The 144179-nt window shown below is 39.2% G+C and overlaps 4 protein-coding genes across 6 annotated transcripts; all 4 read right to left on the bottom strand.

Moving 5' to 3' along the window:
- Positions 1 to 23094: 23094 nt before the first annotated feature.
- On the bottom strand, positions 23095 to 28750 carry LOC307130539 (uncharacterized protein). Its single transcript, XM_079823572.1, has 3 exons — positions 28700 to 28750; positions 28319 to 28531; positions 23095 to 24166 (listed from the first exon to the last, which is right to left on the bottom strand). Exons 2-3 carry the CDS (start codon positions 28401 to 28403, stop codon positions 23325 to 23327), a joined length of 927 nt encoding a protein of 308 aa, XP_079679698.1. The 5' UTR covers positions 28404 to 28531; positions 28700 to 28750; the 3' UTR covers positions 23095 to 23324.
- A 16364-nt stretch (positions 28751 to 45114) lies between these two features.
- LOC307130106 (uncharacterized protein) lies at positions 45115 to 80647 on the bottom strand. The gene is made up of 4 exons (XM_079822985.1): positions 80550 to 80647; positions 65500 to 65747; positions 50211 to 52576; positions 45115 to 45463 (listed from the first exon to the last, which is right to left on the bottom strand). Exons 2-3 carry the CDS (start codon positions 65597 to 65599, stop codon positions 50904 to 50906), a joined length of 1773 nt encoding a protein of 590 aa, XP_079679111.1. The 5' UTR covers positions 65600 to 65747; positions 80550 to 80647; the 3' UTR covers positions 45115 to 45463; positions 50211 to 50903.
- A 9932-nt stretch (positions 80648 to 90579) lies between these two features.
- Positions 90580 to 111531, bottom strand: LOC307130130 (uncharacterized protein). Of its 2 annotated transcripts, XR_013817013.1 has the most exons (4): positions 111495 to 111531; positions 98872 to 99119; positions 94571 to 95306; positions 90693 to 93896 (listed from the first exon to the last, which is right to left on the bottom strand). XR_013817013.1 is itself a non-coding variant. In XM_079823025.1 (3 exons), exons 2-3 carry the CDS (start codon positions 98969 to 98971, stop codon positions 91132 to 91134), a joined length of 1689 nt encoding a protein of 562 aa, XP_079679151.1. In that variant the 5' UTR covers positions 98972 to 99119; positions 111495 to 111531; the 3' UTR covers positions 90580 to 91131. The 2 variants fall into 2 exon arrangements, 1 of the variants encoding a protein (XP_079679151.1); XM_079823025.1 differs by lacking the exon at positions 94571 to 95306 and having other exon boundaries at positions 90580 to 92720.
- Positions 111532 to 122836: 11305 nt separating this feature from the next.
- Positions 122837 to 137176, bottom strand: LOC307130699 (uncharacterized protein). 2 transcript variants are annotated; one of them, XM_079823822.1, is made up of 5 exons: positions 136914 to 137141; positions 129527 to 129629; positions 127457 to 127507; positions 127069 to 127316; positions 122837 to 125103 (listed from the first exon to the last, which is right to left on the bottom strand). In XM_079823822.1, exons 4-5 carry the CDS (start codon positions 127166 to 127168, stop codon positions 123824 to 123826), a joined length of 1380 nt encoding a protein of 459 aa, XP_079679948.1. In that variant the 5' UTR covers positions 127169 to 127316; positions 127457 to 127507; positions 129527 to 129629; positions 136914 to 137141; the 3' UTR covers positions 122837 to 123823. The 2 variants fall into 2 exon arrangements, with proteins under 2 accessions (XP_079679948.1, XP_079679947.1); XM_079823821.1 differs by lacking the exon at positions 129527 to 129629 and having other exon boundaries at positions 136914 to 137176.
- Positions 137177 to 144179: the final 7003 nt, after the last annotated feature.

The following is a 144179-nucleotide window of genomic DNA, read 5'->3' as shown; positions in this document are numbered from 1 at the left end:
ATATAACTTGCTAACTGTAGTAAACGTTGTTTGTACGGGAAGAAGGAGGCGGGAACCGGCGGACAATCAAAAGAACTTTTAATAAATAAACACAAAATAATAATGGTGGCGACAGCCCCTCGCGGTCGACTGCCGCCTACACACAAACACCCACAAAATGAAAATAAAAAGCTGCAGCCCCTCACGGACGACTGCAGCGAACACAGAATAAAACATAACACAAAATCCAGGCCTGGTCCTCTCTCGTCCCTCACTGTCGTCGCTCCTCCTTTATAGTCCCTCACTCCTCCGCGAGGGCCGAGATCGCTGCGGCGCGCAGCTGGCGCTCATCCTCCCTGATGAGCGCCGCCTCGTCCCGCCCTCACGGTCCCTCTGCCTCGCTGTTCGCCACACTAACCATTTTGACTCAAATAATTTTTGCCAGTCCAGTACTTAAAGGGTCATGGACCCCTAAAACACATCTTTTTGAGACATTAACAGAAATGTACAGGTTGCACATCAATGAAACGAATAGCACTCATTACGTTTATTATTAAGGTATTACGTTTCTGAGCTAAGTTTCTAAGCTATTTTGTTCTTTTGGTTTAAAGGGTCATGAGACACTAAACCAAATTATCTGAGATTTAAACAGTTATGTGTTTTGAACATGTAAAAAAAAGACTTCCATTGTAGAAAAGTGAAGCCACCAATGTCCTAATGCGGTGCTGACATATTGTGCTGATTTGGGACCCGAGTCTGCGCAGTAGAGAGTGTGAAGTGGATCCATGGTACCCTGTTTACTGCTGAACATCTCATTATGTAGATATGAAATTAACAGTTATGGAAATATAGAAATTAAAGTTAAAGCTTCAATCTCCTTCTTTCTTATCTTTATGAGCTATATTGGGACCAACCACCTGGGGGAAATTTGAGACGCTTTGGCTCACTTTTCAGAACTTGTGTGGTATGCTTGGTTTTGAACATTATAGAAGTCACCATCCATAAAAACAGTTAGCAGTTAAAACATTTGATTAAAATACTACAATGGACTAACATGTAGGTTACATTACTTAAAATCACACATCAACAAAGAATGCCATTAAAGTTGTCGTTTTATTTATTATACAGCCTATGGATGGCAATTTGTCGTAAGTCAAAATGTGAATTTATAAAAAATCTATAGATCACAAAATCACACATTGTCAGTGAATATTTTATTTATTTGTTGTTACTGTACAAAGCTTATAGACAACTTGAAATTGAGGGAATTATACAACATATTGACAAATAACTGATTGTTGTTTTTTATTACATTTGTTTCCAGGGTCTTTTATTTTTGGTATTTCTTTGAGCAAGTGTTCAATCAAAGAATAATTCAATAACTTTCTTGTACTCCAACATATAAAACACAAATCTTGTGGCATTTCACAGCAACACTAGTTTATTAGTTTACTAAATAAACATTTATTTTTTGTGAACCTCACAATTTATTTGAAAGTTTTGGATATGCACAAACATTTGCTCACTGTGACACAGAACAATGCTTTTTAATATGAGCCACTAGATTCTTTGATTGGGTGAAACTCTTCTCACACTCAGTACAGCGGTACGGCTTCTCTCCAGTATGAACTCGCTCATGTGATTTCAGGTTTCCAGACTGAGTGAAACTCTTGTTACAATATGAGCACTTGTAAGGTCTTTCTCCAGTATGAATTCTTTGGTGCAGTTTCAGATGGCCAGATGTAGTAAAGCTGTTCCCACAGTCAAAGCACACATGGTCTTTCACTTCATGTGTTTTCTGGTGCTGTTTAAAACTGCTCAGCCGTGAAAATCTCTTTTCACAGAGAGAACACACATGAGGCTTCTCATCTGAATGAACTTTTATGTGTTTTTTTAAATGTGATGATGAAATAAAATCTTTACCACACTGATCACAATTAAATGGTTTTTCTCCAGAGTGAATGCGCAGATGATTCTTGAGATCAGGTGAATATGTGAAACTCTTTCCACACTGAGTGCATGTATACGGTTTCTCTCCAGTGTGAATTCTCATGTGTGTGTTAAGGTTTCCCGTTTCTGTGAAATTCTTTCCACACTGAGTGCATGTGTACGGTTTCTCTCCTGTGTGAATTCTTAAGTGTGTTTTAAGGTTTCCCATTTCTGTGAAATTCTTACCACACTGAGTGCATGTGTGCGGTTTCTCTCCAGTGTGAACTCTCATGTGCTTTTTAAGGTTTGCTTTGTGTGTGAAACTCTTTCCACACTGAGTGCATGTATACGGTTTCTCTCCAGTGTGAACTCTCATGTGTTTTTTAATGACTCCTTTATGTGCGAAACTCTTTCCGCACTGAGTGCATGTATACGGTTTCTCCCCAGTGTGAATTCTCATGTGTCTGATAATGTCTCCTTTTTGTGTGAAACTCTTTCCACACTGATTGCAGGTGTGCAGCTTTTTGGCTTTTGTTCTTTGAGTTTTAAAGAGATGATGTTCCTCCTCCTTTTCATTCAGTTCTTGTTTCACTTCCACCTGGTCTAAAATACACATCAAGTTAAAATCAGTTCAAGTGAACTCTGATTTAATAGCAGAAAGCATGTGCCAAAAATGTGTTTACCTTACGAAAAATATACTTCAAGTTAATTTTATTAAGTATACTTAAGTCAAGTTCAAGTATATTTTAAGTATCCTTTATGTATGTATTCTAATATTAATGTACTAGCAGTAAACTTGTAAGTGTACTATTTCAATACTGCTTGCAACTAAATTGGGACTGTTTTCTTTAAAAATTAAATATTTTCAAACAAAGTTTATAAGACAGTGTAAAACTATGCGAAAAAAGGTATTTAATAGGCTACTCAATCAAAAGATGAAACAACTTCAAGCCAAATAAACTTAGAATACTTTATCTCAACAAAAATATTGAGTACAAGAATAGGCCAAATATACTTAGACCTTTCTGACAGTATAAGTCAAGTTTACTTAAGTGTAGTTTTAAGTATATTTCTGAGAAGTACATAGAAAGTATATGTTCTTATTTTAAGTATAAAAGAAGTATACTAATAGCAACTAAATGTTCTGTCATTTAAGGTTATGATCATTGCTTATTAATCCACATCTACCAAATCAGTCAACAATGAAGAATCAAGAATGGACACCAACCTGTTTGTTCCTCAGTATCTTCATGTTTTATTCTAGGTGGATCTGGATCACTCATGTCTTCAATCTCCTCTTTAATAAACTCCATCTTTAACAGTCACACAGATTTCAGCTGCCACACCTAGAGTTTCCCTGGTGAAAAAAAAGTATACTTTATTGTGTTTCAAATATATTCCCTTTTTAATAGTATATTGCAAATATACTATCAAAAAATTGTACCATCTTTAAATATATAAAAAGTATATTAGCACAAAAGTTTCACAATATAACTTTTAACACACTTTAAAATAATTGTATTTTAGTATATTTTCTAAAAATATATTTTAGAAAAATATAATTTAGAAAAATGTAATTAAAATGAAAGTTAAAAGTGTACTTATTTGAACATTACTTTAAATGTACTTTTAGTATATTTTAAACTGTATGCTCAAAAGTGTCATTGTAACAATGCACTGAAAGTATATTTTAAAAATACATTATTTAATATCCTGAAGTTGTAGTATATTTTAAGTTACATTTGAGTACAATTTTTGTTTACTTATTCATGTTTTGAATTCACTTCATTACTGTATTGAATATTACATTCAGAAAGTGTTAAAATGTTTGACTAATGTGTTAAAAGATTTTTAAATATATGCAGTGTACAAGTGGCTACTGTAGTTGTGTTTTAAGTGTAAATATGTTTACAAAGTTTACACTGCAAAATTTAATTACAACTAAAAAATACTTTTTAGTTGTTCCAAAATAGCACACGTCAAGTTAACTAATCATTAACACACTTCAAGTATAGAGATATTTAGTCTGGCTGCAAGTATGCTTGGCACACTTTTTTTTTTACTATGGTCTCTCATCTCCAGCACCTTCTCTTTTTCTTCTTCTCTCAGTCTCCTTATCTTGAACGTTATCTCGTGCCTTCCCAAAGCTGAGCTTTTGTAAATCAGCTGGCTTGTTTAATCTCGCAGGCCAGACTCGCACTTTATGCTAACTGAAAGCGTGTCCTGAAGTGTGAAACTTTGATTAGATTATTATCTCGCTGTGGTGAAGACACACCTGAGAAATTGAGCGTGCCACACCGCATGAGCGTCCCAACGGTGTCACTCTCTATTTAAGCGCACTTGCATCTACATTTAAAACAATGAACTTGAGTGAGCAACTTGAGTGGTTTTGAGCCTAGCTCTTGAAACGCCCGTTTTTTATGGGCGTGTCGCATTGAAGACTTGAAAGTAAATGGCCACTGGTATGATTGGATAAGAGTTTTGCATATTATAATGAGCTTCAACTCCTCATCACTTCACATGGGGGAATTGTTTAGAAAATCTGAGTCTGATCCTGAATCGCAGGAAAATGAACCAAGAACACCTCAAATACAAAGGATATTCCAGCCTGTGACTGTGTTATCTGTGACAAAGTTATCATCATTAGATTTATTTCTCTAGATTTATGGTCTCATTCATTTTTCTAATTTGATATTATAATGTTACCGTAGACGTTAGCGATAGTTTTTAGTCAAAATTCAAATATTTACCAATAAAGTGAAAAATTGCACGTACAATATATGATTTATACGTCTTGGTTGTCAAGTCAGGTCTATGTACTTGCACTATGTAAGTACCATGGATATTTTGGAAATAAAGGTTAAATTACGGTTTCGTGTTAATGAATTATGAATGAATGATACATAGTTTGTCGAATGTTGGCCCTAAATGGCCAACGAGTAAATTTGAATTCCTCTGATAAATTCCTGGCAACAAGATCTCTCCTAAATGATTTGAATATAACAACAAAAGTGGCACCTCCGGAAAGCAGAGAAGAAAGATAAAAGGAAGACGAAAGCAACATGCAAGGAGTTACCCTCTCAGTGGAGGGCTGATCTAGAAGGGCAAGCAGATGATAAGAGTCATCAGACAAATGGAAAAATGTAATAAAAAAATGAATGAATGACTTTAGGAGGTTTATGTTGGAAAGTCCATTTGAATGCTCTAATTGGGGAGTTTTAATTTGCAAGAGAAGTTTGAATTTCTTGAAACAGTGTTAAATTCCATGTGTGTTTTTGAATTGTTTTTGGGTTTGTTTTCTCTTTTTCTTCCTGTTTTCTTAGTTATTCTCGGAAGCATCATTGGACCAACACAGCTGTCTACGATAGTATCATTATGCAATGAGTGACGTTCAACGTAATGAGCGACGCATAACGAGTGATGTTCGACCAATCCTGACGTGCCGGCATGTTAAAAGGCCCCAGCTGTCATGAATGGGCAGTGAGCAGTTTGGCGCAAGCTCTCACTCATCTCTTGTGTTTCCAAACGGCCTTTTAAGTTTAGAGTACCATGATTATCTGTTAACGTTCACTTTGATGTTTTCGAGGAAAATATCAAACAAACGCAAAGGGAAGCTATTACTACACTAGTTCTGTCTGAGAGAATGTGTGTTTGCGCTAGAGTTGTAAGTTATTATGTGCAGGTGTTTTGAGATCAAAGTGTCACACGACGAGGTTCAGAGACAAACACAGTATGTTAGAATCTCTGTACATTTTTTAGACCCCTGTTTAATGTTAGTTAAAGACAGAGAGATCGCCCTTATTTTGGTTTGGTAGTCAGCGTAGTTTATTTAAGGTGTCAAATACTCTGAAGATCTCGGTTTTGTTTCTACATTTTTCTTTGTGTCAGTTTAAAGATTTGGGTTAATAATTGTAGGGTTTTTTTATGATTATTTCATTGATTTGGGCGACTCTTGTAATTGCGTTCAGTTTCTTTACCTTCTTATGTGTGTTTATTATTGGTTTGTGTTACCTTTTACACTTCCTGTAATAATAAATAATCTAAACGGCACTAATTTTGTTGGTTGTTGCTGTTGCCCGCACACCTCTACATTAACATCTCACGCAAATGTTGCATGATCATCCCCTTTTCCATCTTTTAAACACGTAACACATAGTACAAAGTGTACAAAGTGTGCATTTTTAGACATAGACATACTTATTTGCAGCTGTATCATACAAATAAATAGTTAAAAAATCATACATTGTGATTTCTGGATTTTTGTTTTTTTAGATTATGTCTCTCACAGTGGACATGCACCTACGATGACAATTTCAGACCCCTCCATGATTTCTAAGTGGGAGAACTTGCAAAATAGCAGGGTGTTCAAATACTTATTTTCCTCACTGTACATAAACTTAATATTAGGACTTATAGGCTATGCTTATGATGCGAAAGCACAAGCGAACTTGACTGCTGGTCAGAATGCATTGTGGATGCAGAGCTCTTCCCACAACACCGCACTGAAACACAACTAAACCCAGAAAATTCACAACATTTTATTATAAAAATGTTCTCATTACTGTCAGGACACAGACAGAGGCAGAGAGACAGGTAAGGTGAATGGTATTTTTTAAAAAGAGACACGAACAAAGGCAAACGAGGGAGACAGGTAAAGGATGAGGAATAGCAGTGCACAGTCACTTAGCTCAGTGAATATCTTGATGGCTGGTTGGATGAAGGAGAACACGAGGAGACAAGGAACTGGAGACAAAGAAGGTGTTGGAAGGAGTCGATGGGAATCTCAGGTGAGAAACAGGTAAGGAGTCCAGGTACGTGAAACGAGACCAGACAGTGAAGTGCCGGGAGAATGTGCTACTTGTAGTGTCTGTGATGATGTGGTGCAGGTGCAAGTGATTCGTTCTCTTGGGAGAGTGAACGAGTGGGCGGTGCGTGGAGATCTGGTGACAATGTCTGTGTGGGCGTTGGCTGTGACAGTACCCCCTCCCCCATGGGCGGCTCCTGACCCCTCTACCCCGAGGAGCTGGGCGGTCTGGGTGTTCGGCATGGAATTGGGTGAGGAGTGTGGGGTCGAGGATGTCGTTGTGATGAACCCAGGAGCGGTCCTCGGGACCATAGTCCTCCCATTCCACGAGGTACTCGATCTGAGGACCCCATCGTCGCGAGTCCAGGATCGCCCGCACCCGGTAGATGGTCTCCTCCTCGATGACTTTGGTTCAGGGACCACTGGATGGGGCTCACAATCATGGCTGGAGGGAGGATAGAGCTTTCAGGAGTAAGTTGGTGAAGCCGGGATAAGGCATCCGCCTTGCAGTTCTTAGTTCCGGGTCGGTAGGATACCATGAAATGGAATCAAGTGAAGAACAGGGCCTAACGGGCTTGACGGGGATTCAGTCTATTGGCCTCCCGGAGATACTCGAGGTTGCGATGATCCGTGATGACTCCGAACTGTTGATTTGCTCCCTCCAGCCAGTGTCACCACTCCTCCAATGCGAGCTTGATGGCTAGCAATTCTCTGTTCCCGTTGTCGTAATTCTGCTCAGCCGGGGACAGCTTTTTGGAGAAGGCACATGGATGGAGTTGTAGAGGATCACCCTGCCGCTGAGATAATACCACCCCGACTCCTGTAGATGAGACGTCCACTTCGACAATGAACGGGAGCTCAGGGTTAGGATGCACAAGGATCAGGGCGGTTTGGAAGGTTTCTCAGAGCTGATGAAATGCTTCTCGGTTAGATGGTGTCCAGGACAGAGACTTGGGCCGGCCTCTGAGGAGTAAAGTGAGAGGTGCACTGAGAAGACTGTAGTTGAGCATGAAGCAACGATAGAAGTTAGCGAATCCCAGGAAACGCTGGAGCTCCTTCACAGTCATGGGTAAGGGCCAGTCTCGGATGGCTTCCACCTTCATCTGGTCCATCTGGATCCCGTGTTGGTTGATGATATACCCTAGGAACTGCACGGAGGGGATATGGAACTCACACTTCTCCAGCTTGAGGTAGAGGTGGTGTTGTCAAAGTTTCTCTAGGACCTGGGAGATGTGTTGCAGATGTTCGGCCTGGTTCCGGGAGAAGATGAGGATGTCATCGATGTAAACGACCACAAAGCGATAGAGGTACTCCCGGAACACCTCATTCATATAATTCTGGAACACAGAGGGGGAGTTGGACAGGCCATATGGCATGACGCTGTATTTATAGTGGCATGATGGTGTGATGAAGGCAGTCTTCCACTCATTCCCTCCGCGAATACGTATGAGGTTGTACATGCTCCGCAGGTCCAGCTTGGAGAAGATGCGAGCTCCTCGCAGCTGTTCCAGAGCTGCTGGGACCAGAGGAAGGGGATAACTGAACTTCACCGTCTGGAAATTGAGATGACAATAATCAATGCACGGCCTCAAACCTCCACCCTTCTTGGCCATGAAGAAGAAGCTTGAAGCGGCAGGGGATGTCGATGGATGAATAAAGCTTTGTGAGCGTGCCTCTGGCACGTACTCCTCCATGGCCTTCTGTTCCGGGATGGACAGTGGGTAGATCCTACCCTTTGGTAGGGTAGCCCCAGGCAGCAGGTCGATGGCGCAGTCCCATGGCCGTGGGTGTGGTGGTAGCTGCATTGGCAACCACTTTCTGAACACATCCTGAAACGCCCGGTACTCTGGAGGAATCTCGAGGTGATAGTCAGTTTCAGGACTTTCTATGGAAGTAGAGAGGAAAAGAAGGACCTCGGAGTTGGGAGAGGAGGAACAGACACTCACAGAGAATTTCTTGATATGAGATATACAGGTTAACAAACAGTTATCACTCCATTTTTGAATCTTACCAGTGCTCCACTGGATGGTAGGTTGGTGCTGAGAGAGCCGGGGCATCACAGGATGATGTCCACAGTGGAACCTTCCAGCACCATGAACGTGATGTCCTCAGAATGTAAATTACCAATGCGGAATGTCAGTGTGGGGGAGCAATACCGGATGTAAACACAGCCCAGCGGTTTTCCCTGGATGATATGGATACGGAGAACCTGTTAGCAACGTTTGCGATGAACATTCAGTTGTTGGAGAATTTCGGGGCTGATGAAATTGCCTGCAGAGCCGGAATCTATGAGGGCCTTAGCTGGAATGCAAACATGAGAATGAATTAGATGTACCAAGGTTTGAGTGAGAGAGAAAATACGGGCTGGAACTTGAATAGTACTCACCACTGGGCGTGATGGTCGGATGGGACAGGCCGCAATTAAGTGATCACCTCCCCCACAAAACAGACAGAGATGATGTTGAATTCTTCTCTTGACGCTCTGCACGAGTCAAGCGAGTATAGTCCACCTGCATAGGTTCAGGTGGTGGAAGGGCGACAGATGGTGTGGCGGGCAGAGGATTAACAGTGGGTTGATGAAGCGTGCAAGCAGAATAGGGTTGAGACACACGGATGGTCTTCTGGATTAAGCCTTCTAAGCCCATGGTATCATCATACACCACCATCAAATGTCTTACATGAGGATCATGTACAGCGAGATCCAAAGTGCTCTGACCAAACACATCCCGGAAGTGGGCAAAGAAGGCATTGATGGAAGCTGTTACTGGTGCGCTCGTTTCCCAGAGCAGTTGTGCCCATTGAAGCGTTCTTCCAGTGAGCAGAGAGATGACAAACGCCACTCGGGCGCATTCATTGTGGAAAAGCTGTGATTGGGCTTCCAGATAAAATGCCGCTGGTCGGGCCATGGGACTGACAGAGGCAGCTGGAGAAGAATCAGTGGGTGCTGGGAGTTGGAGTGCGGTGCGTACGGCGTGCACAAGCTCTGGAGTGACTGTGGTAGAAGTGCTAGTGGAGGATGGTGGCAGGGAAGATCGCATCGCCGTGACCAGGGTGGTGAAGGGATCCGGCGGGCTATCTCCGCCTGTGTCCGTGGCGCTTTGCATGAGGTCTGGTCTTCTGTCAGGACACAGACGGAGGCAGAGAGACAGGTAAGGTGAATGGTATTTATTTAAACAGAGACACGAACACAGGCAACTGAGGGAGGCAGGTAAAGGATGAGGAATAGCACTGCACAGTCACTTAGCTCAGTGAATATCTTGATGGCTGGTTGGATGAAGGAGAACACGAGGAGACAAGGAACTGGAGACAAGGAAGGTGTTGGAAGGAGTCGATGGGAATCTCAGGTGAGTAACAGGTAATGAGTCCAGGTACGTGAAACGAGACCAGACAGTGAAGTGCAGGGAGAGTTTGCTACTTGTAGTGTCTGTGATGATGAGGTGCAGGTGCAAGTGATCAGTACTCTGGGGAGAGTGGGAGATCTGGTGACGAATTACGGTATAGTTTTACAACACTTGTGTGTGTGTTTACTCATGGTTTATGAGGACATGATTTGGTTTATGGACTATTGTATGCGACTCAACAGTAGACTATAGTTTTACAACACTTGTGTGTGTTTACTCATGGTTTATGAGGACATGATTTGGTTTATGACTATTGTATGCGACTCAGCAGTAGACTATAGTTTTGCAACACTTGTGTGTGTTTACTCATGGTTTATGAGGACATGATTTGGTTTATGGACCATTATATGTGACTCAGCAGTAGACTATAATTTTGCAACACTTGTTATACTTTCAGTATACTGTTATCACACAAGTATTTTTAAAAATAGTATAATGCTGAATCAGGTTTAGTAGCAATAAGAGAATTTCACTTGAGAGGATGTTATAATGCGTATGAAACTGAATTGACAAAATATTAACAAACCTCTTCAGGAGACGGGACTTCACTTCCTGTCATGGTTGGAGGGACAGGCTCATGGACAAGCTAGAAGACAGAAACAAACAGAAAGGAGCAATAATGTGACTCATCAGTAGACTATAGTTTTGCAACACTTGTATGTGTTTACTCATGGTTTATGAGGACATGATTTGGTTTATGGACTATTGTATGTGACTCAGCAGTAGACTATAGTTTTACAACACTTGTATGCAGTCCTTAAAGTGGGATTTGGCAGGTCGGGGAACCCTCAAACTTTGTATCCACAAGTTTCCTACGCCTCATGAAGCCTTGCGTCAAAAGTCTTCAGGTTAGAAGTAAACAAGTGGGACTTTATGCATTTCCATCGTAGTTTATGCGCACGTTTTCGTATCGGATAGAAAATGTATCCAACTCAAATGAGCGCATACATTTTTTATAGAATTAATGCGCATCTTGGCGTTTCTATTCAGCATTTTTTGATGCGATATCCCAAAATGCGCATAAAAACAGGTGGATGGAAACATAGCTTAAACTGACATTCAACAGTTGACAGTCTTTCAAGCTATCCAAATTTGCTAACGATGTGGGAACACAATATCAACGAACTTTCAAAAGGGTGTACTTTTCAAAAGTACCTTTACCCTCCACGGTAGTTGGTTGGGAGGATGACGTGAAGAAGTGGCATCATATCAAGTACGGTAGCATTTTTAGCTATTTTCTAGATTCAGTAGCCTGTGATGGTAAGATGATAAGCAATTTGAAAAGCTCAGAGACGTATCAGCATCTATCGGAAACTTACACGTATCAGGCATTGGTGCTAGCATCAGTGACAAGTGAAGTACAGCAGGTTGGTCATGTATTGCAGGGCCTGGACGCTGTTGTAGTCATGCAGCAGCACTTTTGTGGAAGGTCAGTAAAGTAAGGACACAAAAATTGTATTGTTTATTGTATTGTGATATTATTAATTAACTAATAAATGTACTAAACTGAAAGGTTAGAAAACACACAAAAAAACACTACAAAAGTAAACTTTGATGCTATGATTTAGGGATGTGACGGTGAGGACACTTTCCCACCAGTTATTTGATGTGTGACAACACCTGTAATACTGGTATCACCGGCGAAGGCTTTTAAATCACTAATTCTATCTAACGAAAGTAACATGCACACGACCGCTCTGAACTGAAAACGCGCCAGTGCGCACACACCGTGAATGACAGCTCGTTTGTAAATGCGCGCTCTGTGAGGCCATGGGTGCGTCTCAATCAGTTCCCTAGTTCAGTAGTCAGGGCACTGATCAAGCATTGACCAGTCTATGATTGAGATGCACGCCATGAATGAATAACAGTTCGTCCGTAAAGCCGTGTTTATACTCGACGCGCCCGCACGAGCGCGAGGGTGCGCGCGGCAACACGGAGGCTCACACTGCGGAGCCAGGCGAAAGTAAACAATGCGCTCTCTGTGCGGCCGTGCACATTTTACATTCGGTTTTGAATTAGCGCCAATTCGGCTGCGGGTAGCTTGAATTGTGAGTTCATTAGCCTATTATTTTTAATGAAAAACACAACTACAAAACAAATGGCAAACTCCCTTAAATAGGCGCTTTTACGTTTCGCTTTGAAACCAAATCTTCCGCGATCATCTCAGTCAGCTCCTCACTCTTAAATCTGATGAATGACTCCTGCCGCTGCCGAGACTCACGGTCGGATCCTGCTTTATTAAGCAGATACGTTCAGTTTTTATTTGTATTGTCTGTTCTCTAACTGAACTAAATTATTTTATTACTATAAAAAAATCAAAAAGACGGTGGGCGGTGCCACAGTGGGCAAGTGATGTAACCGGTGTTGAGTCTGGACACCGGTAACACCGACTATCGTAGCAGGCCTATTATGATTGTATTATTATTTTTAAATGGGTTTAACACATGCCAATACTTTACCAATGCTTTAAATGTTTGTTTTTTTCGTCCGAGAAATTCGCTTCTTCCAGGATTTTTTTATCTCTACACAGGCAGAATGTAATCGAGGTCTCGAATTAAAAAGAGAAATCGTGACATGGTGAGAAAATTGCACGCTCCAGTCTCAAGGCCGTGGCCAGGGGAGTGAGAGACAAGCGCCCCGTGTTAGAGTGCACCTCAGCCGGCTAAACTTGCAAGCTCTCCCGCTCAAACCGCGTGAACTGTCGCGACCGCATCTGCAGCGACATTAGAGGAGATTGTGCTTATTCAGATGTCAAACTACTGTATTATTTGAACTTTGATAAATAATAAAATGGAAAAATTATAAATCGCAGAAGTGTTTTCTTTTTAGACGCAATGACCCATTTGCAGTGTGCTCTGCCCAAGGCCACATTATTTCACAACAATATATATAATTTAAATTGTATTTCTTAATGATTACCATATTCTTTGGGATCTACATCATTTTTGCGTCTCAGAGCTGATTCCACAAGCAGTGCTCCTCTCACGCGGCATTACTACAGTTTTAAGTGATTAAATGACAATCAAATTAACATTTAACAACTGAAACTAACAAATTTGATCTATAAAAAATAAGATATTAAGTACTTACTTGTTTCACCATAGATCCAGCTGCTGCGTTTTTCACTGAAGCGCTGCAAATCTGCTTAATTAGATGATTATATGTGTAATTTGGCGCCAATGTGTATATTTTGCAATACCAATTCCCACCTAATTCTCTGTTCCGAATTCACACATACACGTCATGGTTTAAGAGGACCATGTTTGTAAAGGTTATAAAAAAGGTAGGGAGTTTCATAACAGTAAAATATCAACATTAATTAATAAAAGTAGTAATGTAGTAAACATACAAGCCAGGGCTCGACATCAACGCTTGTCCGGGACAAGTGGATTTTTTGAAGGGGCAAGTGAAAGAAAATTTTACTTGCCCGACCGGACAAGCTGATTAAAACATCAGGGAATCACCAAAATGCAACAATAATTCTGCATTCATTAGTGTAATTGGCGATCGATAGTGGATAATAATATATAATGTACAATGAACTGATGGTAACAAGGTTCTGCTGTTGCCGTTTGCGCAGCCTCTCGAGGAGAAATCATAACAAATGTGCGCCGCTCATACAAAGAAACTCAGTTAACATACACGGTTAACATTACAAATTGTGGAGTTTTTATATTTATAACATATGATTGCCTACAGTTAAGCAACAACACATAACCAAGAGTGCTGTTTTCATGAATACCATCACGACTGAAAATGACACTGATTTCATATGACGGTTCCATAAACAATGAATTAACATTAAGTCACTTACATTTTAGATGCAATATTGACTGTTTTTGTTCGATTTCAGCAGACAAACAAAGATCACAGCAGAACCATAATGCGTCTCACAGCAATGGTGTGTTACTGAATGATTCAGTGTTTGAATGAATCGGTTGAATCAAAGATTCACCTGTTCATAAACGACTGCCTCATTCTTGAATGAATCATCCGTTTGAACTCAATGACTCGCTCATTAAGACCGTCACCTGCTGCCACCTACTGGTGGTTTAGTTTATTTGTATATTCAAATATAAAAATCTCATTACATTATTTCATGCAATTGTAATTTTTTTAGTGTAAATTATTACATTTGATTGGTAACAGCCCTATAGTGTCTTATTCTAATTTAATTTATAGATCAAATTTAAAAAATAAATAAAATGAAAGCTGAAGCATAGCCTATATTTAATAATATTATGGAAAAAATGCCCTTCATAAAAGGTAAAAATATTACAAATATGAAGATTTAAATATGTCAAAGCTGATTGAACACTGGTCAGAATATTGCTTCAGAATAAATTTTATTTACAACACACAAAAAAAAAAAAATCCGGACAAGCAATTTTTGTACTCGGACAAGTGAATGACAAGCACGTGAGCTGGCTTAATGTCGAGCCCTGCAAGCATTAATATTTTTTTTATTATTATTAGTCAATAATTCAAATTTTCAGAATTACAAGACCACTACAAATGGTCTCATAAACTGACTGGTTTTGTAATGCTGGTATGTAAACTAGGGTGGCCATATATCCGGATTTTAAGCCCCCTGTCCGCTGCAACCTCAAGCCGGACACATTTGTCCTCCTTTTTGGAGTTGCGCTACATAAGCCTAAAAAAACCCGCTCTAGAATCATTATTGGGACGCAGCAGCATAGCGCCTAATGCCGTAAAATCTCTGGCCAACAAATGATTGGCTGAAAGCGGTGTCAAATAAATATCTGATAGATCATTGGTTAAAAAACGTTAAAAAAATGTAATATGATCTAAATGTATGATACTATGGAAGACCAATGGTTAATTTTAATACAACTCAGAATATTCACATTTTACCATATAAAATGAAGTTGTAACAATTTTTACATATGTCCATGTTTTTGTTAATGAACATAAATTTACATCTGCATCCTCCTAACTCAAGCTACTGCTACTGTCAAATGTGCATTTCTAAGACAAAACATGCAATTTTATTACTATTGCAGCCTGCACTGGAAACTGTGCCAAAGTCAGGCAACACAAACCTGTTTCATGGCAAGAAACAAAACCCTGTATTAGAATGTGCAGAAACTAAGACACTATTTTTTCGATTATGATTATATTGATATTATATATTAAAAATGACTGGAAAACTGTAAATAATTTAAAAACGTTAAATATTTGTCATGTTCTGACAATAAAGAGTAGTTTTAAACCACAATTAGTCTGGTTTCTACAACTTTCACTTAGGAGCAAAGCTCTGCCTTTAAATTCGAAATATATAATTATCGATATGGACTGATATGATTTTTTTTTTTTAAATCGAGATCACTTTTTGGCCATATTCCCTAGCCCTAGTTTTCAGGCACTGTGCAGGTGCAAGACAGGTTCATCTCAGTGGTCCGTTTTTGAAACACGAATACATACAAATACTATGAACAAACACTTTTTCGTCTCTTCTATCTACATCAAGATATACCGTAGTTCAAATTGTCTGGCAATGAATAGAGTAGGCTATTTCAGAATCACTGTATCGCAAAACCATCGATATGATGGACAAAATTGTATTGTAGTCCTATGCAATTATTCTTGCCTCACTAAATACCGCAAAGTGTCCTACTATTTGGTGTTATGGAGATGGCCACCCTAATGTAAACCTGAAAATTGGTCTCATAAACCACATATGCTAACACACACACACACACACACACACACACACACACACACACACACACACACACACACACACACAGCTGAGGGATGATGAGACACGTCAAGTCCCGTCCTCTCTAACAGTAACTGCAATTAATCTAATTCACAGGTCACAGATAAGGCTATAAACATACATTTTAAAATCTAAATGAAAGCAACACACATTTACTACACTAAACGACATTTCCACACACTCAAGACAACCAAAATTACAAGTGGAGAAATGTATTAAGAGGGAAAACCTCGGGCTCTAATTCGGCGCGCGGGCGGCAACATAAAACAAACAAACACAAGCGGGAATAAAACTCCACAAATACATCGAACTCTTAGCAGAAAAGCACATAAATAAATGTGTTCGGGTTTTAATGGCACTTCTATAATACATACCAACTCGAAAAGTCAATTAATACAGCATATTTTCACTCTTTACTCAGCAGAGACGTAACGTTACCTGACTGATTCTCTCCAGTCGCGGGCTGTTCAGACTGAGCATGCGCGCGCCGGTCCATGACAAATGACGTCACTCACAGAAAGAACTCAAAATATTATTTATAAACAAAAATCCATATTTCCCCTCCGTCGTGCAGAACAAAATGAAGATAATGAACACAAAAGTAAAAGAATATACACAAAGAATGAACACAATTGTTTCAGAATCAACTTTACCAATTCAATAAACAAGACTAAACGTTTGTTTAAACAGCTACCAAAAAAACCCTCTCAACACACTACAGTTTAAATTTGTGCACACTTACTGCAGCAGTTTTAATGTCATTTTAAACCATCAGCAAATCAAGAAAACAACAAACTATTTGAACATTGTACAGCTATTATTTACAGCAAATTAAATAATCAGGAAACAATATGGCAAACATAAGTTGGTTAAGTTGATTAAGTTGCAAGAACATGGGGAATCTTATTCAAGCAGATTTAGCACAGTAATTATCCAGAAAAGATACAAATAATTATTTACACTAAATTAAGCATTTAGATGCAATTGACCTATCGGTAAGCCCCGCCCCCCTTAGTTACTGTTGCCAACTCGGACAAACAAAGAGTTGCTGTCTTACAATTACAACTGTCAGTGTGAAAACCTTATCCTAAGTTGTTTTTGGACACAGAATGTAGCAGACCCCCTCCGATTGATGGCCAAACTTTACATGTATTGGTGTAATCATTGTTGATAAATCCCACGTGCGTAATGCTCGTTCATGGTAACTAGCATTCGGAAACGCCTCCAATGAACCATATACGGTGACACCACTTATCTTTAAATATCAGGTGATCTTGTTTCTTCCTCACCACACTAATTTCAAAAAAGAGGAACTTCACAAACATAGCAGGAGTTGCGCAACGACGTTTAAAAACAGTGCCGCCGCTCCCATTACGCGCATCAGGGGGCACCACAAGAAATTGCACATCTTTTATGTTTTGACACCAATTACGCAATGCGTTTAAAACTACAAAAAAGATAAATCGAGTGTTTTATCATTGAAGGAAACATAGGACATGCGTGATTTGCTTAATGCATTACTGTCTTAAAGGGCAGCTTTTATGCAAAATTCACTTTTTTGAACATAAACGTGTGTTGGCAGTGTGTGTACACAACCACCCTATATTGGTAAAAATCCACCCACTTTTTTTTAATCCCCATAAATCATAAGCAGTGTCTCAGAACAAGCCGTTTGCAGATTCCTGGTAAAGTGATGTCACATTTCACAGGCCCTGCCCACAAGTGTTGATGGACACTGCCGTATTAGCATAGACCCCGCCCCCAGAGAGCTGTACACAGTCCGCCATGTTTATCTCCTCGCCAGAGCATTAACAGCAGCATTCAAGTAAGAAATGTGTTCTTAATAAAGCTACTAAAGTTCATTCAGTCAAGACTGTTTGATTCATATTAACAGCAGATATAGCATTAGGCACTGTATTACACTGCTTTCACTTTAGTAACGTTACACAGATCTAATATACACAGAGGATTTCTGTACTTGATGCGTAAGTGTCAGGCATGTGCAGAGGGGGGGGGGCTTTGGGTGCTCGAGCCCCTGCCCTTTTTCAAAATGAATCAAAAGTGCCCCTCTCAGACAAATATAAATGAAAATATAGTGGTCAATAAAACTAAATAAATGTGATTATTATAACATGACGATGTATACAATAGTAACGAACGGCTCAAAAATCGGACAATTTCTGTTGAGGCGTTGCCATAAAGCGTTGCTATGGGTCGCATGCGTTTTGATTGACAGCTGATTTTCCACTGTTCGGAAACGGCTCTCGAGCCAAATATGGTCCTTTCAGAGAGTGTGTGGCCTCACGGGAAAAAATAAACAAATTTTTTTTTTTCATCCATAATCAGAGCTAATGTGTTGATTTAATTACAAATCTATATATTTTAAAGTATTACACAATTCACCAATGCCCGTGTGTAATGTATATACACCAACCAATCGTGATCTGGCAAAGCAAGTTCAAATTCCATTGGGCGATGTGAAGTGGTAATTTTCTGTTCTTATTCATAAATCGGTTGAAAATGACAGACGAACTAACGTTTGTGGAACGATTTCCTGCGGTTTGTCTCATTTTATAAATTGCATCACTGACAAAATGGATTTTAACTGACAACAAACAAATCTGCACAAAACCACAGCAGCGAAAGTCGCATTAATGGTAAGTAGTGTTAAATTCACTTGTATTTATTTGATACACCCAGGCACGGATTTAGAAAGCAGAGGCCCCTGGGCACAAAATCGGAGGCCCCCCAGAACTCAAGGCCCAAACTCACACAGCTTAAAAAACAATTTGTCCTAAACATGACACGCTTATATTAAGGGCTTCAAAATAACTGGTAACACAGTTAACAAGTTTTAAGCAGTTTGCCCTGTGTAAAAGATTTGTGCTGTTTAATGCGTTTGAGAATTTTTTTTTGATTTTCTGTAGCATAAAGCCTCAAAAGTACATTCAAATATAGGCTACATTTGTTTGATCTCATTAAATAAAAAAAGTAAAAAAATAAAATAAAATAAAAAATGTAGGCTATATATAATTTTATATATAAGAAAATTAATATAACCGTAGGAAGAAAAGTAGCTACACAGAATAATAGGCCTATAGCCTAAGTTACTTTTTTTTTTGTAATTGTGATTACATTTTATTGAACGATTACATAATTGTGGCCTCCGTAATTGTAATCACGATTACAAATTCGATCAATTGTGCAGCCCTGTCAGGAGAGGACGAGCTTTCTGCAAGTGAATCTCCGCTAAAATTCAAGCTTCCGTGAATGAGCGCGCACAATTGAATAGAATCAAACGAAGCACAATAGAATACTAGCAATCATTCTGACTAAAACGGGCAATTCTTACTATTAACTGCATATTAGGATATTGGCAGTTTATTATTACTTATAAAGCAAATATTAATGCCATATTCTGCATGACCATATTGTACATCCCTTAATCATACAATGTAGGCAGGTTTATAATCACTGAGATCCCAAATGTGAGGTAGTTAGGGGGGTTCGGGGGCTTGCTCCCCCGAGAGAATTTTGATTTCTATGATCTACCTAATGTGCACTTTAAGTTGTTCTGAACGCCAAAAAATTAGATATAGCAATACCTTGAAAACCATGTCAGTGGGTAGATATGAATGATAAAGTTTTTTCCATTTTCGTCAGTGAAGACAATAAAACATATGTTTTACTGATATTTAGGCCTATATGTTTTATGAATCATTTTTATAGACATGTTAATTTACGCTACTAGGAAAGCTAGGTAACTAAATGTATTAAATTAATTATGCACACATTCATTATTAATCTGCTCAATACAGGCTGTGAAAAAAGCTGAACTTTTTTATTTACTGAATGCTACAAATGGAATTATTAATTTACAATATACACACATTCATTACTATTAATCTTTGCCTAATTGGATGAAAACGGCTTTGTCAATATTTCTTATTTGTTAATTAGCTATATTTTAAATGACATTGGCCAATTCAATTGAAAATGTCGAAATTAGACAAAAGTTTATTCATTTGAGTGAACATTTCTGACTTACAGAAGCAGCTGACAAATATGAAATGTTTAGTTTAGCTTCATATCTCGCACTTGACGTTGAGTCGTGCTGCCAAAATTTGCTCTCAGCCTCAGCAGCTTCTGTGTGAACATAAAGCCCGCCTACTCTGATTTGATTGGTTTTCTCAAATATTTTGACATTGACAAGCGGTGACAGACCAATGAGGCTCAGATCAACACACACACACACACACACACACACACACACACACACACACACACACACACACACACACACACACACACACACACACACACACACACACACACACACACACACACACACACACACACCTCTGCTTCTGACGTGCGCTCTGTTCGGGGCCGTTGCGGATTGAAGAACACGCTGATTAAAGATGGGACGAAGCCTCCGTCAGTTTCATATGTTTGAAAGATTAATCACACATTTGTTTAGGGGGGCTGGGCAGAAGTTTGGGGGGGATGAAGCCCCCCTAAAAAGGGCCTATGCCCATGGACTAAAATATAGACTACATATTACTAAATTATTTGTTGGAGAATTTTATGTATATTTTTATAAAAGTGACCATTATAATGGGGTATTCAAATGAAGGCTAATATTTTGTGCTTTTATTTTAATTTTTACTAAAGTTTAGCCTTTAGTGAATCTAAAAACAAAAGCATTAACCACCTTTTTGCACATAATATATTGCATAGCCTACATTCACTATATTTGTTTCCATATCCTTCAATATCAACATTGTTTAGGATATCATTGGGCATGGTCATGTGAAATAATAATTGTTTTTTACAAATAAATACAGATTTTATTTTTAAAATATTTTTATTTCCGTTTTAATTATTTTGTTAAATCAAGTTAAACTAAATGGAAATGACAAATTACTAGCTGAAATAAAAATGTATTTTATTTTACTTGAGTTAACATGTTTTCATGTTCTTAGTTTTAGTTTGAGTTAACTTATTTACTTAAGTTATAACCCCAATAATAGCCCTGCAAGTTAGATTATATGATTATTAGTAGCTACTTGAGCAAAACGTTAATGTAAAATGCATAAATAAGCGTTTTTTAATCACATAAAATAGTGATTTAATCAGCCTAACGATTAAATATTAGCTTAAAGATTAAAAAAGCGATACTTCTGCAGTGATCTGACAGAAAAGACGAAAGATATAATTATATAATTATAGAAAGAAAAAAAAAAGTGAAATATTACGTGAATGTACCCTCAACTAGAGAATGAGTCCCACATATTAGGCTTTGCATTGATAAGCCTCGAACGCGTATCTGGTCATACAAACGAACAGTCAACATTAATACAACAACGTTACATGATTTAAAAAGAAACCTATCGTACGGGGACAGATGGGTGGTTAAATCTTATGAAAAGTTTAGTTTATGAAAGGTGCTGGGCTTGCCTCTAGCTCGCTCTACCTAAATCAGAAAAAAATATTTATTTAGGAGGTGGGTCGGTGGACGCAGATTCGGAAGGCTTCTGCGCCGATCCGGGCATTTAATCAGGGTTTTTAATAAGGGGGAAAAGTAATAGATGCCTACGGTAATGTAGCCTATGTTAACCTACCAGTCACCGCCGGCGCGCCGTGCAGGCTCTTTATCTGCGTCCAGCCGACTTTTGAAAAAAGTGGAGATGGTTGGAATAATGCTAATTAAATCCTCTCTGGTATTCTTCTCCCTTTATACTTTCCGTTTTGTGGCTTCACCGTTTTTTTAATCCATGTCGTTTGTTTTTTCGATGTCCGGACCTCAACTCTCTTTTTTTCACACTTCTACCGCATGTCTTGCAGCTATCAACAGTTTCCGCAGTAAGCATCAGACACAGCCGACACTGGTCATGATACTTTTTTTTGTGTGCAAATAAATTATTGTTAACACACATACACACAAACACACACTCATTCATTCATTTTATTTTAATTTTAAATTAAAAAAAGGGATTAAGCCACACAGTTAGTGGGGTCTTGGAGGCCCCCTAGAGGTCGGAGGCCCCCGGGCACCGGCCCAATCGGCCCGGTGGTAAATCCGGCCCTGGATACACCGTTTACTATTTCATGAAACTATCAAAGTTAACAAAACCCAAGTGCCACCGGCTCCTACAGGCCTATTAAGCGAAGTGTAGGCTGGTGAAATGGTTACGTGAAAGGACTTTATTATACAACCATTTTTGGATATTATGCTGCATTATGAAAGAAGTCTCTTATGTTCATCAAGCCTGCATTTATTTGATAAAAAACAGCAATATTGTGAAATATTATAAAAATAATGGTTTTCTATTTTAAAATAATTTAAAATATATTTTCAGCATCATTACTCCACTCTTCAGTGTCACATGATCATTCAGAAATCATTCTAATATGAGGATTTAATGTCAGTGATGGAAACTGTGATACTCTTTTCAAGATTCTCTGATTAATACAAAGTTAAAAAGAACATAATATAATAATATTTCACAATATTAGGCTACTGTTTTTTTCTGTATTTTTGATTAAATAAATGCAGGCTTGATGAGCATAAGGATATATATATATATATATATATATATTGCCCCTTTTTTACATTTGAGCCCCTGAAGAACTCTCTGTACGGCCCTGGTAAGTGTACAGACATAACCAACTGTTTTCATGTGAACTTTGTGTTTTTCTGACATAGGCCTAACCTTGTGTGCATTTGACAGTTTAATAACTAGTCTAGTTTAGCCTACTCACGGACGTGCCGACATCCAGCTCTCTGTGCGCATGCGTCGGGTGTGTGTGCTCAAGTTGAGAGTAACAAGGCTTTAAAACGCATACAGATGATAATATTTCATGATGATGAAGAACTGCAATGTCACATGAGCGTGTCTGCAATAGAGATGCTCATCAAAACAAACAGATGTATCATGTTTCAGTTTTCATTTGTGTGTTCACTGGTTTTCACCGTGAAGGCTCCGCACTCTAGGGCCAGGATCAGCAGGTCATTTGAAGGAGAGACAGAAAACAGCAAATTTTTCTCAAACCCAAAAATTGGCAGTTTCAAAATGTTATATTAAATGATCTGTCAAGAATTTTGATCTGAAACTTCACAGACACACTCTGGGGACACCTGAGACTTGTATAACATCTTGAAAAAGGGGCATAATAGGTACTCTTTAAATTATTTTGTATGTGTAGTGTTGCTATTCTACCATTAGATTCTTTATGTAAGCATGCTCAGAGGTGTGCTTCTATTTACACACATTTCTACGTATAAGTACAAGTTGGTAAATCCCACACTTTGAGTGAAACCGTTCTTATACTCAACTGCCATTGGCTCATCTGCATTGGAGGGGAGGGCATATCGGTCAATTGCAACTCCATATTTAGTTAATCTCACACCATTTATTTGAATGTATTTGACATTAAAATGAAATGTTCCTCATTGTGACCACTTCTAACGACATTTCTTCATGTGAATCAGAAGGCTTATTTTTTGGGTGAAACTCTTCTCACACTGAGTGCAGTGGTACGGCTTCTCTCCAGTATGAACTCGCTCGTGTGATTTCAGGTGTCCGGACTGAGTGAAACTCTTGTCACAATATGAGCACTTGTAAGGTTTTTCTCCAGTATGAATTCTTTGGTGCTCTTTCAGATGGCCAGATATAGTAAAGCTCTTCCCACAGTCATAGCACACATGATCTCTCACTCCATCGTGTTTTTTCTGGTGCAGTTTAAAATTGTTCAGCCTTGAAAAACTCTTTCCACAGTGAGAACACACATGAGGCTTCTCATCTGAATGAACTGTCAGGTGTTTTTTTAGATTTGATGATGAAATAAACTCTTTACCACACTGATCACAGTTGAATGCTTTTTCTCCAGTGTGAATTCTTATGTGTGTGTTAAAGTTTTCTTTTTGTATGAAACTCTTTCCACATTGAGTGCATGTATACGGTTTCTCTCCAGTGTGAATTCTCATGTGTTTGTTAAGGTGTCCTTTTTTTATGAAACTCTTTCCACACTGAGTGCATGCATACGGTTTCTCTCCAGTGTGAATTCTCATGTGTACATTAAGGTCTCCTTTAAGTGTGAAACTCTTTCCACACTGAGTGCATGTATACGGTTTCTCTCCAGTGTGAATTCTCATGTGTTTGTTAAGGTCTCCTTTACGTGTGAAACTCTTTCCACACTGAATGCAGGTGTGCAGCTTTTTGGCTTTTGTTCTTTGAGTTTTAAAGTTATGATGTCCCTCCTCCTCTTCATTCAGTTCTTGTCTTTCCCGTTTCACTTCCACCTGGTCTAAAATACACATCAAGTTAGAATCAGTTCAAGTGAACCCTGATTTAATAGCAGAAAGCAACAGAGATCAGGTATCAGATCTTTCATGTGCTGAAAAATGTGTTTCCCTTACGAAAAAGTATACTTCAACATCATTTTAGGAAGTATACTTCAGTCAAGTTCAAGTATATTTTAAAGTATACCTTATTTAGTAAGTATTCTAATATCAATGCACTAGTAGTAAACTTGTAAGTAGTGCTGGGTGGTATGACCAAAAATGTATATCACGGTATTTTTCAAAATTATATCAGTTTTGCGGTATATGACGGTATTTTTTTCCCCTATGCATGACCGTTCAGTGTCCTTTGCATAACGTTACATTTAATTTGAAGAAGACGTGATGAAATATGTGCACATACACGCTTGCCGGTTTATGTTTAGGGCACTAGAGTATATGAAATATGTTCATAAAAAACTTAAACGTGCTCGCTCCGGTCTATGTGCTATAATATGATCCATGTGGAGAACTTTAATCTCAGCTCCGCGCAGAAACCGCTCTCGCGCGCCGGGTGTCGTTTGAATTCTCTGCTGTAATCAAGGGCTGAATCCAAAATCGGCCCCTATAACCTTAAATAGGACATTATTGAAGCGACAGGAATCTGTAGTGGTGTCCAAAACCCTAGTGGACGTTATTGACGTTGGAGCGTAGGGGTAATATTTCCTCCAGAGCGGTGAGCGCCTTTCTGAAGATTCCGCTCAACTCGCTCAACCCAGAATGCCCTTTGGCGATTTGCTAGATCTAGAATCTGTGAAATAGCTAAGCAATAGTGGAGCAATAGGTTATGGAATTTAAATATTGTTTTAATATAGTTGCGAGCCTTATACATAAATGTAAAGAGTTAAGAACGAGCAGGGAGAAGAAATTGAAAGGGAGTGTGAAGAGATTGTGAGAGTTAGCTAAGATATTGGAATCTAAATCGACACATTGCCAGAAAGCATGAGGATGTGCTACGCAAACATGGCAGTGCAGCAAAAGGTGAGATATCATTCGATAATAAATTAATAGATAAATAGGTAAGGCACGGTAGGTCTATCGTGTATACGGAGCCCTGCTCTTATTACATGCAGACAAAAATATACCATGGCCATTGGCCACAAATTAATATTTCGTTCCCATGAATTAAGAGTTCGTTTTCTCATTTCTAAATCGTAGCCACGAATTAAATTCGTTCCCACAACTTCTTAATTCGTTCTCCCTGGTTAAGTAAATCGTGGCCACGTTGAACTAATTCATTCTCCAATTTTATTAAAACTATAGGGAACCGATTATTACAATGTGGCCACGATCTAATTAAAATGAGGAAACAAATTATTAAAACATGCTGACGGGTGGTAATTAATAGTTAATTCGTTATGCAATCATGGAAAGCATTTTTTTTTTTTTTTGCACTCTGCGCAAAAGTTTAGTTAAGAATTTTGGACTAATAGTTAATTTTAAAACTTTGATCTAGGCCTATAGCCTGTATATTTTTATTTATATATTTAGGCCCATTAATTCGTTTAATTTTACAGCATTCTTTTTGTACAATTGATATAAGCCAATTTAAATTAAATTAATCAGTTGCAAGAATGTAAAATCAATTACAAGAATGTTGGCCTAATAGTTAATTTACTTTTAAAACGTTTGTGGATTTTGTATATTTTTGTTTATATAGCCTAGATTTTATTTATATTATTAGGCCCATTTAATTTTACAGCAGTTTGTGTGTACAATGGATGGATATAAGCCAATTTAAATTTTAATCATGGGCGTTGCGCAGAAGTTCACTAATCAAAATTCTGGCCTAATAGTTAATTTACTTTTAAAACTTAAGTATATTTTTGTTTATATCATTTTTATTTATATTATTAGGCCCATTTATTCGTTTAATTTTACAGGACTTTTTGTGACTAGCCTAATTTGTCATTTGAAATAAAATATTTTTATTTGAAAAATGTTGTTGTTGCTCAGTTCTTTAGGAGGTAAGGCTGTGGTCTAAGCTAAAAGTGATATACATGTAGATTTTTTTTCCTTTTTTGGAGCGAGCGGGGGGCGATTTGAGTGGAGCCCAAAGCAAACTGCGTTGAACGCTGAGCGATAATGAGCGGAGCGGCCTGATGTAGCTTTGAGCGGGGGAGCGGAGGGGTGAACAGTTCCGTGAGCGATGAGCGGAGATTCTCACTGCTCCACTCCGCTCATATGCTCTGGTATGAACCGGTACACCGCCCAGCACTATTTGTAAGTAATAATTATGATGATTCATCAAAAATGTGTTTCCCTTACGAAAAAGTATACTTCAAGTTAATTTTAGGAAGTATACTTAAGTCAAGTTCAAGTATATTTTAAAGTATACTTTATGTAGTAAGTATTCTAATATCAATGTACTAGTAGTAAACTTGTGTGCTATTTCAATACTACTTGGAACTAAATGGGACTAAAAGTACATATTTAGTGTACTATAAGTGTAACAGTAGTTTACAACTATATTTCTCATTTTAACTGCAACTATACTACAAGTGAACATATAAGTATACTAGTAGTTTACTATTTTAATTCTTGTAGTACATTTTTAGTTTATGTATACACTTTGAAGTGTACTCTCAGTAAAGTTGAGGAGTTTTATACTGCCAGAATACTTGTAAGTTTCCTTGAACTTAACATCATATTTACAGTTTATTATTTATATATTGTTTTTGCACTTAAAGTATTTAAGTATGTTCCAATTCATATATACATTTTTTATACTTGAAATATAACTTTACTGTACTTTAAGTCTTTCCATTTTATGCTAGCTTCATGCATCATTTTTTATCAACAATTGAATGTGGGTAAAATTTGCATTTTTGTCAATGACTACATCTGGATCAGAATTGAGAACGATGATCAAAATAAAGATGGGGTAGATCGAGTGCATCAAAACTCCCAAAACTTTACAGTCCTTCACACCCTTCCTGGGTTCAACATTTCATTTGGTAACATTTGGCAGTTTTGATTTATATTCATGTTTGATGATCATGTTTTACATTTGCATAAGCAATCTTCTATCACTTGTTTCTGCTTCTTTTCCTGTGATTTGATCTAGAGATTCTGTACTAAAAAAAAAAAAAGTAATGGGGCCCCCTACCGTATAATAGCTGGAAAATTTCAGTCTGTGGCAGGGAAAAAGTAAATCCCAAGGTAAACTACCAGTAAAAAAGCCTACACAAAATCAGATACTCAGATGCAGGAACATATCCGTTTCCTTTAAAAATCAATATTTTCAAACAATGTTTATACGTTTATAATGACGCTTTTCCACTGCGTGGTGCGACTTGGCTCGGCTTGCTTTTCCACTGCAGTAGTACCGCTTCAAGTGGGTGGGATTACGTTGTAGTTTTGCCGTCTCTACTGCCGCGACATTATCATAAACGTGACACAAAAACAATTGCGCGAAACAGGAGCAATGGTGCATATCGAAGGAATGGTGTTCTTAGATTCTCGGCATGTGGATGCTTTTCACCGCACAACGAAAAAGTTTGTTTCAAAGGAGGCTGATGGCAGCAAAACAAAATAATTGTAAAATATACCAAATGAGTACGGGAAATCCTACAACAAAGTGCAGACGACGACAGGCTTGCTCGGCAGCAACACGAGATTAAGCTAATCTTGCATTTCCAAGCAAATCCAATGACGCTAGTAGTGTTGATTGTCTCTGACCAATCAATGACCTTAAGTGTTTACACGTCACATTTTAGTATCGGTACGGCACGCTTGGAACCCCAACCGAGGTGGTACTGTTTAAGCAAGCCGTACCGAGTCATGCCATGCAGTGGAAAAGCGCCATAATCTACTAAAAAGATTAAACAACTTCAAGGCAAGTAAACTTAGAATACTTCATTGTAATTTTAAGTATCAATAGATCAAAATATTGACTGCAAGAATAGGACAAATATACTTAGACCTTTCTGACAGTATAAGTGAAGCTCACTTAAGTGCAGTTTTAAGTTTATTTCTAAAAAGGGCATAGAAAGTATATGTTCTTATTATTAGTTTAAAAGAAGTATACTAATAGCATCAATAATCATCCATATACTGCTTATTAATTCACATCTACCAAAGCAGTCAACAATGAAGAATCAAAAATGGACACCAACCTGTTTGTTCCTCAGTATCTTCATGTTTAATTCTGGATGGTTCTGGATCACTCATGTCTTCAATCTCCTCTTTAATAAACTCCATCTTTAACAGTCACACAGATTTCAGCTGCTACACCTGGAGTTTGTCCTTCTCTTGTAGGATTTATTGGTGAATTGTTGTGGGAGGGGCTTCACTGCAGGTGTGAACTGTGATCACTGTTTTGATTCAATCTGCATTTAAAAAGTACAGGCCATAATGTTTAACTGAGCTGCTGAAAAGTCAAAAGTTCTCAGTTTTCACCTCATTCATTATGTTGATGTCGGAGATCTTCTGTAAATTGGCACATTAAGCACATTTTATTGGTGTCAATCGGCTGAAGTAAACTAGAGGATCATTACGTTTGAAATCTTACTCCAGTTCTTGTTTTTGCTCTTTCACTTCCATCAAGTCTGAAATAAACATATTAAGTAGTTAGAATCAGTTAGAGTATAAATGTAATATCCCTGATTTATTAACAGAAAACAATAGATCAGGGGGTATTTCAGAAAGCAGGTTATGTGAAATAACTGGGTATGTTTAAGCGCAAGTAAGTGGATAACCTCAACTTTTGTTTCCAAAAACAGTTAGTTACCTAACTTTCAGGGTAAGTAAGTAGCCATAGCAACTCACTCTCTGAAACGGCAAAGATAAACTATGGTAGGCCTAGATGTTGAATATTTAAGTTCGTATTAAATTTGTCCCCTGACGTTTTTCTTCTGTTTGACTATTTTTTTTTTTACGACCACTTACTTTTCAAATCCTGCCCCCAATTTTTTTGGGTGTTCATATACCAAGTACAAATAAAGTCAACAAGTTTCGGACCATTCCGATGAAGCTACGATTAAAAATATCCACTATAGTGGTAAAAATGTGCTATTGCGTGATAAAAATGCTCAATGTGTTCACCAGATGGCACCGATCTCATTTAAAAAAATGCTTTCATGAGGCCTAGGCTTGACTCTAAAATGAAATACAGCTTTATTAAAAAAAAAAAAAAAAAAAAAAAAAAAAAAAATTATATATATATATATATATATATATATATATATATATATATATATATATATATATATATATATATATATATATTTTTTTTTTTTTTTTTTTTTTTTTTTGGGGGGGGGCTGTCAAAAGATTAATCGCGATTAATCACATCCAAAATAAAAGTTTGTGTTTACATAATATATGTGTGTGTATTCAGTTAATTATTATTTATATATAAAAACACACACAAGCATGTATATATTTAAGAAAAAAATATTATTTTTATATACAAAACATTTATATTTATATATATTATAGATTATATAAATGTATATACAGTATATACATGCAAATATTTCTTAAAGGGTCACTTTAGTGATTTAGCATTAAGCTTTGTATTTAAACTGGGTCATTTATGTAGTAGAAATGTGAAATTATTTTTGAATTTGGTGCCTTCTAGACGGAGAAAAGACAGAAAATTTATTTTTATCTCATGTGGATGAAAGACAACAACTCCCAGAATGCACTTGCTTTGCTGCCCTACGAGGCCACTCCGTACACCATGGTTTTGATCTTCATAGTAATACAATCATTTCGTTCAGTTAGAGAATAAACACTACAATTAAAAACTGAACACGTGTTTTCAATACAGTGTGAGTGAGCCGAACGAAAGTCACGGCACAGACAGCAGTATCAGATTTCCTCAGCAGTGTCAGATTTCATTTGAGCTGAGCTGCTGAGCAGAGCTGGGGTAACGTTAAGCGCCAGTCTGGCACGTTTTCAGATCGCATATGGAAGCTAAACTATCACAGGAATTCATTGAAAAGTTTAAACACTCACTTTACTCTGCACCGCACTCCGTTATTATGAATGTCCGTCTGTGTCTTACATTCTGTGCGTGAGATCTCTCCCCTATGGGCGGGTTAATAACATGCGGAACAGCTCCATCTAGTGGCTGTAGTCTTTAGCCTCTGGCCAAAAAATCCTCAGATGACGCAAAATGACAATATTTGCGTCATCGGAGGAATTTTTCCAGAAATAAAATGCATAATTCTCTCGTCTCAGGGGGATATGAGGGGGGAAAGTACCATCATTTGAATATACTACCGGGTTTCTACTGATAACAAGCCTAATGCTAAACCACTGAAGTGACCCTTTAAATATATACATGAATGTGTGTGTATTTATATATAAATAATAATTAACAGAGTACACACACATATAATATGTAAACACAAACTTTTATTTTGGATGCGATTAATCTTTTGACAGCCCTAATATATATATATATATATATATATATATATATATATATATATATATATATATATATATATATATATATATATATATATATATATATATATATATATATATATATATATATATATATATATATACACATACATGTTTTATTATATTCAATGGGAAAAAATGGGTCATAATTATTCCATAAATATAAATTATAAAACAATTATCTCAAAACACCAAAAAAGAAAAGAAAAAATATTATTGAACAAAAATATATTTCATTAATTTTACTCAAATCTTTTTTATCTTAATCACGCCCTCCGGGTCATTTTTGACCCAGAGGTCCTGAGTGTGACCCATAAATGAAGAACCCCAGAGGGTTAAAATACTTTTTTTTTTTTGTTAAAATGTTCTAAAGAAACTGAAAAATAGAACTTTGTTAATGAAATAAAAGTACTGAAAGAAATCATCATAATTTTTTATATGGCAATACTGTCAAACAGATATTCTAACTATAAACAAAACGCATAGTAACTCCAATTTTGGTTAAAATGTGAAGTTCATGTATTTGCACAGCAGGATAATTAGCTACCAAAAAAGAATAGTTTTGGGAATCGGATCGGATCTTTAAGTGCCTTAAGATTCCCACCAACGATACACCAACACCAACGATACACCAGCCTAAATTTTCTGGTTGTGCCCCTAAAAATTTCATTTGGGGGCCACTGTGCTCCTGGTGAAAAAAGTTAGTCTGGAGCCCTGAAATATAATATATATTATAATGGGTTTATATAAAGAAAGTAGTTTTTTTTTTAAAAAGCCTAATAAATGTTGAAATTGGTAGCTTTCAGTTATACTGTAATGTAACGTCATTAATGTTTCATAGAGACATTAGTATCAGTGATACTGGCCTTCATTCATAAAAACATGACAATAAAACACATTTAAAATATGCTGTCTTTAAATTGTTTCTTTATTAATTTTGAGAGTAACAGAAATTATTACAATATAAAAAAATTAAAAACAAAAATATTACAAACTTGCGATTAATCGCGATTAATTACAGAAAAAAATTTGAATAATTTGTTAATTTTTTTAATCGATTCCCAGCACTATTAAAAATGTGTATTTTTGTAGACAATAGAGATAATGAACCATGTAGGGGTACAGTTTTTTTTTCTATATATTTAAAAAAAAAAAAAAAAAAGATTATTTATTAAGTCCATAACCTAATTTGTGTCAACTCCATCAGACCAAGGTTATTTTCGTAAACGAAAATTGAAACTAAGACTAAAACTATTGGTCAATTTTTTTTTTTCCGTAAACTGAAATAAAATTTAAAAATCATAATAAAGGAAAAACTAAAACAAAACGAAACTAACAACTCTTACTGAAAAACGAACTGAAATAAAATAGTAATTAGCAAAAATAAATATTAGTTTTGGTAATTAATAAGCTCTCTGTGGCGGAGAATCTGACCTGTGGCGGTTGAGGGAGTGTCTGTATATGGCGCTACTGCGCGTGAAGTGAGGGGAGATCTGAGATTAACCTGTGACGCGACACGTGCAGTGAACACACATCGCTAGTCCTAAACAGCTGCTCACACAGAATGCGTTCGTGGCAGTGAAATGGGAAATGACACAAGGTAACTAGACGCACGTTGAACTTCTTTTAACTTAACTCACTGCTTTTAACTTAACTCACTGCTTTTAGAACGCCATTTCATACGCGACGAGAGACTCAGGTGCAACAGCAACTACTAGTAACGTTACTACTGTGTGTTTGGGATCATGTTTGCATAATATTGACAGGCTCAAAGGTGTTATCATTGTTTTTACAAATCATTTACTACTAATAATATTATCCGTGTGAATACATTTACCCACAAAGTAAGGAATACCAGGACACACACACAGAGAGAGAGAGAGAGAGAGAGAGAGAGAGAGAGAGAGAGAGAGAGAGAGAGAGAGAGAGAGAGAGAGAGAGAGAGAGAGAGAGAGAGAGAGAGAGAGAGAGAGAGAGAGAGAGAGAGAGAGAGAGAGAGAGAGAATATACACTTCATTATTTAATCACACTGTCTTCACAACAGTTTGTGTTGGCTGTAGTCAGATGACTTTAGCTGTGGTCACACTGCTAGCCTACATTGTACTACTGAAGAAATTAAAATAAGCTTATAAAGTTAATTGTTTAACAATATTTCATCTTTAATATGAATGAGTCTGTCTGGAATTTATCATTTTTACTTTTATATTTTTACATTGCATTTGTTTGGTTCTTTCAATCTCAGACCATTGTTTGTCGTATAGGTCATAGTTTGATTCTTAAAGGTGAAGACCCAACTTTATGCATGTTTTATAAGATTCCCCTCTCTGTTAAACATATTTTGTTGGACTGTCCTGGGTTGAAACAAGAATATTTTTTTGTCAAGTTATTTAACTTAAGGACTTATTTAGTAAGATTATGCGTGAAAAGGTTTTGGATTTTTTAAATCATAAATTGATGTAAAAAATCTTGCATAATATGACTTCTTGTGTTTGTTTCCTTAATTTTATTGTAATTATGTAATTATATTTTTGTTATTGAATTTTGCCATGAATATAGCCTTAGATGCTGACATGGCATTAAATAAAACAATCTATTCCATTATTTAATTTTTATTATTAAGATGTCTGCATAAGAGTAAACTCTAATCTGTGCAAACATTAAACTTTGCTGAAATTAAAAATCTTGATTTGGTCTCTACACTTCGTTCTGGTAACTCTGCTAAACTATAATTACTAAAACTAAAACGAAATATATAAAAACTAAATAGAAATGTGTTTACAAACTAAAAACTAAACAAACTAGCAAAACAATTTATAAAACGAACTAAACCTAAACTGAAATTTGTAGCAAAATTGAAAACTATAATAACCTTGTGTCAAAAGCATGCTAATTTAATTTAATCTATCCAAAAACAATGTAAAATCTTCAGTTATGTAATACTGGTGTTCAGCAAAGGATCTAAATCATAAAATACATTTTCCGTTTTACACAAGAAATTGAAAAAAAGAATAGGACATTTCTTTTAAAATCTTCCTGAAGGTTTAAAATTCTGATGGAGTTGACAAAGGTTGAGCTGAGTCCAAATATACAGTATATAGCCGCGTTTCCACCGCAGGAACTTTACCCCGGAACCAGGAACTTTGGGGGGGAACTCGGTGTGTTTCGACCGCAGGAACCAGGGTCTAAATGAAGTTCCGGGTAAATATTTCCCCCTCCAAACGGCCCTGCTTGCGAGGTGGGACTTTTCAAAAGTTCGCGAACTTTCGGCGGTGGGACTTGGGCGCTGAACATGCTGATTGGTTGAGCTCTCGCAGCTATTTTTTTTTTCCACCGCCATATTTACAAGTCTTTTGCGAGGTGGGTTCCGTGGGTTTTGCGTTCAGTAAATATTTTTTTTGCAACAATGGAGTTCAACAAAAAATTTGACCGATGGACAGACGACGAGGTTCAGGCTTTGAGCATATATGCGGAGGAGGACATCCAGCGGGAACTGGAAACGGCGACCCGCAATGAAAAGGTATAACTGAAGATATCGACTCGGTTCCAGTCACACTGGAAAACAGTGCAGAGAGAAGTTGAAGAAATTAAGACAAGATTACAAGAAATTAAAGGATCATAACAACCGGAGCGGTTCCGACCGGCGTATCAACAAGTGGTATGACCGCCTGGACGCGTTGTTGGGACAGACCGTCTTTTTCTGGCGCAGCGGTAACGAAAGACTCGGCTAGTGCGTTGTTGGAAACCATCCAGGAATCCGAGTGGGTTGAAGGTAAATATATCATCTTGGTATTATCTATTAAACTCGTTGCAGTGTTTAAACACGTTGCAGTAACTTTTTTCAACGTGCTTTTCCAGACGTAACGAGTGGCCCTGATGAATCGCAGGCAACGGAGACCAGCGTGTTTTCCCCCGCGGTCACCAGTACGTTATAAAGCTGACAAAAATGTGTATATATTTAAAAACTGATGTGTAATCCTTAATGGTTTTGTTGTTTTTAATTGTAAACTTAAATTGCCCATGATAAAAATTGCACACTGGGCATTGTTCAAGCTGGGCAAACAATTGTTCATTATTTGTAGTGAAAACACTTTAAATAATTAATTGATGGTTTCTATTGTTTCATGGTTGCCTTGTGTATTAATTTCCATGTGTTTCTGTGCAATTTTTCTACTTAGAGAAAAGGAACTGTGACTTTCTTGATGCACTGAGGGACATGGAGGATGCTAACCCTGCAGCATGGACAAGAACTGACCAATATATGCAGCTGTTACTGGAGAGCCAGGCCGAGGAGAGATGAGGAGGCAAGAGTTGGCATTCCACCAGTCAGAAGCGGAAGAAAGCAGAGGGAATTTCAGACCGGGTTTCTGTCTGTTCTTGGACAGTTTGTCCAGTCGTTCAAGAAGTAGCCACAGTGACCAGCCGCTTGACTGAAGCATTTGCACTATCACATTTGTACTTTATATATTGTACGTGTTGGCACAGCTCTTGGACAGGTTACTGAAAAATACACTTTTTTTTATATTGTTGTTTTCACATTTTATATTTTCATTTTATTTTTCTAGTAATTTATTTGTCTTTGCACACTTTTATTTTAATTTTTTAAGAACTAATCTGTCTAAAATAAAGTAAAATGTGTAAAATGTCACTGTGTCTTTAATTTCCACATTCTAACTATATAACCACATTCTAATTGTATTCATATAGTGTAGGAAGCAAATAAAAGGGCTGCTGCTCGCAAGTCTTTCTGAATATGCACATAAACATATCTAGAAAACCCAAATATTATATTTTTAAATGTATAACTATGTGAATGTAGTATAATAACTTATAACCACAACTTAAGTGAAGCCATAAGTGTGGTCCTGCTTCATTTCAAATTTGAGGAAGAAGTCTCTAAAATTATGCATTTAATGAAGCATATTGTAATACTAGTCATGTGATTTTTTTTTTTTTTTTTGTGAATGTTAAGAGATGTTATTGTGATAAAAAATAAAATACTTGCAGTCTAGTACCTAATCTTTCAACTGCTTAATTCAGTCTATTGTTTTCATTCAATTAACTTTTCACACATCTGTCATGACTGAAACCTCATTATCCTTTTATAGAAAATCTTTTGTTTTGGAATTGCGCTTTTACAACACATTCAGATTCTGGATTGCCCATCATCCCATTTTGCATTAAAATGGTCAAACCAGGTGAAAGTGCACGTTTAAATAAGCAGTGTTGGTAATGTGTGTACATAATCAGCAAAAGCAGCGCTGCTTGCATCTCCTACACTTGTTATTGTTGCAGACAGTATCGCGCAAAAGCGATTACTGTCCGTCGGTAACTGGGAGAAGCAGTCGCGTGCATTCCCACGTCACCGGACTAATTTGCCTAATCTCCCCGGTACTTTAGACCGCAGTGGAAACGCAGATTGTAGCAGGTCTGGGGGAGAAAAAGTTCCTGGGAAAAAAGTTCCTGGTACAAATAGTTCCGGGTAATTTCGGTGGAAACGCGGCTTATGTTAATAGAATCATGAAACAGCATTAGAAGAATTCCCCATATTCAAAAAAAGAAGAAACGTATTAAATCACATTATACAGACATTTTGAGAGCATTTGTCAACTATTAGACATAAAACCTGACAGAGTTGACCAAATGTAATGTTTTTCCACTTTAATCACGTGTTGTAGAGTGGAGCAATTTAGTTTTTTTCCTCAGTTGTAGCTGCCTTAATTAACACATCAAAGTGGCAAGATTTATCCCACAACTATTTACAGAAACTATTACACTGCGACGACGGAGCTGACATGTTAAAACTGTGACCGTAGAAACTTCAATATTGTTTGTTTAAAATATAAAACAAATCTCTAACTTCCAGGACTATAGCCGCGTTTCCACCGCAGGAACTTTCCCCCGGAACTAGGAACTTTGGGGGGGAACTCGGTGTGTTTCGACCGCAGGAACCAGGGTCTAAATGAAGTTCCGGGTAAATATTTCCCCCTCCAAACGGCCCTGCTTGCGAGGTGGGACTTTTTCAAAGTTCGGGAACTTTCGGGGGTGGGACTTGGGCGCTGAACATACTGATGCTGAACATACAAGTATTTTGCGAGGTGGGTTCTGCGTTCAGTAAATATTTTCTTTGCAACAATGGAGTTCAACAAAAAATACGACGATGGACCGACGACGAGGTTCAGGCTTTATTGAGCATATATGCGGAGGAGGACATCCAGCGGGAACTGGAAACGGCGACCCGCAATGAAAAGGTATACCTTTTCATGACTGAAACCTCATTATCCTTTTATAGAAAATCTTTTGTTTTGGAATTGCGCTTTTACAACACATTCAGATTCTGGATTGCCCATCATCCCATTTTGCATTAAAATGGTCAAACCAGGTGAAAGTGCACGTTTAAATAAGCAGTGTTGGTAATGTGTATACATAATCAGCAAAAGCAGCGCTGCTTGCATCTCCTCCACTTGTTATTGTTGCAGACAGTATCGCGCAAAAGCGATTACTGTCCGTCGGTGATTGGGAGGAGCAGTCGCGCGCATTCCCACGTCACCGGACTAATTTGCCTAATCTTCCCGGTACTTTAGACCGCAGTGGAAACGCAGATTGTAGCAGGTCTGGGGGAGAAAAAGTTCCTGGGAAAAATAATTCTGGGTAATTTCGGTGGAAACGCGGCTTGTGTGTCCTACTGTGAGATCCACAATGAGCAGGCAATAGTAAGTGCTCCTCACGCCCGTTTCACACATAGAGACAGAGCGACACGCGTCATAATCTGAAGACCACGCCCACCGGGGGGGAAAACAATCAAACTGTCTCCATTGACTTTGAATTGCGGGAGGCTGCCTCCTTGTCATTTCGGACTTATTACAAAAAACTGAACAATGTATAAAAGCTGATATGTGACAAAGTGAACTGCAAACAAGCTAAACAAAACCCAGAAGCAAAAACCGAGACGTTTTTATTAGCTGTTGACCCAAAAAACGAGCGTTTAAGGACAAAAAAGTGGATTCAGGCCATTGAGACAGCGCGCGACGGGTCATATTACACTGAGAACTACGGCGACTAGAGAGGTAATCAGCGACAGTAAATATAATATATAAAACTGACATTTGGATATTTGACTTAACAGTGACAACATTTTACTGCATACATAGACATATTGAGGCATACTGAGTGTCAGGATCCCAAAATGTACCCATTCTTCCTGCTGAAGCTTCACTTCGTATTGCCTGTATCCACTTTTATCTTCTTAAACGCTCGTTTTTTTGGGTTGACAGCTTATAAAAACTTATTTCTGTGTTTTTTAGCTTGTTTGCTGTACACTTTGTCACATATCAGCTTTGAGACATTGTTCTGTTTTTTGTTATAAGTCCGAAATGACAATGAGGCAGCCTCACGCAATGCAAAGTCAATGGAGAGCGTTGGATTGTTTTCCCCCCCGGTGTGGGCGTGGCCTAAATACGCTCTGTCTCTATACTCCGTTTGCAGTGCGTATGCGGTGCGTATTTTTTTCCGTACCCATGTTAACGGATTACAGCTTTCACACTGCACGCGAATGCTGTCCGTCAGTCCGTTCCAGGTGCGGTGCGTCTGCAGCAGTCCGGCGATCGTTTCCATACCGAGTGTATTTTTTGCTGTGCTGCACTGTGGAATTAAAGTGACCGCACATTGTTTGCTTTAAAATAAACATGTACTGACGCGAAAATCTAGTAATTTTACCACAGATGCATATCATTTAAAATATACTCTGTTTCAAAGTCAACACATGGCTTTTTTTTCAGTTAAAGCAAGGAAACGACACATTACCTGGCATTTAGGTTAAAAAATTGAAATAAATGGAGAGCACGTACGTTCCTGGAGGTGGAAAAACAAAGGTCTTTAGACCTGCTTTTAAAAGGGTTTAAAAACGAAAGAAAAGATGAGAGTCTGCTGTTTTTGTATAGCCTATTGTAAGTTTCTAATTTAAAATGTTTATAGGCTATAAGTTATATTTAAATGTTTTGCCACTTGTGTGAGCTAAATCTAAAGTAGCCTATATAAATATAAAGTAATGAATTGAATAAAACGTTGTTTAAATGTACTACGTTAAAACGTGATACCTATGAAAGTGTAAACAAAGAGAATTGCAATTTTGACAAGCCATGTTCAGTAACAACTTTTGGATTTGAAATAAAAAAATAATGAATAAATGCTGTGTTTGTGGTATACAACCGCGGATTTGACGCAAAGTGAGAACAACTTTTATAGCCCTTTTTTAAATGGAAAATATGAATCAATATTTACTTGTTGTATTGTTTTATATCTTAAAGATTTCTGCCTTTTAATGTAGCCTAAAGGCCTGTACACACCGGGACGAATATCGCACGCGCTTATCGCCAGCGTTTTTCATGACGTTTTTCGGCGCGTCTTGAGTGTTCACACCCAAGCGATTTTCATTGGCGATGCGCCGAGTGAACGTGCACATTCAGTAGATGCGCTCCCGGTACACAAGGTGGTGCTGCGGCACTTACGCTTCTGACACTCGCTTGTCACACAGAAGAAAAGGAGAGACAGTATTTACGTGCTTGCCAAAACCACAGATATATTATGGCTATGGCAAAACCATTCACACACTTTTTGCTAACTGGCAAGCAGCATTAGCAGCCCATCTTCTTCTTTGTCTACTTACTACTTCTTCGTCGTATCAATGTGTGCTCGGCAAGACCGATTATGTGCTTGAGCGCCACCAAGTCGTGTTTTACTGTCACTTCAGCAGCTCCAGGCACGTGAACAAAAGCGCTGATCTCATTGGACGGCCAGTTTTTAACGCGCCGCGTCAAAATAAAAAAACGAACCCGAGCCGTTTTTTTTTAAATGACGCTTTTACGCCTGGCCAGTGGCGTAACTTTGCTTTGAAAAGTGGTGGGGACACCGGGACACCGCACAACTCGTTTTGCTATGTGTTTATTTAATACGGAGACGCATTTCTGCCACATCCATATTATTTTTCCACTCAATTATGTAGTAATAACGAGATCTTATGTCATAAAAACAACATAATTTTCTCGTAATAACGAGATTGTATGTTGTTAAAACGACATATTTTTCTCCTAATAAGGACATGTGTTGTAGAGTGATGTGTGTAGGCCTATATATATGTCTGTATCCATTAGAGAATTGATTTAGCCCATGCCTTTGTCACACTTGTTTGAAAAGCATGCAGAAGCAAGCTCAGCGTAAAATATCTCATCCGCTGCCTGTATCGGTGGCAGTGCCCATAGCACGAAATTGTTGTAGCCTAATTTATTGATGTAGCCTATAGTTCTTAACAGAGCAGGTGGCCATGGACCGCTCATGTGGCGTAACTTTAACCTTGTAATGACGGACCCCGGTGCAGCCACAAATATCATAACTATCTATAAGGCCTACTGTAATTAAGACATTCTAGAAATGTATTAAAAAGAAAGACGCTTTCAGCCTTACTCAAAGGCCGCGGAAACAATGCATCAATGCATTCCCGGCGTTCTTATTTTGCTTCCGATGTATTAAATATAGGCTACAGGCAATTTGTTTATGAAACCTTGATCAAAATTAAAATACAATTCACTTTTCATCAACATATAAAAATTAAAACAATAATATAATAGGCTAATATTTAAACATAACTATGAATCTAAAGGCTACGTTTTGCATGTAGCCTACTCCACTCCAAACGCTTAAAAAATTTATTTTGTTTATTAAACAAAAAGTTAATTCCAAATGTAATTTCTAAATTCAGTTCATATTTCCAGCAAACGAAATTCCGAGCCAAAATAACAAAGTGGTAAAAAAAACTGCAACAATGAAAAATATTAAAGAATTCGCGGGTGCTTTCGTCGGCATGGAGTGGGGTCAGACATAATTTCTATTGAGTGTTGTTTTGCAGAAATCATTTCTTTAAAGTGAATTTCGTTTTCTATAAATTGTATTTTAATTTTGATCAAGGTTTCATAAATTAATGGCCTGTATATTTAATACATAAGAAGCAAAATAAGAACGGGATTGACGTGCGTAACGAACCCACTGGCCTGTTTCCGCGGCTTTGAGTAAGGCTGAAAGCGTCTTTCTTTTTAATACATTTCTAGAATATATGTAGCTATTACATAGCATACAATATATTACTGTAGGCCTATTATAGAGTTATGATATTTGTGCACCGGTTATGCCACTGATGCTAACATGAGCGGTCCATGGCACCTGTTACCCGTAACGAAGTGGTAAAACTTTGAGTTACCACCATGCAATTTCAAACATTTCGCTCGTCTCTGTATGTGGCAAGCTGGCAGCAATGCGTCACAATAACCTGGCGTAGGCTATGTAACAGTCGATCATTCTTTACAGATGGCGCGGTATGTTTGGAAAGAAGACGAGTTCTTTATTAAACTCATAAAAAAAAAATGTATCCCGTGCGGTGGCTGGGATATACATAAACCTAAAAACATACGTGGCATAATTTTTGGAATGACTTATCACGTGAGGAAAAACATTTTTTTTAGTCGCATAACATCAGTTAATGGAAACGCTGTCATTTCGCATTATTTTTTTTTATCGACTACTAGGAAATATGGCAAAAGTTTTGCAAAAATCTGTAATGGAAAAAAAAGCTTCTGACCAGCGGAAAAATGTGTTAAATTAATGTATTACGATTTGTAGATTGTGCTTTTGCTTTAATACACACCTTCCGCAATCTATTTTTCAACTACTTTTAAAAAGTGGTGGGGACAATATCGAGCCTGGCAAAAAGTGGTGGGGACATGTCCCACCCGTAAATTACGCCTATGCGCCTGGCGTTTTACGCGTCGGTGTGAACACTCACATTGGCGCCCATTGTTTAGTCACGAGGCGTTAAACGTCGGCGATAAACGCGCGCGAAAATCGTCCCGGTGTGAACAGGCCTTAACTGTGTATTTTTTAATTTGTTGCATTTTTAAACACTGTCTGGCAGTTTTACATTGTGAACTCATGTTGAGGACAGGTTAAATTACATGTGTTTCCAAGTATAGCCTGTGCTTTTAAAATAATACTAAAGAAATTATTTAAAAGAATAAGCAATAAATGTCCTGAGTATACAAATTTCCCTTAGATGTGGCTTGTGTGTATGTGGGACATGTTTTGTCCCTTATCTCAAGAATCAGTGACATAGAAAATTGGTCTCATAAACCACATATGCTAACACACACACACACACACACACACACAGCTGAAGGATGATGAGAAAATACACGTTAAGTCCCGTCGCCCTCTAACAGTAACTGTACTTCATCTAATTCACAGGTCACATATAAGGCTAAACATACATTTTAAAATCTAAATGAAAGCTTCACACATTTACAACACTAAACGACATTTCCACACACTCAAGCCATTATATGTGGAGAAATGTATTAAGAGGGAAAATCCCGGGCTCTAATTCGGCGCGCGGGCGAAATAAAACTCCACAAATACATCGAACTCTTAGAAAAAAAGCACATAAATAAACGTGTCCCTGTTTTATGGCACTTATATAATACATATCAACTCGAAAAAGCCACTTAATACTGCATAGTTTCACTCCATAAAGCAGAGACAACGTTACCTGACTGACTCTCTCCAGTCGCGGGTTGTTCTGACTGAGCTTGCGCGCGACCGGACCATTACAAATGACGTCACTCACATAACGAACTAAAAATGCATACCTCTGTCTTGCAGAACAAAATGAAGATAATGAACAAAAAAGTAAAGGAATATAAACAATTTATTGTTTCACCCATATAATTATTTTATGTGTTATTTTTTCAGAAGTTTACCAATTCAATAAACATAAATAAGCGTTTGCTGGAACTGTTACAAAAAAAAAACCCCTCTCAACACTACAAACAGTTTATATTTGTGCACACTTACTGCAGCAGTTTTAATGACATTTTAAACCATCTGCAAATCAATAAAACAACCAGCTATTTGAACATTTTACAGCTATTATTTACAGCAAATGACTCTTGTACAATCTGGAAACAATATGGCAAACATTAGTGAATAAGTTATATGGACATGGGAAATCTTATTCAAGCAGATTTAGCAAAGTAATTATCCAGAAAAGATACAAATAATTATTGACACCAAAACAATTAGATGCAATTTGACCTATCGGTAAGCCCCGCCCCCCTTTGTTACGGTTAACTCGGACAAACAAACAGAGTTGCTAACTGTCTTACAATTATAGCTGTCCGTGTGAAAACCTTATCCCAAGATTTTTTCGGACACAGAATAGTGTATACCCCGTCCGAATGATGGCCAAACTTTACTGATGGTTTATTACATATTTTTTTCAAATCATCGTAAGAGCTGAACAAACAACTGAAGTTAATGCGCACTTCTTATGCTTTAAAGCATAAGAAGTGCGCATTAACGTATCATTCACAAACGCTCTCTCTCTTCGTGGCATTACTATAACAGCACATTACACAAAAACACCCAAACAACCTACATTAAACAAACAGAGCTAATGCCTTTTCGGGGGTGCAGTTAATAACTGGTAAACTTTGTATGCAAAACAACTCCGATAAACTGCGTGCGAGCTCTTCCTTTCACTAGCCGTAAACTGTAATACCCATCAAAATAGGAGTCCTCCTTAGTAAGACAGATAATGTAGACCTTAAACATATCTAAACTCACAGAAATATAAAAAATGTATACAAAAACAAATTAAACGATAAATCACAATAACATGTGACATCTCTGTGACAGAGAAGGACCACCTCTCGTCGAGTAGCATTCAAGTGGGACTTAAATATAAATAAAACGGGAATAAAAAAAAAATGGTGAGATTAATTTGGAAGCGATGGTTTACAGATCTCAATGCAAACGGGAGAAGCCTCATGTTACGCTTGTCACGATCGCAGATGACAACATCCAGGATCAACACAGTTCATGTACCGCAGGGTAAGATTAAATTAATTTACATTTAAGCAGTTTAATATGGAGAGGCACTGAAATGTAGACCTCGTGTTTTTGACCTAATGTTACAGTTACATGAGAACAGTTAGTTATTTTGGTTTGAACGTTAGCAGGGACTTACTAACTTTAAAGGTCCCGTTTTTCGTGTTTTTTTGAAGCTTTGATTGTGTTTACAGTGTGCAATATAACATGTGTTCATGTTTCGCGTGTAAAAAAACACAGTATTTTTCACACAATTTACTTATCTGTATACCGCTGTTTTCACTGTCCTCAAAACGGCTTGAAAGATTTCCCTGTTCTATGAAGTCCCTCCTTCAGAAATACGTAACGAGTTCTGATTGTGCCAGCGGTTCCCATGTTGTGATTTGACAGCAGTATAGCGCACGCAGAGCGCACGTTACCGGAAAGGTCGCGCCTCTCACCATAACGGGGATGCATGCGCTCAATGATCTCTAAGTACAGCGTCCCTGGGAAAGCCAAACAAAGGTGACTTGACTCCGGGATGAAAATAACAGCGTCTCGACGACATGGCGACAAACAAACTATACAAACGCAACACTTCCTATTCTCCACGCGGGAGCAACAAGACCACGCCCCCTTTTTCGCATACTCTTGTGGGCGGAGGTTAGTCGACATACTGCTCTACTGACGTAATTAAAGCAGGAAATACCAGGATGTAGTCCAAACCGGCCATTAGCTGTAGGCTTTGAAAGGGAACTTCTGTTAAATAAAATATATCGCTTGGCATTGAACTTTGAGCTTTATAATTTTACAGGTATTATATATGCTCTAACAGCAACATTACACACTAACTAATTTTGAAAAATGGGATCACGAAGAACAGGACCTTTAACAATTCAGTCAGGCATACTAAGTCAGCGCTAGTAGGCTACAACACTAACGTAAAGTTAAATAGTAAGTTATAAGTAATGAAACTTCACTTTGCCCTCAGCCTAAATGATTTGCCAGGGAACAAATGAGACCAAAGATCGGCCATTAGATCTACACAAGATTAATTATATCTCGTGTTTAACTACTACAGAGACAGAGCCAGCGGTAAATGGCAGAAGGACTAGCCGAGGAAAGGCTGCTCTCGCCGAGTTAACGAGCGCTGAGTGCCCACTGATCGACTGGCTTTTACAACTCCGAAAACACCAGATAAAATTTTCAAATAGACGCTCTCTTTATAAATAAACCACAGATTTGAGCTTTACACAAGTACATTATCGCCTGAAAAATCTTAAAACTACATTTCGTCACACATTAACAGTAGTATTTTTAAATTACGCAGGGTTTCTCATCAAGACATTTTGTATCTCTGCACCACACAGCGCAACACAAGATGCCCTCAGCTGCTATTTGGAAGCAAACGCTGCCATATTTGTTTTCAAATAAGATCACTCTTGTCAACTTTTTCTTGTCAAAAAAAGAGGTCAAGTGTGAACACGCCCTCAACTGGATTTTGGTCCTTTACTTAACCTGATGCAGATTTGCGGTAACAAAAGTCTTCACTTAATCAACTTGAGAAAATGTCAGAGTAAGTCAGAATGAATTCAAACGTAACAATTTATTAACCAGGTACTCAAAGTCATAATTCAACTCGAAGAATAAAAATATCAATCAATTACATACAAAATCAGTAATTCAGAAATCAAGGATTTGGAAACAGTTTACCTGGTAGTGAAAAAATACACACAGCAAATAGTGCAGGAGATCTGTATACAGATTCCCCAAGTTTTGTGTCACCTTTCCTTAAATATCCAGATAATTCAATAGGTCCGCCAAACGGTGGTGTTTGTGATTAAAATTATATTCTAAACATAAAATTATAAAGTTCTAAACATATGTAAAGGAGGGCACTTATTTACATACAGGAGGCATCCCGAGTGAAGGATCGTCTAAGGTTACGTATGTAACCTCTGTTCCCTGAGAACAGGGAACGAGCGCTGCGTCTAGCTGACGCTATGGGGAACGCCCTCGGCGTGACTGGTGTCTGAAGCTACTATCGAATCACGGCAAAGTCTTTGACCGACGTCAGCCCATGACGTCATCAACGTGCGACCCGGAAGTATAAAAGGGCGCCGTGCCAACACATACACATCTTCTCGTCTGAAGGGACTGTATGGCAGATAGGCCCTGAAGCATGGCAACGCGACGCAGCGCTCGTTCCCTGTTCTCAGGGAACAGAGGTTACATACGTAACCTTAGACGTTCCCTTTCGAAAGGGAACTCTCGCTGCGTCTAGCTGACGCTATGGGGAACGATATACCAACGCCGCCATGCTGAGGGGAGTGTCTGCCCATTGGCAGTGACAACTGTCAACTCAAGTAATTCATAGAAAAACCTGAGCGATTCCCCCTCAGGTCCTGGGCTGACAGTGACAGCACTCCCTACGGTCATAGCCCAAGCTATACAACTAAACGGAACCCTAACGTACTGCGTGGAGTTCCATCTAGACAGCTTGAAGGCCCGGGACCACTACTTCCAAAGAAGGGGTCCCTTCAAGGGAATGTGGCTAGGGGACCCGAAGGAACCCCAGCCAGTCACTACTCGGGAAATGTTCTCCCGAGTGCCACCAGGGAGGCCTGACCTGGTGCCCTAAGTGTTATGGACACTTCGGTTTAGCCAACCCTGTCTGTTCAAACAGAGCCTCTGGATGGTGCCCAAGGGGCGTCCAAGCTAAGGGACTGAAACACAGGCAGTCTTACTTAGCCCGGAACTCAGAGACGGGTTATCCAAGAGAGCAACACTCAGCGTAGTGCTTTTCAACCCTTGCTATCGAGGGGAGTCTGCCTGCTCAAATCAAGGATCTACCAGGTGCTTGTGTTTCAAAGCAGTAGGGAGGCCGAAAGGGCCTTAATGACTGATCTAACAGGGAGGCCTCATGAGAGGCCTACGACCGTCTGACCAGGCTCAGGCGGCTGAGCACTCATAGACGACCCTCATAGAGGGGAGCAGCTGAGCCTGCCTGGCGAGTAACCTCCAGCTGTAAGCCCAACTACCACAATTTCTCACAGAGAACTGGTAATCAAAGTGCCTAGCTCAGGAACTTCAACTTCAAGGAGGCCCTGTGGGCCTACTACTTGATAGCGGGTATTCCAGGGAGGCCTATAGAGGCCTACTACCTAACCGCAAGCCATGCTGGAAACCCAAGCATCCAGGCTCGGGACTCCGTCCTCAGGGAGGCCTTAGTGAGGCCTACTACCTGACAGCAATACCGCCTGCTGAGGTTACCCTTGTTTTCTCAAGGAGGCCTATGGAGGCCTACTACTTGACAGTCAAGCTACGCAGGCTAGTCGGGCATCCTGTTTAAGGAACCCGTCCTCAAGGGAGGCCTATTTAAGGCCTACTACCTGATAACCAGCCTTTAGGGAGGCCTGGAGAGGCCTACTACCTGATTGCAATACGTGCTAAATGACTGGGTCCCAGGAACACCTCAGGGAGGCCTGATGGGGCCTACTACCTCGTTCGAGTGACCACCATCTGGGACTCGACAGTCAAGCTACGCAGGCTTTTCGAGCATCCTGATTAAGGAACTCGCCCTCAAGGGAGGCCTATTAAGGCCTACTACCTGATAAGCAGCCTTCAGGGAGGCCTGGAGAGGCCTACTACCTGTTTGCAATACGTGCTAACTGTTTCAAATGACTGAGTCCCAGGAACACATTAGGGAGGCCTGATGGGGCCTACTACCTTGTTCGAGTGACCACAATCTGGGAGCTCACCCTCCGGGAGGCCTATTGAGGCCTACTACCCGACAGTCAAGCTACGCAGGCTTTTCGAGCATCCTGATTAAGGAACTCGCCCTCAAGGGAGGCCTATTAAGGCCTACTACCTGATAACCAGCCTTCAGGGAGGCCTGGAGAGGCCTGCTACCTGTTTGCAATGCGTGCTAACTGTATCAAATGACTGGATCCCAGGAACGCCTTAGGGAGGCCTGATGGGGCCTACTACCTCGTTCGAGTGACCACAACCTGGGAGCTCACCCTCAGGGAGGCCTATTGAGGCCTACTAGTCGACAGTCAAGCTACGCAGGCTATCCGAGCATCCTGATTAAGGAACTCGCTCTCAAGGGAGGCCTATTGAGGCCTACTACCAGATAATCAGCCTTTAGGGAGGCCTGGAGAGGCCTGCTACCTGTTTGCAATTCGTGCTTAACTGTTTTAGATGACTGGATCCCAGGAACACCTTAGGGAGGCCTGATGGGGCCTACTACCTTAGAATTTAACCGCAGGTCTTCAGGGAGGCCTGATGAGGCCTACAACCTGCCTCTGGGAGTGACCACAATCTGGGAGCTCACCCTCAGAAAGGCCTAGTAAGGTCTTAGAGTTAACAGCAGACCTTCGGGGAGGCCTGATGAGGCCTACAACCTGCCTCTGGTAGTGATCACAACCTGAGAGCTCACCCTCAGGGAGGCCTAATAAGGCCTTACAACTAACAGCGGGCCTTCAGGGAGGCCTGATGAGGCCTACAACCTGATAGCCGCCAGGCTAGCTGTCCCGATGCGCACATCGGTACATACCTCCAGTGAGGCCTGGTTGAGGCCTTCCAACTGAAAACGCGCCTTGTTCAAGAGGCCTACTGAGGCCTACAATTGACAGCCGACCTTCAGGAGAGCGTTTTTGCCCCTCTTTAACCTGATAGCCAGCTAGGCTAGCAGTACCTTGATGCCTCAGCATTGGCACCTGCCTTACTAGAGCCTCCGATCTAAGTGTACATATTACCAACGGTGGCGGTGCCTCAGCAACGCGCCTCCTTCATCCACATCCCAACTGACGCCTCAGCGTTCAGTCGTTGATGAATACCCAACTCTATACAGGAAACCTGGGGTCTGTAAGAAATACATATTTTTAGTGTAATACACAAAAATGACCACTCTCACCTGCGGCATGCTGAGCGAAGACTCATTGTGCGGTTCTCACCACCATGTTCTACCGCCCTTGAATGCCTGAAAGGGGCGTTCTCACTGAGCAGGTCCGGGCGGGCCGTCAGAACATAGTTCTACTCATCATGGGCCCGCCTCAGGCCTGATGTAAGAAGTGCCTGGGTAAAAAATCATTAAAAGACATTAAAAAGGAAAAAAGGAGAGGGCTAGGATGTAACCGCCCTCAAGGGAAGTGATCCATCACCAACGCCGAGAGCGTTGGTCCTGGATAACCTCCCTCAGATCCTTTTTCCCCCCGGGAATCCCATCTCCTCTGTGCCCTGCTCCTCCACGGAGGGGGGGGCACGAGAGGAGATGCTAGCTCTCTGGTCCTGCCTACGGTCCTCAGACCGTGAAGGACCAGGTCCCGCCTGCCTGGGTGGGGGCGCGGATCTCAGCGGTATGCATGTCTTAAATGCCGCTGAACGCGCCTTCGCCTCCCTGAACTTTCCAACCCCCGCCTCAACGGAGGTGCCGAAAAGTTCAGTCGGCGAAACGAGGAGAAAGCCTTTCTCTTTCTCCCCGATATCAGCCAGGCTCAGCCACAGATGCCTCTCCGTGACCACCATAGCCGCCATAGAGCGGCCGATGGCAGCAGCAGTCTGCTTGGTGGCCCGGAGAGCAAGATCTGTGGTGCGGCGCAGCTCAGCAACCGCCTAAGGGGACAGCCCGGCCCCCTGGTCGAGATCCTCCAGCAGGTCCGCCTGGTACGCCTGAAACACCGCCATGGTGTGAAAAGCAGCACCAGCCTGACCCGCTGCCGTGTATGCCCCTGCCATTAAAGCACAGTTTGAGCTCTCAGTGTTGATGCCCACGAAATGCGAGAAAAGTCTGCAAACTTTCCTCGCCAGTCGGTAGCCTCAACACATATCCATATTCCCCTATCCCCTCGACATCAGCGAAGTTAAACGCTGATGCTGATGAATATTGGGTCGAATATGGATTCTTCCATGCCCTCTCGATCTCTGTAAGAAGATCAAGAAGGAATGGAAGGCTCATCTGAGCTGATGGTTTATGGCCAAGGAGAAAACGATTGTGCAATCTACCACGAGCGATCTCTCCTCTAACGCGCCAACATGGCAGCCGCAGCCTGCCTGCAGTACGTTCCATAACATTCATCAGCTCAGCATACACGGTCAGGGTGGCTGAGAGGATTCATACCACTCTCACCAGCCATCCCTAAGAGCACTTGCTGTTTAGTCTCGTTAACCGCCAGATCGTCGCGACGATCGGCGAGCTGCATCTGAGAACCCATGATGTATGCCAACGCTCAGCCTCAGCTTGAACGGGACAGCATCATCCAGTCCCAGATGCCAAACTTTCTTCCCTCAGGAAAAAAAAAAAAAAAAAAAAGCCAGACTAGAGTGGAGCGATCTCAGATAGAAAACCGCTCACACTCACACACAAACAACTTCAAATGAACTTGACTGTGCATGCTCTTGATCCCAGGCAGTAAATACACACTCGTGTGTATTTAATAATTGAATTTGTTTTACCTTAACTCGTATAGCAGTTCAAACAGACAGTCCCTGAAGACGAGAAAGATGTGTATGTGTTGGCACGGCGCCCTTTTATACTTCCGGGTCGCACGTTGATGACGTCATGGGCTGACGTCGGTCAAAGACTTTGCCGTGATTCGATAGTAGCTTCAGACACCAGTCACGCCGAGGGCGTTCCCCATAGCGTCAGCTAGACGCAGCGAGAGTTCCCTTTCGAAAGGGAACTGAGGGAGATCATCTTTTTAGTGGTATCCAATATTTTCTCAACTTATAGAACTTCTTGGGGGTTTGTTTTATGGCTGAGAGAATGAAACAATTTTACCAGACACACTGACACGTTTCAAATGATACTAGACATGCATAGTTACACATTGTACACATTTAACGTTGCATAGATTTTGAATGAGTTTTCAGTGTGGAAGAGAATGAGCAATACAGAGGGTGAGGGTTAGAAAAGTTTGTTTCTCAGGAAATCATCGTTTCTTTGGCCCAGACATTCTGGCATCCTCCTTAGAGCTCAGAGATGTACTTATATTTACACCTATTTCTACCTACAAATACAAACTGGTAAATCCCACACTTTGCATGAAACTGTTTTTACGCACAAATCTGTGCATACGCACCGTTGATAAATGAGGGCCCTGGAATCTGTATTACAGTATCCCAGAAACATCTTTTTACCATTTTTGTAGAATAAACGCCATTAAACCGTTGAGAGCTTCAGATCTTCCCATGTTTCTCTATGGCGCTGAAACCTACAGATGTCAGAGTTCCGGTCCCTGTGCAACTGATACTCAACTGCCATTGGCATATCTGCGTTCAAGGAGAGGGGCTTACCGATAGGTCAATTGCAACTCCATATTTAGTTAATCTCAAACCATTTATTTGAATGTATTTGACATGAAAATGAAATGTTCTTCATTGTGACGACTTCTTACATTTCTTCATGTGAATCAGAAGGCTTCTTTTTTGGGAGAAACTCTTCTCACACGGAGTACAGTGGTACGGCTTCTCTCCAGTATGAACTCGCTTATGTGAAGACTGAGTGAAACTCTTGTCACAATATGAGCACTTGTAAGGTTTTTCTCCAGTATGAATTCTTTGGTGCGGTTTCAGATTGCCGGTTGTAGTAAAGCTCTTCCCACAGTCACAACACACTTGGTCTCTCACTTCATCATGTGTTTTCTGGTGCAGTTTAAGACTGTACAGCCGAGAAAATATCTTTCCACAGAGATAACACACATGAGGCTTCTCATCTGAATGAACTTTCAGGTGTGATTTTAGATGTAATGATGAAATAAAAGCTTTACCACACTGATCACAATTGAATGCTTTTTCGCCAGAGTGACAGAGCAGATGATTCTTCAGATCACCTGAATATTTGTATTTCTTTCCACACTGAGTGCATGAATATGGTTTCTCTCCAGTGTGAACTCTCATGTGTTTGTTAAGGCTTACTTTTTGTCTGAAACTCTTTCCACACTGAGTGCATGTATATGGTTTCTCTCCAGAGTGAATTCTCATGTGTTTGTTAAAATCTCCTTTTTGTCTGAAATTCCTTCCACACTGAGTGCATGTATACGGTTTCTCTCCAGTGTGAATTCTCATGTGTCTGTCATAGTTTCCTTTTAGTGTGAAAGTATTTCCACACTGAGTGCATGTATATGGTTTCTCTCCAGAGTGAATTCTCATGTGTTTGTTTAAGTCTCCTATTTGTCTGAAACCCTTTCCACACTGAGTGCATGTATATGGTTTCTCTTCAGAGTGAATTATCATATGTTTGTTAAAGTATCCTTTTAGTGTGAAACTCTTTCCACACTGAGTGCATGTATACGGTTTTTCTCCAGTGTGAATTCTCATGTGGTTGTTAAGGTCTCCTATTTGTGAGCAACTCTTTCCACACTGAGGGCATATATATGGTTTCTCTCCAGAGTGTATTCTCATGTGTTTGTTAAAGTCTCCTTTATGTGCGAAATTCTTCCCACAATGAGTGCATGTGAACGGTTTCTCTCCAGAGTGAATTCTCATGTGTTTGCTAAGTTCTCCGTTAAATATGAAACTCTTTCCACACTGAGTGCATGTATACGGTTTCTCTCCAGAGTGAATTCTCATGTGTTTGTTAAGGTCTCCTTTATGTGCGTAACTCTTCCCACACTGATCACAGTTAAATGGTTTCTCTCCAGAGTGAATTCCCATGTGTTTGCTAAGGTTTCCTTTATGTATGAAACTCTTTCCACACTGAGTGCATGTATACGGTCTCTTTCCAGAGTGAATTCTCATGTGTGTATCAAAGCTTCCTTTATGTGTGAAACTCTTTCCACACTGATCACAGTTAAATGGTTTCTCTCCAGAGTGAATTCCCATGTGTTTGCTAAGGTTTCCTTTATGTATGAAACTCTTTCCACACTGAGTGCATGTATACGGTCTCTTTCCAGAGTGAATTCTCATGTGTGTATCAAAGCTTCCTTTATGTGTGAAACTCTTTCCACACTGAGTGCAGGTGTGCACCTTTTTGGCTTTTGTTCTTCGAGTTTTAAAGTTATGATGTTCCTCCTCCTCTTCATTCAGTTCTTGTTTCACTTCCACCTGGTCTAAAATAAACATCAAGTTAGAATCAGTTCAAGTTAACCCTGATTTAACAGCAGAAAGCAACAGAGATCAGGTATCAGATCTTTCATGCGTTGAAAAATGTGTTTCCCTTACGAAAAAGTATACTCCAAGTTCATTTTAGGAAGTATACTTAAGTCAAGTTCAAGTATATTTTAAAGTATACTTTATGTAGTATGTATTCTAATATCAGTGTTGTGCAAGTTACTTCCAAACTGTAATACATTATAGATTATTTATTACTGTTATTTAAATGTAATTATTTACATTACAATATTACTCTCTCATAATGCGTTACATTACTCCTGTATTACTTTTGAGTTACTTTCACCAACATAACTACAGAAGTAGAACTTAACATTCTTAAAATGACAAAATGTAGGTTTCTACACAGCAGAAGGCGATATGATGTAGTTTAATGTAATATAATGACTGTAGGCTATCCAGGCAACTAACAATATAGCATATAATTGGCAAAATGAAAGCTCTGCTTCCTGCTTCGCTACTGTTCGGACGCTCCTGCTTACTGCTCCGCGCTTTGCTCTATCGCTTCTATATTTTATCTCATAATTTCAACTTCAGCAAATCAGCACAGTGCTCAAACGACAAAGCCTGGCTCCAATAATAAAATTAGAAACTCTGGCGACTGGATTACTAAACAAAAAGCAGAATATTTCAACCGACCAGCCTCCCACTGCCTTCAGCTTACATTCCGGAGAAGGGAAAACACAGCTGCCTACATTCAAAAGGATAAGAAAATGCCTCTTCTAGACTCTCCTTGCTGCACAAACTGCCACAGACTTTTACAAAGGATTGCAGTTCGTGAAACAAAGTTATTCGCGGAACCATCCAACCAGACGAATCACACAGCAGAGCTTCATCATGAACGCCCTATGCACACTGCCGGTAAGTCCCATAAATGTAGAGCTACTCAACAGGTAGAGAAACAAGTAACTGATCAACACACTAATCGATGGAACAAACAGGGAGCAAGACCTAAAGGCACTCGAGACATCAGATTGTCACGGGCATCACATATTGCCGCAGTAGCATGCTCTACCCCAGACACAAGGATTGCAAACACTAGTTTCCTACCACCAAATAATCATCTTGAAAACAGATTTGAAGTATTAATGGGGTGAAGAATCCCCAAACGTGATGAATGTGACCGAACACAGATCGAAGCATCAGTGTTAGCTACGGGCTGATAACAGCAGGGATAATACCACATGCTGCCTTCCACAAGCAACAGTTTCTGATGTAAACAGGGAACTTAAGAAGATGAGAAGGTGAGATGGTGGTCTGGTGGATTAAACCATGGAACTGACACGCAGAAGGTTGCTGGTTCGATCCCAGCGGTCACCACCAGTGTGTCCTTGAGCAAGGCACTTTACTCCATGTTGCTCCAGGGGGATTAACACCCTGTAATAAGGGCACTGTAAGTCGCTTTGGATAAAAAGCGTCTGCCAAATGCATAAATGTAAAAACATTCTGATGAAACATAAGACTGCAAATCAACTTATCATTCACGTGGGGAAGAACAATATTCAAAGAGAGCAGTCAGAACTCCTTAAGAGGGATTTCAATGAACTTTTTGAAACACTTAGAAAACTGAAAGTTCAGCCGTTCATCAGTGGACCACTTCCAGCAAGAGGAACAAATAGGTTCTCACGGCTACTTGGGCTTAATACATGGCTGCAAAAAACCTGCAACATGAAGGGAGTGAACTTTATCGACAATTTTAATCTCTTCTGGAGTCAGAGACAACTGTTTACATCAAATGGCCTCCACCCAAACAAACTCTGTGCAAGAGTGCTAAAGGACAATATTTATTTTTCCCTTCATCATCCTTCAGCTGTGTGTACTAACCCACTCAACCTGGATGGCACACACACACACCAGTACAGACTATGGACGATCACAGGACTTCATTTCAGCATCTGAATGGACATGCGGTTGATACACCCCACAAGGACAATGATTACACCACGCAGCCACAAAAACCACTTCTCATGGACACACTCCCAGCTGTGCCCCGCCCTCAGAGCTCACCACAGACACACTTTGACGGATTAGAACTGCTCCAAGTGACACAGATCGAGGCACTAAACAGTAACATCTCAGCCCAGACTGTTGAGTCTGTGGAGGCACTGGTAAAAATGGGGACCATTGGGGGTCAGACTGGTGAACTTTTACGCCTTATGTGTGGTCTGAGCAATAAGCTGGAAGAAATGTCTAAGTCACTCCATGAACCGGACGATAACATATCGCAGCTTCCGTTAACACCAGAGCAACAGCCCCCCTCAAATCCAGACTAAAAACACATCTGTTCAGCTGTGCATTTACTGAATGAGCTGTGTTACTGTACGTCCGATTGCACCTTATCTTATGCATTTACTGAATGAGCTCTATGCTTTGTCCGAACTGCTTGCACTTGAATTATGTGTTTCAATTTAACCGTTTGATTTTTAATTATACTTTTTATTTTTTTAAGTATTTTATATTTTGTTAAGGCTTTCTGGGTGGAAGAGGTTGAGATACGGGGGAGCGATAAATCGAAATCCCTCCGGCGCGAGGATGATCCGTTTAGATCTGCTCTGACGGATAGATCTGTATAGCCTTGGTGGTAAGAGGAAGGACCGTGTAGATCTGCCCTGAGGGCCGAACATAGTAGAGATAGCACTGGTGTTCCTGTCCAGGAAGATTTGTCTGTAAGGGTAATGTTTAAATGCACAGTTACCTGACAAATATTTTTTGAGTACCCCCTCCGGTAGGGCTGCACGATATGAGGAAAAGCTGCGATGTGTGATAACATTGTTTAATATTGCGATGACGATATGACTTGCGATAAATATTCAAATGTGAATGTTAGCTATACTGTTCCCATGTCTTAGTGCTTCAATAGGTCGTGTTCAGTGTTGGGCAGTAACGGAATAGCCTACACGTAGCGGCATCACGTATTCAGAATACATATTATGAGTAACTGTATTTCCGTTACAGTTACAATTTAAATAGTTGATATTTAAATACACAGTTTGCGTGATCAGTCACAATGGAGTCGGAAGACGAGAAGCGGGAGCTAGAGGTAGAGATGGAGCCAGAACAACAGTCTCAATTAACTACCTACATTTTGAAAATAAAAAATATAAGGCTCAAACATGCGTGTTTATTTTAGTAGGCGTACTTCCGTCAGGGAAACAACATACTACAGTCTGTTAAACATTTAAATATATATCTGTAAATAATCAAAATATAAATAATGTAAGTAAAATTTTAGTTAAAGAATTGTTTTTTTTATATTTCCCCATAGACGTGCGTCATACCTCTTTGCGCTGAAAGGGATGACACGAGCAGGAAAGAAGCATCGTTTTCTAATATCTTCATGTTTTCTCCTGATGTTCCAAAACTGATTGGCTGCTTGTAGTAAAATAAGAAGAACGAAATTATCTTCCGCAGGGTCAAGAACTTAGGCTTTGTTTGATTATGCGCTGTGAGAGAAAGCGAAACTAAAAATCTCCGGCGTGTATGAAATGCGCTATACACAAACTCTTGACTAAGTCTAATAGCAAGCACAAACTGTGTTAAATAAAGTAAAGTTTGAAGTAAAATGTATCTGTCCTACTCCCTTTTCTACTTTACCGCAGTAAATGATGCGAATTTAGCCTACTCCTAAATAAATCAAACAAGAAACGTTTAATCCCCTGTCAGAGACGTAAATGAGGATTTGGGAAAATAAATAAGAGATTTCATGTCCAGTAGAATAAAATGGAGTAAGTCTATTGTTAAATTCGTGGAAAATCGTGTGACCAGATAGCAAAACGCAAGCGATTAAACTTAGGCTAAATTTGGCTCACCACACAAAGCTTCCTCTCTTGTTCGGCATGAATCCATATGTTTCCATGGCATGTAACATTTAATTGTAAATAAAGCTGTGCTTCACTCGTGTCATAATATTCACGTAAAACAGCTTCACATACAAAAAAAAAAAAAGTGTTTTGGCCGACCACCGCCGGTGCTCCTGCTTTGTTGACGTGCGACTTTACATTCTCCTATGTGCTGATTTACTAGAGCCGTTGGCCCCGTTTGACGTCAGCTAAATATTTTATAATATATGTTTAGTAAGCAGGATTCGATGGCCACGTTCCAACACTTATAAAATGCAATTCAATGTGGAAGGAATCCAAGTATTCAGAATACGTTACTCAGATTGGCGCATTTAATAAACTGTTTTCCCTTAATCATCGTGTCAGGCTGTCTCCTGCGATGTGTTCATCGCGCGAGTTCATATCGCGATGACGATGAAAATTCGATGCATCGTTCAGCCCTACCCTCCGGTGCGAGGAAGACCCGTTTAGATCTGCTCTGACGGGTAAAACATCTAGAGAACGCCCTCAAGTTAGGCAAAGAAGTTTTGTCTGTAAGGGTACTGTCTAAACGCACAGTTACCTGACAAATATTTTTAAAGTAAACCTGACTCTCCATTTTCTTCCACCCCAGAATAGGGATTTCATCTTTATTTTTTCTTTTCTTTAAATTCCTATTATAACTGTTATACTATATATTTTTTTTTTTCATTTATGACTATTTTAACTTCATTTCTGTGTAAAGCACTTTGAATTGCCACTGTGTATGAAATGTTGTCTCAAGACAATGCAAGAAAGGATGACAGACTGAATCACAAGTGATCCAATTGTGTTAAAAGTATGGTAGAGGTAAAGTGATTATCTGCGAATAGCTTGGGTCTATTCATATTAGACACAACAGAACTGTATGTAAACCCTAATTCTATGACAAGATGCACATTTGTAATTTTCTTTTTGTTGTCATTATTTTATTCTCTTTGTATTCGAGAGGTTCACAACACAAAAACGTCATTGTAAGTGCAAAAAGTGCAAGAGGTGTTTTTTTATATTGCTAGTGCTATTTCGCAACGTCGATAGTTCTTTCGTTTTTAGACAAAGGTTGCATTTCACTGCATTTGCATTTGACCATTACGTTCTTCTTGTCCTGATCTCTGACAAACTCGAAGTAATGCGCATACGTCCATCTCGCGAATGTACGGTCTTCTTCTGCCCCATAAAGCCTTGTTTATTTTTGTTTGGCTCCGCAGTGCGAGCCTCTGCTGGCGCTGACTGCGTGCGCGCCTCGTCCGTTTGGGGAGGTAGGCTATACTCGTTGCGTTTGCCGTTGTGCTATTTTTTGAAACGACAGCCTTTAAGCCTTCTTTAGACGGCCAGCGCGAGCACAGAGGCCGAAATCATGCCTCGCGGCACTCCTGTAAAACCCGCCCTAATCACGCCTTCACTGGACCATGTCACACAATACAAAAGTACACCAGCAAGAGGGAGATCATTAAAATAAATCGCTATATAAATATATCAGAAGCTGTCATGCAGTCTTTATTTACAAACTTGGACACCACACGCGGCTATTGACTGTATTTATATTAATATTGTATCTTAATTTTAATCAAAGTTTTTAATATATTTGATATATAACAGACTGGTATAATAAATATATTCGTGTATTTTATACCAATATAGCAGACAATAGCCTTAGCGCTGGCTCATGCATTTCACGTGTTTCTGACTGAAGCTCGAAATTATATTTGAGTATTTTGTGTATTTGATCGTTTACAAATTATTCAGAAAATATTTGCCATTGAAATGACTGGGAAAAAAATGTCCCAATCAACCTAAATTCACCAGATACTATTTGAAATCATAATTGCATTGCATTATGTTGTTTTAAATCCCAAATATTTTATTTATTACATTCATCATTACCAATTGTCACAATATTACGTTTTTTTTTAGCTCTTCTTTCAAAAACATTTCTGATTGAAATCTTGTTTCTTTTTTGGCAGATAATTTATTAAAAGTAAAAACTTTAAATAAAAAACACTTAGATTTTCCCCCCAGAAAACACGCAGGCCACAAGAAGTAATTAGGTGGGATTTTTTTTTTTTTATCATCACTTTTATTCGGGACATGCTACCTGGCAACATAGGATTCCATTCATTATGCTAAGCTAAGTTAGCGACAACCCTCCCAAACTAAAACAATGCATGCACTGAGACAAAAATGCATTTGCCCACATATCTAAATGTAGGAGAGAAGTTGAATAAGCCCTATTTCTAAAAACGGTGGAGTGTTCCTTTAAGTATTTTATTGCCTGAAAACTGAGAAACCCCCAAAGAGAACAAAAGACTCTGTGTGATCACAAGACAAAGAAACAAACCAGATCGCCGTCTTCTCAACTACCTTAATGAACTCCGCGTGACACAGCTAAAACCTCCAAGAAAACTCACAGAAACTGTTTCATATAAACTGCATCAAATCACTGATTATTGGACTTGCATTCAAATAGCCTTTGACGACATAGTTTGTTAGTGTGTCAACAACTGATACACGTGACCATTATGCATGTATATCACTCCCAATTCATGTAATTATTTAACTATTGAATGAGTGAACGAAAAGACACTGTGCTTGTTATCTTTTTGTTTGTTTGTGTATAATCCAACAGATGAGTTGAATGAAATCTTTGTAGAATGGATCATGTTCTTATAGTAAGACATTAGGTCTAAATTTACTCTCTGCTGAAGAGCAGGAAACTAAATGACCACAGAAATAACAAAATCATTTATGCGAGGGGTGGAGACACAGTCACCCCTGAACCAAGATGATCCCTAATTGACTAGAACCCATCCAGGGGATGGGCAAATATTTGAGTTTTAATCTCAGAACACGAACAAAGAATGAGTTCTGTTCAGTTGAGTTCTGTTCACTCACCTCTCATACTCTCCTCTCACTTTCATTTCTTTTACTTACATTTATTTTCTTTCCATTGAGTCCCTTGTTCAAAGTTCGTTCAACGATTCTACAGCACAGCACGCGCTTCAACTTTAAACAAATGCCCACAAGACTTCCATTCAGCAGCCAACACGCTAGTGATGCGCGGGTCGTCTCATAACCCGCGGGTCCCGCGGGTAACCCGCAGGTCGGGTTGGGGCGGGTAAAGAAATTGTCACTGTATTTGCGGGGCGGGTCATTAAAAAATAAATCCATATTTGTTACGTGCAATTCCTTATAGCCATATTAAATATTTGGGAATATCTATTTTCATATGTTATTCGGTTCTTTGATAAGGTTACAATATGAAGGCCGTAGCAACGTAACGTGCGTGACGTCTCCAAACATTTGCCGTCATGTAAATTGGCGCGACAAGCAGCTCCCGTCGCCAGCCACTAAATAAACAGTCAAGATGGAAGACGAGGTGCGGGAGAAATTGAAGTTAGGCATTTACATGATTAAAAGAAAAAAAGATCAGGCTGCTAAATCTAATGTTTGGGAACGGTTCTCAGAAATAGTTTCAGCAGGAGACAACAGCAGTATCGGCTACGTGAAGTGCAACTCGTGTGAAAAAATATACAAACATGAAAGCCACAAAACGGGCACTTCCAGCATGGCAAGACATATTTGTAGGGGGTCTAAGAAAAAGGACGACAGTGGTACGTCTCAAAATATTACCGCTTTCCTCAAAAGTAAAGTACCAGCACATGTCAAGTCCGAGGTCACAGACGCTTGTGTTGAATTGTGCTGTCGAGATCTGCGGCCCTTCGACATAGTATCTGGAGATGGATTTCGTACCGTAGCCCAGAATCTAATTAACATTGGTTCACGTTACGGGCGTGTGGATGCCAGCAGTGTACTCCCTCACAGGCAAACTGTTTGCGACAGAGCCAAAGCGACCGCGCAAGAAAAAAAAGAAATCCTCTCAAAGAAGATAAATAAAGCTCTGGATTGTGGTGGCATAGCGATTACCACTGACATGTGGACTGATGAGTTCAACAAACGAGCATACACGGCGTTTACTGGTCACTTCATCAATGATGACTGGAAATTGGAGAGCCGTGTCATAAGCACAGCTGAATTTGACTCTACTCTCAAAAAGACAGCGCACAACATCCACGAGCAAATGATTAAGGAGCTGAATGACTTTGGTATTGAACCTGCTCGCTTATCAAAAGTAATGTTTGTAAGTGACCAGGGCGCAAACATAAAAGCTGCCCTTCGCAGCTACAAGTGGATGCCGTGCACAGCCCATGTCATTAACATCATTCTCAAACACACATTCGATGTAAAGGAGAACACGCCAACATACATGCGCGACGTGAGTGATATAATTTCAAAGTGCAAAAGCCTTGTGACATACCTGAAAAAATCTGGCACTGTGGTACAGCTCCCACACACCGTGACACAGGAATGCGAAACCCGGTGGAATAGTAAAGTTGCAATGATGCAGTCAGTCAGTAAACAGTACCGTGAAATCCAACAGGCCTTGCAGGAGAAAGATCAGCTCCACAGAATGGATGGCATTCAGCTGGATGTTTTAAACACAGTTACTGAGTTTTTGTTGCCTTTTAAAACTGCGAGTGAAGAGATGGAGGGTGATACGTATCCAACTGTTCAGCTGGTCGTGCTTTGGTTTTTTAAACTGAAGAAACACTGCGAGCCCCAATACGGTGATCCAGAGTACATGGTTTATATTCGGGCACAGGCAACGCAGCTGCTAAATGAGAAAATGTTCATCAGCATCACCCACAAGCTTGGAACGTTTCTTTGCCCCCGTTTTAAGTCCCTGAAGATGTTTCAAGCGGAGGAGAGAAACGCTGTGTACGAACAGGCCAGAAGACTCGTCAGGGAATTTGACAGTGCGCCGCTTACACCTGCCGCAAGTGTGAGGGAGCCAGAGCCGTTGCCTCGACGTGAGTAGCACTAGAAAATATATGCCCGGATCTTGTGTTATAGCTACAGCTTGGGCTGTATGTTTAAAAGTTTAAATATTGTAATATTTTATTTTTAGTTGACGAAACCAAGCCAGTGAAAAGAAAAAGAGATGAGTTCAGTGAGTGGGAGGATGATGGCGAAGAACTGGCCGAGAGAGACGAGGTTCAGCGCTACATCGAGGGCCAGTTCTTCTGGGACGGAGAAGACATTCTGAGCTTCTGGCAGTCGCAGTCCGTCGCTTTTCCTGTGCTTGCCAAGATCTCAAAAATGATTTTCTGCATCCCGGCCACAAGCGCGTCAAGCGAGCGCACATTCAGCTCTGCTGGACGGGTGCTGGAGTCGCGGCGAAATCGATTAAACCCCGGCACGGTGGATGCCATTCTTTTTTTGCACAGCGAACATAAAAATTCTAAATGAAAATGTCTGTTTGTTCAGTGATGTAGCGCAGGCTGTAAACTGTTGGCCTATACAAATGTGAAATCTAGCCTATATGTTTTTTTTGTTAGCCTAGATGAATATAAACGCTGCTTTGCAAATGTTGAAAATGTTTATTATTGTTATGACCCGATTTATTCATAATCGTAGGCCTATGTTGTTGCCCGTTTACAAGGCGATGTTTGCAAGCACTTCCATGCCGAAATAAAGGCTGTTTTCATTTACATTACAATGTCTATTGCCTACTATGTCTATTTAATGGTCGCGGGTGCGGGGCGGAGCGGGTTGTAAAAATGAATGCAGTGGGTTCGGGGCGGGCCGGGGCGGGCCAAATCATTTCATAAAAGCGGGACCCGCGGGTTGGAAAAAAAGCCGACCCGCGCATCACTACAACACGCCACATGACTGGCTTCCCAAGACGTCAATCAAAAGACACGACCTTCAATGAATCAAAGAACCGGGAAAACCCCTTCCAGCCAGGAAAAAGGGAATCCCCATTCAAAGATGACACGAGACACAAACGCAAGTAATACCTCCAGATTATAGGATGAACTGGTCCATTGAGATCAAATGTAATAACCTTGCATAAGAAATTGTGTACGGAGTCATTTGAACTATGCCAGTTGATCACGCCTCTTGTGGTCTGATTGGTTGAAGGTAGGGCTGGGCGATATGGCCCCAAAAAAAAATCCCAGATTTTTTTCACAAAATGGTATTCCATGGTATAAATGGGCACCATATCTTTTGCAATATACAATATGCATGTCAAAGGTTTATGAATAGGAGGGTTAAATTAATGATCGATGGTTTCTTCAGGTCATGTGTAATAAATGCATATATTGCTAGCAACTTGGGATCTCATCATTTCTCTCTCTGAAAACTCATTCTTTCCTCACTTTCTTTCTTTCTTCAACGCGTGTGAATGGGAGTGTGCGTGTGTTTGTGTTAGATATTAGTTTTATGTGTTGGGGTTAGGGTTAGAGTCATCAATAAAGTTGTGTTTGTATTCAAAGATAAGTGTTCTTGTGTTATGTGCTTACGAATTTAATGTCTTGAACTGCTGATCTAAGTTACCTGGCTGGTAAATAGTGTTTCACTATTGTTCGGATATTAATATCCGCTGCAGAGTTGATATTTACGGCCCGTTCAAATGAACACCAAATGAGTCATTTGCTCGTCTGCAAAATAGACTCTTTCAAAATTCCCTATGAATTAATTAATTAATTCATTCATTCATTCATTCATTCGAGCTAAATAGACCCGTTTTCCTTTTACAGAGTCCCCATTAAGTTCTTACATATCGGTGGACGAATAAGTTACGGTGTTAAACATTAATTCTGAATTATTTACATGTAAATATAAATAATCAGGTCCCTTTCATTACAATTCAATAACAACGTTATTTGTAATTATTTGTATTTAGTTATTTGAAATTATTTGATCTGATTCAACCCTTACACTACTCGTGTATTAATTTTTTATACTTGAAATATACCTTTAACTGTACTTTAAGTCTTTCCATTTTATTCTAGCTTCATGCATCCTTTTTTATCAACAATTAAATGTGGGGAAAATTAGCATTTTTGTGAGAAAATCACATTGTCAAAAACTATGTACGGATCGGATTCAGAATGATGATCAAAACACAGATGGTGTAGTTCGAATACATCAAAACTCCCAAAGCTTTACAGTCCTTCACACCCTTCCTGGGTTCAACATTTCATTTGGCAGTTTGGATTTATATTCTGTTTAATGTTTGATGATCGTGTTTTACATTTGCATAAACAATCTTCCATCACTTGTTTCTCCTTCTTTTCCTGTGATTTGATCTGGAGATTCTGTACTAAAAAAATAGTAATGGCGCCCCCTACGGTACAACAGTGAAAACATGGATAGCTGGAAAATTTCAGTCTGTGGCAGGGAAAGAGTGAACTAGATTTTAAGTAAATCCCTAGGTAAACTACCAGTGAACTAGCCTTCACAAAAATTCAGATTCTCAGAAGTAGGAACATATATCAGTTTTCTTTAAAAATCTATATTTTCAAACAATGTTTATAAGTTTATAAGACAGGGTAAAGAGGTATTTAATAGGCTACTAAAAAGATTTAACAACTTCAAAGGAAGTAAATTTAGAATACTTAATTGTAATTTTAAGTATATATATATATATATATATATATATCGATCAAAAGATTGAGTGCAATAATAGGACAAATATACTTAGACCTAGGGCTGTGCAATTAATCGAATTTCGATTTCGATTTTGCCTCCCAACGATCACCAAAATAGTATAATCGAGAAAAAACGATTATTTTGCCATGTTCAGTTTTGCAAGAACACTCTTATTTTGTCTTGCGTTCTGAATGAAACGCGCACGCGCTCATCCGCCCCTCCCGAAGCCACAAACTTTCTCAGATCGTGAGTCTCGTGTGCATATCATAAGCTGGAATTTAAAAACTCGGCGCGAGTAAAGATGGCAGAAGGAGGGCAGTTACAGCAGCGTTTGCTGAGCGAAAAAGGCAAAACCAACTCCGTTGTCTGGGAACAGTTTGGCTTCGAGGAATCAGACGACGAGCAGAAACATGCTACGTGCAAGATTTGCTACATGGCAGTGGCTGCAACGCAAGGGAACACCACAAATTTGTTTAACCACTTGAAAATTAAACAGAGTGACCTATGACAATCTAATAAAGAAACAAAAACTGACGAGAGCAGGGATGCCGTGTAAACGTCCTTTTTTCCCCTCATATTTTTTGTAAACTTTGTTCAATGCATGCGAGTGCTGCCGTATGTTAGAATATATCCAGTCATTTTCACCGTCTTCACCCGGGTTTAGTGCCAGAAGACGCGAATGAGAAGCCGCGCGCTGTGAGAAAATGTATCTCTGTGCGCTCATCCGAGAGCGCGCACACGTCTCTCAGCGCGCAAATATTGAGTTCTCTTTCAAGTCTTGCTCTTGAACGGACAAACTCACACAAAACGTATGTCAACATGTCCATCTTGATGAGTGTTCTAGCAGACATAGTCTTTATATGCCTTAAGTGAACTTTATACAGTCGATAAAGACGACGCATCTCCGATCCGGATTGAATAGCTTTTGTAAGTTTAATAGGATTCATCTTTAATTTATGCACTCAAATATGCAATGTTATTTTACATTTGATACATTTCTGTACCTGAAAACTAATGTTAGACGTACCTGGAAAGCATATCTAGCCGAACCATATTGTTGATCTTATTTATTTGTGGTTATCATTTTTACGTGAATACTTTTATACTTTGATTTGAATATATGTTATATTATTTATTTTAATAGTTCAAAAAGTACAACAAATGTTACAATTTCAATTGAATTGTTGAAAGGTGTATTTTTAATAAATACAACACATTCCCAAAGTCATGTGAAATAATCGTGTTACATAATCGTGATTTCAATATTGACCAAAATAATCGTGATTATGATTTTTTCCATAATCGAGCAGCCCTACTTAGACCTTTCTGACAGTATAAGTGAAGCTTAAGTGCAGTTTTAAATATAATTCTAAGAAGTACATACAAGTATGTTCTTATTTTTAGTTTAAAAGAAGTATACTAATAGCATCAATAGTCATCCATACAGCGCATATTAATTCACATCTACCAAATCAGTAAACAACGAAGAATCAAAAATGGACACCAACCTGTTTGTTCCTCAGTATCTTCATGTTTTATTCTGGATGGTTCTGGATAACTCATGTCTTCAATCTCCTCTTTAATAAACTCCTCTTTAATAAGCTCCATCTTTAACAGTCACACAGATTTCAGCTGCTACACCTGGAGTTTGTCCTTCTCTTGTAGGATGATGTGGATATTCCCAGTATTTATTGGTATATTGTTGTGGGAGGAGCTTCACTGCAGGTGTGAACTGTGATCACTGTCTTGATTCGATCTGCAAAAAATACATACAATAATGTTCAATAATCACTTCATTCATTATGGTGATGTCTGAGATCTTCTGTAAATTGGCACATTAAGCACATTTTATTGGTGTCGACAGGCTGAAACAAACTAAATTATCATCACCATCATCATCTTTGAAATTTTACTCCAGTTCTTGTTTTTGCTCTTTCACTTCCATCAAGTCTGAAATAAACATATTAAGTAGTTAGAAACAGTTCAATGAGGATAAATTTAATATCCCTGATTTACTAACAGAAAACAAGAGATAAAAGGTATTTTAGATGTATTTTTAAGTAACTATGTTTAAGCGCAAGTAAGCGGATAACCTCAACTTTTGGTTCCAAAAACAGAGGTAACTTTCAGGGTAAGTAAGTAGCCATAGAAACCCACTCTCTGAAAATAACCTGCTCCAGAGCGGCTCATGTCCCAGGGTTAGTTTGCTTTAGAGGTATTCAGATGCATGTTATATAATTAACCTTCTATGACCTGGCGCCCAGGTATGTGGACATCACAGTTTTGGTTGTGTGATCCATATTACTTAATTCTATGCAACTCAGACTTGTTGTACTCAAACATGGACACAGTGCCATCTGGTGGTGTCAGAAGAGACAAACACGTTACATAGAAATGTCAAGATGGCGGAGAACACATCTGAAACCTCAGGCTGCCACACCAGATCAAAACATCCACAAGGTAAAAATTAATTGTTGATTCTTGTCACGTTATGCATAGGAGAGTTGTATGAATAATATGGCATACAAATTTAACACATTTTTGTAACAGTATAGATTTAATATGCTGCTAAACTAGGCATAGTGGAAAATGTAAAATTTTTTAGCTTCGGTTACAAATCTGCAGAGACCAATCTCAAACCGGCTTATCCACCTGGCATGCTATTGGCGGGTTTAACACAATGACGGATAGAGAAGCAATGGATCTGATTGGTTGAAGGCCTATCCAATTGCGTACAGAGTAGGGATGAAACGATTACCGGTTTCACGATAAACCACGATAAAATTTAGTGACGGTTAGTAATATCGTATAAAATTTAATTATCATTAAAACCGCATGTGATTATCACGATTGTGAAAACTCGCGGTAAATCTTGTCCAGTCAGCGTCAGTCTGGCTCAGGCACACCGCACCGCTGTCTTTTGAATGAGAAGAAATGGCAGAAGTCAGTGACAGCGCCGTTTTTAGACTTCTGAAAGGACCAATTCTGAGGTGTGGTCATGTTTTGGCTTTTATAAAAGTCCTGAGGGAAACTTAATCGAAGATGGTCACCCTGTCTGCAGAACATGCCAGAAGAAAGTCGCTGTAATAGGGGGAAACACTTCAAAACTACGAACGCAAGGCAAGTGGACTTTGACCTCAATACCAAAACTACGTCTGGGATATAATAACGTGAAGCGAACAAACAAATTCAGTCAAGACTAGGGTGACATTTAAGGGATAATAATCAGGGCTTGACATTAACAACCGCCATTTGCGGGCAGGCACGTGCACAGGTAGGGCTCAACCTGTGCAGTGCACATGCCCTTTTTTGTGCCCACGCCGAAGTGCCCTTTTTTTTTGGTGGCGTTTTTTTTTTATTTTTTTTATAATAAATCAATGCTATTGGTCACCCTTCACGTCTGTCTGTTTTACAAATATTTAGCCAATGAAAGTTCTTAAAAAGAGCTTGAGTAAATATTATTCGACGATCCTCAAACTGTCAGTTAACCATAACTCCGCCCCCTCTATCATTCTCGACTGAACGAACGAACTGACGTTCCGCAGCAGCCGCGCGGCAGACCGTAGCTGGACGAAGTTTTGCAAGGGTAAATAAAGATATTGTTGTTTGAATAAGTATTAAACAAACACTATGTCTATAGGCTCATATTTTATTTATTTGAATTTGAGTCTGACTAAGACGTGGTGGGACCACCACTAAGTTACCGCCTACCACCTGAGACTGAAAAGTAGAGACTAGCTAAGTTAGTAAATACATATGTAGACTTGCCTACACTTAAATAGCCTGTGCATACATAGTAGCATTTCATCTTTTATAAAATTAGATTTTGGCCAAATGTATTTTATTTTACAACCGGAAAGACAGAGTGCCCAACTGCCCATTATAGCTACAACAAACTAGTTTGAAACCTGCTGATAAAAATGTAACGTTACGCCGTTATAATGACGGACAAATTGCACATTTGCACACATTCGCTGGTCAAAACCCCCTTAACTGCATAGCATTTGAGTTTGACTTTTGTAAAATGTTAACAATATATTGATAAGTATACAACATCTGAACAACATATAATTTGTTTTTTGTTCGCCCCGCGCTGTTTCATACTGGAACTTACAGAAAGCGACTAGTGTGATCCTCGTCGTCACCTAGGTAACATATCTTTGATTCATGATTGCTGATGATACACTTGATTTATTAACATTTAATCGTGTTAAGGTAATAATATAAAATGATGGTTATTATTCAAGGCTGTTAATATGCACACATTATTCGTTATCTAGCTATTTTTTTATCTACAGTGTTCTATACTCTCTCTGCTTGTCTTGTATAAATGTAGTAAAACATGGTTTGTTGTAGTAGTTACAACAACAAAAAACTACAGAATCAGATCAATGTGAAATATTTATATTTTATCATGTAGAATGCAATATATATATTTGGACGGTAAGATTTTTAAATGTTTTTAAAAGAGTCTCTTCTGCTCTCCAAAGGCTTCATTTATTTGATCCAAAATACAGCAAAAACAGTAATATTTTGAAATATTTTTACAATTTAAAATAACTGTTTTCTATTTGAGTATATTTTAAAATGTCTTTTTTTTCTGTGACCAAAGCTACTCTTCAGTGTCACGTGGTCCTTCAGAAATCTTTTTTAATTTGCTTTTCACGGCAACTGTAGTTTTCACTCTATTTTTTTTTTTTTCAGTGCTGGGTTATTTTAGGGAAAGTGTAGTGAATAAGAGACATAATATTTATGTTATTATGGTTGTTATTAATAGTGAATAAATCTAAAGCTTTTGAGACTATTATTTTGCATTATTGATTTTGTCATGAAGCTATGACCATTTCTTCCATTTATGTAGGCTTAATAAATAATCTTTATTATATATATATATATATATATATAATAAAAAAGGGGTGCCCTTTTTCAGTTTCAACACATGCCCCTCAAAAGGTCTGTGCACGGCCCTGTTTGCGGGTGTAACGTTATTTCGGCTGCACACTAGTCACTCTGGCTGTTGAACTTATTGTAGTCTTCTCAAAAGCCATCTGTTATAATCGCGTTGCGCATTATAACCACTTACACGTGTTTATATTGAGTTTATGAAAGCGATGTCGTCTCATAATCAGAGTCGTTCAGATTAGCGGAGTTATGTTCAGAGCGCGCGCCGCTCTCACTGAAATCTGCACTCAGATCAGAGATAAACGTGCGATGTATGCAGGAGATTCATTCATCATACAGTGATCGAACTGTTTCTGTTCTATTTCAGCAGCGAAAATAGTTTCAAACAAACACAGCAGAACCACAGCGCATCTGATATGACTGGCATAACGCAGGCGAATTTAGGGACGTCTCTAAAGTTACATACAACATTGGTAACGTTACACGTTTCAATCTTCAATAGCATTTGAAGAGAATGACAGTCATAAAACTGACTGTAAAGTGATCATTTAGGTGTCAGGTATGATACACACCTTTTGATATTTAATAAAATAAACTGTCAAATCATATGGAAATATGGATATGCATTATTTCACAAGGATACTGTTTGGGCTCTTACACAAAATATGCTAGATTAAAATGCATCATTGCTGAACACTGATGAGAATATTGATTGAATATATTTACAGAGATAATATTAGAGATTATATTTACGACAAATTATTATTATTTATGCGTTATGCGTTGCTATTGACGACGGCCATTATAAGGAAGGAAATCCCACAGAATAGAATCTAGCTTAAAAAAGTGCATAGAGCTGCTTGATTTATTTGTTGATTTTCAAATATAAAACTTGTTGAAATGTTTTAAGTGTGTGCATCTGTTCTTTTTGAACACTTTCATCTCATTTGAACAAAACCGTGATAATATTGATAACCGTGATAATTTGGGTCACTATAATCGTGATGTTAAATTTCCATACCGTTTCATCCCTAGTACAGAGTCATTTGAACTATGCCAGTTGATCACGCCTCTTGTGGTCTGATTGGTTGAAGGTAGGGCTGGGCGATATGGCCTAAAAAAAAATCCCTGATTTTTTCACAAAATGGTATTCCATGGTATAAATGGGCACCATATCTTTTGCAATTTACAATATGCATGTCAAAGGTTTATGAATTGATATGCAGATAAAATGTACTTTTATTAACAACAGTAATGTGCTAAAAAAAAATAGGGAAAATTTAAATATTCTGCTCTAATTAAATATAGGTTACCATTGTTCTTTTATAGTATCACACTGAACTGACCAACAGCTTCCGTGATTATTCAAGGAGCCCTTTGCTTGGTTTCTGGGTAATTTAGTCACAATTTGAAGAAAATTTTTGTTTTTCATGAGACGTTGTGACTTCCTACTTTTGTCCATATACTAGAGAGGGATAATAGTATTGTAAATGGCTAATAAGTCAATAAGTGCTCCTATGCCGCCTGCCATCTACTGGTTTATCATCTACTGGTTTATAACTGTTTATCCATTATAATTAGTAGTTTATTGCAGTTTATTGCAGATTTATTTGAATGAAAAACTACTCTTTACAATAGCAAATGTTCTGAAATAAATGGCCTTTTTGAAAGGACGCCTAGACTTTTCTTGACATAAAAGCTCACAGAAGCTACATTACTGAGAGAATCATCCTCATATTTGAATCATGACATGATTAGACATTCAGTTTTATATTCAAGTTATTTTCAGGCTCTTAACATTAAATTATAATATTTTTTTTCCCTAAGTGAAAAAAAAAAAAAAAACGTGAGTCACTTACATGTATATTTACATGTATATTACTCTGTTCCCATATTACTTTGAGTTATTATGACTCTTGGGTAGCAACATTTCAAGTGTCTAGTTTAAAATAAGACCAGGATTATGAATATAGACCATAGGGTTTAAGAGCTGTAGACATTTTCATTTGGGTATATCGTTTTCAAAGAATTCTCAAAAATGGGGTGCAGGTTAAGAGGTTAATGTGCACGTTAGGGCTCCCTATATAGTTTACAGCATTATCTTTAAGACACTTATAGATAGTCGACTGCGCTCATTCAGGCCGTTTCTCAATATTTCCTGTAGGTCAAACAGTAGAGCATGGCGCTAGCAGCGCCAAGGTCATAGGTTCGATTCCCAGGGAAAGCAAGAACAGACAACATGTAAAATGTGTACCTTGAATGCAATCCAAGTCGCTTTGGATAAAAGCGTCTGCCAAATGCATAAATGTAAAATGTAAATATGCATTCTTGTCTGTTCTTGTGAAACGTCAGTTGCTGCCCAAGTCCGGTTCCATTTTAAAGTTTACATCTAGCCAAATACAGTTCAAGTCCCCGGATGTGTCCTTGATCCGCCCCTTTTATCGAGGATGCATCGAGAGGAGACTTGTGTGGACTTCAAACAGACCGGTATCCCAGAATGCATCTCGCACCAACTAGCAAGAATCAATTGCGGACGAGAAACCCTGTGTAATTTAAAAATACTCCTGTTATTGTGTCAAAATGTAGTTAAGACTTTTTCAGGCGAGAATGTTGTTTGTTTAAAGCTTAAATCTGTGGTTTATTTATAAAGAAGGCGCCTATTTGAAAATTTTATTTGCCGTTTTATCAGCTGTTTGTTTTGAAACTGATGACGCGGCGGCACAAATCTTAGGGGTGTCGAAATGAATCGTTTCTTCGATGCATCACGATGCAGACGAGGGCGATTCGGTATTGGTTCAGTAATAGACCATAACCGATTATAATGTACAGATTATTTTCTGACGTCATTTGTCACATACGTGCGTTGTCGCGGTAGCATACAATGGCAGAGGGAGGTGAGACGTGAGTAATTCAAATTCTCCAATTACTTTAAAAAGACGACATCTGGGCATATTTCGGCTTTTGTGAACAATCTGGTAAGCACGACCTGGAGAACACACATGTTGTGTGTAAATCAAAGCTATCTGCTTTATCTAAACGATTTCATTTACGCCTGGGCACATAAATGTATCTCCGCAAAACAGATATTTCCTGCACTATAGAAAGATTTATTGGAGTTCACGTCACCAAAAACAACAGATATGAGCTGCATTTTATTGATCACCATTGAGCCGCGCGCTCTCCTATTGCGGTCTTGAAATCAAAGACCGCAATATAGGAGAGTGTGCAGCAGTTCACTGTATGTATTTGTTCATGTTTTATTAAGGGATAAGTCTGAAGCACACCATAAAATTATTCTAGCAAGTCATACAGGGCTAGTAATGTATACAGCTGTATGTACAGATACGCACCCAGGTATCGGATAAGTACTCGGTATCGGCTGATACCCTGAGATTAGGTATCAGAATCGGTATCGGGAAGGGAAAAAGGGTATCGGAACATCTCTAGTTAGGTTCATTAATTATTTTTGCGTGATCGAGCTCAGTTATGCGCGCTATAAAGGGGGCTCTCTTTGCTCGCTCTCCCATAATCCATTCACAAATTGTCATGCTTCTGAACCAGCGTCTACATATACTGTAACATTTCAGGAGTGACCGACGCATTACGGGGGTGAATCCGAAATTGTTCTGTGATGAAATTGCAATGATTGACAGTGATAACCGTAGCAACTGACGTGCTTTTGTCAATATAGAGCTTCACAAACTGTTTCTCAACAGCACAGTATCATTATTTCTGTTTTAAACAATAATTCAGAATTTTACAGAAGTACTGAGATCAGGGATGCAAACACATGTATGACTTCAGCCCGGGTGATGGACGAGTCCTCCTCCGAGTCCCCAGCCACTGCTTCCTCAACAGAAGACATGTCGATGGGATTGAGGAGATCCTCTAAGTATTCCTTCCACCGCCCGACGATATCCCCAGTTGAGGTCAACAGGTGCCCATCTCCACTGTAAACGGTGTTGGTAGGGCACTGCTTCCCCCTCCTGAGGCGTTGAATGGTTTGCCAGAATCTCTTCGAGGCCAACCGATAGTCTTTCTCCATGGCCTCACCGAACTCCTCCCAGGCCCGATTTTTTGCCTCCACGACTACCCGGGCTGCAGTCCGCTTGGCCTGCCGGTACCGGTCAGCTGCCTCCGGAGTCCCACAAGCCATCCAGGCCCGATAGGACTCCTTCTTCAGCTTGACAGCATCCCTTACTTCCGGTGTCCACCACCGGGTTCGGGGATTGCCGCCTCGACAGGCACCGGAGACCTTACGGCCACAGCGACAATGGAGGTGGAGAACATGGTCCACTCGGACTCAATATTTCCAGACTCCCTCGGGATCCGGTCGAAGCTCTGCCGGAGGTGGGAGTTCAGTGTTTCCCACAGATTAGAAATCAATTTGTGGTGGGGGCATGGGGCGGGTGGAGGGGATGGGTTCAGTGATTGCCAAAAATATCGATTTCGATCTTGATTCAGTATCAATTCATATTTATATAGCCTACTGTACATATAAGGAAAAATACGTTTAACTACTTTAAACTTTTATTAAATCATATTTGCTCACATTCAAATAATATTCACTTTTGTGTGCTTATATAAGTATTATTCAAAATATTAGGATGTAAGTTATTAACTTTTTAAAATTTCACATTTAAAGAAATCTAGTGTTTATCATGTATAAATATTTATTTAAATGCAAAAACTAAAAATAAGTAAGATGATATGATCTGCAATACTTTGAGCAACTAGATACATATTATTTATTAGTACTGTATATTTATTAAAGAGCCATACAGGCCTCTTTGCATTGGAATTCTCTATTTTAACCTTCGTTTAAATGTTTTATAAGCTGTAGTGTTGTTTCACTGCAGTTAACGCTGTTAAAAACAAACCACCACCTGCACATGATCTTCTCCGATTTAGATATCCGCACCCGAACGTCACATTACAATTATTAAAATTCTCAGTGTTAAGTGCAATTCTATCGTAAAATATCGATCATCAAGTCTGTGTCACAACTGATAATGCAACGAACAACATCAAAGCGCTGCAACTAAATGACTGGACGCGGTTACAGTGTTTTGCTCATCGTCTTCATTTAGCCATTGGTAAGTGTCTAACAGAAATGAATAACAATAATAGTTTTATAATTCTTTATGACTTTTATTTTTGTTTTTATTTTATTATTTATACATCCTGTTATTAGGAAGTACCTATGTTGTTAATCTTATTAATAAATCTTAATTATAGAGATAAACGTTTTAAACATTTTTAAATGGATGCTACTTCTCGTGTAAATTGTCAGCTATTGCTACATTATGTTTACACATTGCCCTCTACCCTTTTAATCTATTTATACAGAGAGAGGTGTAAAAGCGCCCTAAGTTGACCGCGCAATTGGGGTGTGCAAGAAAATTGTGAGTGCCTTCTCAAACACTTGGAAAAGACAGCGTGAACTGGCCATAGCTCAGGTGCAGCTAGGCTTGCCTGCTCACAAGCTTATCACTGAGAGTCCAACAAGATGGGGATCCAGGCAACAAATGATCGAAAGGGTCATTGAGCAGGAAAAAGCCCTAACACAAGTCCTGCAAGCTGACAAAAAGACCAGACATTTGGCTCTGACATGGCAGGACATGGACGTTCTTGAATCTGTAAATAAGGCATTATGCCCACTCGTAGAGTTTACAGATGCCCTGTGTGGGGAACAGTATGTAAGCGTTTCATACTTGAAACCCGTGCTTTATCTTTTTAATGAACAGGTTCTTAAGCCACAGGATGATGACACGCAGCTCACCAGGGACATTAAGGTGAACATTCTTGACTATTTGAATGAAAAATATGCAGATGAATCCACCCAGGAGCTGCTTCACATGGCTTCCCTTCTCGACCCTCGCTTCAAAACCACATACATAAATGCAGAACGAGTGGACTACATGAAGACCAGAGCTGCAGCAGAGATGGGGAGTCTTGCAGCTGATCCAAAAAGGCCTGTCGAGGGAGTCTCAGTGCCACTAGCTGAAGTTTAGTCTTTATATGCACACTTAGACACCACACGCGGCTATTGACTGACCACGAACAGGTAACTTACTTGCATTTTTCATTCGTTAATGTCTCGCGGTCTTGCTGTTTTTTTTTTGTTTCTTTTTTTTAACAATTACATTGAGCTAAAGGTGTGTAGTAGAATTGATTAGTAATGCCTTACACTACTGCATTACAGCAAAAAGTAAAATGTTACTGTAATGCATTACTTTTGTAACACGTTACTCCCAAAACTGTAGATAATACGTATATAAAATTGGTTTCATAAACCACATATGCTAACAAACACACACACACACACACACACACACACACACACACACACACACACACACACACACACACACACAGCTGAAGGATGATGAGAAAAGACACATTAAGTTCCCTTTCGAAAGGGAACTCTCGCTGCGTCTAGCTGACGCTATGGGGGGGGAACGCCCTCGGCGTGACTGGTGTCTGAAGCTACTATCGAATCACGGCAAAGTCTTTGACCGACGTCAGCCCATGACGTCATCAACGTGCGACCCGGAAGTATAAAAGGGCGCCGTGCCAACACATACACATCTTTCTCGTCTTCAGGGACTGTCTGTTTGAACTGCTATACGAGTTAAGGTAAAACAAATTCAATTATTAATACACACGAGTGTGTATTTACTGCCTGGGATCAAGAGCATGCACAGTCAAGTTCATTTGAAGTTGTTTGTGTGTGAGTGTGAGCGGTTTTCAATCTGAGATCGCTCCACTCTAGTCTGGTTTTTTTCCTGAGGGAAGAAAGTTTGGCATCTGGGACTGGATGATGCTGTCCCGCTCAAGCTGAGGCTGAGCGTTGGCATACATCATGGGTTCTCAGATGCAGCTCGCCGATCGTCGCGACGATCTGGCGGCTAACGAGACTAAACAGCAAGTGCTCTTAGGGATGGCTGGTGAGAGTGGTATGAATCCTCTCAGCCACCTTGACCGTGTATGCTGAGCTGATGAATGTTATGGAACGTGCTACGGGCAGGCTGCTGCTGCCATGTTGGCGCGATAGAGGAGAGATCGCTCGTGGTAGATTGCACGATCGATTTCTCCTTGGCCATAAACCATCAGCTCAGATGAGCCTTCCATTCCTTCTTGATCTTCTTACAGAGATCGAGAGGGCATGGAAGAATCCATATTCTACCCAATGTTCATCAACATCAGCGTTTTAACTTCGCTGATGTCGAGGGGATAGGGGAATATGGATATGTGTTGAGGCTACCGACTGGCGAGGAAAGTTTGCGAACTTTTCTCGCGTTTCGTGGGCATCAACACTGAAGAGCTCAAACTCTGCTTTTCTAAATCACGATGTGCTTTAATGGCAGGGGCATACACGGCAGCGGGTCAGGCTGGTGCTGCTTTTCACACCATGGCGGTGTTTCAGGCGTACCAGGCGGACCTGCTGGAGGATCTCGACCAGGGGGCCGGGCTGTCCCCTGAGGCGGTTGCTGAGCTGCGCCGCACCACAGATCTGTCTCTCCGGGCCACCAAGCAGACTGCTGCTGCTATCGACCGCTCTATGGCGGCTATGGTGGTTACGGAGAGGCATCTGTGGTTGGGCCTGGCTTATATCGGGGAGAGAGAAAAGGGGTTTTCTCTTCGATTCGCCGGTTTTGCCTACTGAACTTTTCGGCACCTCCGTGTAGGCGGTGGTTGGAAAGTTCAGGGAGGCGAAGGCGCGCTCAGCGGCATTTAAGAATAAAACATGCATACCGCTGAGATCCGCGCCCCCACCCAGGCAGGCGGGACCTGGTCCTTCACGGTCTGAGGACCGTAGTGCTAGCGTCTCCTCTCGTGCCCCCCCCCCTCCTTGGAGGAGCAGGGTACAGAGGAGATGGGATTCCCGCTGGAAAAAGGATGTAAGGGAGGTGATCCAGGACAAACGTTCTCAACGAAGGCGTTGGTGATGGATCACTTCCCTTGAGGGCGATTACATCATAGCCCTCTCCTTTTTCCTTTTTAATGACTTTTACCCAGGCGCTTCTTACATCAGGCCTGAGGCGGGCCTATGGTGAGTAGAACTATGTTCTGGTGGCCCGCCCGGACTTGCTCAGTGAGAACGCCCCTTTCAGGCATTCAAGGGCGGTAGAACATGGTGGTGAGAACCGCACAATGAGTCTTCGCTCAGCATGCCGCAGGTGAGAGTGGTCATTTTTGTGTGTTATACTAAAAATATGTATTTCTTACAGACCCTAGGTTCCTGTATAGAGTTGGGTATTCATCAGAGAGAACTGTCTATTCCCCTGCTTAGTTAGGCTTTAACACAGCACCATTATCTGGGTTATGTTTGTGAGCGTGTGTTGGCTTTCCCTGGTTGGTCAAGATGGCGCCAGATAGGCCACCGCTTATGGTTATCAGAAGATGGGCCTCCTCTCATTTTGAGAGTAGTGTTTAGGCCGCCGCTCTTTTCTTTGAAATGTTTGCGGATTACTAGGCGGTAGCACACTTTTCTGATAGAATGTAGTGTTTGTCTACCGCCTAGGGTTACTATGTGTCTTCGGTTCCCTAAGCCACTGCAGGTTGGATTAGTTTGTCTCTGTTACGACTGAGCGCTACGGCGTCAGTTGGTATGTGGATGAAGGAGGCGCGTTGCTGAGGCACCGTCACCTTTTTTGTTGTACTTAGATCGGAGGCCTCCTCTCATTGAGAGTCGTTGGTTTTAATAGCAGTCAGTTTGTTTGTCTGGCAGTTATTTCTCGTTTTTGCGAAACTCGTACAGCTTGTAGGCTTCTACAAGCCTCCCTGGAACGGGTCCCCATAGTAATGGGTAGCTATCATGTGTTAGGCCTCAGCAGGCCTCCATGAAAACGAGCCGTAGGGTCTAATATTACTACAACCCACATTTTTCAATATGGCTGTCCCAGTTAGCAGGAAGGATTGCACCGTTCTCAAGAGTAAACGGTGACAGTGGTAGGCCTTATCAGGCCTCTAGTAAGGCAGGTGACAATGCTTAAGCATCAAGGTACTACTAGCCTAGCTGGCTATCAGGTTAAATAGGGGTAATACGCTCTCCTGAAGGTCGGCTGTCAATTGTAGGCCTCAGTAGGCCTCTTGAACAAGGCGCATTATCAGTTGGAAGGCCTCAAACAAGGCCTCACTGGAGGTATGTACCGATGTGCGCATCAGGACAGCTAGCCTGGAGGCTATCAGGTTGTAGGCCTCATCAGGCCTCCCCGAAGGCCCGCTGGTAGGTGTAAGGCCTTACTAGGCCTCCTTGAGGGTGAGCTCTCAGGTTGTGATCACTACCAGAAGCAGGTTGTAGGCCTCATCAGGCCTCCCTGAAAGGCCTGCTGTTAACTCTAAGACCTTACTAGGCTTTCCTGAGGGTGAGTTCCCAGATTGTGGTCGCTCTCAGAGGCAGGTTGTAGGCCTCATCAGGCCTCCCTGAAAGCCTGCTGTTAATTCTAGGCCTTAATAGGCCTCCCTGACTCGAACAAGGTAGTAGGCCTCATCAGGCCTCCCTAAGGTGTTCCTGGGGTCCAGTCATCTGAAACAGTTAGCACGCATTGCAAACAGGTAGCAGGCCTCTCCAGGCCTCCCTAAAGGCTGCTTATCAGGTAGTAGGCCTTAATAGGCCTCCCTTGAGGGCGAGTTCCTTAATCAGGATGCTCGAAAAGCCTGCGTAGCTTGACTGTCGAGTCCCAGATGGTGGTCACTCGAACGAGGTAGTAGGCCCCATCAGGCCTCCCTAAGGTGTTCCTGGGACCCAGTCATTTAGCACGTATTGCAATCAGGTAGTAGGCCTCTCCAGGCCTCCCTAAAGGCTGGTTATCAGGTAGTAGGCCTTAATAGGCCTCCCTTGAGGACGGGTTCCTTAAACAGGATGCCCGACTAGCCTGCGTAGCTTGACTGTCAAGTAGTAGGCCTCCATTAGGCCTCCTTGAGAAAACAAGGGTAACCTCAGCAGGCGGTATTGCTGTCAGGTAGTAGGCCTCACTAAGGCCTCCCTGAGGACGGAGTCCCGAGCCTGGATGCTTGGGTTTCCAGCATGGCTTGCGGTTAGGTAGTAGGCCTCTATAGGCCTCCCTGGAATACCCGCTATCAAGTAGTAGGCCCACAGGGCCTCCTTGAAGTTGAAGTTCCTGAGCTAGGCACTTTGATTACCAGTTCTCTGTGAGAACTTGTGGTAGTTGGGCCTATAGCTGGAGGTTACTCGCCAGGCAGGCTCAGCTGCTCCCCTCAATGAGGGTCGTCTATGAGTGCTCAGCCGCCTGAGCCTGGTCAGACGGTCGTAGGCCTCTCATGAGGCCTCCCTGTTAGATCAGTCATTAGGCCCTTTCGGCCTCCCTACTGCTTTGAAACACAAGCACCTGGTAGATCCTTGATTTGAGCAGGCAGACTCCCCTCGATAGCAAGGGTTGAAAAGCACTACGCTGAGTGTTGCTCTCTTGGATAACCCGTCTCTGAGTTCCGGGCTAAGTAAGACTGCCTGTGTTTCAGTCCCTTAGCTTGGACGCCCTTTGGGCACCATCCAGAGGCTCTGTTTTGAACAGACAGGGTTGGCTAAACCGAAGTGTCCATAACACTTAGGGCACCAGGTCAGGCCTCCCTGGTGGCACTCGGGAGAACTTTTTCCCGAGTAGTGACTGGCTGGGGTTCCTTCGGGTCCCCTAGCCACATTCCCTTGAAGGGACCCCTTCATTGGAAGTAGTGGTCCCGGGCCTTGGAGCTGTCTGGATGGAACTCCACGCAGTGCGTTAGGGTTCCGTTTAGTTGTATAGCTTGGGCTATGACCGTAGGGAGTGCTGTCACTGTCAGCCCAGGACCTGAGGGGGAGTCGCTCAGGTTTTTCTATGAATTACTTGAGTTGACAGTTGTCACTGCCAATGGGCAGACACTCCCCTCAGCATGGCGGCGTTGGTATATCGTTCCCCATAGCGTCAGCTAGACGCAGCGAGAGTTCCCTTTCGAAAGGGAACGTCTAAGGTTACGTATGTAACCTCTGTTCCCTGAGAACAGGGAACGAGCGCTGCGTCGCGTTGCCATGCTTCAGGGCCTATCTGCCATACAGTCCCTTCAGACGAGAAGATGTGTATGTGTTGGCACGGCGCCCTTTTATACTTCCGGGTCGCACGTTGATGACGTCATGGGCTGACGTCGGTCAAAGACTTTGCCGTGATTCGATAGTAGCTTCAGACACCAGTCACGCCGAGGGCGTTCCCCCCCCATAGCGTCAGCTAGACGCAGCGCTCGTTCCCTGTTCTCAGGGAACAGAGGTTACATACGTAACCTTAGACGTTCCTTCCCCTCTAACAGTAACTGTCACAATTCACCTAATAGACAGGTCACAGATAAGGCTATAAACATACATTTTAAAATCAAAATGAAAGCAACACACATTTACTACAGTAAACGACATTTCCACACACTCAAACCACCAAAATTAGATGTGGAGAAACTTATTTAGAGGGAAAACCCCGGGCTCTAATTCGGCGCGCGGGCGGCAACATAAAACAAACACAAGCGGGAATAAAACTCCACAAGTACATCGAACTGTTAGCAGAAAAGCATAAATAAACGTGTTCCGGTTTTATGGCACCTCTATAAAAGATATACAACTCGAAAAGTCGCTTAATACAGCATAGTTTCACTCTATAAAGCAGGGACGTACCTGACTGACTCTCTCAAGTCGCGGGTTGTTCTGACAGAGCGTGCGCGCGTCGGTCCATTACAAATGAGGTCTTCTTCTTCTTCTTCTTCTTCTTCTTCTTTAGGGTTTAACGGCAGCTTTCATCCATTCACGTTGCATTACTGCCATCTTCCGGATTCACTTTCCTGTAATGACCATTACGTCATATTCTTCTCATCAGTCCTTTTCTTGTTAAAAAAAGAAAAAACTTCCTCTGCTTTGTTCATTTTCCCCACTTTCCAGTATTTCCTACATTCTTGTCCCTGTTTTTCCAGCTTTTCCTAATTCTTCCATCATTTCTTTTCTCTGTTCTTCATATTGTCTGCAACTCAACAACACATGCTTTATAGTTTCTGCAACCTGACAGCATCCACAAAAACCATCTGGATGCTTCCTTATAATGTGTAATGTGCTATTCAAATTACTGTGACCTATCCTTAATCTGGTCATAACTATTTCTTCTTTTCTATTTCCTCCCCTGTTCTTCACATCCCCAACTTTATTTTGAAGATCATACAAATGTCTCCCTTTAGTTTCCCCGTCCCACTGATGTTGCCATTCTCTAATGGCTTCTTTCCACACTATACTCTTTCCTTCAGATTTTGACAACTTAATATTTACTTCAATATTCTCTTTTTTAACAGCTTGTTTGGCTAATTTGTCCACTCTTTCATTACCTACAATGCCAATATGAGCAGGAATCCAAATCAGCTGAATGTCATAGCATTTTTTCCTTATTCTTGTGTATATTGTAAATATTGTATACAGTAAATCCTGATGACTATTTGACATACGAGACTGTATAATGCGGACACTGAGTCACTTCCAATTAAAGCTTTATTGATTTTGTTTTCCTCAATCCATTCTAATGCAATCATAATACAATTCAACTGCATACACACTCAGATCATTTGTAGTTTGTCTGCTTACCTCACCTCTTTGATTAAAAATGTAAACTGCAGATCCAGTCTTCCCTGTTTCTGGATCCTTTGACCCGTCTGTATAAATCTGCACATGATCTTTATATTTATAATCTATATATCTATAAAATTCAGCTGCCAAATCTGTACTATTACTTGCTGTTTTGACTTGAAGTAACTTAAAATCAGCTTCCATGGTTTCTAGCTTCCATACCGGGGTATCAGGCCACATTACAGTTGGGCAGAGCTCCTTTTCATACACTCCCAAGTCTCTAGCTGCCGCATCTCGTATCCACCCAAAACTTTTGTGCTCTCTCCCTTTCCCAGTTATCTTACAGTATTCTTTTGATTGGATGACTATCTCCATGTCCTTTTAAATTTACCCAATAATTTACAAGCAATTGTTTTCTTCGAATATTCAGTGGCATTTCTCCACTGGAGCTCTCCAACTTGGAGAGCACACACTGGCGATGTTTTTACAGCTCCTAAACATAATCTCAGTGTTTTAGCCTGCATTACTTCAAGCCTTACAAGAATAGATTTAGCTGCTGATCCATACGCCACACTTCCATAATCCATCCTTGATCTTATTAAACTTACATACTTCAGTGACTTATAATCTGCTCCCCATTCTAGTCCTGTTAAACATCTCATTGTATTTATTACTTTTTTACACTTGTCCTCCACATTCCTGACATGCTCTACCCATGTTTAACTTTCTCTAAATTACTTCCATATAGCTTTAGATTAATATTTTCCTTGATTTTCTTCCTTGTAAAAAACATCACTTTAGTATTCTCTATAAAAATTTAAAACCCCACTTTATTCCCCACTTCTCAACCTGTTGTATCCCTTCTTGTACTTTTTTAACTACATGTTCTACATTTCTTCCTTTTTTCCATATTGCCCCATCATTCGCAAACAGTGACCTTCCCATACCTACTGGTATATTTTCATATACATCATTTATCATTACAGAAAATAATGTGGGACTTACAACACTCCACTGAGGTGTTCCGTTCTCTACAACATGTTCACTTGATAGGTCTGCCCCTATTTGAAACTGTATTGTTCTTCCTTTCAAGAAATCTTTTATCCAGTTAAAGAGGTTTCCCCTAACTCCCATATTATACAATTTAATCAATAAGCCCTCTCTCCATAGCATATCATATGCTTTTTCTACATCAAAAAATACTGCCACTACTGTCTCTTTATTTATTTGTGCTTTTCTTATGTCATCTTCCAAACACAATACAATACTATAATCCATAGTATTCCTACCTCTTCTAAACCCACTCTGACATTCAACCACCATACCTCTTTTTTCTATAATATACATTAGCCTCTCATTTATCATTCTTTCCATTAGTTTACAGACATGAGATGTCAGGGCAATGGGTCTATAACTTGGTTTACCAGAATCTTTCCCAGGTTTTCTTATCGGGACAATAATTGCTTCCTTCCAGCTCTTTGGTAGTTTCCCTTCATCCCACACTTTATTGTACAGCATCAACAACTTCTTCTTCCCCTCCTCACTTTACTGTTTCAACATGCTATAGCAAATTTCATCTTTTCCTGGTGCAGTCTTCCCAGTTTTTACAAATGACGTCACTCACAGAACGAACTCAAAAATGCATATTTCCCCTCTGTCTTGCAGAACAAAATGAAGATAGTGAACAAAAAGTAAAATAATATAAACAATTAATTATTTAACACATAATTGTTTCAGAAACAACTTTACCAATTCAATAAACATAAATAAGCTTTTGCTGGAACAGTTACAAAAAAACCCTCTCAACACTACAAACAGTTTATATTTGGCACACTTAATGCAGCAGTTTTAATGACATTTTAAACCATCTGCAAATAAAGAAAACAACCAACAATTTGAACATTTTACAGCTATTATTTACAGCAAATGACTCTTGTACAATCTGGAAACAATGACAAACATTAGTGAATAAGTAAGTTACATGGACATGGGAAATCTGTGAGGTTGGTCCTATTCAATATTTTAAATTGTAGTAACAATTGTTTATTTCTCACTGTCCCAAAAGAGAAAATGACAAAAAAAAAAAAAAAAAAAAAAAAAAAATATTTATATATATATATATATATATATATATATATATATATATATATATATATATATATATATATATTAAGCAAAATACAGAGCACAGACAATGGTTGAAATTCTATCTCATTACTTTATTAACAAGTAAATTCCAACACAGTATATTTGGTGAAAAACATTATTTTCAATAAGAAAAAACTCTGAATATATTCAAGAATAAGTGCATTTCCTTATATGCATTACCTGATTATTTAATCTGACTCCATTAATGAAAAGGTTTCCAAAGATATGCAATAATTCATAAATATGAATAAACGTTTAATTCTTCTACAACCCCAAATCAGAAAAAGTTGGGACAGTATGGAAAACGCAAATAAAAAAAAGAAGTGATTTCTAAATTTACTTTGACTTGTATTTCATTGCAGACAATATGAACACAAAATATTTCATGTTTTGTCTGGTCAACTTCATGTCATTTGTAAATATGCATCCTTTCCTGTCATTCAGACCTGCAACACATTTCAAAAAAAGTTGGGACAGGAGCAATTTAGGGCTAGTAATGAGGTAAAATGGTTAAATAATGATGTGATTTGAAACAGGTGATGTCAACAGGTGATTGTAATTATGATTTGGTACGAAAGCAGCATCCAAGAAAGGTCTAATCCTTTAGGAGCAAAGATGGTCAGAGGATCGCCAGTTTGCCAACAAATACGTGAGAAAATTATTGAAATGTTTAAAAACAATGTTCCTCAAAGAAAGATAGGAAGATATTTGGATATTTCACATTCAACAGTGCATAACATAATTAAAAGATTCAAGGAATCTGGAGGAATTTCAGTGCGTAAAGGACAAGGGTGCAAGCCTAAGCTGAACAACCGTGATCTCCGATCCCTCAGGCGGCACTGCATCAAGAATCGTCATTCATCTATAAGCGATATCACCACATGGGCTCAGGACTACTTTGGCAAACCTTTGTCAAGTACCACAATACGTAGTTACATCCACAAATGCCAGTTAAAACTGTACTGTGCCAAAAGGAAGCCCTATGTTAACAGTGTCCAGAAGCACCGTTGACTTCTCTGGGCTCGGAGGCATCTGGGATGGACCATCACACAGTGGAAACGTGTACTGTGGTCAGATGAATCAGTATTTCAGGTATTTTTTGGGAGGAATGGACGCCGTGTGCTCTGGACCAAAGAAGAAAAGGATCATCCAGACTGTTACCAGCAACAAGTCCAAAAGCCCGGGTCTGTCATGGTATGGGGTTGTGTCAGTGCTCTTGGCAAATGTAACTTGCACTTCTGTGAAGGCACCATTAATTGTGAAAAGTACATAGAGATTTTGGAGCATAATATGCTGCCTTCAAGAAGACATCTTTTCCAGGGATGTCCATGCATATTTCAACAAGACAATGCAAAACCACATTCTGCACACATTACAAAGTCCTGGCTGCGGAGGAAGAGGGTACGGGTACTTGACTGGCCTGCCTGCAGTCCCGACCTGTCTCCAATAGAGAATGTGTGGCGCATTTTGAAGCGCAAAATGCAACAACGAAGACCCCGTACTGTTGCCCATCTTAAGACTTGTTTACAGGAAGAATGGGACAAAATTACACCTGAAACATTTCATCACTTGGTGTCTTCAGTCCCTAAACGTCTTTTAAGTGTTGTGAAAAGGAATGGCAACATTACAAAGTGGTAAATGCTTTACTGTCCCAACTTTTTTTGAAATGTGTTGCAGGTCTGAATGACAGGAAAGGATGCATATTTACAAATGACATGAAGTTGACCAGACAAAACATGAAATATTTTGTGTTCATATTGTCTGCAATGAAATACAAGTCAAAGTAAATTTAGAAATCACTTCTTTTTTTTTTTTTTTTGCGTTTTCCATACTGTCCCAACTTTTTCTGATTTGGGGTTGTATTTAACTCTTTACTCTATATTTTACTCGTTCATTAGGAATCTATGACGCTTAGAAATCCTTGCCCCGGCCGTGACAGGTAATTGACAATACTGTTTAGAGTGCCGCTCTCATGCTTGCTTTTTCTAAAAGTATTTTATTTAGTCCCCAAAGATCTGTATACACTTGAATTAAAATAACATTATCTCTAGTCAGAGGTCACGACCACTACTATAGATTTAAGTTGACAAACATTACTCTTCTGATAGTAGTTTTGATTTAGTCGTGCATTGGGTTACCCACATACACTTAGCTAGAGTAAAATTACTTTAAACAGAGGTAAGGCTCACTCTGTTAAGGTTGGTTGATCAACATTATTGTTGTCCTAAACGGAATTTACCTTTTAGCCTTTAAAGTCTAAGGCCGTGTTCACACTTGACATCTTTTTTTTAAAGCTGCCAGCGTCTGTTTTACATTAAAATGCTATGGAAGAAACCGTGTTTTCAAAAAAGTAATGAGCGCTTTTTTAAAAGCCAGCGGCGACGTCTTTTTCTGCAGCTCAGCGCGTCTTTTCAAGTTGAAAAAAGTTCAACTTTTCTGATAAAAACGCCCTACGTCAAGCCAGGGGCGTAGCCATCTTTTCAGAAGTGAGGGGGACAGAAATGTCAGGTGTAATACCAGTTTTTTTCTCATTTTAATTATTTTATTAAAATTAGTATTCACCTTTTATTCAGCTAAATTAGCTTTTAATTCAGTAAGATATCAAATACACTGCTGAACAATAACCACCAATATCTATAATGTTTTCCTTATATGTTATGCCAATTTTATGATTGGTTTATGTACTATAAACACTTGTGGATTAAGTCCCCATGGATTTTATGCTCTGTAAAAAAAATATATCACTGAATAAGGCAGAAAATATACAGTACCTATCAAAAGTTTGGAAACATTGCAATTGTTAAATGTTTTTGAAAGAAGTCTTCTGCTCACCAAGGCTGCATTTATTTAATAAAAAATGCAGTAAAAATGTAATACAGTGAAATATTATCCCAATGTAAAGCAGCTGTGTGAATATATAGTAAAAAAGAAAAAAATCTTTGTAATTTTTTCCTGTAATCAAAGCGGAATTTATCATCATTACTCCAGTCTTCAGTGTCACATGATCTTTCAGAAATCATTCTAATATGTTTATTTGATGCTCAAGAAACATTTATGATTATTATCAATGTTGAAAACAGTTGTGTTGCTTCATTTTTGTGGAAATCATGAAACTATTCAAACATTTGTGGTAAGATAAAAAAAAGAGAGAAATGAATACTTTTATTCATCAAACATGCATTAAATTGATCAAGTGGCATTTATAATATAACAAAAGATTTATACATGCTTTATTCAATGCAAATAAATGCTGTTCATTTAATTTTCTATTCATTAAAAAATCCTGAAAAATAAAATGCATCACGGTTTCCACAGCTGTTTTCAACAATGATTATAATCATAAATGTTTCCTTTTCATCAAATGATCATATTAATGATTTCAGAAGGATCATGTGATACTGAAGACTGGAGTAATTATTCTGAAAATTCAACTTTGATCACAGGAATAAATTACACTTTACCATATCTTTACAAATTATCTGATGTGTATTTTTTTTTGTTTAATCAAATTATTAAACATCTGTGAATATATTTGTGAATATATTTTGCAATATTAATGTTTTAACTGTATTTTTTATTAAATAAATGCAGCCTTGGCAAGCAGAAGATACTAAACATTAAAAAGGCTGTCAGTTAGCACTGCATTATTCATATTCTTTATTGTCAATAAATACCTTGAGATGGCTGGAAAAACACATTCCATATATTGTCGCAATCGTGTTTGTTGTCACGTTTCATCAGTCATAGCAATTATTTTTATTCAGCTGCTGCTACAGCGCTGAATGCTTTTGGAACGGGACAGGGTTTTACTTCTACGAATCAGTTTTGTTTTTTCTTTGAGAGCACGCCCTATGGCTTCGAGTATGAATTAGAGTGTTGCACGCGAGTGTTAGCACTCCATAGTGTTCAGATCGCCTCATTTTTGGATACGAATAAAATGACAGGTCATGTATAGATTATTGTCTGTCTTTGAATTTAAATCTAGATGTATTTACGTTGGCTTCTACGTAAACGAACTTGCTTGTGTAACAGATGTAGGCCAGTAAGAGCGGCGCGACTAGACGCCGGTTTGAATCCCACATGGAGGGGGTCGACTAGGACCGGTGCGACCCGGTAAAAGTGCGGGGGACGAATGTACGTTTTATTAAAAGTGCAGGGGACATGTCCCCCCCATCCCCGCGTAATCTACGCCCATGCGTCAAGCGCCTTTTTGATAGCTGACCAATGACAAGAGTGTAGCAAGGCCTGAAAGTGGAGGAGGTGCCGGATATCTCTGTATTTATATTTTAGTCTACAATAAAACTATATTAAACATATTAATATGTGGTTCAGAGAAGTGTGCATATATGATTATCACTGTAATAAAATTAAATATGAAAAATTATTTTTGTTAAATGTAAGTTTATGTATGATCAATAATAGCCCTTGTAAAAGTATACGTAAAAGGTATAATAAGCTATACAAGAAATAAAGTTAACAATTCAGTCAAACATACAAAGTCAGCGCTAGTAGGCTACAACACTAACTTAAGTTAAATAGTAAGTAATAAGTAATGAAACTTCACTTTGCCCTCAGCCTAAATGATTTGCCAGGGAACAAATTATAGATCCATGAGACCAAAGATCGGCCATTAGATCTACACAAGATTAATTATATCTCGTGTTTAACCACTACAGAGACATCAGAGCCAGCGGTAAATGGCAGAAGGACTAGCCGAGGAAAGGCTGCTCTCGCCGAGTTAACGAGCGCTGAGTGCCCACTGATCGACTGGATTTTACAACTCCGAAAACACCAGATAAAATTTTCAAATAGACGCTCTCTTCATAAATAAACCACAGATTTGAGCTTTACACAAGTACATTATCGCCTGAAAAGTCTTAAAACTACATTTCGTCACACATTAACAGTAGTATTTTTAAATTACGCAGGGTTTCTCATCAAGACATTTAGTATCTCTGCACCACACAGCACACGGCTGTTGTTATAGTAACACAAGACGCCCTCGGCTGCTATTTGGAACCAAGCGCTGCCAGATTTTGCCTTGTACTTGTACTTGTGTAATGACAATAAAATTGAATCTAATATAATCTAATCTAATTTGTTTTTAAATAAGATCACTCGTCAACTTTTTCTTGTCAAAAAAAGAGGTCAAGTGTGAACATTCCCTCAACTGGATTTTGGTCCGATACTTAACCTGATGCAGATTTGCGGTAACAAAAGTCTTCACTTAATCAACTTGAGAAAATTAGGGCGGTAATCTCCCAGTCGATTTTTAGTCGATACGCTCTGGCTCGACTACGTTCTGGCTCGAGTTTGGCCACGTTCATTTGGCCACGTTCATTTCATCAGGTGGAAAGCACTAATTGCTAATGGGGGTGTTTTCAGAGCACCCCTGTTTCACAGGTAACAGTCTGTCTTCAGAACACCCCCCTTGTTTTTACTTATTTTGGATTAGCCCAACCCACTGGAGAAGAGAGACAGATTGAAGTACGCTACTTTGCTGTATAGGTCTATTATTTATTTAATTGTGAGAGCGTTTTCCTAGTCAGTCCTCTTCTACCATGTCAACAAAGACATCGGCAGTATGGCAGCATTTTTTTTAAAATAGAAAATGGGAAAAAAGTCGAATGCAAATTTTGCAAGCAACAGGTTGCATATCACAGCTCGACAACAAACATGTCATATCACCTAAAAACAGTAAGCTAACTTGTCTGCTTTAGGTTGCCCCGTCTGTTTTGAGTTGTCCCATCCCTTTTATTATTGTGCAAACTGCAAATTTATTTCTAGTATTATTTATTGGATTTGGACACTTAATTATTTTATTTTTTATTTTGAGCCTAATGCGCGATGCACTGTGCCCACTGTTTGTATTAGTTTTAAGCCTATGCTTTATTTTTCAGTTATGCACTTTATTTCGTTTCTGCTCTTGATCTGGCTTGTTTAATAAATATTCCTTTTTTATTAAAGTGGACGTGCCTTTTGTGTTTAAGAGTAAAAGCTTTAAGTTAATAGTCTATTCGTGTCTCAGCCGCTGAGCTGATCCCAACATGACATCATGATTTTGCGTAAACATACACGCCACTTTCTAAAGCCAAATAGCGTGTTATCTGTACGCATTTTGAGTTATCCGCGTGTATGTGTACGTTGTGTGATTCCGCGTGAATGTGTACGCCGTGTGATTCCGCGTGAATGTAAATGGATTTATAAACATAGTAAATTATGCTTTTTTGAAAATGTAAAAATGCAGAATGTTTCTTGTGATGGGTAGGTTTAGGGGCAGGGGCAGTGTATGTGTATGTGTGATGGGTAGGTTTAGGGGTAGGAGCAGTGTAGGGGGATAGAATGAAACGGTGTTGATAAACACGCTAAAAAGCGATTATGCGTCTTGATAGCACGCCAAAATGGCATAGCGAATTGGCGTGTCATACATACGCTATTTCATGAAATCAGTCTGGCTGATCCTATGTTCGAGCTGCACAAAGCGGCTGAAATTATAGTGTCTGTCAGTTATTATAATAGCCTACATATGACAAAAACAATTGTCTAAATTATGTTGCATATTCCTCAAAAGTTATAGTGATGATAGCACTAGTTGACAACATAGTAGCCTACTATATTTTCGGAAATCATAGGCTATGATATTGCGCAGGTGCACGTGATGCAACGCTGTGAGAGCCGACAGACTCATTTCAGTGCAAAATAATCAGGTCAAAAAACTATTTAATATACTGCAAATAGCCTACTAGTTTTTATGTTTATTTATAATTCATTTAGGCAGACAACAAGGCCACCAAGTAGGTAGGCCTACTGCGCACAGTGCGCAGCTAATTAATGTAACGGTTTTTTTTCCTAATGTCATTTTTAGTCGATTTTTAGTCGAACATTTCAGGACTTCAGTCGACCACTATTTTCTTTGGTTAATTACAGCCCTAGAGAAAATAAAGTCAGAATTAATTCAAAAGTAACAATTTATTAACCAGGTACTCAAAGTCATAATTCAAAATTTAACTCGAGGAATAAAAATATCAATCAATTACATACAAAATCAATAACTCAGAAATCAAGGATTTGAAAACAGTTTATCTGGTTGTGAAAAAATACACACAGCAAATAGCGCAGGAGATCTGTATACAGATCCCCCAAGTTGTGCGTCACCTTTCCTTAAATATCCACAAAATTCAATAGGTCCACCAAACGGTGGTGTTTGTGATTAAAGTGTCACAATTATATTCTAAACATAAAATTATAAAGTTCTAAACATATGTAAAGGAGGGCACTTATTTACGCACAGGAGGCATCCCGTGTGAAGGATCTGTGGGAGATCATCTTTTTAGTGGTATCCAATATTTTCTCAACTTATAGAACTTCTTGGGGGTTTGTCTTATGGCTGAGAGAATGAGACAATTTTACCAGACACACTGACCGATAGGTCAATTGCAACTCCATATTTAGTTAATCTCAAACCATTTATTTGAATGTATTTGACATGAAAATGAAATGTTCCTCATTGTGACGACTTCTTACATTTCTTCATGTGAATCAGAAGGCTTCTTTTTTGGTAGAAACTCTTCTCACACTGAGTACAGTGGTACGGCTTCTCTCCAGTATGAACTCGCTTCTGTGAAGACTGAGTGAAACTCTTGTCACAATATGAGCACTTGTAAGGTTTTTCTCCAGTATGAATTCTTTGGTGCGGTTTCAGATTGCCAGTTGTAGTAAAGCTCCTCCCACAGTCACAACACTCTTGGTCTCTCACTTCATTGTGTGTTTTCTGGTGCAGTTTAAGACTGTACAGCCGAGAAAATCTCTTTCCACAGAGATAACACACATGAGGCTTCTCATCTGAATGAACTTTCAGGTGTGATTTTAGATGTAATGATGAAATAAAAGCTTTACCACACTTATCACAGTTGAATGCTTTTCCTCCAGAGTGAGAGAGCAGATGATTCTTCAGTTCACCTGAACATATGTATTTATTTCCACACTGAGTGCATGAATATGGTTTCTCTCCAGTGTGAACTCTCATGTGTTTGTTAAAATCTCCTTTATGTCTGAAATTCCTTCCACACTGAGTGCATATATATGGTTTCTCTTCAGAGTGAATTATCAAGTGTTTGTTAAAGTTTCCTTTTAGTGTGAAACTCTTTCCACACTGAGTGCATGTATACGGTTTTTCTCCAGTGTGAATTCTCATGTGGGTGTTAAGGTCTCCTATTTGTGAGCAACTCTTTCCACACTGAGGGCATACATATGGTTTCACTCCAGAATGTATTCTCATGTGTTTGTTAAGTTCTCCGTTAAGTGTGAAACTCTTTCCACACTGAGTGCATGTATACGGTTTCTCTCCAGAGTGAAATCTCATGTGTTTACAAAGGTCTCCTTTATGTATGAAACTCTTTCCACACTGAGTGCATGTATACGGTCTCTCTCCAGAGTGAATTCTCATGTGTGCATCAAAGCTTCCTTTATGTGTGAAACTCTTTCCACACTGAGTGCATGTATATGGTTTCTCTCCAGAGTGAATTCTCATGTGTTTGCTAAGGTTTCCTTTATGTATGAAACTCTTTCCACACTGAGTGCATGTATACGGTCTCTCTCCAGAGTGAATTTTCATGTGTTTGTTAAGTTCTCCGTTAAGTGTGAAACTCTTTCCACACTGAGTGCATGTATACGGTTTCTCTCCAGAGTGAATTCTCATGTGTTTATTAAGGTCTCCTTTATGTATGAAACTCTTTCCACACTGAGTGCATGTATACGGTCTCTCTCCAGAGTGAATTTTCATGTGTGTATCAAAGCTTCCTTTATGTGTGAAACTCTTTCCACACTGAGTGCATGTATACGGTTTCTCTCCAGAGTGAATTCTCATGTGTTTGCTAAGGTTTCCTTTTTGTATGAAACTCTTTCCACACTGAGTGCATGTAAACGGTCTCTCTCCAGAGTGAATTTTCATGTGTGTATCAAAGCTTCCTTTATGTGTGAAACTCTTTCCACACAGAGTGCAGGTGTGCACCTTTTTGGCTTTTGTTCTTCGAGTTTTAAAGTTATGATGATCCTCCTCCTCTTCATTCAGTTCTTGTTTCACTTCCACCTGGTCTAAAATAAACATCAAGTTAGAATCAGTTCAAGTGAACCCTGATTTAACAGCAGAAAGCAACAGAGATTAGGTATCATCTTTCATGCACTGAAAAATGTGTTTCCCTTACGAAAAAGTATACTCCAAGTTCATTTTAGGAAGTATACTTAAGTCAAGTTCAAGTATATTTTAAAGTATACTTTATGTAGTATGTATTCTAATATCAGTGTTTTGCAAGTAACTTCCAAACTGAAATACATTATAGATTACTTATTAGTTATTGAAATGTAATTACTTACGTTACAATATTACGGTCTCAGAATTGTAATGCGTTACATTACTCCTGTATTACTTTTGAGTTACTTTCACCAATATAACTACAGAAGTAGAACTTAACATTCTTAAATGACAAAAATGTAGGTTACTACACAGCAGAAGGCGATATGATGTAGTATAATGACTGTGGGCTATCCAGGATACTAACAATATAACATATAATTGGCAAAATGAAGGCTCAAGACAATGCAAGAAAGGATGACAGACTGAATCACAAGTGATCCAAGTGTGTTAAAAGTATAGTAGAGGTAAAGTGATTATCTGGGAATAGCTTGGGTCTATTCATATTAGACACAACAGAACTGTATGTAAACCCTAATTCCATGACAAGATGCACATTTGAAAAAAAGTGCAAGAGGTGTTTTTTTTTTTATTGCTAGTGCCATTTCGCGACGTCGATAGTTATTTCGTTTTTAGACAAAGGTAGCATTTCACCACATTTGCATATGACCATTACGTTCTTCTTGTCCTTATCTCTGGCAAACTCAAAGTAATGCGCATGCGTCCATCTCGCGAATGTACAGTCTTCTTCTGCCCCATAAAGCCTTGTTTATTTTTGTTTGGCTCCGCAGTGCAAGCCTCCGCTGGTGCTGACTGTGTGTGTCCGGGGGGAGGGCTTTGAACTTGGAATTAGGCCCGAACCCAGAGTACCCCCCAAAAGCTAAAGAACATAGGACAGCTGCCTGCTAAATACCCCCCAAGAAGTGCCGAGCTTGGCGGCTGGCATTAGAGAGGGGGCCTGGTTGTTTGAACGGGAGGGCCCGTGAGTGGCTTGTGTCGCCAGTGGGCGGCCCCTGTTAGTTCACGAATCACACGGTTCTTGATGGGAGCAGGGTGTGGTCTTGTACGTGGGAGACCGCCTGGAAGAAAAAATGGGAAAAAGAAATATGAGATTTTGATTTAGAGATTTTGTGGGACTTACCCCTTCCTTGCTGCATGGAAACTTTCCCCTTCCTTGCTGCAATGAATCGGTCCACTTCCTTGCTAAGTGGAAACTTTCCACTAGTGGAACCTATCAATCTAGAGGGTTTTATCCGCTTCCTTACTGTGTGGAAAACTGTCCACTTCTCGCTGCGTACGTTTTTTTTATTTTTATCCCCTTTCTTGCTGTGGGAAAAACTATCCGTTTCCTTGCTGTGTTTAACGACTTATTTCTTGCTGTGTGAAAATGATCCACTTCCTTGCTGGAATCTTCAACTTTCTCGCTGTGTCGAAACTTATTCGCTTGAGGAGACTATCCACCATTTTACTGTGTGTGCGCTACTATCAAGTATCTTACTGCGTGGACGACCATCCAGTATCTTACTGCGTGGGCGACTATCCGCTGTCTTACTGCGTGGGCGACTATCCGCTGTCTTACTGCGTGGGCGACTATCCGCTGTCTTACTGCGTGGACGACTATCCGCTGTCTTACTGCGTGGACGACTATCCGCTGTCTTACTGCGTGGACGACTATCCATTTATTTACTGCTTGGAACTATCTGCTTTTCTTGTTGCTCGGAACATTCCGCTTCCTCACTGCGTGGAAACTTACCGCTTTCTCTGTGTGGAAATGTGGCGCGTTCCCACTGCATAGACACTTTCGGCTTCCTCACTGCGTGGACACTTTCGGCTTCCTCACTGCGTGGACACTTTCCGCTTCCTCACTGCGTGGACACTTTCCGCTTCCTCGCTGCGTGGACACTTTCGGCTTCATCACTGCGTGGACACTTTCCGCTTCCTCGCTGCGTGGACACTTTCAGCTTCCTCGCTGCGTGGACACTTTCCGCTTTCTCGCTGCGTGGAAACTTTCCTCTTCCTCGCTGCGTGGAAACTTGCCGCTTTCTCTTTGTGTGGAAATGTACTGCGTTCCCACTGCATTGACACTTCGTCACTGCGTGGAAACTTACCGCTTTCTCGTTGCGTGGAAATTTACTGCTTTCTCGCTGCGTGGAAACTTTCCACTTTCTTGCTGCGTGGAAACTATCCACTTCTCACTGTGTGAAAAACTATCCACTTCTCACTGCGTGGAAAACTATCCACTTCTCACTGCGTGGAAAACTATCCACTTCTCACTGCGTGGAAAACGATCCGCTTTATCACTGCATGGAAAACTATCCACTTCTCACTGCGTGAAAAACTATCCACTTTCTCACTGTGTGGAACTTTCCACTTTCTCGCTGCATGGAAACTTCCCGCTGACTCACTGCGTGGAAACTTTCCGCTGACTCACTGTGTGGAAACTTCCCGCTGACGCACTGCATGGAAACTTTCCACTTCTTGTTGAAAGGCTGAAAACAGAAAAGAAAAGCGGTGCTTGACCGTTAGATTTCTTACTGCGTCCAATGGGAGATAAATGCTCGCTGGACAGAGACAAAACCTCCCGGTAATTTGGGGGGGGGGGGGGGGGGGGTAATCAGAGGGTTTGGAGGGCTTGATGATGTGGTTCCAGTTGGTCCTGAGCTTTGAGAAGCATCTGAGGACCATCTCCCGAGATCTTGGATCTGCTGTTGGGAGAGGCCTTTTTGAGCTGCTGAAGTTGCCTCCCCGATGTGGAAAGGGTAGCTTGAGAAGTCTTTTACACTTGTACACTTTTTTTGTGTATTTCACGAAACATGAATGAATTTGCGTGATGTAAATCCGACAGATCCGATTCTCTGAGGCGAAAACTAACATTGTGCCGCCCATCGCGCAGTATAGATCAATTAACACATTCACTCAAACATATTTGAAAATCAGAATCAGATAGTTCATGACGTGGTTAGCAATTTTGTGAATATTTTGGATAAAAAAGAAAAAACAAAATTAACCCAATACAGCGGAGCTGTCATACAGTGCTATTGTGGCTGCTTTGTGTCATGTGAGAAGCACAACGCGTCGCCATGGAACAATAAGTTCTATGCGTTCTAAAATATATTGAGGCCTGACAGCAGATAGTTAGTAAATTCGGCATCCGGGTGATGAGCTTGTTCAAAGTCCATGTGTGAAATATTTAAATACACCGGACATTAATGCGGGCATGGGCGCAGCCACGGAAAATACAAATGTGCATAAACTGGCATCGCTGTTTGGTACATTTACCAGAATTATAAATGTTTGCAGGGCTGCCTGCTTTCTTCGAAGGAGGAGACTCTCCTTTTGAATCCCTGATTTGCGCTGGCGGTTGCTGCACTTAGCACGTAATTGATGGATCTAGCGGTGTTTGTTTCCAGGCAGGGTAGGGAGGAGGGGTTAACCTGCGGGCAAGATGTTGTTGAGTAAGTCACTGACCTGCAGACCGCAGGTCTGGGGGGGGGACATAACTGCATTGGCGGTGGAGAAAATTAGCCAGAGAAAACTGAGCTCCTGCGGGAGCAGAGGGAACAGCACTGCTGTGTGGAGAAAATTAGCCAGAGAAACTGAGCTCCTGCGGGAGCAGAGGGAACAGCACTGCTGTGGCAGTAGAATAAATGTTGCCAGAGAAACTGAGCTCCTGCGGGAGCAGAGGGAACAGCACTGCAGTGGCAGTGGAGAAATTAGCCAGAGAAACTGAGCTCTGGTGGGAGCAGAAGGAAAAGCACTGCTGTTGCAGTGGAGAAAATTAGCCAGAGAAACGGAGCTCCTGTGGAAGCAGAAGGAAAAGCACTGCTGTTGCTGCCGTAAAGAAAACGTTGTCATGTTCATAAGAATTTGCTTGGCATGAATGAGCACTATTCATTGACTTTGAATCTGCTCTGAACTGAAGCATTTTGAAGCATTGTTTGCAAGCCCATAGAATGCACATCAGCACCACATTCAGATTTTGACGCATTAGAGCTCACATTTATTTAATGAAATCATAGCCTTTGAAGTTTTGCAGACTCATGATATGTTTTTTCCATCCCCAAAATATAAGGTTGCTTACAATGATCATTGATATAGCCTACTTGTTATACAATATAGCCTTATATACTGTAAGGTATTGATGTTACATTCAAGAAAACGGGTGTTCCAAAATACGTTGTATGGTTTGCACATCTATTTATAGTCGCAAAAGCGAGTATGGTTGCACTGTGTCGAGCCATGTGATCGAGCTTATGTGAACGTCAAGTAAAGGCAGATGATTATCAGCTGGTTTCAACTAATGGCTGATTGTTTGGCGTAATATGCGCTGTTGCAGCCATCATTTTAGTGATTTGTTCTCACAATGCGTTCACTCGCTTTACCAGCAAGTGTATTTATCGTTTATCATCACGGCAACCGCGTGCGTCCATAATGAAACACTTCTCGTGTGTGCACATGTCTGTAGTATTAGACTACGTAGACACAAAGACAGCACGATCGCAAGAAAAGTTTGATGTCTGCCGGTAACAATATTTTATCTTAAGACAGGAACTGTTGTAGTTCTCCCTGTTGCAACTTGCAAGTCTGTGCAGTGTACACTCTTTACACTGTCTGAGCACTGCTCTCGCCACTGAGTCTGTCGTCATGGTTTCGAAACGCACATTATTAATATCCTTTAGAACATCGATTATTGAAGTTTGTGAATCGATTAGAATTGCTAGAAGACATAATCGATTGTGGATCGTGGCAAAGACACAATAAATCTCGGGAAAAGCAAAAATTATTTTACAGTGAATGCTGATGGAAACGGCCAAAAGGGTTTTTTAAGGTAGCTTATACATTTGTAAGTAAAGACTCTGTACTGTACAATTGCCTCGAGCGGCGTGTGCAGCCATGCAGACAGCGTGAGTGGGCGACCGGGACCAGCTGCCGGAAATGCCGTCCTTGCTGAGAACTGTCAACAAACGGAGGTAGGACTGCTGCGTGTATATATACCTCTATTGTTGATTAGCTGAGTGCTCTCCACCTGTGTCAATTATCTGAACGTGCTTCTCCCGAACTTTGTTTATAAAACATAATTTCTTTGAAACGACAGCCTTTAAGCTTTCTTTAGCCACTTTTCCAATGGCCAGCGCGAGCACAGAGGCCAAAATCATGCCTCACGGCACTCCTGTAAAACCCGCCCTAATCACGCCTTCACTGGACCATGTCACACAATACAAAAGTACACCAGCAAGAGGGAGATTAATGAAATAAATCGCTATATAAATATATCAGAAACTGTCATGTAGTCTTTATTTACAAACTTGGACACCACACGCTATTGACTGACCATGAACAGGTAATAACTTACTAGCATTTTTCATTCGTTAATGTCTCGCGTTTTTTAGTTTTTTTTGGAACAATTAAATTTCAGGCTAAAAGTGTGTTGTAATGCAAGCATTACTGAAAATGTACCGAGTAAAATATTACTGAAAATGGATTAGTAATGCCTTTACTGCATTACAGCAAAAAAGTAATATGTACAACAGTGAAAACATGGATAGCTGGAAAATTTTAGTCTGTGGCAGGGAAAGAGTAAACTAGATTTTAAGTAAATCCCTAGGTAAACTACCAGTGAACTATCCTTCACAAATTCAGATACTCAGAAGTAGGAACATATAAACATTGTTTGAAAATATTGATTTTTAAAGATAACGGATATAAGTTTATAAGACAGGGTAAAGAGGTATTTAATAGGCTACTAAAAAGATTAAACAACTTCAAAGCAAGTACATTTAGAATACTTAATTGTAATTTTAAGTATATATTGATCAAAAGATTGAGTGCAATAATAGGACAAATATACTTAGACCTTTCTGACAGTATAAGTGAAGCTTACTTAAGTGCAGTTTTAAGTATCATTCTAAGAAGTGCATAACATGTATGTTCTTATTTTTAGTTTAAAAGTAGTATACTAATAGCATCAATAGTCATCCATACAGTGCATATTAATTCACATCTACCAAATCAGTAGATTCAACGGAGAACGAAGAATCAAAAATGGACACCAACCTGTTTGTTCCTCAGTCTCTTCATGTTTTATTCTGGATGGTTCTGGATAACTCATGTCTTCAATCTCCTCTTTAATAAACTCCTCTTTAATAAGCTCCATCTTTAACAGTCACACAGATTTCAGCTGCTACACCTGGAGTTTGTCCTTCTCTTGTAGGATGATGTGAATATTCCCAGTATTTATTGGTGAATTGTTGTGGGAGGAGCTTCACTGCAGGTGTGAACTGTGATCACTGTCTTGATTCGATCTGCATTAAAAAAAATACAGACAATAATGTTAAATAATCACCTCATTCATTATGGTGATGTCTGAGATCTTCTGTAAATTGGCACATTAAGCACATTTTATTGGTGTCGACAGGCTGAAACAAACTAAATGATCATTACCTTTGAAATTTTACTCCAGTTCTTGTTTTTGCTCTTTCACTTCCATCAAGTCTGAACTAAACATATTAAGTAGTTAGAATCAGTTTGAGGATAAATTTAATATCCCTGATTTATTAACAGAAAACAAGAGATAAAAGGTATTTTAGATGTACGTTTAAGTAACTATGTTTAAGCGCAAGTAAGCGGATAACCTCAACTTTTGGTTCCAAAAACAGAGATAACTTTCAGGGTAAGTAAGTAGCCATAGAAACTCACTCTCTGAAAATAACCTGCTCCAGAGCGGCTCATGTTCCAGGGTTAGTTTGCTTTAGAGTTATTCAGATGCATGTTATATAATTAACCTCCTATGACCTGGCGCCCAGGTATGTGGACATCACAGTTTTGGTTGTGTGAACCATATTACTTAATTCTATGCAACTCAGACTCAGAGGAGACAAACACGTTATATAGAAATGTCAAGATGGCGGAGAACACATCTGAAACCTCATGTGGCGTTCACACCGGACGCAATTCACGCGAATAATTCGCGCTAATCGCGCGAAGGTGGACGCGTGTACATTTTGAGTTTACTCGCGTGATTCAATTCGCGCGAATCGCGCGTGACATTCACTGCACAACAGATGCGAATTCGCGTCATGGGCGGGGCTTCCGCCAGCAGCTCGTCTCGTTGAGAAATGGCTGACATGGGCTGTGTTTACATGTCTTTTTTTTTTGTTCATATCTACTGTTAATGTGTGACAAAACGTAGTTTTAAGACTTTTTCAGTCGATAATGTAGTTGTTTAAAGCTCAAATCTGTGGTTTATTTACATAAACAGTGCCTATTTGAACATTTTATCTGCCGTTGTCGGAGCTGTGAGCTCCACGTGAAAGCCGGCAAGGGCAACCTTTCCTCGGCCAGTCCTTCTGCCGTCTGCCGCTGGCTCTGATGTCTCTGTGGTGTGTCTCGAGCTATAATTCGTCTTGTAACGGCCGATCTTTGGTCTCATGGATCTATAATTTGTTCCCTGGCAAATCGTTTAGGCTGAGGGCAAAGATAAGTTTCATTACCTTATATTTTTAGGCTATAACTGTACGTTGCAGTTGTAACGTTAGCCTACTAGCACTGACTTTGAATGTTTGACTGCATTGTTTGCTTTATTTCATGTATAGCTTGTTATACATTACTTATACTTTTGTATTATTGATCATACATAAACTTGCATTTAACAAAAAGAGACTGGGTTGTGTTTCATGTCATTTAATGTTATCACAGTGATAATCATATTGTCTGAACCAGATATTAATATACAGATTTTCTCCTCATTGTTGTCACTACTAGAGCAAGCTCCTGATTGGTTAACGCGGCGCGAAATATCCGCCAAAGTTCAGATTTTTCAACTTGAGCGTTTCGCGCGATTCGCGCATTCAAAACTCTCAATTCGCGTCCTTCGCGCCGCCTCATTCGCGCGAATCGCGCCGCAGAATGCCATTTCGCGTCTCTGCATTGACTTAACATGTAAATCACTCGCGCGAATCGCGTCCGGTGTGAACGCACCATCAGGCTGCCACACCAGACCAAAACATCCACAAGGTAAAAATTCATTGTTGATTCTTGTTAAGTTATGCATAGGAGAGTTGTATGAATAATATGGCATGCAAATTGAACACATTTTTGTAACAGTAGAGATTTACCATCCCGCTAAACTTGATGTCCACATGTGTACAATGGGACTTAGCATAGTGGAAAATGTAAAAATGTTAACTTCGGTTACAAATCTGCTGAGACCAATCTCAAACCGGCTTATCCACCTGGCATGCTATTGGCGGGTTTAACACAATGACGGATAGAGAAGCAATGGATCTAATTGGTTGAAGGCCTATCCAATTGCGTACAGAGTCATTTGAACTATGCCAGTTGATCACGCCTCTTGTGGTCTGATTGGTTGAAGGTAGGGCTGGGCGATATGGCTCAAAAAAAAAATCAAAACAAAAAAATCCGATTTATGATTTAAATAGATTTTTTTTCCCCCTCCTACTTAAAATCAATTTGCAGATGACAAAGAAATTGTTCAAAACAAGTTTTAACTTTTTATTTGCGGCTTGGTAGCACCTACCAGGGGTCCAAAAATGTCAGCATGTGAATAAACCCCGGCTATTCCATGGTATAAATGGGCACCATATCTTTTGCAATTTACAATATGTATGTCAAAGGTTTATGAATTGATATGCAGATAAAATGTACTTTTATTAACAACAGTAATGTGTTAAAAAAATATAGGGAAAATTTAAATGTTCTGCTCTTATTAAATATAGGTTACCATTGTTCTTTTATACAAGGTTCTTGCAGGTTTCAGAAAGTCAAATTTAAGACCTTTTTAAGACATTTTAAGACCATAAAGATTGAAATTTAAGACCTATACGACGCATTACCAAAATTATTTAAATCAAAGAAATAATAAAAAAAGCAATGACATTAGTAACCCTCCACAGCCAACAACGTGCAAAATGCCCAAAACCTTAGGCCCAAAATTAAAATAGGCTAAAACAAACTTGCCCTCAAATAGAATAGATTACAAAACTGCATATTAATAGCCTAATAGAGATTGAACAGGGGATGCACTAGGGAGATAGGATAAACTAGGGATGCACGATTTGGGGAAGATATCGAATTGCGATTATTCTGGTTAAAATGCAATTTTGTTTTTTTACAAATGAAAAGTGTATGCATATAACATTTTATATATTAATGTTTATATATTAACGAGACTAATAATAATGATTATATTCAATAAATACAAATATTTAACAAAAATTAGAAATATTACCATTACAATAACATTTTAATTATTAAAAAATTCAAAATAGAGTATTTAAGAATACCGGTACATATAACAATATAATAATAATACTAATAAAATAACATTAATATTTTAAAGAAAACTTATTTTACAAAATAAATACCTGCTGGGTTACCTGTTAATATGCAGACAGCCTATGACTAAAAATCATTAGAAAGGTCTAAAGATTTATTGTAAAAAATAAAATAAAAAAAATAAAGAAATTCTGTGCTTTTTATCTGTGATATAAATTTCTTAAAGTCTATGTATTTAATATGAAATATGAGCCTCTTATGCATCCACTGTGGGGGAAAAACTGTACATTGGAGAAAAACATATGGGTTGTCAAATAAATTTATTTAGAGAGAAGTATTATTTTTCATATTTGTTACCCAAACTTTCATTCATACTGGAAGCCAGAGGGCGCCCTCGAGCAGAAACTCCACATTTGCCTCAGAGAAGTAATCCTTAGCCCTAATGTGAAGCTAGCGATGTAGGATAAACTGAAGATAGAAACGCTTTGACTGATGAAACGAAGACAATAAACACGACTGCATCAAGATATGGTGTATTTGAGTTCTTCAAGCCTTTACTATTGTCAGAATAATAAGGTATCAGTGCTGATTGAGTGCAGACTTTATCACTGTTTAGAATAATATAAAGCAATGCATGTCTTCCTCATTCTGTCCAGAAAAATACAACGTATTTACAATGTAAATACAAGACGTATTTTGCGGGCAGGTAATTGCATTTATCACGGGATTTGTAGTTTTATCACCGAGTACGTGTACCAACACCCCCAGAAAGAACTACAACACACCGAACGAATGCTCTGAGGGCGGCGCAGCAAAGACTCTAGAGCTCCGCTTTGAGCTCCGCTTTCGCCATTCGATACCTTTTTGCTACAGTGTAACGTTAATAACTTTCTGCAGCCAGCATTTTTGGAAATGAATGAGGATAACACTTTTTTTAAGACCTAACTAAATTAAATTTAAGACCTCAGGTGAAAATCTGGCCGTTTTTAAGACGTTTTAAGGCCTTAAATTTAATTTTTTTTATTTTAGACATTTTAAGACTTTTTAAGACCCCGCGGGAACCCTGTTTATAGTATCACACTGAACTGACCAACAGCTTCCGTGATTATTAAAGTCCCTGTAAAGGCAATTCTGAGATTTTTTTCTAAACACATTATAAATGTTAGAAATGTATTGCTGAAACAAATTACAAAGACTGTGAACTATGTAGTCCTGAATTCAGAAGTTAGACCGTTAAACAGTTTTTCACCGTTGCTGTATTCAGGATTTTCTGGGCGGGGCTAAAACGGTGTCTCGATGACGCACTGGAGCCACCGAGCCTGGCTCCTCCCCTAACACGATCATAACTAGAGCACATTCGCATCAGTTTGCCCGCTCGATCGCGAGTTACTGTCAGTACTGTTAGTTACTATAGTCTACAACTTACAAAACAGCTTACAAAACAAACACGATGATCAAGAAGAGGTGGATTAATTTTGAGAACAGCCATCTTTATGGAGAGCTGAGGGTCACCACCGACGCCTGCCTCGAGTCTGCAGTGACAATACACCGGATCGTTTTACAAACTTTCACCGGAGACAACTAGGATTCACTGATAATCCGCTGCAGAACCGACTATCCCCCGCCCCAGCCTTGGTCCTCCCGTCCCGCCGACATCTGGTGCGTCGTGATCATAGACGCTCGTGATCAGTGAGTGTTGTCTTGTGTGCCACGGCAGCTTTCCCGTGAGTGGGCGTGGTTTCGGCGCCGACAGCGGACACACCCCCAGCGTTTGAGAGCAGCATTTTTTCAAGTTTTTGATAAGCTATTTTATGAACTTGGCGGATTTTTTAATGATTCAAATTTGGCTGGGTGGTTAATAACACATTTATCTTTGGTGTGAGAAACTCAGAACACATGTTTAGTTTTGACTTTACAGGGACTTTAAAGGAGCACTTTACTTGGTTTCTGGGTAATTTAGTCACAATTTGAAGAAAAGTTTTGTTTTTCATGAGACGTTGTGACTTCCTACTTTTGTCCATAAACTAGAATAGTATTGTAAATGGCTAATAAATCAATAAGTGCTCCTATGCCGCCATCTACTGGTTATAGTGGTAATTTCATGTCTTTTTTAAAAATAAAAGTGCTTGTTTGCCACGTGGTCTACACAGTAACAAAAACAAAAAAAAACATTTGACTGTTTCTTCCACAATACCCATTTAAACTTTTAGTTTTACAAATCACATAAAAAAAAAAAAATTAAAATTGGGTAACATTTAGAGCTTTGAAGTGCTGGAAAAAATGTGAAGCTCTTGAAAACCTTTAAGTGCTTGAATTTCAATCTCAAAATGTTGTACGAACCCTGAGATGAATGATGACAAACATTAAATCCATGTGGTTACTTACTACAGTAAATCATGGTGAATGTTGGTGATTTGTGGCTGAAACCTCTGATCTTTGCTCATGTTCAACATGATGTTTCTCCAGGTTTCCACATCAGCTCTTTTTGATCTGATATCTGTGGTTTATAACAGAATTCTGCACCAAACGCTTCCACTAGATCTCTAGCAGCGCCAAGGTCATAGGTTCGATTCCCAGGGAAAGCAAGAACTGACCAAATGTAAAATGTGTACCTTGAATGCAATGCAAGTCGCTTTGGATAAAAGCATCTGCCAAATGCATAAATGTAAAATGTGAATATGCATTCTTGTCTGTTCTTGTGAAACGTCAGTTGCTGCCCAAGTCCGGTTCCATTTTAAAATTTACATCTAGCCAAGTACAGTTCAAGTCCCTGGATGTGTCCTTGATCCGCCCCTTTTATCGAGGATGCATCGAGAGGAGACTTGTGTGGACTTCAAACAGACCGGTATCCCAGAATGCATCTCGCACCAACTAGCAAGTATCAATAGCGGACGAGAAACCCTGTGTAATTTAAAAATACTCCTGTTATTGTGTCACAAAATGTAGTTAAGACTTTTTCAGGCGAGAATGTTGTTTGTTTAAAGCTTAAATCTGTGGTTTATTTATAAAGTGGTCGCCTATTTGAACATTTTATTTGCCGTTTTATCAGCTGTTTGTTTTGAAACCGACTGATGACGCGGAGGCACAAATCTTAGGGGTGTCGAAATGAATCGTTTCTTCGATGCATCACGATGCAGACGAGGGCGATTCGGTATCGGTATTCAGTAATAGACCATAACCGATTATAAATGTACAGATTATTTTCTGACATCATTTGTCACATACGTGCGTTGTCGCTAGGGCTGTCAAATAAAAATTTGAATATTTGTCGAATTTACAAAAAAAACAACAAAAAAAAACATGCACATCCGAATGCAAAAACTGTGCATTCGAATTTTTGGTAGAGGCGTGCGCGAGACATGACAGTGACGGAACGGACGCGGGTAGTTTATCCAGTACAGCGGTGCGGCTGTGTTGTTCATTTGAAAAAGGCGGAAAAAACAGTGAGGACTCGGGAGTCAAAGAGAAAATGGGCTACGGCGTATTCAGTCAGACACAGAGCAGTGCAAAACAAGGTAATCAGGGCTTTGGAGCATGAAATGGATCTAAATGAAAGAAGATACGCTACCTGCTTACGAAAATCCTCTCAGTTGGTGGCAAAATCATGCGGTATAACGTTATGTATCCACATAATGCGTAGCTGGCAAAGAATACTTGATCATACCTCAGCAAAAAACGCTCAGCACTCGCTGCAGGTCAAGTTGACTGTTTGGTGTTTTTGACGAACAATATGTAGATGTTTAGTGAGTAAAAATGGATTGTTTCTGAATGTCCGTTTGCTATTTTGCATTCACATTACGTTGTCTGTTGAAGCGTGTTTTCTCAGGTCACTGATGCACTTGCAGTTTTATGCACTTTTGTTACCTAATTTTCCTTACGCTTATTAATGAAATTATATTTCATTTAATAACAATTGTTTGAAAAGTTAATGGACTTTAAAAAGTGAATGTCATTTTATTTCAATAAAAGACGCAATGATTGATTTGGTTTGCATTTGCTTGTTGCGCGAGGTGGTAAAATCCTGCTTGGCCCCGCGGCTCGCGATTTTGCCAATTAATTGTCAGTTTTAGGGCTGCCATACATTTTTTGTGTGCATCAATCATTAAATAATTACGAATTTAATCAATTTTAATGAATGGATGTCAATGAATTCTACTACTTGCATACTTGATCCATTCCCTACGACTGTTTTAAAAAATTGTCTGCCTGCCATTTTACCCCACATCATTTCTATTGTAAATGTTTCACTAAATTCAGGAAATGTCTCTTCTGCTTTAAAATAGCCGCAGTTACGCCTGTTCTCAAAAAAGCTGGGAGCGACATCGCCGATCTGTTAAACTATCGACTCATTTATAATCTACCTTTCCTGGCGAAAGTGCTTGAGCGTGTGGTTGTTGGCCAACTCCATACTCATCTCTGTTCGAATATCCTATTAGAACGATTTCAATCTGGGTTTAGATCTGGACACAGTACAGAGACTGCTCTTGTCAGGGTTCTCAATGATCTCCTTGTTATAGCTGACTCTGGGGCTTGTGGCATTCTGGTCATGTTAGACCTTACTGCTGCATTCGATACAATTTGTTATAGTATTTTATTGGACAGATTACATTAGTGGACCGGTCTGTCTGGAACTGTGTTAAATTGGTTTAAATCTTACCTTTCAGATCGTTCCCAATTTGTCTACCTAGGTTCGAACAGATCTCAGACTGTTCCTCTGTCAGGGTGTCCCTCAGGGGTCAGTGTTGGGTCCTGTTTTATTTAGTGTTTATATGTTGCCTCTCGGGCAGATCATTCGGAAGTATGGCCTGAGCTTTCACTGCTACGCAGCAACACCCAGATTTATATCAGCTCTCAGCCTGATCTTAATTCTTCCTCCTCAAAAGTTTCTGACTGTTTGCTGGAAAATAAAGGGTGGATGAAACTCAACTTTCTAAAACTAAATTGCTCCAAAACTGAAGTCTTATTAATTGGCACTCCTTTGAATGTCAGTAAATGTAATGATTTTAAAATCTCAGTAGACAATGCTCAATTGTCCTCTTCTGGTCAGGTTCGAAATTTGGGCGTGATTTTTCATGCCCAGCTAACTTTTAATTCACATTTTAAAAATATAACGAAGGTTGCTTTTTTCCATCTGAGGAACATTGCGCGTATTAGACCATTTCTCTTTAGGCCTGATGCAGAGGCTTATCCATGCCTTTATTAGGTCAAGGCTTGATTATTGTAACGCTCTGTTTGCTGGTCTACCAACAAACTCTATTAAGAGGTTGCAATATATACAGAATTCTGCCGCACGTGTTTTGACTCATACATCCTCACGCCATCACATTACACCTGTGCTCCAGCAACTTCATTGGCTTCCAGTTCAGTCGCGTATTGATTTTAAAATTCTGATTTTAACTTATAAAGCAGTACATGGGCTGGCTCCAGATTACATTTGTGATTTGGTTACTCCTTCCATTCCTGCTCGCTCTCTCCGCTCTGTTGGCTCTCTCGCTCTGTTGCAGCCTCGTTGTAAATTAAAAACTATGGGGGGGAAGGGCCTTTTCCTATAAGGAGCCGAAGCCATGAAATACATTACCCGCTTTTATTAGGGATGCTGCTTCTGTGGATTGTTTTAAGAAACATCTTTTTAGTCAAGCTTTTAATGTATAATGTATAAATTGTGCTAATTGTTGCAAGGTTTGATTGTTTGATTACTGTCTGTATGCTGTAGCGCTTTGAGCCTCAGAAAGGCGCATTATAAATAAAATGTATTATTATTATATAATGACACAAAGATTAATAAAGTCAACAGATTTCACTAATAGAGCTACCAATCTCTGTGTGAAAATAAAATAATGATGCACCCCTGTAATTTGACTCCAGATCTCATGTGAAAATGGTAATTTTGACTAGGGCTGGGCGATATGGAGCAAAAAATATATCTCTATATATTTTGCTATATCTCGATATACGATATATATCTCGATATCTTTACAGGAAAAATAACCCCCCAAAAACTACTGCAAAAACAAATATGCCAAATACCACAAAGTGTTTTTTTTTTTGAAGTGCAAAGAGGTAGGCAGTTCATGTAGGAACAAAGTAGGGATGCAACAATACAGTAAGTCCACAGTTCAATACATATCTCGTTTTTTTTTTTACCACGGTTTTTGGTTCGGTTCGGTTCTGATGGCTAGTCGCATCAGATTTTTTTCTATTCTATTCTTAGCCGAACAGAAAGAGCTTAAGGAGGAAAAAATACGATTTTTTTTATTACAATACTCTTTCTTTATTTTACTTAAAAGACTTGAAAAACCTTACTTAAACTTAAAACTTTACTTTTAAAAAACCTTGTACACATTCCTAGTGTACTGTATAATATAAAATAAATATATATGTATAAAGATTTACACTGGCAGCTCAGAGCTGTACAGCAGCATTTAAGTATGAAATTGAATTAATAAATGTAAAAATAAAACACTACATAGACTTCCCTATAAAATATACATTGATTCTTATTTAAGCTACTGTATTAGTTTTTCAGTCAAGAGCCGTGAGTGATTTTGTCTTTGTCTTTTGTTATTTTATTAACCACTAAAGGAATAGTTCACTCAAAAATGAAAAATCTGTCATTGATTACTCGCGCTCAAGTTGTTTTAAACCTGAATAAAGTTCTTTCTTCTGTTGGACATAACATATATGTGGCGAGCAGCGAGGCAGAGGGACCGTGAGGGCGGGACGAGGCGGCGCTCATCAGAGAGGATGAGCGCCAGCTGCGAGCCGCAGCGATCTCTGCCCTTGCGGAGGAGTGAGGGAGTATAAAGGAGGAGCGACGACAGTGAGGGACGAGAGAGGACCAGGCCTGGAGTTTGTGTTATGTTTTATTTTAGTTGTGTTATCTGCTGCAGTCGTCCGTGAGGGGCTGCAGCCTTTATTTTCACTTTGTGTTTATTTGTGTTTGTGTGTAGGTGGCAGTCGGCCGTGAGGGGCTGCCGCCGCCATATTTATTTTGTCTTTATTTTTGATTAAATACTTTGATTGTTCGCCGGTTCCCGCCTCCTCCTTCCCGTACAAACAACGTTTACTACAATATATTTTGAAGAATATTGGAAACCAAGCAGTTGCTGGTCCCCATTGTAGGAAATAATATGAATGTCAATCGCTACCATCAGCTGTCTGTGTTCAACAGAATAAATTAATAAAGGTTTGGAACAACATTAGAGTGAGTTAATAATGACATCATTTTAGAGTGAACTGTCCCTTTAAGGACAAGCGGCAGCGTGTTCACTAGGCTAACCTGCTGTCAATTTAAGACTTTCACGCATCTAATGCTGCCTTCACGTGCTCTCGGAATTATCGTAAATACGAGTTTCCTAGGTAAAAATTACACATGAACGCCCTCACATTTTGAAACTTGAATGCAATGAGCTCGTAATCACGACGTCAGAAGTCGGAATGACCAAATTTCCGATAGCACGTGAAGGCAGCATTATACAGACACACGCTGATTTTACTTTCACTTTAGACATAACCGACTGTGTTTATGTTAACCTTGTGTGTATTTGACAGTATTAGCGCAGTAAGATTTAGTCCAGTAATCACTTGTTTGACAGGCTTTTAGTGCGCACGCTCGGGAAAGCGCATGGTGCCCTACGCGCAAGGATGAATGAATGAATTTTCATTCAAAAATAAAACAACTCAAATCAAGGGCATAGTAAGTAACCTTCTCCAGCAAGCAAACCGTTCTCTCTCCGTAGTGTACAGTCGCGGGAGTTCTTGTCTCGCAAAGTAATGCTGCCTAGGTAAACTGTATCAAGTGTTTGAGAACCAACTGTCGGCATTCATGGCAGTAGACATCTGTCTGCAATTCGTCCGACGCCTTAAAACCGAAGTATCTCCATATAATGGAGCCAGTTGTTTTTAAGACGAGTTCCGTAGCCTCCGAGCTAGTTGCGGACGCCGCCATGACAACACGCGAGGGGAGGGGGAACAAAAGCAAGGGGGGGGGGGGGGGCGAGGAAAGCACAGAGAAGGCAAACAAGCAAAGTGGCGGAATCAGAATTAAATATAAACAATATATCGATATATACGATATGTCAAAATCCATATCGTGTTTAAAAAATATCTCGATATATTTTAAATATCGAGATATCGCCCACCCCTAATTTTGACCCTCCTCTACAAAACAGTGATCACTCAGTCAATACACATCTGTGACATTTAATACTTTGGCTTTCATCACTATTTGTTTGTCTTTCCTTAGAAAAAAATATGAACAAATTTGAGCCGGGAAAGTTTACTTTCGGAATGACCCAAAAGCAAAATGTGAAAAGAACTATATTAGGGAGTGGAAATGGCAAATTATCTTCTTTAAAGTGAATTTTTCTGCACAACTATATAGTTAAAAAATTATAATAAAGTGTTTAAAATAGTAGGCTACTTGAGATATATATATATATATATAGCTGCCTTTTCATGCTAAAGTCTTTTATTTTCATTAGTGATGATGTGAGTAGTAATACTTTTTTTTGTTTTACTCATTTGGAATACTGTGAGTAAATTAATTAATTTACATTAATTATTATTTTTGGAACAGATGTGTAAACTGTCTAAAAGACACATGAACTATGCCAACCTGTGGTAGTTTTGTAATCTGACAAACAATATCATATCTTCTGACAGTTTATTAGTATTCAAAAAGTTTGAGTATTGTTATTTTTACACAAACTAAATTGTTACACTCTTGTCTACAAAACAGATAGATAGGCAAAATATATAAATTCTTTAGGCTACATAATTTTCCTTAAAAAAACTTTTAATTTTGATAATCCATTGCATATTAGAACTGAAATGAAAATTGACTATTAACCAACACCCAGTTTTGGGTCGAAAAGAGGCAGGGTTGTGTTTTATATTTTGTTTTGTTATAAATATCAGTAAGCATTGCCTGAACCACATTTGTGCGGCTATAATAGTTTTAATATCTATACATTTTAATAAAAATGAAAAGAGGTAGTGTTTTATGACATACATTTAGTTTTATTGTAGCCTAAATAGAAAGGTTTTTAGTAAAGCGAGCTGAGTGACTCCTGAGTCGAATTTGGCAAGTCTGAACTACCAAGGACACAAGTCAGAAGTTCGCGTGCTTGGTATTGAGAAACGGCCTCGGTCTCTCTCGTTTCGCTTTTGTCAAGTACGGCAACTATTATGAACGCAGTTATTGGGCGCGCGGGCGGCAACGTAAAACAGACAAAAGCGGGAATAAAACTACACACATACATTGAAATGTTGGCAGAAAGACACATAAATAAACGTCCGATTATATGACACTTCTATAGTTAATATCAGGCCGAAACGCCACTTAATACAGCATATTTTCACTCTTTAATGCAGAGACTTACCTGACTGACTCTCCCGGGTTTTTCTGACTGAGCATGCGCGCGCCCGTCCATGACAAAGACGTCACTTCTTATTCTTCTTCGGTGGTTTTATTGGCAGTTCGCAAAAGAGTTGCATTACCATATCTTCTGGACTGAGGCGTAAATTCATTGGGATGTCATTTTATAAATTGTACGGCAAAAAAAAAAAAATTGTATTCTAAATCCTATTTGCAAGCTGAGTTTCTTTCAGAATTATCATAACATCCTTAAAGGGCATATTGCAGGTTAAATTTTTTTTTAGATTAATATATAACCTTGTATGAAAATACCATATGAAACGGTAATGCAAGATTTAAAATGTTTTAAAAAGACATAAGAGCACAAATTTAGTAGATAAAGTGGCCGTTTCATTGGCCGCTTGGAAAAAGTGCTTTTTTTCAACATCGCGTCATATTACGTCACGAGAGGGAGTCGTTCGCCCAGCTCTGCGTTGGCTCAGTGCAGAATAGGTTGGTATTCAGTACGATTCTGTGTATTTTCAGTAGTTTTTCTATTCCAATTTATCATTGTCATTTTAAATTATTGTGTCCAGCCTGTCTGGACATCGAGTCTACAGGTTTCCTAAAAAAAAAAAGTTAGGAATTCAGCATGGTGGCTTTGTGCAGGTGAAGAAACAGGATTTCCCTTCGCGCATCTGCTTCGAAACACGCGGTGGTGTGTAGTGCTTTAGACCGGAGGATTATCATCCCGGCGATATGTTGGAGTCAAACATTGTTATACACATGTAAAGCTGGCTACACACTGGCTACATGACGTGAGCGTGGCGTTTTCTCTGTCTTTACACACCAGAAGCATGTCTGACGCGGCGCTGCTGCTGCTAGGTTACGTACAGGGAGGGCTATACTTTATACTGGAGTTTATCTAGCGGTTTCTGAAAGATGTTGTGCTCGTTACCCAGGTGACAACACAAGGCATCACACGCACAATAACCGGAATTTAAAACTGTGAAGAAACAAATAATCAGTGAATGTTTGTACCAATATAGGCTACATAGTAGACTAGGATTTGTGGGCTCAACACTCATCTTCTCTTTATGCCGTGAACTTTTCAATGTGCACTCGCGCTGCACTGCGCTGTGATTCCACGTTGCTTTAAGCACATCATTCTGCACCCGGGATGCGCATAAGCGCTTTGTTGCCGCTCTGTTTTGAAGCGTTTCATATATTTTCATTGTCTTGTGCACTTAAAGATTATTAAAAAATATATTGTTCTCACGTATCGATCATATAATTGTTGTCCCTTTACAGAGCAGCACATTAGGTTTACAATAAACTATAAATCTTGTAATTTTATATTATTTGTGTAGGCCCATATATTATTTACATTCATATATAAATATATATTAAAAAATTAAATATAAATTGTTTTTCATAAATGTATTTAATAAGAACACAAAGTAATTTGTACCTTTTCATTAACATGTTTAGATTTTATAAAATTAGTCAAAATATTTTACTTTCACTTTAGACATAACCGACTGTGTTTATGTTAACCTTGTGTGTATTTGACAGTATTAGCGCAGTAAGATTTAGTCCAGTAATCACTTGTTTGACAGGCTTTTAGTGCGCGCGCTCGGGAAAGCGCATGGTGCCCTACGCGCAAGGATGAATGAATGAATTTTCATTCAAAAATAAAACAACTCAAATCAAGGGCATAGTAAGTAACCTTCTCCAGCAAGCAAACCGTTCTCTCTCCGTAGTGTACGGGAGTTCTTGTCTCGCAAAGTAATGCTGCCTAGGTAAACTGTATCAAGTGTTTGAGAACCAACTGTCGGCATTCATGGCAGTAGACATCTGTCTGCAGTTCGTCCGACGCCTTAAAACCGAAGTATCTCCATATAATGAGACGAGTTCCGTAGCCTCCGAGCTGGTTGCGGACGCCGCCATGACAACACGCGAGGGGAGGGGGAACAAAAGCAAGGAGGCGGGGGGCGAGGAAAGCACAGAGAAGGCAAACAAGCAAAGTGGCGGAATCAGAATTAAATATAAACAATATATCGATATATACGATATGTCAAAATCCATATCGTGTTTAAAAAATATCTTGATATATTTTAAATATCGAGATATCGCCCACCCCTAATTTTGACCCTCCTCTACAAAACAGTGATCACTCAGTCAATACACATCTGTGACATTTAATACTTTGGCTTTCATCACTATTTGTTTGTCTTTCCTTAGAAAAAAATATGAACAAATTTGAGCCAAATTTGTCAAAACAAAAAATTAGTCAAAATATTTTTTTTGGAGATACAATTTCAGGAGATACATTGTTGACGTTACTGTTAAAAATGCACTTCCAATAAAGTGTTGGCAAAAACGGTTGTCATTTTTATGTTGAGGCTGCAGAGGTGTTGTCGGCAACTGATGAATGTAACTAATAAAGTAACTTGTAATCTAACTTAGTTACTTTTAAAATCAAGTAATCTGTAAAGTAACTTAGTTACTTTTAAAATCAAGTAATCTGTAAAGTAACTAAGTTGCTTTTTCAAAGTAACTGTGGCAACACTGCTCGTAGCGTTATCGGTGATGACCACTAGAAATCAGTTACCTGCACGGCTCTTTTCCACCGGGCCAATGACATCCATGCCTAGCCTTTCAAATGGTGTACTGATTATGGGAAGGGACTGGAGGGGCGCTCTTGATGGACGCTTGATGGATACTTTTTGGCACTCAGGGCAGCTTTTACAGTACTGGGCAACATCCGCTTCCAAGCCAGGCCAGTAAAAGTGTATTTTAATTTGCGCTGTGGTTTTCTTCCTCCCCAGGTGGCCAGCCCAGGGAATTGAATGACTCAAGTGAAGAACAACCTCCCGCGCATCCTGCGGGACCATCAGCTGCTTCACAGATCCAACCTGGTGGTAAAGTATGCCCTGTTCAAATACATAATGCTCACCCTTGTCATTAGGGAGTCCCTCTCCTTCATTTTCTCGACTCGCTTTCTCCAAGCAAACAGCCAGACTAGCATCTTCTTGTTGTAGTTGAATTATGTTGGTAGGCAGCTGGACCTGTGGAGTTAGATCACATATGCCCTCTACAGGCAATCAAGAGGCATTATATTCAAACTTTGCTTGTTTCCTTTGGCATCTGGATTTTTTTAAACTTTGGGGCACCCATCTCCAAGTCGGTATCATAAAAGGGCAGTGTCGAAAGAGTCTGCATGGGTTCCTCTGGCTGCTTTGCCATGGCTCTGGTAAGCACCACATTGCACTGCTGCAAAGGCCGGACTAGATCGAGGAGTCCTGATAAGTCACGACCCAGAACTACGGGATAAGGAAGATTATCTGCTACCCCGACCTCTAACAGGTAGGTTTGACCTTCTACCCCAATGTATAGGTCTGCAGTGGGCACCATCCGTTCCTCCCCATGAATGCAGCAGATGGGTAATTTATTAAAGAGCCTGACTAGAGATGGAGCCACAAACTTCCTGTTCACCAAGGTCTGGTTACTCCCAGTATCAATTAGGGCTTTCTTGATGCCTGTTTGTAGCTCTGTACAGCCTTGCTTGCGTTTGAATCTCTATTTTGATATATTTTCTTTGTTCTACTGCTAAATATAACGTACTCATCACCATACATTGTTTAAATATTGACTATCACGTTAAATTTGACATTGCTAGCTTTTAATATAAATCACCATCACACGTTAGCATTTCGCTAGCCTGTTAGCTTGTCATCTCTGCACCTGGGTCTCCTGTTCCCTGAGTTCATTAGTTGGATTAGTAAATAGTGTCCAGCAAACATATGTGGTAAGTTGGATTAATCAACAAACACGGTAAGTCATGTCATCTCCTGTCATTGTCACTTGCACTGCTTGCTGCATGTTTAGTGTAGGCTTCTCCGCTGGCGAACAGGGCTTCACATGTGATAAATGTAAGGAGATAGTTAGGCTGACGGAGAAGATTTCAGAATTAGAAACACGCATCCATACTTTATCTGAGAGTAGTGAGGATGTAACAGCTTTAGACACTGATTTGGATGCGAATAGATTAGTGAACTCTGTACATTCTTCGGTTCCGGCTGCAGGTCCCCCGCAGCAGGTAAACTGGGTGACAGAGATACAGCATAGTCGCGGATCAAAAAAACGCTTTTCAGTTCCGTTAAGAACATCAAACAGGTTCTCCCCTCTCAGTGAAGCACCCACTGAGTATCCTGTTGAAAGTGCCCTAGTCACTGGTGATTCTATTACACGGAACGTGAAAATAGAGAAACCAGCCACCATAGTGCTGGCTAAAGCTAATCGTAAATTCTCTAAGATTATTATTCACGTCGGCACTAATGATGTTCGACTTCGCCAGTTGGAGATCACCAAAATGAACATTAAAGAGGTGTGTGAACTCGCTAGTACGATGTCAGAGGCTGTTTATTGTTCTGGATCGCTCCCTGTTAAAAGGAGTGATGAGATAGATAGCAGACTATCATCACTCAATGGTTGGTTGTCTAAGTGGTGTCCGCAAAATAACATAGACAATTCATAGACAATTGCAAAAGTTTTTGGGGCAGACCTGACCTGTTGAAGAAGGATGGCATCCATCCCTCCTGGGGTGGTTCCGCTCTTCTCTCTAGTAATTTGGTACATAGTCTTAGAGCTAAACCTTGACTCACTAGGACCCAGGTCAGGAAGCAGACAAACTGGCTAAACCAACCGTCTGCTAGCTGTCTCACGTCACCGGAGTCAGATAAATCCCAGCACATAGAGACTCTTTCACCTAGATATTATCCTATAGAGACTGTCTGTCTCCCGAATTAGTAAATACAAAAAAACAACAAAACCATTCAATAGTAAAAATGTAATTGATGTCCAACAAATAAACAACAGATATAATACAGATGAACAATTGATAAAGCTTGGGTTGTTGAATATTCAATCCCTTTCCCCAAAAGCGCTTATTGTTAATGATATCATTACAAATAATATTAATCTAGATGTGCTGTGTTTGACAGAAACCTGGCTAAAGCCTGACGACTACATTACTTTAAATGAGTCCACCCCCAAGCCTATTGTTATAAACATGAGCCACATCTGAAAGGTAAAGGGGGAGGGGTTGCTGTAATTTATAATAATATCTTCAGTATTACTCCAAAGTCTAGTTTCAAATATAATTCCTTCGAAGTTTTGGTGCTTTATGTAACATTATGTGTTGTACATGATAAAACCCGTTTAACATTTTTGTTAGCTACTGTATACAGGCCACCAGGGCATAATACAGACTTTATCAAAGAGTTTGCTGATTTTCTTTCAGAGTTAGTACTGGCCGTAGATAAAGTACTAATAGTTGGTATTAGCCCAGTTCTGTCAACACTGCACTGGCTGCCTATTAAACATAGCATACATTTTAAAATCTTGCTTATTACTTACAAAGCACTAATGGTTTAGCTCCCGAGTACTTGAGCGAGCTCTTAACATATTATACTCCATCACGTCTACTGCGGTCTCAAAATTCTGGCCAGTTGATAATACCGAGAATATCCAAATCAACTGCAGGCGGTCGATCCTTTTCCTATTTAGCACCTAAACTCTGGAACAGTCTTCCTAATATTGTATGGGAAGCAGACACAATCTAGACTAAAAACACATCTCTTTACTATGGTATACACATAAAACACTTTTTCAATTAAATGATTGTTAGGCTGCATTAACTAGGTCAGCCGGAACCGCTTCCCATAACACATGATGTACTCATGACATCATCAGAAGAATGGCATCTACGCTAATGATAGTCTCGCTGTTTATCCCGAGGTTTACTGCAGTCAGCCGGATCAGGGCCGTATCCAGATAAGATAGTGGACCTGCGCCCAGAGAAGACCAACACATGACCCTGAAGTGTCTGCAGAGACCGTGTCAATTAGACTCCCCTGAAATTGCATCGTCGACACGGCATCCTCAATAAACCCGTCTCCGGCATGATGACTCCGATTGTTCGAATATTACAATTTAATAATACTTAAATCAATATGTCATCCTCAATAAACCCGTCTCCAGCGTGTTGCCTCCGATCTTTCGAATATTGCACTTTAATAATTATTTAATCTATACATCATCCTCAATAAAACCGTCTCCGGCGTGTTGCCTCCGATCCTTCGATTATTCCGATGTATTATGACCTCTGACCTGTAAAGTTGCCAGAATAATAATCATACGCTGTTTGTTAATTGGCCAGAGGAGAACTGGCACCCCGACTGAGCCTGGTTTATTTTTTATTTTTCTCCATTAGGTCACCTGATGGGGTTTTGGTTTCCTTGCCACTGTTGCCTCTGGCTTGGCGTGCTCAGTTGGGGACACTACATTTTTCAACTAAATATCCAAATAAATCGAATTATTAAACTAAATTAACCATATAAACTAAATTACTGATCTAAAGCCCACACTGTCACTGTATGATAATTGAAATGAACTGATCACCGTTTTCTCCAGAATGGCTATACCGCTGACTAAAATTTTGTTGCATTATTTTCCTGTTTAACACTGTAAAGCTGCTTTGAAACAAACTGCATTGTTAAAAGCGCTATATAAATAAGGTTGACTTGACTTTCAATTCCTTACCATTGACGGTCACGGTTCTTGTCTGTAGCAGTACATTTGGCTTGTTTACCTCCGCTGACCCAACTCTAGGAACACAGCAAACATTGGTAAGTTTAGCTGCATTTTTTGGGCAGGCTGGCCTTGTGTGGCCTTCTTGTCCATACTGGAAGCAAACAACTGGTCCTTTTAAAATGTTATGTGATTTACAATCACCTAAAGGATTATTAGGAACACCTGTTCAATTTCTCATTAATGCAATTATCTCATTAATACAATTAATCCAATCACATGGCAGTTGCTTCAATGCATTTAGGGGTGTGGTCCTGGTCAAGACAATCTCCTGAACTCCAAACTGAATGTCAGAACGGGAAAGAAAGGTGATTTAAGCAATTTTGAGCGTGGCATAGTTGCTGGTGCCAGATGGGCCGGTCTGAGTATTTCACAATCTGCTCAGTTACTGGGATTTTCACGTACAACCATTTCTAGGGTTTACAAAGAATGGTGTGAAAAGGGAAAAACATCCAGTATGTGGCAGTCCTGTGGGCGAAAATGCCTTGTTGATGCTAGAGGTCAGAGGAAAAAGGGCCGACTGATTCAAGCTGATAAAAGAGCACAACCAAGGTATGCAGCAAAGCATTTGTGAAGCCACAACACGCACAACCTTGAGGCTGATGGGCTACAACAGCAGAAGACCCCACCGGGTACCACTCATCTCCACTACAAATAGGAAAAAGAGGCTACAATTTGCACGAGCTCACCAAATTGGACAGTTGAAGACTGGAAAAATGTTGCCTGGTCTGATGAGTCCCGATTTCTGTTGAGACATTCAGATGGTAGAGTCAGAATTAGGCTTAAACAGAATGAGAACATGGATCCATCATGCCTTGTTACCACTGTGCAGGCTGGTGGTTGTGGTGTAATGGTGTGGGGGATGTTTTCTTGGCACACTTTAGGCCCCTTAGTGCCAATTGGGCATCGTTTAAATGCCACGGCCTACCTGAGCATTGTTTCTGACCATGTCCATCCCTTTATGACCACCATGTACCCATCCTCTGATTGCTACTTCCAGCAGGATAATGCACCATGTCACAAAGCTTGAATCATTTCAAATTGGTTTCTTGAACATGACAATGAGTTCACAGTACTAAAATGGCCCCACAGTCACCAGATCTCAACCCAATAGAGCATCTTTGGGATGTGGTGGAACGGGAGCTTCGTGCCCTGGATGTGCATCCCACAAATCTCCATCAACTGCAAGATGCTATCCTATCAAAATGGGCCAACATTTCTAAAGAATGCTTTCAGCACCTAGTTGAATCAATGCCACGTAGAATTAAGGCAGTTCTGAAGGGCGAAAGGGGGTCAAACACAGTATTAGTATGGTGTTCCAAATAATCCTTTCGGTGAGTGTATTTAAATTTTAGACAATATACAGTTTCCTAACTGTAGAAACCTCCAGATGTTTTCCTTACCTGTAAGATTATAACATTTTGTTAGATTCTCATATGACCTTAGCACTCCATCTTCATACAAGTTATCAACTCTACATTATACCCTGCTGGTGCCAATATTTCCAATAAATCATCTGATTACCAATACTGATTGCTGGGTTGTACCATAGTGTAGAATATTTCTGCAAATTGTGAGACAATTTATATATTTTATGAATTCTAATCCAAGCATCTCTAGAATGTACAAGAACATGGTCTGTAGTGTTAATAGCATCCTATAGAATACTTCAATGGGAGTGAAAGGTGAGCATATTTTACATTGAACATCCATTCATTCAGTTTTATCCTTTTCCTGATTCCAGTTTTTAGCCATTTTTGCTAAAACAAATGACAAATGATATACAGGGAGTGCAGAATTATTAGGCACGTTGATTTTCTGATCATATTTTTTTTCCAGGCACATTTGACCAATTCCAAACCACAGTAATCCTAATAACTACTATTGATTTAATATTTAATAATGTATAAGTGATATATAATTGTTCATGAAGGCTGGAAATGAAAAACACCTTATATTCAGGTGTGCAGAATTATTAGGCATGTTTTCTTTTACAGATAACTTGAGCCAAAAAAGAGATTTAACTCAGACTGAAAAGTCAAAAAGTATTAAAGGCCCATGAGAAGGATGCAATACTAATGCAATACTAGACATTGCAGTTAAGGCGTGACCATTGGACAGTGAAATGCTCGTTGGGTCAGCAGGGTCAGACAAAAACATGTGGCGGAGTAAAGACACCTGTTAACTGCAAAAGAATGAAGAATTAAGGTGAAGAATTAAGGGTGAAACCATCAGGAACCCTTTAGTCTCCAGCGCCACCATTTTTCAGAGCTGCAACCTACCTGGAGTCTCCAGAAGTGCAAGGTGTCAGGATCTCAGAGACTTCAGTTAGGTAAAGAATCCTAAAAAATGACCCCCACTAAATAAGAATCACAAGCTGAAGTGTTGTAAAATACATGAAGCCTGTTTTTTTATAGGCTTTATGGACAGATAGGTTGAGAGTGACTCTTGAAGGACCAGCACCACATCCTCTAGTACCACTGTTTGAAGAATTCATCTTCCAGAATCTGGCAGTACGTTTTGGGAGTTCATTTTAGTCCATCCTGAAGTCCGTTTTGCAGAGATGGACTAAAAATGAACTCCCAAAACGTACTGCCAGATTCTGGAAGATGAATTCTTCAAACAGTGATACTAGAGGATGTGGTGCTGGTCCTTCAAGAGTCACTCTCAACCTATCTGTCCATAAAGCCTATAAAAAACCTTCTTCATGTATTTTACAACACTTCAGCTTATGATTCTTCTTTAGTGGGGGTCATTTTTTAGGATTCTTTACCTAACTGAAGTCTCTGAGATCCTGACACCTTACACTTCTGGAGACTCCAGGTAGGTTGCAGCTCTGGAAAATGGTGGCGCTGGAGACTAAAGGGTTCCTGATGGTTTCACCCTTAATTCTTCACCTTAATTCTTAATTCTTTTGCAGTTAACAGGTGTCTTTTCTTCACCACCTGTTTTTGTCTGACCCTGCTGACCCAACGAGCATTTCACTGTCCAATGGTCATGCCTTAACTGCAATGTCTAGTATTGCATTAGTATTGCATCCTTCTCATGGGCATTTAATACTTTTTGACTTTTCAGTCTGAGTTAAATCTCTTTTTTGGCTTTATTTATCTGTAAAAGAAAACATGCCTAATAATTCTGCACACCTGAATATAAGGTGATTTTCATTTCCAGCCTTCATGAACAATTATATATCACTTATACATTATTAAATACTAAATCAATAGTAGTTATTAGGATTACTGTGGTTTAGAATTGGTCAAATGTGCCTGGAAAAAAAATATGATCAGAAAATCAACGTGCCTAATAATTCTGCACTCCCTGTAGTCTACAGTCTGGGAAACCCAGCCCCCCTTTCTCTTTAGGGGCATTAATTGTTGCCCTTTTCCCGTCCCACAAAAAGTGTTCAATTAAAACATCAAATTGCATAAAAAAGTGTAGCTGGTATTTTAATCGGAAGCATAATTGAAAGCGGTGATATTTACAATAGAAGCACTTCAGAAATAGTTGATATGGCATTTATCAGGAGCTTGTGAAATCTTATAAATATTATCCTAATTGCAAACTAAATCCAATCGTGAATATTTCATATAATTTTGAAATAATTGTGCAAACCCGCAACCTCTCATGCCCAAACCCACTTCACTAACTGGCAGTATATTATCATACTATATTTTACCATAGTTCATTTACTCCACAAGCAGGGTTAATTACCCGCATCTTGTTATTGGTGTAAATCACTAATTTCTGTTATTGGATGACCTACTCAATAAAACCACAACAATCAAAATATATAATAAACAGCTACTATAGCAGAGAAAAAAGACAGAAAGAGAAGAGCAGCAGCAGCTGCATTTCGGGGCTGAGCTCCGTCGAGTTTGTCTTGACAAAGTCAGACCAAAAAGATCTAAAAGCTGCTGAATTTGCTGCAGTGGCAGGCAACATTTATTTTTTATTATTATAATTAATAATATATATAATAACATATATTTATTATTGCAGCTTCTGACGTTGGAGTTTGTTCTGGAGTTTTCACAGATGAAATAGTGCACATACACTAAATGGCTCCGCGGACGGCGCCTTTGATTTAGCACAACTATTCGCTGTATCTCTGCCATAGTTTGACCGAACTCCCCTCCACAATCATTCCCTTTAAATAGACTCCAAAATGGTTTGCCAGCTGATGTACCTTTGGATAATATAATTACAAAGCTAACAAACATCAGTGTAATGACAATTGTATTGTTTGTATGAAAACACTTCAATTAGCAGAATTATATTGGTATAGACTGAGATGTAAAGAAACAGTGGTGGCCACTATCACAATGAACTATCAATATTGATAAGGTATAGCTAAGAGTGGTCCAGACCAACCTTATAAAAGAAGGTTTTGGGAAATGCAGCCTTGGACATTAAAGATGACTCAAAGATCTTTTTAGTTGTGATATACTGTCTCAGTCAACCTGGGCTCACAGAATTCCGTGAAATGAACACGGGCCCCTTAACTCAAAATCCGTGGCAGTTTCACGGAATCGTCGAAAATTCTGTGATGGGTCCACGGAAGTGATTCCTATGTAAGTCGATGACAGTAAAAAGTAGACATGATTTTATGAATATTTATAGGCTACTTTTATATTTTATAAACTATAGTAACCAACTCCACTCCTACCCTAATCCTACCCACTCTCAACAATATAAAACACATAACAGGCAAATACAAGTACAGTCACAGGTATTTATTGCAAAAAACAGTGACCAAAAACAGACAGACCAAAAACAGTATAAAAGTATTAACTCATGTTGCATACCAAGTCTTCTGAAGTCACACAATGTCTTCATGTAAAAAGTTTATATTTGTGCACACTTACTGCAGCAGTTTTAATGACATTTTAAACCATCTGAAAATCAAGAAAAAAACCAACTATTTGAACATTTTACAGCTATTATTTACAGCAAATGACTCTTGTACAATCTGGAAACAATATGGCAAACATTAGTGAATAAGTTACATAGGCATGGAAAATCTTATTCAAGCAGATTTAGCAAAGTAATTATCCAGAAAATATACAAATAATTATTGACACTAAATTAAACAATTAGATGCAATTGACCTATCGGTTATACCCATCAAAATAGGAGTCCCTCCTGTTAAGACAGATAATGCAGACCTTAAACCTATCTAAACAGAAATGTCAAAAATTTAAACAAAAACAAATTAGGAGGTAAATCACAAAGTCTGTGAAAAGAAGGACCACTTCTCGTCAGGGAGCATTTATGTGGGACTTAAATATGCCATGGAGGGATATATAAAAGATTTTAAGATAAATATGGTGGGAGATTATTTTGGAAGCGAGGGTTTACAGATCACAATTCAGTACCACACTGACAATCCTACTTAAGTAAAAAGTACCTGATTTTAAATGTACTTTAAGCATTAAAAGTAAAAGTACTTGTTTAAGAATTTATTATCTTTATTCTAATAATTAAAAAAAATACAGTATGGGCTGTGGCATTTTAACTAAGTTGTCTAATTGTGCTTACCATCTGTTTACATTCTGACTAACAATTCTGGTTATCAGGGTGATCTGCAGAGTTAAATATCATTATTCTAAAGCAATATGCAGTAGTTTTCAGTGAACAGCTTTGACATATTTAAATAATGCATATTTATGATATTTTTACCTTTTATAAAGGCTTCTCATCTTAAATAACTTTCAGGTGTTTTTTTTCTCCAGTGTGAATTTTCATGTGTTTGTTTAAGACTCCTATTTGTCTGAAACGCTTTCCACACTGAGTGCATGTATACGGTTTCTCTCCAGTGTGAATTCTCATGTGTTTGTTAAAGTCTCCTTTATGTGTGAAACTATTTCCACACTGAGTACATATATACAGTTTTTCTCCAGTGTGAATTCTCATGTGTTTGTTAAGGTCTCCTTTAAGTGTGAAACTCTTTCCACACTGAGTGCATGTATATGGTTTCTCTCCAGAGTGAATTTTCATGTGTGTGCTAAGGCTTCCTTTATGTGTGAAACTCTTTCCACACTGAGTGCATGTATACGGTTTCTCTCCAGAGTGAATTCTCACGTGTGTGTTAAGGTCTCCTTTAAGTGTGAAACTCTTTCCACACTGAGTGCATGTATACGGTTTCTCTCCAGAGTGAATTCTCACGTGTGTATCAAAGCTTCCTTTATGTGTGAAACTCTTTCCACACTGAGTGCATGTATACGGTTTCTCTCCAGAGTGAATTCTCATGTGTGTGTTAAAGTCTCCTTTTTGTGTGAAACTCTTTCCACACTGAGTGCATGTATACGGTTTCTCTCCAGTGTGAATTCTCATGTGTTTGATAATGTCTCCTTTATGTGTGAAACTCTTTCCACACTGAGTACATGTATGCAGTTTTTCTCCAGTGTGAATTCGCACGTGTTTGTTAAGGTCTCCTTTAAGTGTGTAACTCTTTCCACACTGAGGGCATGTGTACGGTTTCTGTCCAGTGTGAATTTGCATGTGTTTGTTAAGGTCTCCTTTAAGTGTGAAACTCTTTCCACACTGAGTGCATGTATACGGTTTCTCTCCAGAGTGAATTTTCATGTGTTTGTTAAGGTTTGCTTTGTGTGTGAAACTCTTTCCACACTGAGTGCATGTATACGGTCTCTCTCCAGAGTGAATTCTCATGTGTGTATCAAAGCTTCCTTTATGTGTGAAACTCTTTCCACACTGAGTGCATGTATACGGTTTCTCTCCAGAGTGAATTCTCAAGTGTTTGTTAAGGTCTCCTTTATGTATGAAACTCTTTCCACACAGAGTGCATGTATACGGTCTCTCTCCAGAGTGAATTCTCGTGTGTGTATCAAAGCTTCCTTTATGTGTGAAACTCTTTCCACACTGAGTGCAGGTATGCAGCTTTTTGGCTTTTGTTCTTTGAGTTGTAAAGTTATGATGTCCCTCCTCCTCTTCATTCAGTTCTTGTTTCACTTCCACCTGGTCTAAAATAAACAAGTTAGAATCAGTTCAAGTGAACCCTGATTTAATAGCAGAAAGCAACAGAGATCAGGTATCAGATCTTTCATGTGCCGAAAAATGTGTTTACCTTACGAAAAAGCATACTTCAAGTTCATTTTAGTAAGTATACTTAAAGCCTCACTATGTAACTTTTTCGTTCACTAGAGGTGGCCTATTCAAAACAAAAGGCATAGTTTGATGACGCCACGTTTGAGCGCAGAATCTTGGGACACGTGGGCTTCGCCTCACAGCCGGTGGAAAACAATCGGGATAGGACTCGGGCAGAAATCATGTTCATGGATGTGATTATTAATGTTACCGTAGTATGAAGCAGAGCAGGAACGAGTGTTGTGGGAGCTGAGCAAGGCCGCTGGAGCGATTGTTAATAAGAAGAGCGGAACACACCTCGCAAGCAGCTGGACTGTTATTATGGCATAGTCGCCAGCGGGACTTTTTGTTTGCCACAGTCGCCGGCACCACTTCCGCTTTTCCGCTCATCATATTAAGATACATCTGAGTGTGTTGAAAATTAATGTTATGATGTTAATCTGTGTGTTCGCTTGGCGGCTGCTATGACACTTGCTTTACTCTTACTGCAGTGTGCAACGTTTCTGCAAAATAAAACCAGAAACCGAGGATAACGCAGATATGACGCAATCGACAGGCGACTTCCTCACACGTCCCAGTTCCTTGGTTAAAATAGCAATACAAAATAAAAACTTTTTATAAAGAGCACCTTTAAGTCAAGTTCAAATATATTTTATGTAGTAAGTATCCTAATATCAATGTACTAGCAGTAAACTTGTAAGTGTACTACTTGAATACTACTTGGAACTAAATTGTAAAAAGTATACATTTAGTGTACTATAAGTTTCTCATTTGTACTGCAACCAAACACTTTTTAGTTTATGTATACACTTTAAAGTGTATTTTCAGTAAAGTTTAGTAGTTTATACCGCAAGTATACTTGTAAGTTTCATTTAAGTGAACAAAACATCATACTTACAGTTTCCTTTTTATATATTGTTTTTGCACTATAAGTATTTAAGTATGTTCCAATTCAGGTATTATTTTTTTATACTTGAAATATACCTTTAACTGTACTTTAAGTCTTTCCATTTTATTCTAGCTTCATGCATCCTTTTTTATCAATAATTGAATGTCAAAGACTATGTACGGATCAAAATTGAGAATGAAGATCAAAACAGAGATGGTGTAGAACGAGTGCATCAAAACTCCCAAAGCTTTACAGTCCTTCACACCCTTCCTGGGTTCAACATTTAATTTGGTAAAATTTGGCAGTTTTGATTTATATTCTTTTTAATGATCGCGTTTTACATTTGCATAAGCAATCATCTATCACTTGTTTCTGCGTCTTCTTTCCTGTGATTTGATCTGGAGATTTTGTACTAAAAAAAAGAACTGTAATGGCTCTACAGTATAACAGTGAAAACATGGATAGCTGGAAAATTTGGATATGGCAGGGAAAGAGTAAACTAGATTAAGTAAATCCCTAAGTAAACTACCAGTGAACTAGCTTACACAAAAATTCAGATACTCAGAAGCAGAAACATATCCGTTGTCTTTAAAAATCAATATTTTCAAACAATGTTTAAGTTTATAAGACAGTGTAAAACGGTATTTAAGCTACTAAAAAGATTAAACAACTTCAAGGCAAGTCAACTTAGAATACTTAATTGTAATTTTAAGTATATAAATCGATCAAAAGATTGAGTGCAATAATAGGACAAATATACTTAGACCTAAAAGCACTAAATATACTTAGTGCAGTTTTAAGTATAATTCTAAGAAGGGCATAAAAAAATATATGTTCTTATTTTTATTTATAAAAGAAGTATACTAATAGCATCAAAAATCAACCATATACTGCTTATTAATTAACATCTACCAAATCAGTATACAACGAAGAATCAAAAATGGACACCAACCTGTTTGTTCCTCAGTATCTTCATGTTTTATTCTGGATGGTTCTGGATAACTTATGTCTTCAATCTCCTCTTTAATAAACTCCTCTTTAATAAGCTCCATCTTTAACAGTCACACAGATTTCAGCTGCTACACCTGGAGTTTGTCCTTCTCTTGTAGGATGATGTGGATATTCCCAGTATTTATTGGTGAATTGTTGTGGGAGGGGCTTCACTGCAGGTGTGAACTGTGATCACTGTCTTGATTCGATCTGCATTAAAAAAAATACAGACAATAATGTTCAATGATCACCTCATTCATTATGGTGATGTCTGAGATCTTAAGTAAATTGGCACATTAAGTACATTTTATTGGTGTTGACAGGCTGAAACAAACTAAAATTATCATTACCTTTGAAATTTCACTCCAGTTCTTGTTTTTGCTCTTTCGCTTCCACAAAGTCTGAAATAAACATGTTAAGTAGTTAGAAACAGTTCAATGAGGATACATTTAATATCCCTGATTTATTAACAGAAAACAAGAGATCAGGTTTTTTAGATGTATGTTTAAGTAACTATGTTTAAGCGCAAGTAAGCGGATAACCTCAACTTTTGGTTCCAAAAACAGCGATAACTTTCAGGGTAAGTAAGTAGCCATAGAAACTCACTCTCTGAAAATAACCTGCTCCAGAGCAGCTCATGTTCCAGGGTTAGTTTGCTTTAGAGGTATTCAGATGCATGTTATATAATTAACCTCCTATGACCTGGCGTCCACATACGTGGACTTCACAGTTATGGTTGTGTGAACCATATTACTTAATTCAATGCAACTCAGACCTGTTGTACTCAAACATGGACACAGTGCCATCTGGTGGTGTCAGAAGAGACAAACACGTTACATAGAAATGTCAAGATGGCGGAGAACACGTCTGAAACCTCAGGCTGCCACACCAAACCAAAACATCCACAAGGTAAAAAAAATCTAATACAATTTCTTTGTTGATTTTTGTTAAGTTATGCATAGGAGAGTTGTATGAATAATATGGTATGTAAATTGAACACAATTTTTGTAATAGTAGAGATTTACTATGCCGCTAAACTTGATGTCCACGTGTACAATGGGACTTAGCATAGTGGAAAATGTAAAAATGTTAGCAAAAAATGTAATTGAAAACATAGTTTTGGAGGAATTTGTGAGAAAACTTAAATGTACAATAGTTTACAACAGTATAAATGGACATTGCATGTGTGATAACTGTATTGATTTATTTATTTATTTTCTCAAGACAATTTTCCACAGTCTATTCCTCTGTCAAAGGTACTGGAATTAGTACTGGATTAAATTACTGGGGACTACTCAGAGGTAGAGGACTTGTCCGACATTGATGACCCCATAGAGAATGTTGATTACCACCCTCCACAACAGGAGCCAAGCAGCAGTGAGGAGGAGAGTAGTGGGGATGAAGACCCCATTCCTCAGTCCACTGAAGCAATGAAACTTATGGCTATCATTCAGACAGTAGGCTTGCCATTTTGCGCACACCCAAACATCGGACTCAGAGGGTTGAGTCTGATGGCTCAAATTATGACCCTGAAGAGCCAACACCAGGACCAAGCATTCAAGGACAACCCAAGTAAGGACGAGGAATGCGCTGGAGGGCTACCCAATTGACCTCCAACCTAGTCCAGTTTGAGCCTGAGGAGGAGACTGAGCAGGAAAGAGAAGGCTGGACCACACCGGACTATGTAAACCAGTATATTGTAAAATATTTAATGAAACTGATTGAATTCTGATCCAATGCTACAGCACTAGCTAGAAGTGGGTACCCATTTAACAAATCAGTTGATGATATGTATAATTTCTTTGGAGCCTCAATTTTGATGTCCTCTGTCCCGTAGCCACAAATCAGGATGTACTGGTCCAGCGCATTTAGATTCCCTGCCATCACAGAAATATTCACACGCAACCGATTTTACAAACTTAGGCAATCAAAAAGGTGGTCACTGATGATGACATTGCAGAAGACCTGAGGGAATGTGACAAATTCTGGAAGGTGAGGCCTTTTCTTGACCTCATTCTGAAAGGCTGCAGGTCTCAGGCAAGTCCCGAGAGTGTTTCTATTGATGAGCAAATTATATCATTTACAGGAGCATGTCCTTAACGACAATATCTGCCAATGAAACCAAACCTAGTTGGCATGTTTGTGCTTCAGCGGAAGGCATCATGCTCGACCTTGAATTATATCAGGGTGCAAATGCACTAATTGCACAGATTCAGGAACCAGGTGAACTGGGTTTGGGAGGCATGATCATTGATCTGTCTAAAACTCTCAATCCTGGTACAAAAGTGTACTACGATCGGTTCTTTACACCCATCAAAGCTGTGAATCGAATGATGGAGAAGCAGGTGTTCCTGATTGGTACAGTTATGAAGAATTGGGTTTCCGAAGCAGTGCAAAATGTAAAAGAAAGGAAGAGGTACCTCAGCACAAGTTACCACTGAAGATGGGAAAATTTCTCGAAAAATCGTATGACAACGAGCCGGTAATGATGCGGTCTGTTCATGAAGCACAGCCTGAAGACACCTGCCAGCGATGGGACAAGAAAAATAAACAATGTGTGTCTATTCAACATGACATCATGACTTTGCGTAAACATACACGCCACTTTCTCAAGCCAAATGGCGTGTTATACATATGCTATTTCATGAGATCAGTCTGGTCTATCAGACGACCATCCAAGATGTCCGCTGTTTAGCAGTATTTCAGAACCAACCAGCCAGTAAAACGGCGACTAGGGATGTCACAAGTACCGGTACTTCGGTACGAAGTCGGTACTGAAATTTAAAAAATGTGCTACCAGCATTTCTGTAGTACAGATTAAATATTACTCCTGCAAATTCTGCATCTCTGTGTAAATGACGGGCGCGCGCACGCACGCACTCACTCACTCGCTGTCTTTGTAGTCTCTGCCTTGTGTCACTATAGGAGGACACAAACGCATAACATGTCACTTCATGAGAATTTACCGTCATATCATGAATACAGACACTCAAAGGTGTTAACGGCTAGCCTGGCTCCGCCCTCCTACGTACTTCCGCTCAATTTTTTATTTTCCTTCAGTACTACGTCTGGGACTGCTGTATATGCTTAGGTTTTCTCCAGTTCTAGACTGGTTTTAAACTATTTTTTCACAACTATTTAACACTTCACATTTTTTAGTTACTTACTCTTTTCCAGTCATTTTTACTTAATATGACATTTTGAAATACATTTCTTAATAGAAAAAAATAAATGTCTTAGTTTCTGCATGTGCTAACAGGTGATATTGTTTCTAGTCTTGAAACAGGTTTGTGTTGCCTGACTTTCGGCACAGTTTGCAGTGCAGTATCAATAATATTACATGTTTTGTCTTAGAAATGCACATTTGACAGTGAGTTGACAGTAGTAGTAGCTTGAGTTAGGAGAAGGGATGAAACGATTACCAGTTTCACGATAAACCACGATAAAATTTAGTGACGGTTAGTAATATCGCTTAAAATTGAATTATCATTAAAACCGCGTGTGATTATCATGATTTTGAAAACTTGCGGTAAATCTTGTCCAGTCAACGTCAGTCTGGTGCAGGCGCAGTGCGCAGCTCTGCTATTTTTCGTTGAATGCACGCGTTTGGATCTCACAGCGCTGTTAATGTTCGCGTGACCGATCAGAGTAAACGGATCTGCGATAGTGAGCTCGCTGCCATTTTGACTTTGACCCGAGCCGTCTGTGTGATGCAGTTCAAATGAGTAACAATTCGTGCTACCTTTTATCAACAAATTCGTCGTCTTTGGAAGATGACTCAAGGTTAGTTTCATTTTTTAATTAACGTTCGTCGCCACACTAATTTATTCCTTCTCGCCAGTAGAGCGTGTACTTTTGATGTGCATGTTAAGAGCTGCACGCTGACTGGCTCTGACTGGCTGTTGTCGCGTTTATTTCTGCTGTGCGATTGGGTGTTAGAGTAATCTATATCGAGTAAAGAGTAAAAATGGCCAGGGCTTATCATCGTTATCGACTTGAATTTTATCGCGATTCGATATGATACCGTTTATCGGCCCAGCCCTAACTGAGATAAAGGTTTAGTAGATAGGCCTATAAACAGTATAGTCACTATCAAAATAGAGTAACCTAAATCACCTTCTGTAAGAAACTGAACACTAGGTTGTATCAATTACATTGATGAAAAAAAAAAAAAAAAAATCATAGTAGGTGGCGACAAGTGACTGTTAAAAATGCATTTGTCATTGACTCATTCATTTAAGAGATTCTTTCAAAAAAACGCAGATTCATCTAGTAATGAAACAAGTGAAGTCTTTATGAGCGAGTCATTGAATGTTTTTTAAATGAATTAAAATTAAGTCGTCTGTAGTAAATGATGTTTTAAGTTGTCTGGTCAAAATCGCGACCTCTATTTTTAAACAAAAAAAAATTGTGATTCTAAATGTATAAGCGTGCAGCTTAAATTAAATTCAGACATTTCAGAAAATTCAGAAAGTCAAACATAAATAGTGATGAAAGCAAAAATATGAAATGTCACAGACTTCACAGTCAAAATTACAATTTTTATCTGCAGGTTGATTTCAAAAGAAAAGTTTAAGAACGAGAATCCAGAAGGATATTAAGATATCTTGAATACTTTTAGAATTACAAGCATGAAAACTGTAGAAAAATAATATGGCACTCAGACAGGAATGTTGATATAGAAAAAATTAGAGCTGTAATCAACCAAAGAAAATCCTGGTCGACTGAAGTCCTGAAATTTTCGACTAAAAATCGACTAAAATGACGTTAGAAAAAAAAACGTTAAATGAATAAGCTGCACACTGTGCGCAGTACTTGGTGGCCTTGTTGTCTGCCTGAATTAATTATAAATAAACATAAAAAACTAGTAGGCTATTTGCAGAATATTAAATCGTTTTTGACCTGATTATTTTGCACTGAAATTAGTCTTTTGACACATGAGTCTGTCGGCTCTGACAGCGTTGCATCACGTGCACCTGCGCAATATCATAGTACTATATTTTCGGAAGTCATAGGCTATGTTGTCAACTAGATATCATCACAAGAACTTTTGAGGAATACGCAACATAATTTAGACAATTGTTTTTGTCATATGTATTATAATAACTGACAGACACTATCATTTCAGCCGCTCTGTGCAGCTCGAACAGGAGCTGAGCTCAGCTTCGCGGCTGAGACACGAATAGACTATTAACTTAGAGCTTTTACTCTTAAACACAAAAGGCACGTCTACTTTAATAAAAAGGGAATATTTATTAAACAAGCCAGATCAAGAGCAGAAAAAACGCTCTCACAATTAGATAAATAATATACAAGAAAACTAGCCCTCTTCAATCTGTCTCTCTTCTCCAGTGGGTTGGGCTAATCCAAAAGAAGTGGAAACAATGGGGGTGTTCTGAAGACAGACTGTTACCTGTGAAACAGGGGTGCTCTGAAAACACCCCCATTAGCAATTAGTGCTTTCCACCTGATGAAAATAAACGCGGAGATTGAAATGAACGCAGCAAAACTAATGAAATTAACGTGGCTCGGCAAAACTGATGAAATGAACGCGGCAAAACTGACAGAACAGATCCACTTAGTTGGATATCCTTAGTGGAAATGGCAAATTATCTCCTTTAAAGTGAAATTTTCTGCACAACTATATAGTTAAAAATTATAATAAAGTGTTTAAAATAGTAGGCAACTTGAGTTATTAAATGTATATATATATATATATATATATATAATCTCATCTCAAGAAAGGTGAGAAATCGGCCCAGAACTAACAAAGGCTACTGTACCAAATATTAACATTGATTTTCTCAGGTGTTCAAATACTTATTTGCAGCTGTATCATACAAATAAATAGTTAAAAAAATCATACATTGTGATTTCTGGATTTTTTTTTTTTAGATTATGTCTCTCACAGTGGACATGCACCTATGATGACAATTTCAGACCCCTCCATGATTTCTAAGTGGGAGAACTTGCAAAATAGCAGGGTGTTCAAATACTTATTTCCCTCACTGTATATATATATATATTATACACATACACATACATACAGACCCTGGGTATATATTTTTTTTCCCTTTGTTTGGAAACCACCATTTTGAGCAAAAAAAATTTTCCATTCTGGTCTCCTTACTAAAAGGACACTAGTTAAAGATAAATAAATGTTAATAAAGCTCTTTTTATAATAAGAGTATATTAAAAGCACTGAAAATAACAATAATAAAGTCAGTAATTTATCACCCCAGACAGATGCGGTTGTAACCTAAATATGTTATTTTTGGATATAATATTTGTGCCTATGAAGTGGGAGTGGCATGGCATCAGCTGATGCTGTATTTAGCTTCAAATAAAAAAAATATACAATTATTTTAGTGCTCCTTTGATTAATTTTCATCATCCATTTCATAATTTGATTACAGAATTGACATCATTATTGCTTTATTTATTCCGAAAAATAAGTAACTTCTATTTATTTGTGTATTATACTTTTCATTTTATTACTATAATGAAAAATGCAATCAGAGCTGATCAAGTCTCCGCCCCGCCCTGTCAATCATCGCATCAAGCCGGGGCTATTGAGAATGAGATGTCGTATGCCCGCAAGGTAATGGATTCAGACAGAGACCGGAGAGGAGATATTCTGATGATTATTATGTACATAGTCTTCCAAACTCAACTGAACATGAAGTTTTAATCCACCCAAGCCGATCTGAGAAAGCAGCGGCTGGTAAATGTACGCCATTATTTCACCACAGGGTGTCAGTCATGGTCTAAACTAATGACCGCGATGCTGAAGTGTGAGACACTTGATCAATACGAACTAGAGCCCTGCGCGGGACTGTTTTCTTCATCCCGCTCCCGCCCGCACCCGCCGAATTTCTGACCATTACCGCCCGCTCCAGCAACGTATGTGTTACACTCCCGCCCGCTCCCGCAATATGTATGTCCACTCCCGCCCGCTCCCGCAATATGTATGTCCACTCCCGCCCGCTCCCGCAATATGTATGTCCACTCCCGCCCGCTCCCGCAATATGTATGTCCACTCCCGCCCGCTCCCGCAATATGTATGTCCACTCCCGCCCGCACCCGCACAAACACAAAATAGCAAACGGACATTTAGAAACAATCAATTTCCACTCACTAAACTTCTATGTATTGTTTGTCAAAAACACCAAACAACTTGACCTGCAGGGAGTGCTGAGCGTTTTTGGTGAGGTATGATCAAGTAGCTATGCATTTGCCAGCTGCGCAATATGTGGATACATATAACGTTATACCGCATGATTTTGCCTACCAAAACAATTGAGAAACTTCTCCAAATGTCAGACTTTCCTTGCTTAGCTTTTGTGCTGTAAATACCTCGTTTGAGGTTCTTTTCTACATCATCTATTGACATCTTCTCCATCATGTCGTTAGGCAACCTCCCTATCCCGCCGATTCCCGCTGTGTTTTTTTTAGCCGCCCATTCCCGCCCGCAGCAAAATTCAAACCGCCCGCTCCCGCGAGATTTGCGTTGGGTCCCGCGGGACCCGGCGGGACTCAATCCCAATGCAGCCCTCTACTACGAACCTTTATTTATTTGTATTAAACATGTTGATCACTATTCTGTCATTTTTCATTGTCAGTCATTTTACTGTATGTTATAAACATGTTTATGCCCAAAACGCTTAATTAATATTCAAGGTAGGCCTAGTTGACTGTCATTTTCCTCAACTGTGTGCATTACTGTTTAAGATTAATTCAATATTTAACATTGTTAACATTACATTTATTTAAGGCACCTACCGAGCATTCATTCTACTTAAGAAGGCTGGAATAAAAGCACCAGCGCACACAAACGATCATTTTAATTTTTAGTCAAATTCATTTAAAAATTTAAACTCAACAGGTATAAAATATGATCAGTAAGAGAAAAACACTGCTAATGAGGACGAGCACTGGACTGCTGCAGGATAGTGGGGAGATTTATTTATTTATTATTCAAAATGCGCCGGAAATATATTTATAGAAACATTTCAGTGCATGGTGGTAAAGAGTTCGGAGTTCTGCCGTGGCAGCTCGTAATGGTCAAGGTTTTTGATATCAGCTTCTCTAAATACATCAGCTTGGCGCTGGTAGTAAGTTTCTCCCTGTAAGAGACCTCTTCTTCTCCAAACCAAGTTTTCTCGTAATGTATCCGCTTAAACGCCGTCTTTCCTGCTCTGATCTCTGTATCGTTCATGTTGCCCCTGGCAACCGATAGCGTGGGATCCCAAAAGGGTGGACGGGCTCAGACTCCGCCCAATTTGTCACGTGACAGCAAGCGACCATGACGTATCTCCTCATTCTCAATTAAAGCGATGGGTTTACTGGCAGATGAAGTGGAGCAAGAACACAGAAATGATCGCGCGCGTCTGTCAATGACTGTTCTGTTAGACAAGCACGTTATTAGAACCATAGATAGTTATGGTTAGAAGAACGTCTCGCAGAGAAGGCGCCTGGCTCGTGCACCTTAACACGAGTCTGCTGAAGGGCTGAAGTCAGCGGTGGTTTACAGCAGGTTATTTTACTCTCTAACAATCTTAGACAAGCTGTCCATGATTATTGTTTGCTGTATTAGTATGGCTGTATTTTCTTCTCTCTTTTTACCATTCTGATTGTTGTTTCATGCATCAAATATTAATAAAACGATGTGTAGTCAATCTAGATGGTGATGGGTGTTATTTATAACAATAATAGTTATAAGGGTAGAGGGTTTTTGTTTAAGAAATGCAGAAAACCTGAGTCGTCACAATTTTTATAGCGCTTTATATAATAGAAATAGTTTCAAAGCAGCTTCACAATAACAAAAAAACTAAAGAAATAGAATTGATACAAACTTAGTTCAATTCAGCTGTAAGTTCACTGTTGATTCAATTCAGTTCAATAACTGGATCTGTCTAAAATCTGCAGTTTAGGAGTGTAAAATAATAGGGCATATGCATTTTGACTAAAGTGCTGTCGTTTGTTTTAAAGTAAAGTCTATTTTTGTTTTGATTTGCCAATACCAGCTTCAGTGTCAAAAACATCCGATTCATGAATTAAGAAAAATATGTATGTAATGTAATGTTACAGAGTTAAAACACTGAGTTATTACACTTTTTGTAGCCTTCAGCTACTGAATGAAATATGGACGTTTATACACTTTATAATAGAAACTTAGTACAACAAAAACATTCTTTAGCTATTCGTGATTGGCAAAACATTAATTTGTTTGCCTTTAATCAACATAGTTTAGTTACAGTTATAAGACAACTGTAAAATAAACGAATAAAATAAAATAAAAATCAACTCCCACGATTGACCTGACCATCGATTAATCACTTAAGCATTCAAACGATTCAATGTATGAAGACGCAGGCTACATTTCAGAGGTCTTCTAACCTGCAAAGTTTGCTCTAAATACACAAAAAGCCCAGTAACTTCACTAAATGTCAACAAAGTTGTCCAGGCTGTTCCAGGCGGGTTAACGTTACATGAGCGCAAGCATTCAAAGTTCAAGCGTCAAACTAGACGCGAATTTGACGCTCTATTCACGTTTGGTGTGAACGCAGCATTAGTGTTAGTTTTTGCGTATCTATGGCAACGAGACTTTTACAACGTGAATCCAGGATCGCTGTCGTGCAACACTTAAATGTTTCCCTTACCTAAGAGAACCATTTAAGAGATTATAATGCAACACCCTTAAATTATTCTCTTAGGTAAGGGGAAATCGCCCCTTAAGTATCATACTTGAGGGAAAACTTAAGGTGCTTTATGCAACCGGGCACTAATCTCAAGAGTTTTTCTCACCGTGTCAGCCGCCGCTCCCCGGGGCGAGACGCCGCCGCGGAACTCACTGGGTCGGGCCGCTGAACCCAGGCCCAACTCCGCTAAAGACAGCGATGAGGGGAGAAACACCACCGCCTCCGCCGCCCGCTGTCTCACCGACTCAGGAATCTTTTGACAGCTCTCCTGCTTTTCCCCCTCTGCTCCCCCTTGTTTTCTCTCTTCCTTTCACACTTCCAACAGATAAGAATCAAAATAGTGTCACACAATATGGCGGCCGTACGAGTAAGCGCCTATCGCGAGACTTCGTTATTCCCTGTTCCCCCTTGTGCATAGCAAGGAAAAGCGAACCTTTTTTATTATTATTATTGAACAGAAATCATGTACAAACAGTATGGCAACAACAAAACATTTTTGTAATAGAAAATACAGATCAGGTGCTTAAAAGAAATAAAAAAAATTGTTTGTAGATCATTTTCATCTATAATGGAATAAAGATTGATTGCATTTTTTTATTTCATAATTTTGCGGGCTTTTGTATACAAGTTAAACTCATTATGAAATTAATAAAACCTAGGTTTCACCTTTAAGAACTTGCATTTGTGTATATACAATTTTCCCAGCATGATGATGTTGTTGACTAGGAAGTTATCTTTGTTATTGTCCATTAAAATTCCAAAAATAATGTCCTTTACAGTGAAATCTTCAAGGTGCGATACCTTTGGGAAAAGCCAGTCATAAACATCTGACCATAAAGCCTCCACATAAATACAATGAAAAAATAGATGATCTGTGGTTTCAATGTCATCACAAAATAAACATTTATTAGAATCAAAACCAAATCTAAGTCGAAGGTATTCATTGGACGGATATATCCCATTTAAAATTTTGAAATTAATTTCTTTCATTTTGGGGTGTAAAGGACATTTTAAATAATGAGTTCTAAGTATGGGAATTGTTTGTTTTGAGAATTTTTTTGCAATTGAATTTCTATTAGCAATTAAAGGATACGAAATGTTGTTAAATCTATTTCTAATCATTTTGTTTGCAGGTTTACTTCCTTTAAAATCACAACCTTCAATTAAGAGAGATGTGAGATTTGGGGCCATAGGGATTGAATAAGAGAGAATTTCTTTAAGTAGCAAAATAATAGAATTGGGGATAGCCTTAATAATAGAATTGAATCTGGCCCGGTTGCACATTAAATTATACTTTGTACAAAAATTCTCATATGATATAATACCACTATTTCTATATACCTTTCTCCATCCAGTCCTTGTCATACAGTGATTTGTTCCTAACTGTAATATATCTATTATTCCACAGTGGTGTGTTGTGTGGTGTAAAAGTATGGCTACATTATCTTCCAGTATAACAAAACCTGTTGGTGAAAATTGGATAGTTTAATTGGGAGATGTTGAACGGTGAAATCACAACTTAAGACAAATTATATTCCTCCTAATTTCATGAACAATTCTCTGGGAATATGAAAACAAAAATTATTATGGCGTAAAAAGGATTTCAGCCTATTAATTTTAAGGGTCCCATTTATAGAATCAAAATCAATGGCTTGTAAACCTCCATCTTTAAACTTTTATTATCTCTACTCTTTTCATGTAATGGGTTTTCTTTTTCCAGATGTAATCAAAGTTAACCTGATTGATTTTTTTAATAGCTCTATTTGAAATAGCAATAGTGTATGCAGGATAGATTAATCTAGAAATGCTTTCCATCTTGGTGAAAAATATTCTACCTAATAGGCTTATATCTCGCAATAACCAAGAATTAAGTTTAACTTGACATTTATCTAAAACTTTCCACACTTTCATATCTTCATTCTCAACGGAATCTTTTGAGATAAACGTTCCTAAATATTTAACTTGAGATTTTATAGGGATATTATAAGCCTCGGTTACGTGACACTGATAAATTGGCATTAATTCACATTTGTTCAAATTTATTTTCAGACCAGAGGCTTAAGAGAAGATATTTGTAATATTTTGGGGACCTCTGCCAGCTGCTTCATAAAGATGGTCGTATCATCTGCGAACAGACTGATGATTACTTGCTGGGCAAAAACCTCTAATGGAGCTATGTTTGAATTCTTAATAAAGATAGAAACAATTTCTGTGGTTATAATACAAATAACACATTTAAACAGCACACATTCCTGTCTAATGGATTATTTCGAAATGTTAAAAAAAAGTTTCCGTGTTTAATCGTAAACAACAACTGTTCACAGTTTCAAAACAATTCATAGTTTGATAAATCGTCAGAGCTGTTTTACCTGATTGTTAGCAGACATTCAGATAATGCAGAGCAAATATGAGCGAATAACTGGTGAGTCACAGTTTATTTTTAATCTTTGATCTGTTTGGCCTTTTTTAAACTTGTGAGGATTTAAAATTAATTTGAATAGTTGCCTTGTGCTACCTAGTTGTCATTCGGTGATACAGTAGCGTGTTGACAATGACTGAAATGAATCTCCTGCGGCTTGATAATATTTAAGCTGTCTTGCTCATTTTGTAGAAAACCTCATCAGTAAGGCTCAAGTGCCCATTATCAACACCAAACTACAAATGTTTTCCTTTTTGGATTGAGATTGAGATCTGGGGAATTTGGATGCCGAGTCAACGCCTCAAACTCGTTGTTGTGCTCCTCAAACCATTCCTGAAGCATTTATGCTTTGTGGCGGCGCATTATCTGCTGAAAGAGCCACAGCCACCAGGGAATACCATCTCCATGAAAGGCTGGACATGGTCTCAACAATGCTAAGGTAGGCGGTACGTGTCAAAGTAACATCCACATGGATGGAGGACCCAAGGTTTCCCAGCAGAACAATGCCCAAAGCATCACTGCCTCCGCCGCCACGCCTCCTTCCCATAGTGCACCTGGTGCCATGTGTTCCCCAGGTAAGCCACGCACACTCACCCGGCCATCCACGGGATTCATCAGACCAGGCCACCTTCTTCCATTGCTCCGTGGTCCAGTTCTGATGCTCACGTGTTGGTGCTTTCGGCGGTGGACAGGGGTCACCATGGGCACCCTGACTGGTGCATTCTGACACCTTTCTATCAGAACCAGCATTAACTTCTTGAGCAGTTTGAGCTCCAGTAGATCGTCTGTTTGATCGGACCACACCGGCCAGCCTTCGCTTCCCATGTGCGTCAATGAGCCTTGGCCGCCCATGACCCTGTGGCCGGTTCTCCATTGTTCCTTCCTTGGAGCACTTTTGATAGAGACTGACCACTGCAGACCGGGAACACCCCACAAGAGCTGCAGTTTTGGAGATGCTCTGACCCCTTCATCTAGCCATCACAATCTGGCCCTTTCAAACTCGCCCTGAAATCCTTACACTTGCCCATTTTTCCTGCTTCTAACACATCAACTCTGAGGACAAAATGTTCACTTGCTGCCTAATATATCCCACCCACTAACAGGTGATGAAGAGATAATCACATATTGGTCAAAATGTTATGCCTGATCGGGCTGTATACTGTTCATACAGTATCTCCGCCTGTTGCGCGGAACACCGGGGTTCGATTCCCCGATGGGGAGGCTTCTTCTTTATGACGGCCAAACACCTCGCATAAGCTCAGGCTTTATCGTCCATCTGCTGACAAAGCCAACCCACCGTTCAAGACTCACCTGATGATGATTAGCTGATTGCACGTGATAGGTCTTACTTTCAATAAAACGTTTGCAATGGATTTGTTAAAGGTGTTTTTATGAATGTTTGGCTTGGGTTTGTGTGGCATTTGCACTGTTCTGACCAGCAGGGGTCACCAGCGTGTGGCGCTTCGAAGAAGTGAATCATTTTCCCAAGCGTTTGTTTCAATTGACCCAAAGCTTCAAAACACTCTCTGTTTTTGAACAAATGCGCGTGGCTCTGCTGTGAGCAGAGCGTCCAAAAATACAAAAAACTTGCAAATGTTCCCATCCACGGAAATCTTTAGTAAAAGGCAAAATATTTATGCGTGAATGAAGAGAAACTCGAGCTGTACCCCTGAGATGTTGGGCCAATGTGCTCGCACCAACATGCCACAATGCTCAGCAAGGCCAGGGTAATGTCTGGTGCAGGCTCCTCCCACCCTGCTCTTTTCTGTTTTAAATCATCAAGCCATTTTCATTGGAAGAAGCAAATGTAATAAGAATCCACCCCATCACCAGATGACCGCAAACCCTGTCTAAGAGGATGTCACTGAGGCCGATAGTACGTTGACGACCAGTGATAGTATTGGCAAGATTTTTTATGAACTTCTTGAAAGCGAAATGAACAAACCCTTCATCTCCTTCCATTGTGGGTTGATTCCTCCATTGGACAGGGTAAGCTCCTCTCCTGCCGCCTTGGCCAAAATAAAAAGGTTAAATAATAACTCCCACAATGGAAAGCATATCCAGTATTAAGTGACTTCTCAACAGTTTTAGATGGAAAACAGTAGCAGTAAGAGCCAGTCCTCGTTAGTATAGTGGACAGTATCTCCGCCTGTCACGCGGAAGACCGGGGTTCGATTCCCCGACGGGGAGGCTTCTTCTTTATGACAGCCAAATACCTTCCATATGCTCAGGCTTTACTGTTGATCTGCTGATATGCATTGTCACATATAGTATATCACAATTAAAACATTAGTACGAATTTTTTTTTACTTTTTTAAAATAAATAATATTTTTATTCAGCAGGGATACATGAAATTGATCAAAAGTAACATACATAAAAGATTAATAAGATATGTATGATGTTACAAACTTGGAAATATAACTTTTTTATGTTTTTGAAAAAATGTCTTATGCTCACCAAGGCTGCATTTATTTTGTCAAAAATATGGTCCCACTTTATATGAGGTGGCCTTAACTACTATGTACTTACATCATAAAATAAGGACAATGTACTTATTGTGTTCCTATTGTATTGCAAAACACACTTGCTGATATTGAGGTGGGATACGGGTAAGGTTAGTGAAGGTTAAGACAAAACCGGTACGGGTAAGGTTAGGGTGGTGTGGGTCAGTTTAAGTGTAGGGTCAGGTGTAAGGAAAGTGTCAACAGTGGAATTATAAATGCAACTACAGAAATTAATAACAGATTTAAAATGTAAATACATTGTAAAAACATTTATGTACACAATAAGTGCATTGTATCAAATGATTAATTAAAATGTTAGTATATAGTAGTTAAGGCCACCTAATATAAAGTGGGTCCAAAAATACAGCAATACTGTGAAATATTACTACAAATTTAAATAAATGTTTGTATATAAAAGTAAGTTTATAACTGCTAAAATTAAAATGGATAAATAAGTGTGTGTGTATATAAGCTAAATGCTGGTTCATTGAACTTTTATAAAATGTTTTTATATAATATAGACATATTTAACATTTGATAAAAGTTCAATGAACAAGCATTTAGCTGTACCTAAAGATAATCCAATTAAATATAATGGCCCCACTTTATATTAGGTGGCCTTAAGTACTATATACTTACAACAAAAAATCAGTACAATGTACATACTGGGTTCAAATTGTATTGCAAAACACCTTTGCTGATATTGAGGTGGGATACGGGTAGGGTTAGGGACAGGTGTGTTGGTAAGGGTAAGTTTATGGGTAGGGTTTGGTGTAAGGGAAATGTCAACTGTGTAATTACAAATGTAAATGCAGAAATTAATTACAGATGTAATTACATGCAGGTATTTTTTAAAATGTAAGTACAATGTAAAAACATGTATGTACACAATAAGTGCATTGTATCAAATTATTAATTAAAATGTTAGTACATAGTAGTTAAGGCTACCTAATATAAAGTGGGTCCCATATAACTGTATTTCCTATCAAAAGTTTGGTTTACTGTCATTTGTATTTATTTATTTTTTTGCTAACAGAATCATATTTGTTTTTATTTATCTATTAAACTTCACAAACCATTCAAACCAATTAACACGATTGTATGATGATGAAGACAACAACAACAACAACAACAACACAGTAATTTTCCAAAATTATAAATAATTAATCTTACCTGCTTGGTTTGTCAGCTTATTGAGCTGATCTCTGAGGTAAAATCTGAAGACTTCTCGCGGTAAAACAATAGGACCAGTGGGGGCTGGTGATCTTTTTTTTTTCCGGCGCGGGGGGAGGGGTGGGGTGCAGTATCAAGATGCATGTTGACTAAATTCAAGCATTAAAGAGAAAATAGTGTCTTCACTTTTATCTTTTTACACATTAGTTTCCCACATATAATTGAATGAGGAAAGGAAAAGAAAAAGAAAACAGCAACAACAGACTAGCATGTTGACTACTTGACCATAAATTTTGCTCTCCTTTCTTTCTGGCCAGCAAATTTCTCAATGACTCTATGATTAAAGTCAGTCATCTCAGTAGTGTCATGACGTTTGCATTGTTCAGTCAGATATTTGAGGTCTCTTACACCCATTGTTGTCCACAAAACTTCAGTACCGACACTTTGAAATAAAAGACAGGGAAAGCAATAAAGGGCATTGCTAACAACACATCCAGCCAGCCACCTACGTTTCTCATAACAAGCGTGTGGAGCTCCGAGTGCAGCTGCGTCCTGTCACTGGCCTGCTGCTGGATTTGTAAATCGCATTGGTCCGGTTCGGGATCCTTTATCCTATTTTTTCTTCCAACGAACGCCTTGTGAAATAATTTGGTTTAACTGCTGCCATCACTACGAAAGTGATCATCCTAACAAGGTTTTGGCGGAGTCGGAGTGACGATGTCGCCCGCGCACTTTCGCTTTAGTGGCCAAGAGCGTAAAGTTGAATGATAGGTGACGAGAACCAATCAGATTGGATAAAATAACACGCATCCAATTCTGATTCGCCAGGGACGCAGCGACCTGCATCCGGAGGAGGATCTTTAAGAAACCAATTAGAGACCAGCTTCAGGTCACATGCTGCCCGTAGATTTTTGTACTCAGCTAGACGTCCATTTGTCCCTCCCGGCATCCCTCGCCCATGAAACCGCATGAAACATATTGAAGAACATATAAAATAGTTAACCGATCAAAGCCAGTTTTTATTATGCTGAGGCTCTTACTAACAGCCAGCACGTCGTATGAGTAAACTATTTTATTTTTATTTCACTTTTATATAATTTTTGTATACATGTATATTTCTGGAATTTTGATGGGGGCGGCGCCCCAGCGCCCTCTATTGACCAGCCGCCACTGAATAGGACAGTTACATTTAGTTAAATAAACATGATTTAGTTAAATAAATCAGTGTAATTTTTCAGCAAGTTGCGTTGCATAAAACAAAACAGTGTGAACTTT

Source organism: Gobio gobio (assembly GCF_949357685.1).
Source record: "Gobio gobio genome assembly, chromosome: 8".
Lineage (NCBI taxonomy): Eukaryota > Metazoa > Chordata > Actinopteri > Cypriniformes > Gobionidae > Gobio > Gobio gobio.
Note: the sequence above shows the minus strand (reverse complement) of the source record. Positions and strands in the feature narration are given on the sequence as shown.

Bases quoted from the DNA above. Each gene is read 5' to 3' on its own strand.
- LOC307130106 (XM_079822985.1), bottom strand. From the start codon at position 65,599: ATGGAGCTTATTAAAGAGGAGTTTATTAAAGAGGAGATTGAAGACATG. The intron at 52,577-65,499 runs GTTGGTGTCCAT...TGTTTATTTTAG, and splicing joins AGATACTGAGGAACAAACAG to ACCAGGTGGAAGTGAAACAA.
- LOC307130539 (XM_079823572.1), bottom strand. From the start codon at position 28,403: ATGGAGTTTATTAAAGAGGAGATTGAAGACATGAGTGATCCAGAACCA. The intron at 24,167-28,318 runs GTTGGTGTCCAT...TGTGTATTTTAG, and splicing joins AGATACTGAGGAACAAACAG to ACCAGGTGGAAGTGAAACGG.
- LOC307130130 (XM_079823025.1), bottom strand. From the start codon at position 98,971: ATGGAGCTTATTAAAGAGGAGTTTATTAAAGAGGAGATTGAAGACATG. The intron at 92,721-98,871 runs GTTGGTGTCCAT...TGTTTATTTTAG, and splicing joins AGAGACTGAGGAACAAACAG to ACCAGGTGGAAGTGAAACAA.
- LOC307130699 (XM_079823821.1), bottom strand. From the start codon at position 127,168: ATGGAGCTTATTAAAGAGGAGTTTATTAAAGAGGAGATTGAAGACATA. The intron at 125,104-127,068 runs GTTGGTGTCCAT...TGTTTATTTTAG, and splicing joins AGATACTGAGGAACAAACAG to ACCAGGTGGAAGTGAAACAA.